The sequence below is a fragment of the Nyctibius grandis genome, chromosome 2 (genome assembly GCF_013368605.1).
Source record: "Nyctibius grandis isolate bNycGra1 chromosome 2, bNycGra1.pri, whole genome shotgun sequence".
NCBI lineage: Eukaryota > Metazoa > Chordata > Aves > Nyctibiiformes > Nyctibiidae > Nyctibius > Nyctibius grandis.
Window position 1 is genome coordinate 115,593,841 of NC_090659.1, and position 142,251 is coordinate 115,736,091.

Here is a 142,251-nt window from a genome sequence, read left to right on the forward strand (position 1 = left end):
CGTAAAGAAGTTTTTCCTCAAATTTAAGTGGAACCTCCTGTGCTCCAGCTTGCACCCATTGCCCCTTGTCCTGTCAAGGGATGTCACTGAGAAGAGCCTGGCTCCATCCTCTTGACACTTGCCCTTTACATATTTATAAACATTAATGAGGTCACCCCTCAGTCTCCTCTTCTCCAAGCTAAAGAGACTCAGCTCCCTCAGCCTCTCCTCATAAGGGAGATGTTCCACCCCCTTAATCATCTTCGTGGCTCTGCGCTGGACTCTCTCTAGCAGTTCCCTGTCCTTCTTGAACTGAGGGGCCCAGAACTGGACACAATACTCCAGATGCGGCCTCACCAGGGCAGAGTAGAGGGGGAGGAGAACCTCTCTCGACCTGCTAACCACACCCCTTCTAATCCACCCCAGGATGCCATTGGCCTTCTTGGCCACAAGGGCACACTGCTGGCTCATGGTCATCCTGTTGTCCACTAGGACCCCCAGGTCCCTTTCCCCTACGCTGCTCTCCAACAGGTCTGCCCCCAACTTGTACTGGTACATGGGGTTGTTCTTGCCCAGATGCAGGACTCTACACTTGCCCTTGTTATATTTCATTAAATTTCTCCCCGCCCAACTCTCCAGCCTGTCCAGGTCTCTCTGAATGGCTGCGCAGCCTTCCGGCATCTCAGCCACTCCTCCCAGTTTTGTGTCATCAGCGAACTTGCTGACAGCGCACTCTAATCCCTCATCCAAGTCATTAATGAATATATTGAATAGAACTGGTCCCAGAACCGACCCTTGCGGAACTCCGCTAGACACAGACCTCCAACTGGACTCTGTCCCGCTGACCACTACTCTCTGGCTTCTTTCCTTCAGCCAGTTCACAATCCACCTCACTACCCGATCATCCAGACCACACTTCCTCAGTTTAGCTGCGAGGATGCTGTGGGAGACCGTGTCAAACGCTTTACTGAAATCGAGATAGACCACATCCACAGCTTTACCATCATCTATCCACCGGGTAACATCCTCATAAAAGGCTATCAAGTTGGTTGAGCAAGACTTCCCGTTGGTGAAGCCATGTTGACTGCCCCTAATGATCCCCCTATCCTTGATGTGCCTAGAGACAGCACCAAGAACAAGTTGCTCCATCACCTTTCCGGGGATGGAGGTGAGGCTGATTAACAACTGGCTAACTGACAGGTCTTGAAATGTAATTACAACTAGGAAATTATCATCCAGTATCTGAATCTCTGGAGAGGTTGATTCTTGGCATCATGCTATTGAACTGCACTTACCAGTGAATGGGAAGGCAACACCGTGTGCTCAGCTGGTCAAACAAATGAGATGCACTTCACTATGGGCTAATGGATGATCTAACGCAGATGTCTATAGACAGATCAAGTGAATCACAGTCTAAAACTGACTACTGCCTGTGTTGCCCTGAAAGGAAGCCCTGAGGATGCTATGCACTGTAATGACAAAATTTAGATGAGATGAATCATACTGAGAGCATCTTCTTGCTACTTTGATAATGTCTCTTTTCTCTCACACACAGGGCTGATGACAAGATCCAATGTCTGGAAGTCAAAACTAGACAAATTCAGACTACATACATGGCTCAGCTTTTCAAATGTAAGGTTCATTTAATGTTAGAACAATTTGCCAAGGATTGGGGTGGATTCTTCATCACTGAAAATACTACAGTGAAACTGGAAGCTTTTCTGAAAGTTATCCTCTGTTTTAGAAGGAATTAATTCAGGGACTAAAGCAAACTGAGAAACTTCCAACTTTTCCACATTTTTTACAATTTTTGCGAACTGTGCAACGTTGTGTTGCCCATCACATAATACACCTCTGGCCAGGGCTCAGATCACAGCGTGATGGGCACAGCCCGAGGACTGACATGCGACAGATCTGAACAGGACAGCTTGAAACAATGCCTAGCAGAGATTAATTCCCCTGCACATCCCTTAATCATACTAAGTTTTCAAGTCTAACTAAGATAATTAATTGCAAATATTAACTATCTAATTGGTGATTCTCATATTAGATGGAATTAGGAAGGAACAGGTAGGGAGCCCTGACAGTTTGAAAGTGTTTGTTGGTATGGAGAAGGAAACAATAGGCAAGAGCAGAAGAACCACAAGGAAGAAGAGAAACACACAGAAGATGGGATTGAGGAGCACAGTGCAGGATAGTCATATGGTGCTCAAAGTGAGAATATTCTCTCCTATGGGGAAATATCCCCTCCTGGAGGATGTTTAAAGTGACAATAAGATAATAATGGCCAGAAGCTCAGCAACTCGTAACATCCACCTTCACCCAAACCCGCCTTTGAAATCAGAAAAAGGACTGTGTTGCATAAATTTACCCCATTGTACCATATCGTCATTAATTAAAGGAGATCTGTGATGTAGGAGCAGAATGTTTATCAGTGGTAAAGGGGAACTTTCAGGATATGCTTTCCTGTGTAGATTCTTCTAAGCTAGATATCACACACAGAGGACCTTGAATATTAGGAACTATGCAGTTGTCATTATTTCACTGGGTAGAGAAAGAGATAAAGAAAAAGGAGCCCATTTAGGTACTTGAAAGGGCTTTCTTTATTTTTTAATTTCTTGGCCTCACTGCTCGGTTACTAGTTGTAAGTGTAAAAAGCACTTTATGGACATGGACATACACTGGACATAAAACAGAGACATTTGGTTTACAGAAATTAATTATTTTATGCACCACTGATATGTAGCTTCCCATTGGATGGATGTGGCTGGTTAAAGACAAGCTTTCATACCACTGCTCTGGACTCGAGGAGAAGGGATATGGAAAGTAATTGGGTGTGTAACAAGAATGTAGCCAGGTTGTATTGACTGTGCCCTCTCTGAGGTGCTCAGGCGACTGAGAATAACACACTACTCTGAAAATTAAGTCTTTAATGTCTGTGAACACTGGTGGATATCTGAATGGTGAAGCATAAACTAAAAGATGGCCTTTAACAGCACTGCAGTAACCGAAGGCCATGCAGATGTTGTGTCCTGATGTAATTCAAGGAAATTAATGCCACCTCAACATGAATTTGTGCTAACTTGCATGCAGTCTATGAAAAATTACTGCTTAATCGCATCAAGGTAGATCTAAGACAAACCTCGCTGAAGGTGCTTTGGCTATGTAACCTCTCATCAGGAGGAAAGTCACCTTTGCACACATCAGTCTGGGAATAAGACTGAAAAAAGTGTAAATGAGGCTGAAATCAAACCTGCAGTCTCAGTCCTGGGGCTCCTTCAGTTCATCCAATTAAAACACAGGTCCTCCACAGGCTTACAAGAGGTTTTCCCAAAAGCAGGAATCAAACATCAAACATTTAATGAGGATCAGAGATGAACAGAGATTGAATATCAAACTTTTTTCCCCAGTTGCTGTATTGGTGTTTCTACATAATTTCATTAAGAGACCACCTTTCCAAAGCCCTTTCAGGTTCAGAGAACTGTTTAGACATTTGACATACATAGAAATCTGGGATACAGAAATATACAGTTAAACTTAAATTTGCAGAAAACACTAAATTCACAGAACTAAAAGGTCTCTTGGAAAAGTAAAACCTACAGAAAAAATTAAATGTGGTTTAAAGTAGACGAAGGCTGGGCAAACCTTTCAAGAGCGCTAGATGAACTGTCCCTGCTTGCTGTCCTTAGGACCAAGCACTCCTTTCAATTCCATATGTAACTTGATTTACGGGAGTACTCCCATTCACTTCATCACGGTGATTCAAATCTAGGAAACACTACACAAACTGAGGTCATGGTCTTGCTGTGGTCTCTGCCTGTGAGGGTCAGCGCACACATGTGAAGCTCCAGGAAATTCTGGGGCTTTGGACAAGCTGATCAGCTGCACATGCTGCTATGTAGCCCCTTCTTGGAAACTCAAAACAAACCCCACAGGGTGGCAAGACCACAGCTGGGGAAGGGTGTAGAAAAGGCAAGGAGCTACAGCTTGCAACATGTATCATAGGTTTGGCCATGTTAGACCTTGCTTTTAACTTTGCAGCGGAGATAATGTCTGTCAGATTGGCACACTACTGTTAAAAGCAACAGCAAAATGTAAAACTGGTTATTTGGATATAAAACCTGGAATTTCTAACTGTACGTCCACTGTGGAGTCCAACATCATCATACCCTGGCCCTGTTGCTATGAAGGACCAAATTCTAGGTCCTACACATTTTTTGTAAAGCAAGCACCATGTCTGAGAGCCCTTATCCAAACTATATATGTGCCAGGGCTATAAAACACCCAAGGGAGAAAGGATGCTTACCTTCAAGAGGTGAACGTGATACTTAAAACTCACTCAGGCTCCAAATTCCGGTGGGCAGATTCAATATGGGAGAAGCCCTGCTGTGCTCTGCCGAAGACAAACACCACCCTACCCAGTTCTCGTCTCCTCCACATGACTTGCAGGGCAACACAAACCCCTGGTGCCAATCCTGATTCGTATGGCAAGAAAGGAGAATGGGGTTTCTTGGGAAGTTGGAAGAAATAGGACCAGGAGGAGAGGTAGCATAGAGGTTGCACTCGTCACTCCTTCAGCTGTGCTCTTATGGGCGAAAGAATGCATAAGCCACCTCTTGGTCTGTGAATTTTTATTTGGACTGTATTACTCTGAACATCCCTCTGATGGGAATGTCAGGCACAGATTTTGTCAGTGGCTAAAACCGGAAGGTCTCCTGTTCTTCAAATCAAGTTTTGAGAACGTACTGAAAAGTTAAGACAAGTTTCCTTTTCATTAAACATTGCAGCCCTGGCATGTCCTAGGAGATGTGCCTTATCAGGCAGTGCTGAGTCCACCCAATCACCATTTGTCACAAGAGGTTTTAGGGACAAATGTCCATGAACTTTCTATTCAGACACCCAAACGGCAGAGAGGTTGTAATTATTTACTCCCTAGCACCACCTAAGCGCAGCCCCAAGTAAACAGTGATTCCCGTTTGGAGCACTCCTTTCCCTGTGCGCTGAAACTAGCTCTTTCAGTGTCCTCAGAAGTGTCCTCACTTGGAGATGCAGGCTGCCACCAGCCACTATTGCCTGCCACTTGCCAGTCAGATATACACCTCCCCAAGTGGCTGGTGGCCTTTGGGCCCTGGCAAGGCACCCACAGCCCATCCCAGGTCACCATGCACCAGGTGCCTCTGTTAAGGTTAGGAGTTCTGCTGTCAGTGATGGTGCTGCATGACCTCCGCCACCAGCCACTTACCCACATTGCACTCCTGCGAATTAGAGGAAAAAAAAAAAGAAATTTCCATCTCTGACATGTTTGAAGCAGTTCCTAAGTCCTCCCCACACGCAGGCTGAGGTGGAGAGTGGGGCCAAAGCTATAATTGACGTTGTGACGTCTGTGGTGCTCCAGGAGGAAACCAGCCGTGGTGCATGTGCAAGGGGCTGAGCGGTGACTGTCCTGAGTTACCCATATTTGCTTCTGTGGGAGACACCATAATTACACCACCATTGCTCAATCGTGGTAATTATTTGGAAGGCAGCATGCCTAAAATGCTTCAGCAGTCATTCGGCAAGGCTGGATGGGTTTGACTTAATTTGCTTTGGTGCTGCATATTCCCAGCTGCCCCGCAGGCATCGTGTCCAGACATGGGAGCCAACACAGGCAGCAAGGCTGCCCATGGCCAGGAACATCAAGTCTGGCTCTCCAGAGAGACCCCATGGGCAACCCCTGCTCAGCCCTTCTGCAAACCCAGAGCAAGCCTAAATCAGTGGTAGAAAAAGAGGGTTCTGGCTTCAGCAGCTCAGTTAGACCACATGAGGACACAGCTGTGCTCACACGGCAGCTCAAAGTAAAATCTTTGCACCAAATTTATGCCAAATGAAACGGAGAGGTGCTCAGGTGATCCACACAAAAAGAGCTGTTGAGACTAAAGAGTAGATATTCAAATGGTCCATTTCAACTAGACCAGCTTAATCATGCTTAATTATTGCTTTGCTTAATTATTACACGTGCTTCATTCTATTTAAGTTTTCACCCAATCTGTACCTATCACTACTCCTGTATCTTAGGAGAGTGAACTAATCGGAGATGGGAGACAGGCCTGAGTGCCAGGGACATCCCAAGATTTGGGATGACAAAAGCTAGTGCTATTCTGGTAATGGAGAGGATAGATTTGAAACTCACAGGGAAAAAAAGGGAAGTCAGAAGAGGCCCTTTTGAATTTGCCCCTTTTTGAGATCGTTTTCATTCTGCACACAGTGAATAGATGTGCCGCTTTCTTTGCTGAATTCTGCAATTGAAAATATTCACACTGCTAATGATCAACAGTGAAAAGTACCATGGGTCAGCAAAGTAGAACTGGAGTACCTTGGAAAATGGTCAGATGATTCTTACATGTGATAAAAGCTCCTTTTATATTTTCTTTGTGTGGTGTAACACTAACCAAGCCCTTTTCTAGACAATAGACAATAACTTCAGACATTGATGTGAGGTGAAGGGTTGTACGAACGACTGACCTTCTGGTGTCCTGGCCAAACAGGAACATAAATATTTTTATTTAATCAGAAGTGCATTATTATTTTGCTATTATTTTTGCTGCAATGCATAGTCCAAGGGCAATCAAAAGAGACTTCAGGGCCTTGGGATGGTTGGTAAGGGAATCTGGAGCACAGGTAATTTTTTCCTCTCTCCTTCCAGTTGCAGGCAATGCCATTGGAAGAAACAGATGGACCCTGTCTATTAATACATTGCTCCGTGGCTGGTCTCACTGCCACAATTTGGGAGTTTTTGATAATGGGATGGCCTACGTGGCACCAAGCCGGCTGACATCGGATGGGATTCACCTTACTCAAAGGGGGAAGAGGGTCTTTGCTCATGAGCTAGCAGGGCTCATTGACAGAGCTTTAAACTAGACTTGAAGGGAGAGGGGGATAATATCAGGCTTGACCATGACAAGCTGTGGGATGACACGCCAAGGTTAGAAGGACGGAGTGCTAGCGAGGACCCTCAGCCTGTTGCTCTGAGACGTGCTGGCTACATTGCAGCACCGATGAAGTCTTACAGAGATGAGCCAGGGGCTCCTGAGGTAACAGGACCCAACAGGGAAACACAGTAAAATACCCCAAAGGAATTAAGGGGTGTTCCTCTAAGAAGGTGACACGGCCGACAGCCCAGCTGAAGTGCCTCTACACCAATGCGTGCAGCATGGGCAACAAACAGGAGGAGCTGGAAGCCACTGTGCTGCTAGAAAGCTACGACCTAGTTGCCATTACTGAAACCTGGTGGGATGAATCCCACGACTGGAGTGCAGCTGTAGATGGCTACAGGCTGGTGAGAAGGGACAGGCAAGGAAGGAGAGGCGAAGGCATTGCCCTCTACATCATGAAACAGATAGAGTGTGAAGAGCTGTCTCTGAAGAATAGCCACGAGCCGGCTGAATGCTTATGGGTAAGAATTAGAGACCGAGGCAACAAAGGGACCCTTGTGGTTGGCATCTACTACAGGCCACCCGACAAAAGGGAGCCTATTGCCAAAGCCTTTTCACTCCAGCTACAGGAGGCATCGTGCTCCAGGCTCTCGTCCTGCTGGGGGACTTCAACCACCTGACATCTTTTGGAAAAGTATCACGGTGAGCTGCAGGCAATCCAGGAGACAGAGAAGCCAGAAAAGGAAGGTCAAAGAAAGCTTACCAGCCCAACGAGCAAGACTGGTAAACTGGTAACAACAGACGAGGAGAAGGCTGAGGTACTTAACAATGTTTTTGCCTCAGTCTTCACTGGCAACCTCTCTCCCCACACCTCTCGAGTGGATGGACCACAAGACAGGGACTGGGGAGCAAAGTCCTTCCCACTGTAAAAGAGTGTCAGGCTGGGGGATGAAGGGACTGAGAGCAGCCCTGAGGAGAAGGACTTGTGGGTGATGGTTGATGAGAAGCTCAACATGAGCCGGCAATGTGCACTTGCAGCCCAGAAGGCCAACCGTATCCTGGGCTGCATCAAAAGCACCATGGCCAGCAGGTCAAGGGAGGTGATTCTGCCCCTCTACGCCGCTCTCGTGAGATCCTACCTGCAGTGCTGCGTCCAGCTCTGGGGTTCTCAGTGCAGGAAAGACATGGAGCTGTTGGAGCGAGTCCAGAGGAGGCCACGAAGATGATGAGAGGGCTGGAGCACCTCTCCTATGAGGAAAGGCTGAGAGAGATGGGTTTGTTCAGCCTGGAGAGAGAAGGCTCCGGGGTGATCATATAGCAGCCTTTCAGTACTTAAAGGAGGCTTATAAGATGGGGATAGACTTTTTAGCAGGGCCTGTTGCAATAGGACAAAGAGTAATGGTTTTAAACTAAAACAGGGGAGATTTAGACTAAATATAAGGAAGAAATTTTTTACAATGAGGGTGGTGAAACACTGGAACATGTTGCCCTTAGGTGGTAGATGTTCCATCCCTGGAAACATTCAAGGCCAGGTTGGACGGGACTCTGAGCAACACGATCTAGTTGAAGATGTCCCTGCTCACTGCAGCGGGGGTGGACTGGACGACCTTTAAAGGTCCCTTCCAACCCAAATCATTCTATCATTCTGTTACTTTGTTTTCTGAAATTAGAGCCTACTTTGTTCCGTGGGGTTAATGTTTAAGGGTAAAAGAAACGGGCACCCAGTTATTTTCCTCCATCCCACCTCCCTGGAAGTGTCCACATTTGAGCTGGATCTCCCATTTATTGGGTGAGAGCTTCTACCCCTGAGCTGTTGAATACAAGTGTGCTGGTTTTGGCTGGGAGAGAGTTAATTTTCTTGATAGTAGCTGGTATGGGGCTGTGTTCTGGATTTGTGCTGAAAACAGTGTTGATAACACAGGGATGTTTTCATTACTGCTGAGCAGTACTTACACAGAGCCAAGGCCTCTTCTGCTGCTCATACCACCCCACCAGTGAGCAGGCTAGGGGTGCACAAGAAGTGGGGAGGGGACACAGCTGGGACAGCTGACCCCAACTGACCAAAGGGATATCCCATACCATATGGCATCATGCTCAGCATATATAGCTGGGGGAAGAAGGAAGGAGGGGATGTTCAGAGTGATGGCGTTTGTCTTCCCAAGTAACCATTACACGTGATGGAGCCCTGCTGTCCTGGAGATGGCTGAACACCTGCCTGCCGATGGGAAGTGGTGAATGAATTCCTTGTTTTGCTTTGCTTGTGTGCGTGGCTTTTGCTTTACCAATTAAACTGTCTTTCACTCAACCCATGGGTTTTCTCACATTTACCCTTCCAATTCTCTCCCCTATCCCAACTGGGAGGGGAGTGAGCGAGTGGCTGGGTGGGGCTTAGTTGCTGGCTGCAGTTAAACCATGACAACAAGGCAAGAGGAGAAAGGCACGATACCCTGCTTATGGGCTTTTGGACTCTAGCCTGGGAAAAGAATCCTGAAAATACTCAGCAAACAGCATTCAAATTCTTCAGCAGCTTTAGACGAACCAAGACAAGTTTTTCATAATAGATTTACCTACTAGGTGATGCCTGGGATTCTTTAAACTTCTTTGATTTATGCAGCTGGACTATAAAATCTGAGAAACAAGCCTTCAAGTGACACATATACAGCTTTCTGGGAGAGCCAGCCTGCCTGTATCACTAGACACAGCGTCTCCAAGGTCTCCGGAGAGGTGCACCGACTGTGCCAGGCTGGAAACCCCAACCCAGTAGCTGTTGTAAAAGTGAGGCATGGATGCCACCATTGTCTTCCTTTGGTCTCTGGGAAGATCTTGATGGTAGACCCATACCAGAAAGCCTTTGTAGACAACTCCTACAAGATTAACTTTTAGTTTTGCAGGATTTTAGTATGTTTTCGTGGCTGTCACACCTGCCCTGATGGGTGCCATAGCTGTTTCTCTGGGTCAAGCATGTTTTCTTGGCATTGCTTGTGGCGCAAAAATTGCAGCTAGTGTTGATAATGAATGCCCCAATGTCTTAGGCAGGTGCATTGAGCATGATGAACTGGACAAAGAAGGAGGAAGGAAGGCAGAGAGAGAGAAAAAAACTGCTAATGAAGAGCTCAGTGAATTGCAGTAGTCATATAATGTGTCCTGCTACCATAGTGTAAGCCTGCAGCCACTGTCCCTGTGCTGGCTGTGCCCGTGCTCCTGCCACACCGTCTGGAAGGGATACAGGCAACCCTGGGTACTCAGGGAAGCAAGAGTTGTTTTCTCTATTTTGCCATAAACTTCCTAGAAAAAAGCAACTTCATGCTTTGGTTTCCTGTTTAAAGAAACTGGGGGTGTTGCGATCTCTGTCAATACAGAAGGGTGTAGAGGGCTCAGGATGTAACATCTTGGAAGAGTTTTAATGCCACATAGCATAGTTTAATTTCTGACACTGAACAGTACCTCGTGGGTGAATGCCACCACCCGGCTATCCCCCCTGGGAGGTGTGCTTTGGGTAACTCCCACTTGATAAAAGCTGTTCCCAAATGTCTCCCTCCTACTAAGCATCTGTGCATCCTCAGATTTACATTTCTGCATCTTTCAAGGTTAAATTTCACTTAATTTAATTTTTTTCTCTATTTTCCTAACCCCCAAAACCACAGACCAAAACCACAAGGAGACTCAGGCAATCTAGATAGCTTAAAAAGTGGAGGAATGCTGGCAGACCAGGGTTACCCATGGTCTCTCCTCTCACAGCTATTGATTGATTTGGGATGAGAGAAGGGCTTTTTGTACTCTGCGTCTGCCAAAAAACTTAAAGGGCAAATAGAAACCACTGACAAACAAAGTGCAGGTTTGGCCAGGTCCTACTTCAAGTGCTGAAAAAGACTTTTTTTCATTTTATATTGGACGGAAAGAATGTTTTTACACACTGGGACCTCCCAGCGAATGTCCTTTTCACTTCTAGAAGACCAGAATAAGGTAAACCTGGACCACCAACTTCACATGAAAGAGAAGGGTCCAGCAGGGCGTTACCTAATTTTCTCCATACCTGTGCCCGACGTACATTGCTGCTGCTAGTTCAGAAGCCTGCAGCTCTTTCCTGCTCTCTGCCAGCTGTTTGCCAGCTCACTGCATCGACCAAAAGCATCTCAAGGCAGTGGTGAGCAGCCTCCGCAGCCCTCTGACCCCACTGACACAGAGCCCTGCGGTCCCTGTTAACATTTCTTTGCTGAATTTTCTCCCATGGTTTCTCACAGGATTAAATTACTTCTAAAATGCTATTGCAGGTCTGGAAGCTCTGTGAATTTTTAACTCTGGGGTATTTTTTATTTTCTTCAGTGAAAGACAAGGTCAAGCATTCTGTTGAGTCCAAAAAGACATCAAAGGAAAAGGGTGAGGGGGGGGAAAAAAGCAAACCCTCTGTATAAAGCATTTCAGAGTACTCATGGAGCATATTAAAGAGCAAAGGGAGCTTTCTGGCTCCTATCTGGCTGTTGTTGCACTTGTTAATGTGGTTTTGTTCCATTATTAATGACACCAGAAAGAGAAATCAGTCCTTCCAGACAAACTTGAGAGACTCTCAGGCGGCAAGGAGAAGGAAGGGGGGAAAAAAATTAAAATAATGGAAATAAACAAAGGGAAGGGGCTCAAAGGGGCCAAGCCTCAAGGTTCGGTTTGGTTAGGCTGGCTGCTAATCAGTAATACAGCTGTCATCGGTACTCCCTGAAGTCAAGTGATTTGCTCTGCAGTCACTTGTTGATGGGGCTGCACCCCGTGGTCCTCAGAGGGTTTGTAAAAGTCTGATTAAATGCTTTCTTAATACTGGACATTTTGTCGTATGTATCACTGTATTTCTTGAGGTGCAGTTTATACTAAAACCACCCAACCTCTAGACATTTTATAATTTTCACTTTAAAAAGAAGGAATATGAAAGCTCTTTGCTGTTAATTACTGATGCTAAAAACAAAGACTCATTTCTTATCCCAGGACTGAATATTCGACCTATACTGCAAAGCCCAAACTGCCAATGTTTGGGAAGAGCTACAGACCCAGACTTCAATTTCATGACGAATATCTGTCTTTCCAATAGAGTGGATTAAATCAGTGCAACCAGTGTGATACATTTTAAATTACACAAAGTTAAATTCATTTTATATGAGCATATGCCCCATATGCTGTGTTGCCAAAATAGGTCACTGGGCCAAGAGCTCAAAAATAATTTAAATAAAGATTTAAAGAAATAAAAAAGGAAAATGACACAAATTTACATTACCGTGATACCTTCTTTAATGCTTTGAGGAATAAAACTGCCATGAAGCAATGGGGTCAGTAAGAAATCTTGCTGCTGGGGATCTCATTTTCAGCAGGGACACCCAGACATGATGTTGGCCTGACGCAGCAGAGGGGATTTGGCGAAGCACGGGAGCAGCTCAGACAGATGGGGTGGAGGGGAAGCACTTTGTAGGCTGCCTTTGCAGATGAAGTGCAACCGTGTTTTCAGGCACCCTCAGCACCACGGCAGGCTGCAAAACCTACGTGAGATCAAACGTTTGGGCAGTATGTCTTCGCTGACCTCTCCTCCCCCTGTGCCTTCACCTGACTCCCATTGTTGAAGCTTCAAGAGATGCAGCAGAAGTCAGGGAAGCTGGAGATTTTATTGCACCCTAAATAAAAGATGGACCCTGCAGTCCATGCAGATTGCACCCTCTCTTGCCAGGGCCTGACTTAAGTCCTACGAAGTCCCACCTGAGGTGTTCAAATAGGAAACCCCAATGTCACATGGAGACTTTCACTTGTCTGCACATGACAGCATCACACTTGTTGGAAAGCCCCAGTGGGAGCAGGTCCCCTGCAGCCGAGCCTCAAGCAAGCCCAGCCCCACTCCTGCTCAGCCCCCTGCCCAGGGCTTGTCTTTGGCCACCCAGACCCCCACAGGGCTCACGTGCCATTCTCACAGGCAAGCAGTACGTAGGGAAACCTGCACTAGTCCACACAGCGCAACGGGAGATGCGGCTGCGCGGCGCAGAGGGCTCTGGCAGACCCTGGCTGTCCCTCCTCATGTGGGGAACTGCCCTTTCCTCGAACCCATCCTGGGAAGCCTGTGCTGACCAGCAGACTGAGGTGTCTCTCTGTTATCCACACCCTACTAAAGAAAACTTGAGGAGAGAGAAACATGAGGAAGAGGGGGATGGGAGATCTGCAGAAGGGCCACCCCAGTGTGTAACACTTTCGCCAGTCAGAGGGACAGCTTTCTGGAGGGTGCATATGGCCTCTGGCAGCATGTGCCCCTGAGCAAGGGTGAATTTTCAGGATTGGGCACTCACATGTTTTCTGATCACTTTTGTCCCTAATTCACACTGTCCCACTCTTTCTGAAAGAAGGACAAGCACTTCTGGGGACCTCCTCTGGAAGCTGGTGGAAGGGAGAGAGAAGCGCCCAGTGCTTGTGCTGGGTACGATGGGATGGGAACTGGGCTCGTTTTCCAGCATGGTCATCTGAGATGACCCCTGGGGACACAGAGATGCTGCTGCCCAGCCCCACCATCTCACCCACAGTATCACCAGACTACTCAGGGCAATGAAGTCAATTTTTAACACAGAATCACAGACCGATTGGTGTTAGAAAGGACCTCTGGACATCATCTAGTCCAACACCCTGCCAAAGCAGGTTCCCCTACAGCACGTTGCACAGGGTCACGTCCAGGTGAGTTTTGAATATCTCCAGAGAAGGAGACTCCACAACCTCCCTGGGCAGACTGTTCCAGTGCTCTGGCACCCTCAAAGTAAAGAAGTTTTTCCTCATATTGAGATGGAACTTCCCATGTTTCAGTCTGTGCCCATTGCCCCTTGTCCTGTCACTGGGCACTGCTGAGAAGAGTCTGACCCCATCCTCTTGACACCCGCCCCTAAGGTATTTGTAAGTGCTGATAAGATCCCCCCTCAGTCTTCTCTTTTCCAGGCTGAACAGACCCAGCTCCCTCAGCCTCTCCTCATAAGAGAGATGCTCCAGTCCTCTGATCATCTTTGTAGCCCTCCGCTGGACTCTCTCCAGTAGTTCCTTGTCTTTCTTGAACTCGGGGGCCCAGAACTGCACACAGTGCTCCAGGTGTGGCCGCACTAGGGCAGTGCAGAGGGGGAGGAGAACTTCCCTTGACCTGCTGGCACCACCCCGAAGGGAAATTTCCCTTGCGGGTACGGGTTCCCTTAGCGATCACACACATTAAAAAAAAAAAACAAACCCAAAACCATCCTCGGCCGAGTGTCCGGATCCCCGGGCTGGGCTCCCCCCGCTCCGGGGGGTCCGGCGGGGCTCGGCTCGCTGCCCCGCGGGGGAGCGGCCCCGCCGCGGCCCATTAGCGCTCATTTCCTGGCCGGGGCGATGGCAGGCGGCCGGGCAGCGCTTTCCCTTCCTCAGCCAATTGCATCTTCAATCCGTATCGGAGGATCGCGGGGTGTGAGGCGTGGGAGAGCCCGGGGGCCGGTGCGCGGCCGGTGCCGGGGGGAAGCTGCCACCAGCCCCGGCGCCGCGGCAGGAGGGCGAGGGAGAGGAGCGAGGAAGAGGCCTGGGGAGGGCAGCCCCCGGGGTCGGGCCGCGCCGGCCGGCCCAGCCGCTTCAATGCAACCCCTGGGGCATCGGCTTCGCTCTGATGAGACCGCTCCAGGGCTGCCGGCGACGGGGCGTCGTCGTGGGGACCGTCACCCTCTGCCTGGCCGCCGGGTGGGCTCTGCAGAGTAAGTGTCCCTTTCTCCCCTCCGCTTCCTCCCCCGGCCCTTTCCTCCTCCTCCTCCTCCTTCTCGCCGCGCTACCGCCTGCTCAGCCCCAGCGCCCGGCGTCTGCTCGGGGCGGTGCGGGGAGCCCGGCCGCAGCCGCCCACGCTGGGCTGCCGGTAAGCGGCGAGAGCCCTTTCCCACCCGGCCTTCACCAGGACCGCTCGGAGAGCTGCTGGGATGGGGGGACGGGACATAGTGGGGCTCAGGCAGGCGTCGCTGCTCTCTGCACGCTGGAAGTGATGTGGGATGGCTCGTCCCCGCTCCTGCTGCTGCTCGGGGGATGCGGGGAGCAGAGCGGTGCCAGCCCGGGGCTGCAGCCCGGCCGGGAGCCGCGGGGGGCCGGCCCCGAGCAGCCGCCGTGCCCCTCTGCATCCCTAACAACAGAGGGGAAGCGAGGAGGAGGAAACACACCCCGGTTAACCAGCCCGAAAGGGCTCGGGTCACGCTGGAAGAAGAGGGAAGGTGGATTTCCACGCAGCACGCCACGGGGGGTGCGTGGGGACGGGGCAGCAGGCAGAGAGCCGGCCGGTCCTCAACCCAGCGAGGGCTGCAGGCAGCCCCCACGGCTGGGAACTGGGGTGGGCAGTGCCACCAGTGGGTTTGGTTTGAACACACCACACCGTCTCCCTCACCATCAAGGTGACGCACAAGCAGGACACCAAAGGGTGGAGGAACTGTCTCCAGAGTTTTAGAGCTCCGTTTTAGAGCTGTCCCCCCAGTTTAGACCTCCTGCACAGAGGCCTCTCACTGCCAGCCCTTTCCCACCTGCTCCCCAGCACGTTGCTACGGCCAGGTCTGGTACGTAGAGCCACGCTTCCAGCTTTGACTGTCCTCCAGTGAATACTTTGGGGCGCAGCAGCGTGCCAGGGACAGCAAACTCACCGGTCCCCTCTCCTCCTTGGTGCGTGTTTTACTGGGTGTGAAGGGTCTGGTTTGGCGAGCGGCAGAGCGCGGTGGCCTGGCACAGGGCGCTGCAGGTGGGTGTGATGTTTGCTCTCTAGGCTGATGCAGCTCTTCTTGGACTAGACTGGTTCAGGTGATCTAGGCGGACTGCGTATCAAAAACATTTCTGAAGGGTTATTGCATTGCCTTTTTTGGCTTTGTGTGCTGGATAGGGACAGAAAACATTTGCAAATAATTTAATGGAAGGATTTTTTTTTTTTTTACATTTACCTCGCAACCACATATTCGAAACAAAGCTATGCCTTTATCAAAGCATAAAAGGGTCACTGTGGGGAGACACTCAGGCCCTGTCTAGTCAGAAACAGAGAAAAGGTCTTTAAATAAACACAGGGAACAGAAAACAATTAGAACAATTTGCAGCGATTACCAGACCTTCCCGGCTGTTCTGTTTCTCTAGCTGGCACAAACCCCTTTTTCACAGCTCTGGTTAGTCTCTCCTGCACACAGGGTGAATGGGAGACCACAGCTGAGCTGAGGATGTGCTGGTCTACCCCAAAAGCGTGGTGTCCCCTCAAAGGGACCTGGCAGCATGGGCATGACAAGATACCCACAAAGGGGGAATCCCAGGAGTCTTTTCCTGGAAAAAGCCTAGATCCCATCTGGTTAACAAATATATAGAGGCTGGGGCTTTCTCCTGTGCTGGTCCCATAGGTGAGGACCTGGGAATCAAACTGGCTTCCCCAGCTTCTCTGCCTCACCCTGACCAGCAGTCTCTGAATTCTGCTACAGATCCCAAATAGAGCAAAGTCGGCTTGTAATTTATTCACCCATCTCTCCCCCTTTGTGGTTGCTCTGGGGTTTCGCTGGCCTGGGAGGTTCTTATTTTTTTAATAGGATTTTTTAAAAGAAATAGGATTTTTTAAAATAATTCCTTTCCCTTTGCCTTTTTTAACCATTCTTTTCCCTGAAGACTCTGCAGAACATCCAGGAGCATCCCCAGGGCTCCTGCTTTGCGCTCCTTCAGTGTAGCTGAGGGTCTCGTCCTCCCTCCCCACTGGGTTACAGACATTTGCAGCTCAGCATTATTTTTTCAGTTCTGCTTTTGCAGTCAGGCTGTTCCCACAGTACGAGAGGAAAGCGGGTGAGCTGCTCCAGGCCAAGACAGGAAAAGGGATTCAGTGGTGAGGCTTACTCTGTGCTTTATCTGCCTTTTGTCTGGTTTGATTTTTACGGGTAGATAACAGGATTTCAATCTCTAGCCAAGTGTCTCTAACATGCCACTAATTATATTAAAAAAAAATGTATGCCAATTGAAACTCAGATGTTTGGTGTTCATCCAAAGCTTCATGCAGAAATACTCACACGCAAGCAGAAATTATTGCAGTTACACATTAAACTAAATGGTCGGTTCAGTTTCACAGTTATGAACAGCTCCGTAATGACATCAATAGGGACTGGATGAAAAATATTCTTTCACATGCATTTTTGCCTAGAAATTATCAGGAACATGAAGTCTCTGACTTTGTGTGAAACCAGGTACCTTTGATTATATGGGATTTATCTGCACTGGCATGTAACTGGCTGCCTTTACACAGCTGTTGTCTCAAATGTTGATTATACATCCTGAAAACATTATGAAGTCCTTGCCAAGTCTTCACATACTTAAGCCTGCTACATTTCTTGCTTTTGGGGGATGGTAATTAATTAATATAACAGGTTACCTTGGCCATGGTGATTAAACTTTCCATTTAAATGTAGGATTTTAAAGGAAAGACAGTTACTGATGAACACAAAAGCATTGCTCAGTTGTCAGAAAATGTTATGCTCCCTTACCCAAAAAGACTCTTCCAAACTCTCTCCTCTTGGGTACTGAAACACTGAAACACATGCAATTACTTGTCCTGTATTGTGGCAAGGTTTCTCCCGACTATCACCAGTTAAAAATGTGTATTTAGTCTTTAAGTATTTATGTTCCTTTTATGGTCAGCAGAAAGAAAGAGAAACTGCAAAGCATAATCCATCCTCTCTTAAAACAGACCACTGAGAGAGGTAGGATGAATCACAACCCAGAGGTCCCATCCTACCCGCGACGGTTGCTGCAGCATCACCTCCACACTCATCACCCTCCTTTGTCTTTCAGCGCCCGGAGGAGTATCGTTAGTTGTCCCACAACCCAACATCAATGCAACAGTGGCACAAAACATCCTCCTCTCAGTTGAATACTCTTGCAGAGGCGTCGCCACCATTGAGTGGAAGCACGTGTCAAGCTGGGGCACCACCAAAATTGTTGAGTGGAAAAGTGGGTATTACGTCAACATATCCACCATGTACAAGGACAGAGTGACTACTTTTGAAAATGGCTCTATACAGCTTCTGAACGTGGGCATGAGAGATGCCGGCTACTATTTTATCACTGTAACGGAGGAGTATGGATCCAACACCTACGGCACCATCATAGTCAACGTTTATGGTACGAACTAGATGGGACTTTTCGGCTTTACCCTGTGTTTAAACATTAATCTGCTCGTAATCAATTTTATAATATTTTTTTTCTCTCCTCCCCGCAGAGATTATCTATGAAGATCTACATTTTGTAGCAGTTCTTTTTGCATTTCTCGCTGCAGTATCTGCCATTTTGATCTGCTTCATGTGGCTGTGTAATAAATCTCTGCATCTATTCCAGAAGACGACAACACACAAACTAACAGGTATCTCTCTAAGAATGCACTCAGGGTATAGGGTTTTCAAGTGTGAATTTTGAGCCTAAAATTCACTTGTGATTTGAGCCATAAAGGTGCTAAGCAGGGACACTGAGAAACAAGACTGGAAGGGCTCAGTTCAGTTATCCTGTTCAACTCTTTACTAGCTGAGGCAACTGAATAAAAGCTATTTAGCTGCAGAATGATCCACAGGACATCTACCGTATACATTTTACACCAGAAACCACAGAACACTTCCAAACATTGCTAAATGCAAAACTCAGGGAGAAAAGGCCAGAGCTGCAATAACCCCCCATCAGAGGGCATGAGTCAAAGTCAAGAGCATCAGCAAAGCTCTCAGGGTCTGCACCAGAAGGGTATCTCCTAGGGGAAAATACTCAAAGGCCCCTTGGGAGTGGGAAAATACTCAAAGACTGCACCTCTTCTTCTTGTCTCAAACCCCCCTTTCATATGTCCCAATGTTTGATCCAGTTGCGGACTTCAACAAACACTAACATCAAAAGCAGACTCCTAACACACACCAAAAACATGAGTCATGAAAAGCAGATCAAGGGCTGCACTGAAGGGAACATTCACATATTAGAGAAGAAACTTCCAGGCCATTGCCAGGGACATACAGCCTAGGCAGCAAGACAAGGTGCCACACTACGGACCTGGGCTCGAGGTCTGGGCGCATCCTTGGAACAGGAGGTTTCTTTTACCACTTCAAAACATTTCAGGTGTTTACCTCCCTTCTTTGTAAGGGCAGATCCACTAGTGGTTTCTTGCCCTGGAGGTAAAACGTCTGTATTTCTTCTCTAACAAGCACTGCTTAAGCTGTTACAAGCAGCAGCCTAAGTAGCAGTATTTTACTAGACCAACATAGATACTCAAGAATCCTAAGCCTCATGGCCCAGACTTTGTGTCAACTCTGCAAAACCTGGTATGAGAAGAGATGAATTTGGCTCAAGCTGTCTCTTCCTTTCTGCCACTCACCTACAGCTCTAAGGGCTGCCGCTGTTTTCACGGTGCACACACAGCTCACAAGCTTCTGTAGCTCCTGAAAACTTCCCTATCATGCCAGAATAAACAGGCTTTTGTTTGCATAAAGCCTCTCCTTGCTCCAGTTAAAGCCAATCTTCCTACAGAGCCAAAGTATTACAAAGTCTGAATCAAACACACTTACTTGGCAGACTTCAGGAAAACCACAGTTCTGGAGACTTGCTCTGTCATCTCCCAGAACATGATACCAAGAAGGGACTGAACTTCTGCCCCGATTCCACCTTAGAAGAGCCCTCCTTTCAAAAGTCACAAAGAGAGCTATTAAGGACTGGCCCTACGGACTTTAGTTTTCATAGTGCCTTTAGTCTTGTATTGGAAGAAACCAGTATCACTGTAAAGATTGTGAGGGACTCTTTATGCAGTTAAGTATTTTGAAAAGATGTATTTAAAACCTAATTGTAGATGAGTAAGCTTGAGCTAATATTAAAAAGTTCAAAATGTCTCAGCTATTAACAGCGTTGTTAATTTTGGAACGCTGGCCTTCCAATCCATTTGCCAATCAATAATAATATCCTTTTATTTGCAGCAAGTACAACTGAAGAGATTGAATTGGAAACCATTGAGTGTTAGCCAAGGACTGCCTCATAACAAAAATAACAATTCTACCTCAGGAGAAAGTATTGGCAAAGAAAGTGAGAAGAAACCTAAAAGGTAAAATGTTTGTGACTACTGTAGAAACATCCTGACTTGCAAAGCTAATTGGACATGAAAGCAGCAGTGTCTGACGGAGCTGTTTTGACCTGTTAAGATTTTGGCTCTGCTAGCCAAGGTCAAATTAAAAAAAAAAACAGTATGCTTTCATGCTGAGAACACACACATTTTTGTAGCCAATTAATAAAACCTACAGCCTCTACCACTCTTAAACAACCAAACAAAAAAGCCTCTAAGATCAACCCATAAAGGAAATGATCATGGTCTTGAAGGACATCTGTATTTTGGCTACAGCAAGTCTCCTGTTACAGACAGAGCAGCCACTGGCTTCCTTCAACATAATAAATTGAATGTCTAATTACAGTATTACATTGAAAAACTAATTGCAAGGATTGAATCCTGGTTATTGCGCCTATGCTGCTACTTTTGGGCATAAGGAATTTCCTGAAGCTCTGAAGACAAACTGCAATACTTTCAAAACTGACTTTGATACAACACCGAGCCGGTCCAAGTTCCCCCACTTACATTTCCAGTTGTTTACACTGCCCCAGGATATCAACACACATTTTATGACATTACTAGGACAGGTTCTTAAACAAGGAACCCTGCACAGGCACTGAAGAGGACGCTGTCTATAACGATTAAAGGGGACATCACACCAGTGGGGTGGCAAAATACTGAACAGTTCCATTGTGAAAGCTGTCGAGTCCTTTGCAAACTCAGCCCACCGACAAACAGTCTATCTGTGAAGAAAAGTTAAAACAGCATTACTTTGAAATTTAGTATTTATAAATACAGTTCTGAAATTGCTTTTGTTGAGAAGCCACCTTTGCTCTCCTATGTTGTAAGAAAACATGAAGTGATCTAACTAATGTTTTCTTGAATCTGCATATTGCACTTATATTTTCCACCTGCAGATCTGCTGGATGGAATAACATTTGCTTTTTTGAGTGAGAAAGCACTGAAGTGACCGAGCTTCAAATTATCCTGTTTTGCTTTTGTAACAAGAAGAATTTTGCAGTGTGAAATAAACTTTGAAAATGTAAGAGATCATGGACTAGTCTGTGCCTGCATATTGCCACGTGGCTTTTTGAGCCGAACTGCTGCTATTGCCTCTCTCACACTCCAGCTCGCTTGTTCACACAAGGCTTTTACAGCACAGGCTGACCGAGCTTCCCCTCTGCTCAGGGACTGTGATGCTCAGGTGCAGAGGTACGACGGGTTAGATATGGAAAAACAAAGAATTTCTCACCAAGTGCATAACAATGTAAACAGGCTTCTCCCAAAGCACCCTGTACACAGTACTTTTTAAAAGTCAGCCCCGGACTGAGCTGGCCATTTGTAGCACAAAGGGCCTCTCACCCACTCGTAAATTCCGGTACCAGATTCAGCTGGTTGCTCCTCCTGCAACTAGGAGAAGAGGTCAAAAAAGGTGAGAAATTAAAAAAAAAATCCCAACTACAGCACAGCTTGGCTATCCCAGATTATTTTTTTTTTAATCCCTAAATCTTAGAACTTGAATGTGAAGTTATGCATTAGGCTGAGCTGAGTATACAGCAGATGCACTGCCAGACTTATTCAGAAAGGACAAAAAGTGCAGCTTACATGTAACACCATTATTCTCTGCCAAAATTGGCCTGAATACTCTAACTGCCAAAGGAAAAGTCAGGAAACGTATACAGATATGAATGACCATTTGGATGTATTGCTGTAATGGCAGAAATCGCTTACACTTTTAAACTACAATATGTGAAAGCTGCGATGAAAATAGGAAATTACCACTTAAAATTCGCCAACTTAAGACGCACTGTAACAGCAGAAAGAAGTTTCCAACTAGCACAGTTCTTTTACTTCTCTCAGCTTGGCTAAAGATACAGCAACTTCAGGCACCCATATCCTAGATGAACAAGGGGGATCCAAAGCATATTCAGTGAGGACATACAGTACAGTTAGCCTACATACCGCTTTCCTTATAGACACTTCCTCGCCCACAAATTTTACCCCAAATTTAACATGCTTACTCTACATAGACAGGGTCACTTACAAAATATTCACATTTTCTGAAACTGATGTTTGTCAATATGCATTATTAATGTCAGTAACATTTGATATATTGACCAACAGGCTAAGCTGTCTGTAGCAGTTTCTTGCTGTGCTGGAGATGCCTGAAGTATCTAAGTCTTACGGCAAGCTACTAAAGTCCAAGTTTAGAAACTAATAGCTATTCTCACTCCAGCTGTAAACTCCATGCAGAACAGCAAATTTAATATTTAGAACATTCCAAGTGATCAAAGGGATTAAGACATTTTTGCATTTAAACTTTAATTAAAGAGATGTCCAAGTTCACAAGACTTGTAAAAGTCTTAATCATCCACTAATGTCTTCGTGTTCAAAGATGCACTACCAAGAATTTCGAGACTGTCCCTCTGTTAGAAACCTAATCAGTCTGTTTTCCATTAAAATTAAGAATCCCTGTGTATTCAACACTAAAAGACAGACTCTCCAGGTCCCTAGTAATTTTTTTTCACTTTTTTTTTTTTTTTTTTTTTTTTTTTTTTTTTTTTAGCTAGGCCTGAAAGTCTTGACAAACATCTTCACTGCTAATGTGCAGTGCTTGCACTTCTGCAACACAAGAGAGGTCCTCTTGCGTCTGTTTCAGGGGACAAATCCTGCAACTATGAGACCCTAGTATCTCCACAGTGGTAATGAAGAGCTTATTTGATGAAAAGGCTATCACTACATGCAGACATGTCAATTTAGGTTAAGAACAGTGAAGTGTAAAGACACATTTAAGTTTCATATGCTCATCTTCTAGTTATTAGTAAGAGAAGATTTGTTGCGTTGCCAAGAGTCAAAACAGCCTCATATAATCAGATGCAAGACAGATGCACCAGGCTGTTGGCTGAACTGTTCACCAAGGAACAAAATCCCTCTCTGCCTGTCATCATATTGTCTGCTAGCCAAGCCATACGGGACCTGGCATCACAGGTGTTGCATAAGATTCACCGACCTTTCAAGAAGATCGAGACTATTTTCAACTAGTATTTTTTCACCTTCATAATGGAAAACCCTCTCTTGTAGTTCAGTTGCACAGAAGCAACTACTTCAAGGAACTGAAATAACAAGATGTTCTACACTGGCAAACACCAGCATAAGTACAATAGCTGCTTTGGATACGCACTGAGCAGCAGCTTGCCACAAGCAGTTGCTTAATATATATTTCCTACAACTACTATTTATTGCTCAAAATAACAACTGTCACCATACAAGCATGATGTTCAATTCAAATATGTTCTATGTGCAAGAAGTTCTCATATATATACACATATATATATAAACACATACCTTGTAACACACAATATGGACATAAGTCTGAACCAGTTCATACAAACAGGTTTCAAAAAGACTTTTAGCAATTATTCATCAAACAAAATAAAAACCTTGTGCAACACCTTACTAGAAATTTCAAGAAGGCTACAATTACAACCAAAAAAGACAAAACCATGATGTTTTTATTTTAAAAGAACTCAAACGAGCTGATCTTCAGGAGGATATTATTGTTTCCCTGGATGATAATCAGTGACAGTACAGGAATAAAAAAAAGACAGCACAAGTGTGGAGATCCAAGGTCTGCCGCATGGCAGTTACCTGCTTCTATCCAGACATGAATTTACACAAGTCACTCTCAAACTCAAATTGTCAGAATTCTGCAAGCAGAGTAAGACCTTTTCTCTACATGCTTGCAAAAAACAAGGACAGAAAACATAAGCAAAGTAACCGGCGCCACAAAGTCTCCTCTACAGCCATCAGAGGGGAGAGACGTTTGCCACAAGCTGTGACTTCGTAACACTCTCAACTTAAACAAATCGCTAAGTAAATATTGCTCTCAAAAAGAAATGGGTCACCCATAAGCCACATCAACATACAAACAAACTCCAACTCAAGAATCTCATGCAGTGAAGACTGTTCCTTGATCGTAAAGTTTTTGTTTAGCCTTACTTCTTGACAAGGGAGCTCTGCTTCTCCACTTCTCATCAAACGAGTCCACTAGCTTCCACAAGGATTGCCACTCCCTGTGCTATAAGCCACTAAAAGGCTTATCAATAGCCCAATTCAATTCTAAGAATGTTCATCTTTCAGAAATACTTGCAAAGATCTACTGAGAAAAAAGTAGGGGCATGAGGGGAAAGGGAATGACTCCGAGCAGACACCTTCCATGTACCAAAGGACTACTGAATTTAATTTTATAAAAGAAAAATACATTAATTACTCAGGTATGTTACTCTAGCTAGAGTAATCTGCAAAGATACAGCTGAAAGGAACTTTTTAAAAAAGTTGTATTTTATATATCATTGAGAAAAGTTTTATTACAAACACTACAATGGACATATCTATACAGGAAATAAATTTGGGTTTGCTTTCTTGTATTGCCCCATAGGTTCCACTTCCCTTTGCTGTACGGGCAGTGATCGTTCATGGCACAGCGATGACTCAAAGCCCCCATGGGGAGGCTGACGGATCATTAGCACGGAGTTAGGGCGGCCATGAGGAGTTCCATTTTATACACAAAGTTACGCCCTTCCATTTTATTCCACTGGACTTCCTTGAATGGCCCTCGAAGATGATTCCACTTGTTGTCTTGCAGTACATCGCCCTTGGGGAGATCCTTGCACTGACTCCGGGGAAACTGAACCATAACTTTGCTGCCACTTTCCGGACCATTACGTACTGTGGTGAACAGAGATTTTTATGAGCATTTTTACACTGTAGGAATTCCTCATCTTAAATATCCTTCCTCATGTATGCTATACATTACTCCTACTCAATTCCAAACACGCTGAATGCAAACAAGGGAAATTACCTTACCTTTTTTTTTTTTTTAAAGTTTTTCTGTTTGAATTTTCTTTCTCTCATCTCCCACTTGTCTATGATTTTGTTGCTTTAGCACTGCATGTTCTTGGTTAGAGCAAACCAGAGAAACATTTGACAAAAAAACCCACACATGCACCTTACAAATGCATTTCTTTTTCCCTAATGATGCCAGGAAGGGCAAAGGGTTTTTTGCCGATTCTTACCTTGGATGTATTCCCAACCATTCTGTTGAAAAACATAATCAAAAAGATATTGTTTCTTGTGGTTTTATCTCAAATGGACAGGAATGAAGTCACTCAGGATAGCTGTTGCTTTTAATCACAGAATTCAGCAAGACTGGGGGAGGGGTGGTGGTGTTCTGTTGGCTTGGATGGGTTTTTTGTGTTTTGATGTTGGGAGGTGGTGGTGGTGTTTGTTTATTTTTTAAATAAGCAATTCAGGAGACAACCATTAGCATTCCCCTCACCTACCAAGCTAGTCATCTCTGTGTAGAAGGCTTTCAGGCTGACTGAACATAATTTCTCCTTCATAAATCGATGCTGACTATTCCCCCCTCACCTTACTCTCCTTAATATGTTTGGAAACTGCTTCTGGGACTGTCTTTTTGCCTCATCTTCCCAGTAACTGCAATGAGACTGACCAGACTGTACTTCCCCAGATTCTCCTTCTTGAATATAGGATGTGGCATCTGCCTTCTTCCCGTCCTCAGGAACCCTTCCTGATCACCATGACCTTTCAAAGACGATCAAGAGTGGCCTTACAATGACATCAGTCAGCTCCCTCAGCACTCATGGTTATATCCCACCTGGTCCTGTGAACTTGTGTATGTCTAGTTTGTTCAAAGGTTCTCTAACTCAATCCTCTGCTACTGAGGCTAAGTCTTCTTTGCTCCAAAATTACCCATGGGCCTCAGGGACCTGGCGTTCCTGAAGGCCGGTCTTAAGACCAAAGCAAAGAAGGCATCGAGTACCTTGGCCTTCTCCATATCCTGTGCCACCAGGTCCTCTCCCCATTTAACAGCAGGCCCATATTTTCCCTAGTCTTCCTTTTGCTGATAACACCTGTTGAAGCTTTTTTTGTTGCCCTGTATGTCCCTCACCAGATTCAATTCCAGATGGGCTTTAGCTTTCCTATTCCCACCAATGCACGCTTGCACAGTCTCCCTATCTTCCTCCCAGGTCAACTGATCCTGCTTATACTCTCTTGCAGTTTCCTTTTTACATCGTGAGTTTAGTCATGAGCTCCCTGTTCATCCACACAGATCTTTTGTCACCTTTGCACAACTTCCTGCACATAGGAACGACCACTCTTGAGCTTGAAAGAGGTGATCCTTTAAAAAAAACAATCAACCAGCACTCTCTTGGACCCCTCTTCTCTCCATCCCATAGGATGGTACCCCATAGGATTCTTCCAAGAAGATCCCTGAAGAGACCAAACCCTGTTCTCATTAAGTCTAGAGTGGTGATCCTGTTGTTTGCCTTGTTCCCTTCTCTCAGGATCTTGATGGTTTCTGTGATCTATTTTTTCTATGCTAATTCTAAGAACTATTTTCAAGCCTGTGTAAATTATATCAGGTTTACATTAAGTGGCTTTCTGGGCAAAGTATTGATTCCATTTAGGTGTCAATTCCACACACAAAAGAGATTGTTTCTAGAATATTTTGCTATAAATTGACATTATTCTATAAAAGTCTAGAGACTATCTCAGAAAAAGACTTACAAAGCCTGTAAAATTTGCTTAAGAATTTAAAGATTTTCCATACATTTGCAACAGAAAATGCTACCTGAAATGGCATAGTCTCCATTCGGTGATGCTACAGTTATTGCTGATGCATTGCCAATACTCTCCACCGGTCCCAGACCAACATGATTACTGAAACTTAGCACATGCCATCCCATAACTTTCGCAAGCTGCTGAACTGCATGTACTTGGTGCTGTGACATCTGAAAGATAACAAGAGGTTCGTCTTCTGTTCAGTATTTGCACACCACAGGAAGAACTGCATACTGGTTTTACCAAGCTTTTTTAATTCTGCTGTAGAGTAGTTATTTGTAAAAGTGTCTTTGTCTCATAAGTTCTCTAGTTTCAGAGGAATGTGTTATTTCAATTTAGACTAGTTCCTTTGCAGACAGAGAAGACCACTGTATTAAGCACACTGTGCAGTCAGATGACTTTTTCATAGGTATATGGGCTTATGCATTTTATTTAAGTATTGCTTTCAATTTACAAAAACCTTTATTTAGGTCTCAAGAAATACTTGAAGAGATACAAACAGGATTTTGAAATAATCCTTTCTCTGAATGGAAATGAGACCTCTGCTGTAAAATATATAAAATCTGTGAGAGTGTTATCATAGCAAACTCAGAAAAAAAAAAAAAAAAAAAACGCAAAAAACCAGTTGAGGTTCTCAAGACACGTGATTATCTCCATTAATGCTCAAGTGTAAGCATTGAGCTTTAACAGCCTAAAAGTTTAATTCCTAGTGTTTTTCTGTATCAAGACTTAACATTGTAACAAGGAAGAATCTAGCACTGTTCAGCAGTTCTCTGTGAACAAGTCTGAAAACACTTGACCAAAAAAAGATACCCTCAGCAGAATCTGTTTCAACTTGTTTTCTGTGTCGTGGAGTTTCATATAACTGCAACAGGCCAACCACTGTTATTAAAGACCTGGACTTTGACTATTTATAATGCATAGTAGGGAGGCTGCCACTTCTGAATAAAACCAGCAGGTTGCTCTAAGCAATTAAGAAAACACAGTTCACTCAAATATCAGCTGATTTAGTAATGGCTGATGCAAAGTGAACATTAACAAGACAATGTTGAAATGACAGTAATTGTGGGCTCATTAAGATCTCTACCCTAGATAGGACTTGGTTACAGTAAGTTTCATATATTGAATAACTTGTCTGCTACGACTCTCACTGACTTGTTCTGAAGTAAGCAGAAATCTTAGTGCTCCCATAATGAGTAGCATAAAGAAATGCATTTTAAATAGGAGGGAAAAAATTATTACTACTACTGACTTTAGTAAAAACTGGCATTATATTTTAGTAACAGTTGCTGAAGTCACTATACAAACATACTGAAAAATTCAGTCATATCCACCTTCCTATTTTCACTGCCTTTATGTGGAGTTTTCTAACATTTTCTACATAGATAAAGGTGAGATTCTAACTTCTTCTGTTTCCCAAACACTACAAAGAAAGGGAAGGATAATGTATGAGTCTACCTGAGATAAAAGGAAATCCTGCAGTTCTTGCTCTTGATGGGACAATGTAATAACTCTTCCATCTCTATGCACAACTCTGATCTGTTCAACTCCAATGTTCAGCTGTAGTTGAATGGATCTTTGAAGACAAGATGCATATTATTCAAAATGCATTACAACCCTTAAGAAAACAGCAAACGAAGAACACAGAATCCCTCCCATTCATTGACAAGAACTCTAAAATGAGGATGGTGCAAGGTCTATGGAATATGACAGCAATTCCAAACATTTCAGTTTCATCACTCACCACAACAAGTCCCTTTACACTGCAGGGGACGTACTCTGTGGCATGTTCCCAGACCTGGTCCACTGCTTGTTCAGGTCAAGAAACCTCCTGAGGTGCCTCACAGCTCCCTGCCTGCCACTGTGCCCAAGTTTCCTTCCAGAGGCGCAGGGGAAAATGGTGCATACTCAGGGCCTGTTCTATCCTACAGCCAAGACTTGGGCAGTATGTGTACTCTGGAACTGAGACTGCAAACTGCACCAGTGACCGCAGTCTGCTCCGCACTGTGGACACTGCTAGAGAGGACTGCTCAAAATGGAAAAAACAACTGGTTCATCCACTGTCAATGTATTAGTTAATTCACTGCTGGTCAGCATGCAGACATTCGTTTCTGGAACGTGAAATCTCTTATTTCGATGACAAGGTGCATAACTAATAGCATGAATTACACGAGTTCCACATTTCAGTACCTATGCAACCAAGCTAGGACTGAGCACTGACTAGCTCTCCATGACCAGACTGGAAGTTTAGAATCCAGCACATACAAAGATACTTTATATTCATCTATCTCTATCCAAAGTAAGTCCCCTCTTAAACAGCCACTTTCACCTTCAATTCCTTCTTTGAAAGGAAACCTTGCTAGTTAACGACTTAATAAGTTTCTTCATTAAAGTGTAAAGTGGATGAAGAGTTTTCTTAGGGTGACTATTCCCCCCACAACTCAGAAAAACAAACACTCCCACACAAATAACAGGCTCCTACGTGTCTGTCTGAAGAGAATCTAAACCTGTAAAACACAACTTGAATACACTCTGCCATTGCTGCATGCTTCTACAACTAGAAAGACACATGCATTTTCATACTTACTTGCATATCTGTTCATATCCTTGAGAAGTTATTAGAACTTTAACACTGGATTCATAAACATCATTTATATTGGACCAGTGGGCCTGAATCTGAGGATCTTCAATACGACTAGCCAGGCTGTCAATGGTTCGAGCAGTTCTAGAAGATAAAGACATATTCCAGCCACAATAATCTAGACAGTTTGTGCTGTTGTCTTGTTCAAAGGAAATGAGCAGGTTATTAGTTTTGGTTTTGTTTTTTTTTTATGGCACACCCAAAAAAAAAAAAAGGCAAAATTAACAGAATCATGGGGATCAAAGCTCTATTTCAGCACCATTCTGGAGCTAATGAAGCACACTTGTTTAGTCTGTACATTTCACATTCATTCTCCAGCAGTATTAAAGTGGCATTACTCAGTATCAGCTATTGCACAGCAAAGAACACTAAAAAATATTTATGCAGTTTAAGAAAAGTAGGGACAATTATCAGCAGCCTCTGTCATAACCGTCAGAGAGATCTCAAAGAAATACGATTTTTTTTCTTTTTTTTTTTTTTTTTTACTAGTTGAGTGTTGTTTGCTCATATTTATGATATGTTATTGGTTCTTAGTGCTTAAAAATAAAGACTATTTTAACAGTGAAGGAAGAAGTACCTAGTTATAAGAACACTGAAAAATGATCCACTGTATTCCACATAATGGTACATTTTATTGTAACTTTAACAAGAACAGCTTGTGACCTACCTGCGTCTCAAAAAGATATGTTTTGCCTGCTTTATTATCTTTTCCAAAAGTCCTTCATTTGACTGTAAAGAACTGATATCATTTTTATCAAAAGCCTGAGGTCCTGCAAGTCTCATTCTCTTATGGCCAAAAGGTGCACTAGCTGGATGTGGCATCACTGTTGAGCTCAGGGTCTGCTTGTGACACTGCAACAAACAACAGATGTCATAAAAGGAAGTGACCAAATAACGTATCTGCAAGAAATAATATGCATACTACAACATGCTGCTTCACATCAGGTTTAAGTGTATATACTTTCAGAAGTGCAACTTCTTTACTTTATAAACTTGACAGCACTTTAAAGCCAGCTTTACGCTCATACTTTGCCTCCCATATTTATGCAGGTCTTTCAAACCTTATGGCAAGTGATTTCTAAAAAAGGTGGTAGCTAACAAAAATTTGGTAGTATGGCAGTAGCTCCTACTGATAAGTCTGCCTTGTGTACATCACTAGAGACAGACAGTAAGGTCAAACAAAAATAAAGGAAGCATTTTAGAGATAAAAATTAAGGTAAAAAAAGATATAGCAACCTGTTCAAAGTCAAGAAAGGAAATTCATAACAGAGCTGGGCACTGAGTCAAAGCTTCATGAAACCTAGTTCAGTGTTTAAAACACTGGACTGTTCCACACGACTGCATGACTTGCAGAGCCATGCTCTAAGGAGATGAACACTCTCTGGAACATGGTTTCACAACTGCTTAGACATCTAAAATTGTGCTCTTTTCCTGAACAGACGCAACCTCAACCTTTGAGGGAGCTGGGATTGTTTAGTCTGGAGAAGAGGAGGCTCAGAGATGACCTTATTGCAGTCTACAACTACCTGAAGGGAGGTTGTAGTGAAGTGGGAGTCGGCCTCTTCTCCCAGGCAGCTAGTGATAGGACAAGAGGACACAGCCTCAAGCTTCACCAGGGGAGGTTCCGGTTGGACATTAGGAAGAATTTCTTTTCAGAAAGGGTTATTAGACATTGGAATGGGCTGCCCAGGGAGGTGGTGGAGTCACCATCTCTGGATGTGTTTAAGAAAAGACTGGACATGGCACTTAGTGCCATGGTCTAGTTGACAGGGTGGTGTCAGGGCAATGCCTGGACTCGATGATCCCAGAGGTCTCTTCCAACCTGATTGATTCTGTGATTCTGTGATTCTACCCCAGGTCCTTCTGCTACATTATATGAGAATCTAAAACACTGAAGCAGAGAAGTGGACCTCAAAAAGAAGTGAAGTTATTATGGTAATTGATTGTTCTTCATGGGAGTACAGTCTGAACAGATGCTCACTTAAAGTACTTGACAAGCACTAAATAGACACAAATGAAAAAGGGAGACTCATCAGCTGTACTGGAAAACCTTGCACTGCTTTTCTGAAGTGAGCAGCCAGGCCTGAGGTTAAGTAAAGTAACCACCCACACATATTCAAACCGAACAGGAGGTTGCCTTACACAAATGGATAGAAAGCGACTGGCCCCTAGTGGCACTCTGTTTTTAAAACAGTGCTGCACACTATGCAGAAGTCTGACCAAAAGCCCAAAAACTCTTCAGTACTTGACCATAAACACATTACCTCTCTGATAAGTTGATGCAAATTATGTTCCAGAACATAGAGATGATCCTCTGGATTCTGTTTTTCAGAAGCAGACTTTTGTGATTTTTTGTCGTTGGAAGAGTGACACAGAGAAATAGACAACTGCAAACCTGTACAAAGCAGAGGAAAAAAAAAAAAAAAATGAGGACACTGACAATTTTCAAGCAGGCTACTGAGAACTGTTTTTCCTTCACGTTTTATAGTCAGTAGTTTTACAACCAGTATTCACTGTATCAGGGAAAAATCAAAGAATGATGTTGGAGAGCACAGCACCATAGGCAAGACTTGCTACTCACTGAAGTGTTGACCGGCCAACTAACAAATCACTAGGTACATTTCACACCAATTTCTATGACTCATTCCCACACAAAAAGAAGTCACCTAGACCCCATTCCTTCCCCAAAGAAGGAATGATTTACCATCAAATAAATGTTAAGCAATACAGAAACATATCATTCACATGATATCATCAGTTGTGCACCCCTTGTATGAACAGAGGATTCATTAGCCGACTCTGAGCCATCTTCATGCTTTTTAATTATCCTCATTGAAGAGTATTAGGCTCCATTCTTCTGAAAACCCACTAACTTGTCTTAAATTTCACCTGCAAGCAATCCAGGAGCACTGACTTAGGCACAGCTCCAAACTGCAATGTGCACATGGCATTACAGTTGACAGCTTTAAGTGCTACTGACAAAAAACACAATCACAAAGAAAACCAATCCAAAATCCACACAATAGAACATGAGTAAATTAGACACTAAAGTGCATTAGTTCAATTTTTCTATAATTAGCAAGAAAAAATTAAATTCTGGGAAATTCTGTTTTTCAAAACCTTTGAAAAAGAAGGGAGATTACTTTTATTTTTCCCCAGAATTTCAGTTCATGTTTAAGCAAATAATTGTAGGTTATGAAGTCAAAAGTTTCCTACCTGGGAAAGGCTGGGAGATTATCTGATTTTTCACAACAATGTGAGGAATTTGTGATTTAATTTGAACAGCTTCTCGTGACAGCTGGGCAAAAATTTCTTTACACAAAAGAACATTCTGTGCAGTCTCCAACTTTGTCTGCCAGTGTGGAGAACCTGAAAAATACAAATCAATGATTGCAGAAGAGAAGCTACAAAGGTAGCTTCAGACACCAGATACTGTGCAGTACCTACGAGTAATCGCTAAGATAAGGTAGTCAGTAGCTTCTACCCAAATGGTGTGTTTTCAGAATTTTATCTCAGTTAATCAAGCACTTTAAGATAACACCAGTGCATTTCACTTCGATTTTATATACATGAATACTGTGAACTGCACCTCCCTTCTGGAACTGCCTATTACATTCCCAGGCCTTTTGTGAACTCTGCTTATGAATCCCTGCTTCTTAAATTGCAGTTAACGATACTTCCAGCTTGATTAAATTCACTCTACAACGAACCACCAAATAACGTTAAATTAATGTACATGCTTTCACAGGATTTATAGGCCCAAAATTCTTATAAGATTCTGGTCTGAGTAAATACACAAGCTCTATACTGTACCCTGAATACCATATGAAACATCTACTTAATACAACATCTTGTCTATGTTCAAGACAGAACAAGAATCTGTGTCAGAGATCACTGTGAAATAAAATCCTGTCAGTTCTCTTTAATCCTAAGGAGTTAAGGATGAATTTTTAATCCCAATTAAAATCCCAATTCAGATACTGTCACATATCAAACGAATCAAGCTACTATCTACCAGGTGAGCTGTTGGTAATTAATACACATGCTGCCAGCACACTTTCAGATTCAGAGAAAACATAAGAACCACAGAAACAACTGATGCATTTTGGGCAAGGAAAGAGTGAATGGACATTTAGTCCAGTTGAGCCACAACACCTTGGTTTGTGTTTGGTTATGTGCTCAAATTCTTAATGACTAATGAGAGGTGCTCCAGAATACCTAAAATACAATCCTAGTAACTTTATTTCAGAAATTGAGTAAACACATATGAAAAACTGAAGGAGTACACTTTGAAAGCATCATCTTTCCAAAGCCCAAGCAGCACCTACACAGAAAATTTCAGTTTAAATAAGAATATTCTTGTTCACTCTTCTTTCAAGTTAGGATTTTCAAATAAACATCCGATGCAAACCCATTTATTGAGAACGTGCTCAGAAAACAACACATAGCTAGCTATACCTGGTTTTGATTTTGGCATGGGTCTTTTAAAAAGATTGACCGTCCCAAGGTCACCAATGTCTGGAGCTTGTTTCTGAATAGAAACCTAGGGAAAAAGAGAACATTATTTGATATTTGTTCTTTGTTGCAAGCATACAAATAACAAAACAAAACCCATCCTGTATTATTAAAGTTTTTCTGGCAAACCTTTATATAGGCTGATCCTTCTAAATCACTTGGGATTTGAACATCCAAAGGACAGTAATCCTCAGGTATCTTTTTATCCAAGTCAATGTCAGTGTTCTTTATCACCTCAAATGTGCCATGGTGAAGGAAAAGGGAGCCTAAGAAAGGAAGGACAAAGACACACACTATAAAGCATCTTCTGTAAATAATGAAGCTTATGCCTCCATTTTAGAAGATGTCACAGTTTAAGGCTGGGCTGGCTATTAAACCAGTGGCAGATGCTCTCTATTAACCCCTTTCCCCTCCACAGAAGGGGAAGTGAAAAGGGAGACTTACAGGTTGGAAAGTTAAAACAGTTTTAACAAACTATAATAATGAAAAAGAGTATAATAATAATATTGGAATAATCAAATATATACAAATATATACAAAACCAAGATCGAGCTCCCTCCAGTCACGTCACCACCGGCACTGCAGGGCAGGCTCCGGGAAGTCACGGACTGGGCTCAGTGATGGACAGGAACTGGATTCAGGGATGCACTGATCAGGACTGGGGGCAGCAGGAAAACGGACAGAGTCCTCTTCAGACACCGGCCATAGCAGAAGAAGAGCAAGACCCTCGTGATCCCCCCACTTTATACTGAGAATGACGTGTATGGGATGGAATACCTTCGTTGGTCAATTTTTGGGTCACCTGCCCTGTCCGCTCCTCCCTGGAGGTGCGACCTTTCTATGGCTCTTGTAATTAGTGAGGAATTTAGCAGTGACCTTGGTTTCTCTAAGAATAAGTACAGCAAGAGCCTTTGTGCATAACATCCCTACCGGTACCTCAGTGATAACTATAAAACTTTGAGCGTTATCAGTCCTAGAAGCAGACACTGTCTGCAAAACATGCAGTTAGTTTCAGAAAGTGCAGTTACTTAGAAGAAACTTAGCTGAAAGGAAAAATCACTGAAAGGAAAATTGGTTTTGTTTTAGTTCAAACCAGGTCAGAAGAATATGTATTTCTAAGTCTCCAAACCTCCATAATTGTGGCTTGACTCAAATTTCTTTATGAATTCTTAAGAAACACAGGTAAATTATAAAGCTCATTTCAGCACATCAACATCTCAGTCCTCCAGTGTGTGATATTTTACAGGAAGTTAGCAAGTAGTATTTAATAGTTACGAGAGAAAACCAACAGCGTTTCAAAATGGTGTCAGCAGAAGCAGGGAAGGAGAAAAAAGGTATTTGGTTAAAACAAGACCAAAAAAAAAATTAACTGCCCGAAGTTTTGCAAACAAGGATCTTAAGGTGCAACACCCCTACTGATTTAAAGGAATGCTGCTGACGTTTGGCTTGCAGTCTCAAAACTATGAGTGTTCAGTCTGTAAAAACCAGCCATACAGCCAGACGTTCAGGTGGGACTGATAAAGGCAGATGCCCACATCTGTCCTAGTTGCATCCCTTTAATGTCCAAGGCATGGTTCATCTAGTTTAGGATAAATCATCTAAAACCAGACATATCTTGGGTTACATCTACAGCTTCTTCATGAACACAACATTAATAAGCCTGAATTTGACAACGATGACAACTGGAGCCCAACATAACCAGTTCAGATGCCTGCTTTGTATGTACGTCTTAAATTTGGCGAGATTCTGTATTCACTCCTTAACTCTGTAATCGGGTCTAGAACTCTGGGCTGGTTACCCTCTCTTACTGTAACCCACGAAATAATGCATATTCTCAGTATCATTTTTCACAAGCGTAGGAATAATCATAGAATCATAGAATGGTTTGGGTTGGAAGGGACCTTAAAGATCATCTAGTTCCAATCCCCCTGCCACGGGCAGGGACACCTTCCACTAGACCAGGTTGCTCAAAGCCCCATCCAACCTGGCCTTGAACTCTGCCAGGGAGGGGACATCCACACCTTCTCTGGGCAACCTGGGCCAGTGTCTCACCACCCTCACAGGAAAGAATTTCTTCTTAATATCTCACCTAAATCTACCCTCTTTCAGTTTAAAACCATTCCCCCTCGTCCTATCACTACATGCCCTTGTAAAAAGTCCCTCTTCAGCTTTCCTCTAGGCCCCTTCAGGTACTGGAAGGCTGCTAGAAGGTCTTCCCGGAGCCTTCTCTTCTCCAGGCTGAACAGCCCCAACTCTCTCAGCCTGTCTTCATAGGAGAGGTGCTCCAGCCCTCTCATCATCTTCGTGGCCCTCCTCTGGACTCGTTCCAACAGCTCCATGTCCTTCTTATGTTGGGGGCCCCAGAGCTGGATGCAGCACTGCAGGTGGGGTCTCACGAGAGCGCAGTAGAGGGGCAGAATCACCTCCCTCAACCTGCTGGCCACGCTGCTTTTGATGCAGCCCAGGATACGGTTGGCCTTCTGGGCTGCAAGTGCACATTGCTGGGTCACGTTGAGCTTCTCATCAACCATCACCCCCAAGTCCTTCTCCTCAGGGCTGCTCTCAATCCATTCTCCACCCAGCCTGTATTTGTGCTTGGGATTGCCCCGACCCACATGCAGGACCTTGCACTTGACCTTGTTGAACTTCATGTGGTTTGCACAGGCCCAGCTCTCAAGCCTGTCAAGGTCCCTCTGGATGGCATCCCTTCCCTCCAGCGTGTCGACTGCACCACACAGGGTGTAATAAACCACCCATAATAGGTGTAGTAAATCTGTCTTCACTCAGAAAGAAAACGCAAGATGCTCCTCAGTCTTTTAAAAATGTTTTACAGACCAAATGTAGACAAAAGCCAAAGATTGACAAGCTCTGCCTGTCAACTAACCAACTACACTGCCAATGCAGAACTGCTTCTGTAAAGGAAACTTTACTATAATCCTACACAGTCAGCTTTTAAAATCACTTTCTAGGTAGAGGATGGCAGGATATTTTCCCTAATAATAAAACAAGTTTCCTCCTTTTATAATTGTCTCATAACTATAGCAATATTTTATTATCTGACATTATTTGTTATTAAGAATATCCCATCTGCTTTTCCAGTTACAAAAAAAAAATTTGCAAAATATCAATATCCATTCTTGAGAAAAACAAAAGACCCTGCTGGTTACCTGCGCTTCTGTAGCTCAGATCACCAAGAATTTTGTCTCCCACTTTTCTCAGCTTCCAGTGCTGTCTCAGTCTTAGCAGCTCAGAGTTGAAGTCTCTTTGTCGCTTATTTTCCTGGTTTTCCGCAACCGATTTGGATAACCTTTCTGCACCTTTCAGCAGGATCTGAGCTGCTCCAGCTAATGACTTCTTTTTTGAAATCAGCTGCAGAAACTGAGGATTCTAGTAACAAATAAATAGAAAAACTTCTTGTATCTTAATTCTCTGAAAATTATTATTAGTGGAACTAACTGATGGTGACTGATAACTTAGTTTTGCTGGATGTTCAGTAACTTATTTAGAGTAACTTTCATGACAATATTATATATTTTCAATATACAAGTAGCATTTTGACTTCCATCTTCAGCAAAGAGGCCTCTGAAATCAGCCTCACCTCCCACTCTCAGCCTTCCCCTGACCCATAAAGCATGGTACCAGCACATCACAAGGAACATTTTACTAAATCTTGTATGTATCATACAGGAAAAATTCCATTGAAATAAAATCTTTAGTATCAAGCCATAAAAACTACACAACTAGGTACCAGATACCTGTTTTGGAGGAAGGGGATCCTGCACAACGGGATCTAGAGTCATGAACTTTTTATCCTTGACAATACTAAGCACATCATACAACACACACATCTCAGTCAAGGCGCTCCTTAAGTTGTTCCTCACTGAATCCCAAGGCCAGAGGGATGGCTGAAACTTTACCAACCCTAAAAAATAAAACAAAACAAGAGAAAACAAAGGACTGTAAAAAGATACGGTGTCAGGCTCGTTCTTAAACCACAGAGAGACCAAACGGCATGAAATACAACTTAACAGGCTGATATCTGGATCTATCCTTTTCCACTCTACCACTGTAATCTCCTGGGACTCGGTCACGGACATCCTGACCGGATCCAGGGCCCAACCGTTGGAATCCGCGGGGGAGGGCAGGCCAGCCCCCGGCGCCCGTGGGGCTGCAGGCCGGGCACCGCCACAGCTCGGCAGGCCTCCGTCAGCGGCAGCCCGGCGACAGAGCTCGGGCTCTGGGCCCAGCCGCGGGCCGCCTGACAGGGAGCCGCGGGCCCGCCGCCCCTCACCTTCCTCATCCTCCGCCTCGCCCGGCTCGGCCCAGGCGCGGCCCGCCGAACCCGGCTCGTCCTCGTCGGAGCCGGAGCCCTGGCTGAAGTCGATGCGCTGCGCCAGGCGCGCCAGGTTCTGGGACATGGAGAGCGGCTGCAGGTAGGTCTCGCTGCCATCCAGCCCCACCTCCTGCACCTGCTTCTCGCACGCCGACTCGATGCTGATGCGCACCGCCCGCACGCCCGCCATCTTGCTGCGGCCGCCGCGCGCCCCCCGCGCCGGCTACGGGTGCCGGGAGGGGGCGGGGCCAGCGCGGGCCGGGCTCGGCTGTCTCCGGAGGGCGCTCGGGACGGCGGGGGCCGGCGCGTGAGCGGCGGCGGCGCCCGAGGGGATGGTCGGGGCTACAGGGGCGGCGGGGAGCGGCCGAGGGGATGGTCGGGGCTAAGGGGGCGGCGGGGAGCGGCCGCAGCAGCCGGGGGGCTGCAGGGTGTGCCGGTGCGTGTCATTTCCACGGCCCGTGACAACCCACGGCCGCCCGCCTCCTCCCGCTCACGTCGCAGGCGAATCCCAGCCGGGTTCACTCCTCAGAGTCCAGAGACGGGCAACGAAGCTGGTGAAGGGTCTGGAGCACAAGTGTGATGAGGAGCGGCTGAGGGAACTGGGGTGGTTTAGTCTGGAGAAAAGGAGGCTCAGGGGAGACCGTATCGCTCTCTACCACTACCCAAAAGGAGGTTGTAGCGAGGTGGGTGTCGGTCTCTTCTCCCAGGTAACAAGTGATAGGATGAGAGGAAATGGCCTCAAGCTGTGCCAGGGGAGGGTTAGATTGGATATCAGGAAAAATTTCACGGAAAGGGTTATCAAGCATTGGAACAGGCTGCCCAGGGCAGTAGTGGAGTCACCATCCCTGGAGGTATTTAAAAGACGATGTAGATGTGGTGCTTAGGGACATGGGTTAGTGGTGGACTTGGCAGTGCTGGGTTAATGGTTGGACTCGGTGATCTTAAAGGTCCTTTCCAACCAAAATGATTCTGTGATTCTATGATTTGCTTTTACAGCATTATTTTTGACCAGAAGCTGGTTTCATTCCTCGTTCTAAACATAAATTCACTTCTGGTTCCCCATCACTCACTACGACCACACAGGATGCACAACCAAATATCAAAAAAACACACAATTAGTAATATCGCAATGAAATTACCGTTTGCATTCAGTAACAACAATTTCAATTACATGTACACTCTGAATTTCTCACTTTAACAAAATTAAGTCAGCATTTTTCCACTCTCATGTTTATTCTTCATTCTGATAAGCGTGCATCATTAAAAGCGTTATAAAAATCAGCATTTGTATTTTAGAAAGATCAAGTTGCTACGTCCTCGCCAGAGCCTGCCTGTCTCAGTCTCTCCCGACGAGGTGCGTCTCCTGGGGCCTGTCGATGCGGAAGAGCAGCTCGGCGGGCAGGAAGTACCCCAGGTACCGCACGCTGTCGGGGCTGGTGTCCTGGTGGTAGTGCCCTCCTTCCCCGTGGTGGCTGAAACAGTGGGTGTGCTCCACGCGCAGATCGAAGCCCTGTCAGCAGAGAAAGGCCCGTGAACGCGTGTTCACGTGAACGGTGGTTAAAAGTCCTGGGATAGGCTCTCCTTTGGGCTGCGTATTTCCATGCATCTCAGAGCCCGTTGCAACCATTAAGCAGTGAAAACTTGCAAGATGCTTGTGAAAACTAATAAGACAAAAGGAGCTGTACAAGGCTTTACCATAGGACATTAAAGAGAAAACAGTTTAAAAACTTTGACAGCCCCCAACTTTTGGTGTCAACCTTCCAGAGATTTCCTTTTTCTTTTTTTAAATTTCTTTCCATTAGGATTGAATAAAGCTGTCACACTAAGGAAGCCCCGCCGGAAATCAGAACCCCTCTGCACTGAATGCCACAGACCCATGCGATACAGGGACAATCTCTACTCCAATTCTGAGAGCCAACTTAGATGAAAATGGGAAGAATAGCGAATGAAATAACAACTATCATACTAAACCATGAGGTCATCCCCACTACTTATATGTCATAGAATGGTTTGGCTTGGAAGGGACCTTTAAAGATCATCTAGTCCAACCCCCTGCCACAGGCAGGGACACCTTCCACTAGACCAGGTTGCTCAGAGCCCCATCCAACCTGGCCTTGAACACTGCCAGGGAGGGGGCAGCCACAGCTCTGGGCAACCTGTGCCAGTGTCTCACCACCCTCACAGTAAAGAATTCCTTCCTAATATCTAAATCTAAATCTACCCTCTTTCAGTTTAAAACCGCTGCCCCTTCTCCTGTCACTACAAGTAAAAAGTCTGTCCCCATCTTTCTTATAAGCCCCCTTTAAGTACTGAAAGGCCACAATAAGGTGTCCTCAGAGCCTTCTCTTCTCCAGGCTGAACAACTCCAACTCTCTCAGCCTGTCTTCATAGGAGAGGTGCTCCAGCCCTCTGATTGTCTTCATGGCCCTCCTCTGGACTCCCTCCAACAGGGTCCTGCTCCATGTCTTTCTTGAGGCCCCGGAGCCGAATGCAGCACTCCACGTGGGGTCTCATGAGGGGCAGAAACACCTCCCTTGACCTGCTGGCCATGCTTCTTTTGACACAGCCCAGGATATAACTGGTTTTCTGGGCTGCAAGAGGATACTGATGAGCAATGCTATGGCATTTGAATGCCATCTTCTACTGCTGTCTCTGTAGTGACACTCGAATGTGTCCAAAACCCTAGGCTTAGCCAAGTGCTGTTGAGCTTGCAGTGGATACAGATGGGAGTAACCCCCTACACAAGTTGTGTTGATTCTGAATGGAGCAGCTGTTGATGGTTGTTTTCCAAGTACTCACCAGTTGATTCTGGGAAGATGCACACAATTTAGCCTTGGGCCAAAGGCTGCCACATAATGATACAATAAAGTCACACCCTTGAACATATCCAAGCCTACAGCATGTCTCATTTAACTCTGGAGAAAATGTTTTTTATATTACTTATGACTGCATTATTATTTAGTAAAGCCTTTGAAACTGTTTCCCACAGCATTCTCTTGGAGAAACTGACCACTCAGGGCTTGGACTGGCCTGTGCTTCACTGGGTAAATAACTGGCTGGATGGCTGAGCCCAAGTTGTGGTGGATGGAGTTAAATCCACTTGGCGGCCAGTCACAAGTGGTGTTCCCCAGGGCTCAGTATTGGGGCCAGTTCTCTTTCATATCTTTATGAATGATCTGGACGAGGAGATCGAGTGCACCCTCAGTAAGTTCACAGATGACACCAAGTTGGGTGGGAGTGTTGATCTGCTGGAGGGTAGGAAGGCTCTGCAGAGGGATCTGGACAGGCTGGATCAATGGGCCGAGGCCAACTGTATGAGGTTCAACAAAGCCAATGTTGGGTCCTGCATTTAGGGCACAACAACCCCATGCATCGCTACAGGCTTGGGGAAGAGCAGCTGGAAAGCTGCCTGGGAGAAAAGGACCTGAGCGTGCTGATTGATGGCTGGCTGAATATGAGCCAGCAGTGTGCCCAGGTGGCCAAGAAGGCCAACAGCATCCTGGCTTGTATCAGAAACAGTGTGGCCAGCAGGACGAGGGAAGTGATCGTCCCCCTGTACCCGGCACTGGTGAGGCTGCACCTCGAATACTGTGTTCAGTTTTGGGCCCCTCACTACAAGAAAGACATCAAGGTGCTGGAGTGAGTCCAAGGAAGGGCAACGAGGCTGGTGAAGGGTCTGGAGCACAAGTCTGGTGAGGAGCTGCTGAGGGAACTGGGGTTGTTTAGTCTGGAGAAAAGGAGGCTCAGAGGTGACCTTATCACTCTCTACAACTACCTGAAAGGAGGTTGTAGCAAGGTAGGCGTTGGTCTCTTCTCCCAAGTAACAAGTGATAGAACGAGAGGAAACAGCGTCAAGTTGTGCCAGGGGAGGTTTAGATTGGATAACAGGAAAAATTTCTTCACGGAAAGGGTTATCCAGCACTGGAACAGGCTGCCCAGGGAAGTGGTAGAGTCACCATCCCTGGAGGTATTTAAAAGACGTGTAGATGTGGTGCTTAGGGACATGGTTTAGTGGTGGACTTGGCAGTGCTGGGTTAACAGTTGGACTTGATGATCTTAAAGGTCCTTTCCAACCAAAACGATTCTACGATTCTATGATTCTATGATGAACATCTTAATGGCTTTTGAAACCAGATTGTTTTTCATCCTGAATTGCTTGCTTTTGAATTGAGTGCTTGTGAAAGATGCTACATAACTTTCTAGCATGAGGCTGTGCAGGCTTTAATTTGCATCAGCCATTGTGAGATATATGCTGTGCATATTTCAACACAGCATTAGCAGAGATAGTTCTTATGAAAGTGAACTACGTGACCACGTGGCTGAACAAGCTTCCGTGCTCGGTGCTCTTGCCATTTCTCCTGCTGTGGCCTGCAGTGAATGGAAACTATGCTGTTGGGTTTGGGATGCAAACGCTTGCACATTTGTGATTGGAAAGGAACCATTAAGTTCAATCCACTAGGAACAGCCACTAGGTTTCAAGAACAGCTTGACATAGCCTCAGTTGAAACCAGTGACAGAAATGAGAAGCTTCTATTTCATTACACCACCTCCAGAAGAGTTTAACACAATATATATACACTCCTGTTCTTAAAAGGAAAACCACATCCAAGACAAAACTCACTACAAGTGTCAGTTTACACTTAGAAATGAGAAAGAGACTCACTGGATCTCTGGAAACTATTACTGGCTGACAAATCAGTGGAGCTTTCATTTCAAAGAATTTCAGCCAGTTATTCACATCTTCATCAGTGTTCAGAGGACAGGCAGAAAATTCTGGAGGCTACAGCAAAAGTAAAAGCTTTATAAGTGAAAGGAAGACACTCATATCAAGACACTTCTTCTCTAGCAACTTTCTTTCACTTTTCCCCTCCCCACTATTCGCTCACATTCCTTCTTGCCTAAAAGAAGCTCACCAGTGCCCATTACTGTGTTTCTGCCAGAAGTAGAAGTGACCAGAATATTTCTTCTTTCATTGCACAGGTAGTGGGAGAACTACGGAAGTGAGGATTCTCCTCCTGGTACATTTTAGAAGCTCAGTTATTTTTTAAAAGTCTGTTGCTTCTTATAAGTATCACCTCAGTTCACATATTTCAGTTCATTTTACAATAGTTCTACAGTTCTTTAGCTGCCCACGGATTTCAAAAGAAAAGATGATGGTATTAAGGCCAAGTAATACAGCATCACTAGCTTTGTAACGTCAGCTCCTTACTTTAATACACTGCTTATCCTAACAGTTTATGCATACATTTAAAAATACAAAACAAAGTCAAGGCACTAAGATATTACACCCTGATTTACACTTCTCTTTTCAGAAGGATGAATAAACATGAATTGAGAAGAACTTACCATAATGTGAATCTTTGCTTTTCCCTTCTGAATGATAAATGTACCACCCATCCCAACTGGCTTTTCTCCATAGTGTTTCTCTAAAATTTGTCTCAGACAAGACACAAAGTTAAGTTCCCCAGTTCTTCCATTGGCTTTCACTTCAATGACCTGGAGAATAAAGTCAGTTTGTCACTGCTGTCTCCTGCTGCAACACTCTGCAAAGGTCTGTGAAAGCTGCTCTGAAATTCTCCCAAGCTTATAACCCATGATTACGTTATGAAAATGTGAGTTTCCCTGCAAGTGCTGCTCCACTTGCATCCTTCCAGTACCTGACCAACTCTTTTTCCTGACTTTCTGTTCAGTGCTAGCCTTGCCTGTGAAGGGTGCTCCGCAGCAAGTGATTTACACATGAGACAGTGGTATAAGCAACGCCTTTCTGTCCACTAGCCAGCTTCCACTCTGTTCTAAAGAAACTCTTGGAAATAGAGAAGACTGCTCAGTTTCCATGCAGTAGTCAGGTTTCTGGCTGCTCTGCCAACACCTCTTTGTGCTAGTTGTGTTGAGGGAAGCGCTTCTACAAAAAACTAGACAAGTGCCCAGACCTGATTTACCAAGTCAGTTATTGTACAACCATTACCTTAAATCACTGCTAGTTGGGACTGGATTTAGATGGATGATTTACGATGGAAAATTTTTAGTAAACTAATACTTATCCCTCAAAAATTCAAATGCCTCTCTGTCTTCACCAATTCTTCCCATCGTTCACCAGTATCAGTTCCTTATGTTTGGGTATTTCTTTAATGGAATTACTACTTTACTATTATCACAGAAAACTGATAGGAGAACACTGAAACATGAGTTCCCCTTCAGCCACAAAGCTCTACAAGCAAATTCACCTTTGATCCAAGTACGTACCTTACCAGGTTGGCCCTCACAGGCATAAAGGTTGGCCAAGAGCCCAAACTCACAGTCAGTATATTTACTGCTGTACTTCTCAAGCAGGCACCCTTTATCTGCAGGATTTATCTGAGCAATGTAGCTCCCATTTACAGCAGGCTTTTTTTCACTCTTAGTTTGAACAATAGGGATAAGCTGAGAAAAAGAACATGTAAGAATAAGTCACGTGAAGTCAATAAGACCATGTAAGAGTCTGTCAAATGAATAGAACTCACATAAATGCAATTTAAACTTTGGATCATGATCTCAAGAAATAATCCCCTTTGTCACACAGCTCTGACTCTCAGGATGCAGTCTGTACTGGTAAGAAAAATGCACTAATATTGTACTGTAATTGAGAACTCCAGAAAACAGTTTTACTCTTACTGGACAGTTAAATTTAATGTTACGTGAAGATGAATGTTAGTGTTAAAAAAAAAAAAAAAAGAAAAAAAAAGAAGAAAAAAAAGGCTAACCATTGAGACCTGCATGCAAGTATTGGAATTCTACAAAATACTTTCTCAGAGCACAGTAACAACCACTATTATAGTGGCCCAAATTTAATGCTGAGATGGACTAACTCATCTGCCAATAAATGCATCAAAAGGAGATAGCAAGACCAAAGGTTTGTGCTTGAAAAGACTAACTAACCAAAGCCGTCACAGGCAGTAGTTTTCGTCTCCCACGTCTCCTGCAGGTGATCATTTTGTATGTGGCATCTTTAAAATTTACAATGGTAAAACAAAGCCATCCAAGAGGGCAAAAGACAGGGAATATTTCAAAGGCGTTTACCAGTAACTTTGACAAATATTTCTAAATCTTGTCATTAAAACCTCTGGTCAGGTCTTTGTCAATCAGTTTCAAAAAATCCTGTTTCTTGCATGCTTCAAAGCAATCACATGCTTCCTGGAGAATTAGAAGTTAAAAATTAATCTTCATTATCTCAACAGTATGCATCTCATTGGATCTGAATTCCTTCTAATGTGCTTTTGGCATGAATGGTGTTTATTAAATGTTTTTTTTGTAAATGGGAAACACTCAGCATGATACTGCTCTACTATTATGACATTTCCATGAATTCACTGAGAACCATCACACTTACTTACTGACCTCAGCATTTACTCCAAGAATCCTAGATGAAGCAGCTCCAGCTCCAAGAATGAAAGCTCCAGGCAGCTCTATGTCTTTTGCAACTGTATTTAGATCATAAACCTGCAAAAGAGAAACAATCCTTTGATTTTGGTGCGGTGCTCTGATTTGGAATTGCCATTCTGTTCACTGTAACCTCTGGAAGCATTTAATTCACAATGCCCTCATTAGTATTTCAGATAATTAGGTTGAATACAGTTTCTGAACAACACAACATTTTGTAGTAACAAATTGGGTACGTGTCCATTTGTTTTCTGAGAGGTAGAGTCTGTCTGTATGTTCCCCTGCCTTTTTACCCCAAAAATGAATTATTGTTCTTATTGAAAATTATATTTGTGTAAAATAAAAAATGGAACGGAATAGAATATAGAGACAGATGGGGTGAGGTGTCAGAAAGGAGGCCTGATATTCTTCGAAAAAGGCAGTGAAGTGAATCCAGTGTTGGCTTCAAAATGCAAATACAGCCAGTTTTTACAAAGAAGCGTGGCTGTGACTTGAAATCACAGGCATGCAGCAAGCCACATATAAACATGCAGGCAAGTCCCTTGTTTAGTAGTTCCTTCCATGGCTCCTGTCACAGATGGTATGTTTCCAAAACTATCTTGTATTTGAGGGCAGGAGAAGATGAACCATCAACCATGATATGCTATTTTTGCTACAATGTGTAAGATTGCCTGACATAGTCTATGTTTAACACACATCAGAATCAATCTCATAAAACACTGAAAAGTAAGTCTCTTTCACAAGTGGAATCTTACCATATCTGTTAGTGCTTAGTTTTGTTTATATTTCAACAACACACTGCTTTGCTTTTGACAAATGTATTAAACCCCACAGCTATGGGAAAAACTCACTTTTTCTTTCTGTACAAGAGGTATGAGGTAAGGAACACCTCCCACATCTGCTATTCTAGGCCTTCCGCAGATTCCTGGAAGAATACAGCCAGTTAGCTTGGTAAAATATGTTTTCCTAATAATCTTAAACAAGCATGCAGTGTAACCCACCAAAGAAGTGGCTCCTCAAACTTCTAAAACCCTTTGAGAACACTATTTCCCTAGCATGCTTAGATAAAAGTGTTGCCCTATTAAGAAGTCCAAGGACAGTAAGCCCTAAAATGATTCACAGTAGGATTTAATGCTAGGCAACCTGTTGTAAAATTAGCATTCCCTAAGGACAAAAAAATATTACAGTGGGCAACAACTACCATTTGCCAGTTCTCCAGTAAGATGCCCTCACCACACAGCGGATGCCCCCACCAGGACTCCACTTGCAAAATTTCAGAAAAGCTGGATGCCCAAGTCTCAGGACAATTCATCCCACTTATTTGGACATGTATTTTAAGAAGGGATGAATCACCTTCTGGAGGTGTTTATTTCACAACATTGATGACAGAGGGAACTCAGGTGAGTAGCACAGATGACACGTCTGTCTTCCAGACAGCTAATGTCAAAGAAGATGAGTCCCACTCAGAGTAAGACAGTTTCACTTCACTGACATACATGAATGGCAGGAGTTTAAAAATGAATGGAAGCGCAACTCCTTGGGTTCAGATAGTGACTGCAACAGATCTAAAAAATTTGTCCATCTGGAAGATAAATTAATTTCAAAACCTTTTCAGTACACTAAATCAAGCGTATGAGATAAGTGAGTATTGCAATCCTAGGTTAAGAAAAAAAATTCCGGCAAGTACTTGGTGATGACTTGTCCTTTTTCATACAGCAACTAGGAAGCAAATCCAAGAATAAAATGTAGCTTTCCTCTCATGCATATTCTTTACCTGAAAAACAATTTAAGCTCTCCCAACATCTTTAGATCAAAACCAAGTAAGATCAGGTAGAAAGAACTGGAGAAGTCTTAGTGGAAGACAGGAATGATGGGTTACCTTTAGCAGGGAAGTTGAAGGGTTCCTGAGTCAGATCAGGACAGTCTACAACAGAGACTTGAGCATCAGCAAAGTTTTCTTTAAGCCCTTTCTGCAAAACTATAATGAAGAATAATGGCAAAGTTATTGACAACGAAAAATTACCCAGAGTTTGACAAGTTACTAACAACAACAAATATATCTGTTTAGGCTTTATTTCAGCAAGATACATTAAAGGACTTATGCTTACCCTATGTAACTCCATTAATTTAAATGTTACTGTCTGTAGGCACTTGTTTCCCGAGTCAAAGCTTCAGAGAAGAGCAAAATCTTGTTCAGATAATTGTTAGCTACCACATTAATTCATTTTAAGATTTTTAAAAACCTTTTAATTGAAATACAATAACTGACTTCACAATGTGAAGTAACATGGGTAAACTTAAACCCCATTCAGCAGTGGTTTTGCTTCAGAAGAGCAATTATGAGCATGGTCAAACATCATGTGAGAGCAAAGGAGGCAGTAAGTTTTAGCTGAAGTAACAATCAGTTCTTTAAATATATTAACTAGACTGTTTGCAATAGCTTGATTATAATCTTAGGCTGCCTCTGCTGCCTGGAAACTTCTGCTGTCACAGGATATTGCCTGTCATGTTTACATTCATGTGGAGATTTTCCTGCAAGTGCCACTGTCAATATAAGACAGATAATGACTGGGGCTGATGATAATGAACAGCCCCAAATCTAAACTTTGCTTCATATCAATGTTTTTAGGCTCAGAACCTGCAAAGTCACTCAAACAACAGGGAGGATTCTGACTTAGACAAGTGCAATGTTTGGGAACAACTTCTAAACCTTAATTGAGTGTGGGATTACCTTCACATACACTGCTTCAAATACCGTGTTAAAAGGTCCAAGTTCTTGCATGCCTGGGTGTCTGCTTTGACGGTTGTCTCAAACCAAGGAACAGAAAATCCAGTCTGTGATCTCAAATCAGGCTGTTCCTTATTTACTCAGAAGACTTTCCTGTGCCTTTGTTTCCTCCAATCAGGATTTCAGCTGTACCTTACTTCTCAGGAGCATATTTGACACGCTGTTGACCACGAGGGTCAGTAGAAGGTACTCGGCAGGTTTCTAAATACATCTCAGTACCTTCTGGTAAGTGGAAAAGGACAATAAAAGGGCACTCCTCAAATTATACTCAAGAGCTGAACCGCAACAAAATTCACAGCTTACAGGAGGTCCTCAGGACAGACGGGGGAAAAAAAAGGAAAATTCTGCTTTGTGACTCATTTTTTCTGCTACTGTTTTAAGCCGTTCTACTCCAAGTACACGCTGTTCTCTGCTGAGCCCACAGGTCTATAGCAGCCCTGGCCTATTGCCCCAGCCTGACAGCTGCTGGGTGAGAAAGCACTGAGAACCACCCAGGTACTGCTGGGACCACACTTTCTTAAAGCATGAAAATGTCGAACTGACACGGATTTGGGAGAGTGGCAGACTGAACTTGAAGACCACTCGGAAAGAAAAAAAAGCTTTTAGTACCTCTGCTGCAGGAGACAGACAGCCAGAAGGAATAATGCCTTCCTACTAGGAAAGAAGCTCATGAGCAGGTGGGTTCAACCATTCTGTCACTCTGAGCACATTTTGTGAAGGCTTTGAAAAGAAACAAACTAAATAAAATGTTTCCTGCAGCCTGGTTCTAAGGCAATCACCAAAAGAGGAGCCAACTATGTTCAAGCAAGAGGACCTGCCATGCTATGCTGCCTCTTGTCAGCTGTGTTTTGAGTAGTCCTGAAAGAGAAAGCAATACTGGAGGGTAGAGGAGGACAGACGATCCTGTATGTGTAAATGAGTTCGGTCTGTAATTGTCACACTTTCACAACCCCTGCATAAATCTGCAAATGCAGCAGACAGTTTTAAAGGGTTTGAGAGTCCCTTGTTGTGCTTAAACATCACTTGGGGTTTGGGGGAGGAGTCATTGTTTGCTTTAAAGAAATAATAGCATATAGAAAAAGAGTGCTTTTCTTATACATCTCAGTGTGCCAAAAGCAGGAACATTCTGCATGTACTAGCTGTAGAAAGGTTTTGATTAGAGCTTTAAGATAAATTTGAAGAGTACATTGTAAGTTTGTAAGAAGTTATACGCTGCATGACTTACCCCCAGCAAGCTCCTCCAGACTTGGAACATGAAAAGCAAACCTTTCGACTTTGGCCATTTCCTAATTGGTGCCAATTTCTTCAGGTAAGAAATTACAATACACCACGCTGTAGGAGTGACTGATCTGTCAACAAGGATAATAGCTTAACGATTAAAACAGGCTGTTTTCAATATGTTACTTATTTTTCAGTTTCACTCAAGAATACCTAGACAACAGCAGAATTGTAGTTCTGACATCAAAGGAAGGACTAACAGCTTCAAGATTGTTAATTTTCTTACGCGCTTTGGACGAAAATGTGTCCGTCAGCTCTATAGCTGGCTCAGAGCATTACATATGCTAGTCCACAAGCTTACAACTGGGTGTAGGCAAAACACATCCCACGCTGAATGCAGTTCAAGGGACAAGTTTGGAGCTTTATCTGTCCTTTGTAAGCCTGGAGTCATAATTTGTTTTTGAAAGAAAACTGGGCTTTTCTGAGCACATTAGCTGCCTCCTCAGGTCTTCCCTACCTTAATGTTTATTTTTCCAGCATTGGCTATGGTGGACTTTCAACCTCAGCTGTGACATGGTCTCCAATTGATTCTGGGCATGTGTTTCCCCTTCTGGAGGGGAACAGGCTAGCAGCAAAATACAAAACAGCAGCAGCAAGTTCTGCAGTATCAGGCAAGCCCATAATAAAAAGTTTTGTTTGAACAGAAGTTTAAAAAACCCTTTACAAATGAACTTTCAGTCAGCCTTGCAACAGCAAAGTCAGCTACTAGGGCAAACCACTAGCTCAGGGCAGAAATAGCTGAGTATACACTATCTCTAAATCAGCCACAGCAATCATTAACTCCTTAGGCACATGCCTGCTGCACACAGCAGAAAAAGAAAATGGGTCCCACTTATCCAGATCTCAGGCCTTGGAGGAAAAAGCCAAAAACCTAATTACATTCCCAGACCTGACAGAGCTTTTGTTAGGAAGGACTATGATACGAGCTAGCTGTTTAGGTATACTTTTAGCTTCTATTTTAAAAAAATCCTAGCTTTTATGGTTGTCAAAAATCATAACTGTCCTTATACCGTCAGCCTCTCAAGTCTGCATAAAGGAAAAAAAAGAAATAAAAAGAGCTGGGAGATCATAGCAGTCGCCTGACTGAAATCTTTGAGCTCAAAGTTCAGCCACCCCAAATTACTGCTGTAGCAAGCAGTAGAGAAAGGGACACAGACAGCTACCTGTGTATAGTAATTCTCATCTTAGTTGGTCTTATCCATCTCCACAGGTGACTCCCCCCCTCCTCTGGCTGTGGAGGAGAAAGTAACAGGCTGTATTTGGTGCCTCTGGTAGAAGCCTACTGTCAGATGGAGTGAATCATACCCCAAGACTTGAAGTGTGCACCGAACACAAGAAAGGGAGTAATTAGTCAGGGAAAGAAAGTGACCAGGTGGCTTTGGCAGTATTGTTTTAGATGATCCTCATCCCCTCGAGAACCTTTTGCCACATCTGGAAGGAGGCTGTGCCAGCACTCAAGATGCCAGTTGAAGTCCTGAAACAGACTGAGAAGACAGACTAGAACTGCTGTTGTGCAAAAGGCAGAGGCAAGACTTGGACACAGTTCAAATAAGTAGGCTCAGATATAGCACCTAGACCATCACCTGCTGTTTAAAGGACAGCAGTCAGCACCCCACAACCAAGGAAGGAGGGAAAGACTGTGGGAAAAGCTTGATGTACCATAATAAACCTGATCTGATTGCTAGACATTAGTCCTTACCAGGGAAGGACACAAAAGAGAAGTAGATCCGTGAGTCACCACTGCAAGGAGAGCATTCACAGGGGAGTCTGTGTGGTGTGGGAGAGGGAGAACCTGAAAGGAGACAACAACAGACGATTAAGATCTGTCGTGGTGGGGTGGAGTGACATTGAACTACTACAGACGACCTTTCAAAGGAAGAACACAAATGCTAAAGGGACAATAAGATTATTAGATCTGGGATGGTGCAACAAGAAGCGAGAGAACAAGCATCTAAAAAGAATTCAGAAGTCCATCTTTTTGAAGCAGGAAGAAAACATCAGAGTAGTCAAGGGCCAGGAGAATGAAGATGAAGTGGAAACCATGACGTTAACGGAGGGAGGGAGGTTGTCTAGTATCAAAACATGAGTTAAAACTAGTTTGGAGGGTAGAAGCCAGAAAGGAGAGGTTGTGGGCAGGCTAGAGATGAGTCAGGGTGAGGGAAAAAGAAATATCAGGACAAAATTGAAGATGGCAGTCAGTGAGAGAACAGAAATTTAGCGATGGCACAAAGAAGAGCAAAACATCTACGGATGCATCCGCAGAGGTTGTATTCCTCAACGGGGGCGATGTAAGGAGATCCTGAACGTGGCAGAGGCAGGCTGAGGGACGACGGAGGCACCTCCTTGAGCGGCTGGGGTTTGGGGAAGTGATGGGTCATGGCAGGGCAAGGGCAGGCGGGCCAGGCGAGGCTGGGGTCCTCAGGGAGAGCATCCAGGCAGCCGAAGGCAGCAAAGAAGCACTAGAGCTGGCACGGCCCTTGGCACGGCTGCGAGAGGAAAGGAGGGATTTATCCAGGCTGGAGCAGCAGGCTCGGCGGGGAGGTGGGTAGCAGGGAAGGGAGAGGCAGGGCAGCAGTAACGAGCGGCCGAGCGGTGCAACGAGCAGCTCCTCCGAGTCTCACACCGAGCGGGAACTGCGCCCTGGAGGGGAGCCCGGACCCGCGGCTGAGGGGGGAGACGGCCGGAGCTGTCGCGCACTGCTCGAGCCTGCAAAAGCGCTGGCGGACGACCGCTGGCGGATGGCCCCCGGCCCCGCACCCGTCCACCGCTAGCGCCTGACCGCACGTACCTGCCCCGCCGTCCGGGCTGCGCGGCGGCACTGCCCGCCCCCGCCGCGGGCCGGCCCCGGCCCCGCCACCCCCAGCATGGCGGCGCCGGGCCGGGCCCGCCTTGCCCTTCCCTCCCTCCCGTCAGCACTTGTCCTCTCGCGAGCGCCCAGCGCTATTTAAGCTCCCGAGCGGCCATTGCGCGCCCTTTGTGGCGGCGGCGGCGGCGTGGGAGGTAGGCGGGAGGTGGGTGAGGGTGCGTGCAGCATCCGCCGCTATCCGCGGCGCTGGGGCGGCGGGAGTGAGGGACCCGGCTGGGCGGGGAGAGGCGCGGCCGTGTCGCGTCGTGCCCGCTTGGCGAGCGCCTCCGCCGAGGAGCCGTCTGCGGGGAAGGGCCCAGCGCAGGCTGGCGGCACGGCCCGGCCTGCCCCGGCGGGGGTTTCCTTCTGTGTGGCGGCCGTTGGTGAGGGCGTCCTCGGGAGCGGTGCCGGTGGGGTGTCCCCGATCCGTGGTAACGTGGTGGGTGCCCCCGTACAAAATGTCTGCCGCGGCGCCGGCCCCAGCGCGCCGCTGGCAGCGGGGTCAGCGCTGGGGGGAGCGGTGTGTCCAGCACTCCTCAGCCTGAGGTAGATGTTGGGGAAGCAATCGATGGCTCTTGGCAGGAGAGAATTTTGTGTGAAATAATGAGCCAGTTACACATTGGTTGTTTTTCTTCCTTAAGGGATCTGTGTGGAGCACCAGCTGTTAAGGATAGGGCTGCAGGAGAGGCGGTGGATGATGATGAGCTCGAACTGTAAGTATCAGCCACAACCTGTGTAGGTAAGAGTGCTGCAGTTGCCTGTGTTCCTGCTTTGGTGTTGGGCTGTTCTGTTCGTGGGCGTTGTGTGTTGTCAGGCTGTGTTAGTGGTGTGCCTGCAGTCTGTTCAGGGCATAGGTGCAGGTTCCTGTCAAAAGTCATAGCGAAGGGCAGATCGGGCTCCTGTGCTGCTATTCTAAGTGCATTAGGGTGAGTTTAAGGTCTAGCGCTCTTCTAAGCCTGCTCTTAATGCAGTTTTGGAATGAAATATTTTCATTTTGAGAAGTGCAGCAGGGGAGGTTCTGCCTTGAACAGTTAGATGATGCAAAAAGTCATCTAAATGTAGACTGTTTAAAATTCAATCACTGATGTATGGCTGGAGCAGACTTGTGATATTTTTTTATCCTCTTTGTTCTGAGAATAATTTTGAGGTCACAGTACCTGTATGGGTTAGAGAAGAAATGAAACTTAATATTGTGAGCAGTCATGGCTGTTCGTTTTCTGTAGCCATTTGTTCTGGCCTGCTATTATTCTTTACTGCTGGTCTGTATACATCTACTGTGTTTTCAGACTTCTCAATTTGCTGTTGCCTGCCTTTGTCTTCCAGTGCTTTCAGGAAGTGTTGTTCCTGAATCCATGCAGTAATCTGTACTGTGAAACAGGAAACTGTTATCCAGACAGTAGCAGATTGTCTGAGGACATTAGATGAGTTCTGCTATAGTGTCTTCAGATGGTAAATTGTGTGTAACTACATTTGAAATATCAATGGGTATGATGATGGATTTGTGAAACTGTAAAAAGCACAGTGAAATTACAAAGATGCAGATCTACAGGGCTAGTAAATGACTAACAAGCAGGTAAAATAACTTGAGGGTATTACATAGGAAGGACAGGTTCATCTGTGTGTTTCAGTCCCTTTTGTGTAGACTTGGGCAGCTGAAGAGGTGGATTGGGTTGTCTTGCAGATTCAAATGAAAATTAACATTTGGTTTGCGGGGCTGGTCTCCCATGAGGATTGATAACCCGTGAGCAAAGGGTTGATACGTTGTTAAAGCAGGAGGCTTTAGGTATCATGTAGTTAGCAGAAGAACAGAGGGAAGGTGGCATTGCTTCTGATGACAACACTGTATTAGATTAGTTTTAAAAGGTTGTAAACCACAGTGAAGTATTTGTGTATGACTTAAACCAGCAATATCCTTATTGTAATAAGCAGTGCAGGATGTTTGTTCATGAAAGCTGCATAATCAGAAATTTCTAATACGCTTGCTAGGCAGTACAAGATGTTTGTCAAAAACAAATGACTGTATAAAGGGATGATTCGTATAACAGGAAAAATGTGTTCCTAGACGACCACCCTGTTAGGTAAGATAGTAGGTTTAAAATAACATATGCTAAGCTTGTAACTAGATAAGGAATTATCAGCACAACCAACTAACGGCAACCGCCGACAAGAGGAACTATCAGAACACCGACAGGAGGAGACTTACGATAATGAGTTCCTGAAAATAATTAACATAATCACACCCATTCCCAGAACTAATTGTAATAACCCTTACTCATCTGAATGAATATGTATGCTTTGTCTAATAAATTGATGTTTCCCGTATGATTCGGCGCGCCGTTGGTGGAGTGGTGACTCCCCGGCCGCCCAGCGCTGTCTTTGCTTATTGTGGCTTGCTTACTGATTATATCATTGGCAATAAACCATAATTGCTCAATTTTTCGAGTCCTCATTTATAACACTTATGAGTATAAGAAGCTCTTGGCTACACATATGTGTGCTTGTTCAAGGGAAAACTTATTCCTAGTCAGGAGAGGGTTAAAACATTTAGAACCTGTCTCTACAAGTTTCTGAACAATCTGATGCAGCTCTGAAGTTAGCCTTGCTTTGAGTGGGACTTGGACCACAAGAGCTGTAAAAATCCCTTCTGACCTAAATTATGCCACGAATATCTTGAGATAAGTGGCTGCAACTTGGCTGTTACTCTGAAGGTTAATACATTTGCTTGTGGTTCATACGAAAATCCATGTTGAAGTTTGCTCACAGATTGTTCTTTTAAGTTTGCCCTGTTCAGTGGACCGCTGGAAGGCATGTTACCTGATGAACGTAGAATTGTCTGTAATTTGTTGTATTCTCTTTTGTTTTTAGGATAAACTGAAACATGACTGATACAGATGAATCCCAGGCTTCTGGCTCTGATTACCCTGATTCCCAAGAGCTGATATGCAGCCAGCACAAAGAACTGTATAAGGTACATGCATGTGAAACAAATAGACGAATGGAGTGTTCACGTTCAAGGCAGAAGAATGCTCCTGAGGAGTCTTCACATGAGCTTAACAGTATCCGTAAATCATCAGCTGCTTCAGCTGAGGTTATACTGGACAGCAGCGATTCAGAAATGTGAGTTTTTATCTCTAGTTTATGTGCAGAACCTGTGTGATACATCATGAAAGTATACATTCTTTTGAAAGTAAATATTGTTTCTTCTTTAGCGATCTCTCAGCTGCTAGTGGCAGTGAATACCATCCTAAGTGCTCCGTTGCACCTTCAAAGCAAAAAAAGAGATCTCAACTTTCAAGGCAACAAGCAGAATATGTCGCAGGAGTGCCTGACAATGAAAGTTCAGATTCTTCTCTGTCCCCTCCAAGTCCAGTGAAATCATCGGAAACTTCCAAAAAGCAGAAGTCAAAACTCAATTTGAAAGCCATTTTTGCCTATCACTTCAGGGGAAAGACGTTTAAGGCTGCTGCACACCGTAAATACAGGGGTGGCTCAGGGAAGAAGAAGAAGAAAAAGTATGAAAGCACCGGGATGCCTATAGGGAGGCCACCACTGACAGCCTCACCTCAAGAGCAAAAGAGAAGGCTTCTAGATAGAGGTTTTCAATTCCCTTTCGTTGAAAAACATTATGGGAAGAAACATATTCCCTTAAAGATGGTTCTTGGCTATGAGGTGAGTTCTCAGTTTTGTCTTATGGATAAATGTATTGGTTTTGTATTTGGTCTAAAAATAGTGAATTTAAATCGGGTATATTGTGCTTCTACCTGATGTGCTACAATGTAACCAATCTGGTTTTATTTTTGTTCAACAGGACACTTGGTGGTATCTGTTAATACCTTTAAGAGAAACAGCTAAAATATGTGTGCCAATTTAATATTACGATTAAGTTGATAATAGAAATACTTTATTTCTTTGTTTTATACTGATATTTTTAAGATCTCACCTGATGCATTTTTCTTTAGCAAGCAGCTGTAAAGGGATATTTGCAGTACATTGAAGTGCTTAAATATGAGGAACATCTCAAAAAGGCTCTAAAAGCTCTTCAAGCTAGTGAAGACTTAGAAAGAGAATGTCTGACAACGCGGAAACATAAATATTTAGATGATGAAGGCCCCATTTCCCCTATCCAGGAGATGAAGTAAGTTCGTCTTTATATTTTTAGGTGCTATAAAACTTGCTTTTTTGTTCTTAACTAAAATATAAGCTTGTGTGTATACAGGTAGATGTATGACACCCCAGCCCCCCAGCTCTTGGTTACCCCCAGCCTGTTTGCTGGTGTGGGGAGGGCATCAACACTGCTTTAGTCGCAAATCCAAAACGCAGCACTGTACAGGCTGCTACGAAGAAAGCTAACTCCATCACAGCCAGAGCAGTATAACCCTGCTGCTCTGACAGTTGAGTAATTCAGGAGATAGTACAGTTGCTTGTAGTAGCATGCAGTTTTGTGACAGTTGTAATTACAAGTTCAATTCCTATGCTGTCCTTCTAACCTGTATCAACTTTGTGTAATCTAAATGTGAGTATCTTGGTTATGAAAGCATTGTTTATTTTGGGAGCAAAACACTCAACCACTTGGGATTCTGTACTTGTAAATGTGACTTGGAACTTGTAGAATGAGATATTTTGAATCTAAGGATGGATCATTGTTTCAAGTGGTGATTTGTACTGTCTCATTAAAATGACATGGTAGAAATGTTTAAAAAAAAAAATATTTCCTGAAATTAGTTCCTCTATAGTTATCCCAAATAAAGAAGTGCATTGTTTTATGGGAAAGACTGAAGGATATTTTTTTTAACTTCCTTTTTACTTTATTAAGCATTGAAGTATCATCTTAGGTCTTTCTTTATGGTCAAACAGCTAACTTAGATGCAATAGAAGGATTGGTAAATCAGCAAGAATACTTAATGCTGTAAATATACTCAGCACCTTAAAACTAGAAAGCCTAAAAGACAGTGTAAAGGTACAAAGCTGTCTTTTGGCTACTGTCACTTTAGTCATCACTTATACTGTTAATTTATGTGAATTGAGGTATTAGGGTAAAATGAGCAACAATAATTAGTTTGCTGTCTTACAAAAGAGCAGAAGAAACAAAGTTCTGTAGAATAAATGCAAGTCAGCCCATCCAGATACTCAATTCTTTATATGAAATGAGTACTAGAAAACTTTCTGAGTTTTGGAAGCAGTCCTCCCAGTGTCACCTGTTGAAACCATAGCGCTAAAATGGCTTCATCTCTTCCTGGGGAGTTCTTTCTGTCTTGAGAGAAGAGCGTGTGGAGGAAAGTGGAATTGAATTTCATACTTGTGTTTCATGGCAGTGTGGAGATAATATTTCTCCATCGTAGTATCAGGAAGACAGCTATGTACTGTTGTTAGCTGAGGCCTATCCTCTTATTTTCTTAGTTGTATTCTGCTTGTTTTCTAACTTGCTGACTTTCTAGCCTGTTTGCCAGTGTAATCTTAAATATTTCAATACTACTATTGATGTCTGCTACTAAATCTTTGTTCTGCTGCTAAGCACTTCATCTGTCCTGCCAGTGTTGCTAGTTGGGATGTAATTCTGCTGTCAGAAACTATCATTTGAGAACAACCTCATGCAGAAGTAGCATTATCTTACACCTACAAGCTGTAGCACTTCCATACACGTTAAGAGAAACCAAGGGTTGTGGTAGGCAAATAGGTTACACATTTTAGGCTAATGTAAAAGTACAGAGCTTGATTTGTATTTTTATATTCCAGTGATGACGATGACAGCTTGAATTCTGATAATCAAGAAGACCTTGATGCCAAAGTAGTGGTGAGTAAATACTCCTTAACTTCAGAAACTCTCTAACCTTCTTTCTCTTCTGAGGGTAAAGAATTAGATAATGTTTTAAGTGCTTAATTTTTGAGCTTAGATCCAGAGTTAACTGTAATACCTGTGAATCCTGATCTGTAATGCAGAAGGAAGTTGTTTTGAGAGTTGACACCCTCCTCTTTGAAATAATGCTGGAATACATAGGAATTGTGGAGTTCTCTGAAGAGTTCTTAAAGTTTGCAAAGTTACTACCAAAATCTTACCTTTTAAGTATCTCAAAACTAGACTTGCAAATACTTCTGTCTTCTGTTTTCTTAGGAGAACAGCTCTTTCATTATAAGCAGCAAAATTCCCAGTAAGAAAAAATCAAAGCCAGAAGCAAAACGTGCAAAATCAACTGAAGTGATTCAAGTGGAGGAGGAAGATGACTGTGCTGCTGGGAGTTCTGGGCTTCTGCAAGGTTCACCTCCATGAACAGGAAGCTGATGAATGAGGTGGCAGCGGCCACTTTTCATATGCCTTTTTCATGGCCTACTTGGTTTAAAGCATGGGTCTGAAGTCAATGTTGAGCTGTCAGCCAAGCAACCTAGTCAGATTTGGTTTAAGGTGAGTATATTGGGCTTGTGTCCGAGATGGTTACAAAATAATCATAATCTTTTTTGGTAAGCTTTTAAATGTCCTCTGTGCTGTCCTCTATCAAGTGTATAATATCCTAGATTCAGTGGCTGATAAGCTTGCCGAAATGATAGCCTCTGCAGCTTGACTTCTGGTAACCAGTGGATCATAGAATTTAACAGGAAAACAAGTTCCAAATATTGTAACATAGCAGCAGCACAGTATAGAAAAGTGTATGCGTTTGCATACATACATATATATGCTTATGCTACAAAGGGCCATTTGAATGCCTTTCTCTTTCATAGCTGACTTCTGTGAGTGGTACTTGAGGGATTATTTCTCTATATCTTAAGGAAATGCAGGTTATGCTTTGAAATACTTCAAGAGCTGAGTAAGTGTTGAAGCCAGAATTGAAGCTTAATGCAAATCTTTGTGCCAACAGTAAAAATACAAAAGTGGTTAGTCAACTTAGACAAAAGTCTATTGCAAAACACAGTTAATGCATTTGAATGATGATAAAATCAATTTGTATGATTGAGGTTGTCTATTCTGTGCGGAATAACTTTTCAGAAACTAATTCTCTGCTCCTGAATTGAATACAATATTCTGAAGTTATAAGTTATCTTAAAAATAACTGTAGCAGCATAGTGAATCTTAGATTAAAAGATTCTTCTTGCCCTCTTCTGTCCAGAATGGGGTGTGATGTGAACGTGACTAAGCAGAAGATGAGAGCTCTTTAGTTTCAAATACCATTCTCAATTGTGTTTTAGACAGTTGGGAACATGACTAGGGAATGTTTAAAAATGATCTGAATACAGCTAACTCCTAGATGACAAGGCTGTCTCGGTAGCAGTAGAAATAAAAAATAGTTTGAAAGTTTACCTGTGAATCAACAAGACGTAAATAACCAAAGGGTGGTCTGTGTCACTGAAATACTCTAATAACCAAATCCCCATCAGCAACAAACTAACAAGCTGTTCAGCAGGTAAAAGTCTGTGCTGCACAGGGATGTTGTCAAGAAAGACTTGTATATATACTAGTTAATTGTCTTCAAAATGTAATTGTCAGTCTGAGGAGATGTACAGTAGGTGCTCAGTATAATGAGAGCAGGTCAAGTTGCATTCCTTATATGCTTGAATTAAGGTCCCAGATCTTTGTAAAGGAAGTTTGGGGTTTCCCAGTTGCAACTTGGTAGCTCTAAGGAGTAAGACTGCAAAAATTACTCTTCAGTAGTTGAAGATTACATTTAATATTAGTCCAAAATTAATGGCTAATGTAACTCTTAGACATCTACCTGAGAAATCTATGGCCTGAAAGACTCATCCTGGCTCTAGCATGGGGTTCTTGCTTGGTAAGGCCATAGCGAGGTGGCATGTGGAAGTCCCACTCATTCTGCAGTTCACATGATGAATTTTTCTGTTCAACTGCTGAGTGACTCAGAAATGAACTAAATTTCAATTCTGATTAGAACTGGATAAATACACATGAAAACCAAACTTACTACAAATGTTAAATTCATTGCTGAAACCTAGCTTTTGGCTTTAGGAATCTTCACATTTTTGACCGTATCTCGATAATTCTTATTACTTTGCTTTTTTTTTTTTCCCTTCTAGTTTATGTTGTTTTTGGAAGATGAAATAAATACCACTTGGTTTTCTTGATGTGCAAGGTAAGCTGTTACATGGGTTTCAGTTCTGTTTTCTTCAGGTAGCTTTTTTGCTTTACTTCACAAAACATTTTGTAAAAACAGTATTCCATAGTTCCAGTGAATACCTTAGTGTTGCACACAGCAACTTCGGTGTGATGCTTCCAAGGTATTGAGTTCAGTGCAACATTTATCAGTCTGACCAAAATTACAGCCTGTAGCCTCTGCTTGAATGAAAACTACAACTTTTTGAGTTCTTGGATTCCTGTGTATTAAATGCCATTTTGTTAGCAGTTATATGTAGAAATACTTTGCTTTTACCTGATGTTGAATGCTGCAGGGCAGCTTAATCTGTCCGATTTGGTTTGGACACTACCTGGGATCTTGTCTGCTGAAGATGTTGAAGAACTACTGTACGTTTAGTCTCCTGGGGGTGCCCCACCCACACTTTCTATACCAGGGTGTGTCATACAGCTGCAGCTTCTGATCACTTCCCTCTGGTAAAATTTCATCTTCATGCATGTCCCGTGCAAGAACAGGAGGGACAGCAGAAAGAAGCTGGTAGTCTTGCATGTATGTATTGCTAAAGCTGTGAAACTTCATACTGTGGGATATTACCAAGTTTCTGTGGCTTCAGGAGAGTCTAGGAAATGGCATGGAAGAAAATGCCACCTAAGATTTACTGAAGAGGAAAACATCTTTAACATGGGAAGCCCTGAGCTAAAGCTGGGCGAGTAATGAAGCCTTACCAGAACATCCTGAAGTAAGAGGATAGGAACAGGGCATCTTACTTGGCCACTGCTGTAGTAAGGGTACTGGACTAGATAACGTATCAGTTTGGCACAGCATGAATTGTTCTTACGACAGCATAGCTGATACTGAACAACCTGCCACAGTTACCTTAGTCCAAGCTGTACCTGTCTCTAAAAATAGAAAACATAGGAGTGGAAGGTGACAGTTAGTAATGGTGAGTATATACTAAACTGAGAAATAGCTTTAAATGCTGTTTCAAAAATAGTGGAAGACTGAAAGCTGATGCATTCAATCTGTTCCAGCACGTGTTCAGTTTTTGTCTGTTGCTGTAGACAAAAACCTGGAACCTAGTGCTTAGAAAAACCCTTCTTTTGCAACCCACAGCTGATGAACATATTAGTTGTGTTACTTATATGAAGGGACAATATTTGCATATATTCAAACAACAATTCAGTCAAATACTGATGAATCTAGGGCGTGAGTTTCATGTTCCAGATTTGCAGAAGCATAGTTCAGTTACACGGTTTTTTTCTCAGACTCTGCAGTTGAACTCACTGGCTTTGCAGCAGTGAGCAGCTGTAACTTTTTTGGACTGCTTGAATCCTTATGGCTGTTCACTGGCCACCTGATGTACAAATCCATTACGTCGGTGGACTTGTGGGACCACGTTAGCGAAAGAGGTGAGCTTTGTGTTTCTTCTGCACTTCAGCATGAGAGTATTGATTTCTTTAAAGTACTGTTTCCACAGCAAGTAGTCAGACTGATTTGTGCACTGTATGGTATCTGCACCCAGCAGTATCTTCCTGATGGGGTGTTCAAAAAGCAGTGCTACAGTATTTCAGCAGCTGGCATCGTTGGTTTTCATGCAGATGTGCTGGTTAAACTTGGTATTTCTGTTGAAACAAGTAGATAGGAAGTTTCTGATTGAGAAGCTTGTCAGATACAACACTGAAGAACTGTTGAACTGTTAGGGGATAAAAGTATAGTTAAATCAATGACCTTGTTGCAAAATGTTTCTTAAAGGGGCATTCCTGTGATGTCGGGCACACAGTAGAAAGCCTCTACTTAAGGGTAAGTATTGAGGAAATAGTTGTGTTTTCCTAGGTGGAGGTAGTTGGATGAGGATATAAAAGCTCAAGTCTTAACTCTTTGATTGCCTTCTTGCAAAGAAGCAATATTTTATTTTGAAACACAAATCCAAGTACCAGGTGGCAGCTAGTGACGTGTTTCTTTTAAAGTTAACTGACTAGGCTTCAAAACCAGAAGCTATTCTGCAGACATTGTGAAGTTAATTGCTATGCCTCGTTATTCAGCAAATAGACACAACTCACTGTGTGTCTGAATTGAAAAACGTGGCTAGAAGAGTAACAGGTTATGCTTTCCTCACTGTACAGTTAATTGCAGTGGTGACAATGAGGCCTGTAACAGGTTTACTTAGTGGGACAATGATGTGAACATAGTTCAAAAATGCAGCTACTGTAAAATCCTGAGGATTAACTTGTTTTTCATGTTTTTGAATTCTGCGTCCTGCCTTCTGAAGGAAGTAGAGTTAGCAGGTAGAGGAAAAATACATGCAGTGCTGCACTCTTGTAGGTGGTTTATTAGAGCATATTTGGAAGCTGTGTTAAAATGGTATCTCGTGTTTTTGTTACATCACAGTGCCAGCTGACTGTTAGCTAACTGCCTTATTGTACCTTCTGTCCCACAGTCCTCCAGTTTCTTAAATAGCAGATAGATTTTGTTGATAGTTGCGTGATAGACTGGGACATGGCTCTGATGTAAAAAGAAATGCTTTGTTTTGGCATTAGCATTCAGACAGCATAACTGGATTGCAGTCTGCCTGCTTCATATTCAGTATAAAAGTGCCTAAGTCTTAATAAATTACTAAAATACTAAAGAAACTTGAAACTATGACTCAGATGCAACAATTTACTTCTTTTTAGGAAGTCCACATGGTAGTCCAGGCCGAACTAGCATCTTGGTAAGTTAGTGTGACAGATTGTTTTTTAACCCTTGCTTGTTACAGGTTAGCTGTCTGTCTTTAACTTGGTGAGCTGGTTATATTGTTGTTTTTTCTTACTGAGAAGATGCAGTGTTGCTTTAGAAAAGAGCTCCTCTTCCCCCAGACTTGAGAGTGCTGTGAGAAAATTGTTGTGATGATTGGCAAAATGTTCAACTGCTCTGAAGAGAGTGAATGAGAACAGCCTTTCTGAACAAGTCTATTACATGAGTGTCCTTTTCATGTCACTTTATTCTGGGCATCCATTCAGACTAATTAACAGCAGTGTTTTGTGTCAGTGAGCAAAGATCATGACTGTGTGACTTTCTTTTAAAAATAAACAGGAAATTAAGAAGAGCTGCCATATTAAATAGGGCAATATTCAGACATTACAGTAGCTTTAAGTGTGATTCCAGGGAGAGAGGCTATCAGAAATGCCTGTGGTGGTTAGAAATCACTTAAGTACGAAGTACTGCTTTAGGTTCTGATGGTTTGTATGCACATACGTGTCAGTTTGTAAAATTACAATGATGTTGCTTTTTCAGGTTCCATGTAATTAGAGAAAATGAGAGAAGAAATGCAGGAAGCCATTTCACAGAAATCTGAAGCCCCGTCTAGGTTAGTACAGCATCTGAGCTTCTGCATATTCCTTAAGGACTGGAGGGCCCTGGTTTTCAGTGGCTGGAAGTATCATCAGCTTAACTGTTTAAACTGATAGTTTTACTTCTACAAGTAAGTTAACAGGAAAGCTATAGGGAGGATTCTGTTTTGTAGTTAATTCCCTTTGTTGTTGCGTTTCAGGTAACATGGACATTAAATGTTAAACTGTACACAGTTTTAACATTAAAACTGTTGCTAATATGAAGGAGTTAGTTCATCTTCCTCAAATGTTAGTGTATCATTTACCTTCCTCCTTCCCCAAATGTCTTGAAACAAGTTAAAAAGGCACCACTTAGTAGGATCTATATGAGACACCTTTCCAGTCTGCTTGACTTTTATCTGTTGTGTTAATTTATAGTACCAGAAATGTTGAGGTCTATCCCGATAGGATCTCCTCTGTAGGTTCGTGTCGTTGGAAATGCCTCACAGAATAACTTGTGGTTTTGCTTTACCCCATTGAACTACCTGTTAGCTCTGTGGGATAAAACTGCAAGACAAACCTCTGCAGATGTAGCATCCTAGGAACTGTAAATAATGCGTTATGTTCTCCTTCAGGTACTGACTTATGCTTCTGATAGAAATGAAAAAGTGATTCAAGTGGAAAAGCTTGGTAAGAATCAAAAGACAGTGTGTTCTGGGGCTTCAGGTGTAACTAATATGTTGAGTTGCATGGGCTGAACTTACTCTTCAGCCAGGTTTTCATGTAGTTACCTGATTTCTAACAGTTTCTTGTGGTTTGAGTTTTCTGGATGGCTTGAAACAATCCCCCTTTGGTCACAAATGTGTGATTCTTTATTTCTCGTTTTGGTGGCTGTAGGTGGGAAGGGACAGCACTATGGTGTCTGTCTGAACTTGAAGGGACTTCATAAACATGCTGCATTTTTGTTCTGTGTCAAGGAGATGCTTGATGGTTTCATACTGAGCAGCAATATTGGGGTTATATCTTAAGTTTGGGTTTTAGAGAGTTAATCAATCTCTGAGCAGCTCAGCCAGTTTACTACTAGACAATCAAAATTCCTGGCTTCTGTTTCATTGAATGCAGAGTTTAAGGTAAAACAAGCGAAATACTCTGCAAGAAGTATAAATCCTTCATGGTAGGAATATATACAAACTTAAAAGAATTCTGAAGCTGCTGTTCCTATCAGATGAAATTTGGGGAGTCTTTTTTCCCTCATAGTTTCATGGCAGCTTTTGTGAAATGAAGAGTAGGTCAGTTCAGCTTATCACTAGATACTAACTGGTGCACACAAAAAAAGCTTGAGGTTAAAATGAGCAGTTGTGGATGCAGAACTACTGCAGCTGTTGCACTGTATGGTATCTGCACCCAGCAGCATTCTCCTGATGGGATGTTCAAAACACAGTGCTACAGGAGTTCAGCGGTTGGCATCGTTGGTTTTCATTCTGCTGTGTCTGTGAAACCTGGTATTTTTGCTGATACAATTTTTGTCCTCTTCAGGGACTTGAGTGTACTTGCTTTCTATTCTCATGTTCCAGTGTGAGAACTGGATACTGGCCTCTGGAACTCAGCAAGTGCATTCTGTTTCTTTCTTTTTTTTTTTTTTCTTTTTAAACAGGTGCTGTAGGATACAGAACAATGTGAATTTTGCTGTGCTAAAAGGATTGGTTGTGGAAGGTGGTAACAGCCTGCTTGACAGGTAAGCACCGAGTTACTTGTCAGTTCAGAAGGTTTCATGCAACTTCACAGAAGTTTGTGTGTGAACTTGATATGATTCTAGAACATGGAAACTTCAGTGAACTGTTCTAGAGAAGTGTAGAAAGGGTTGTCTAGTAGCAGAGATCGCTGGGCAGTGATCAGCCCAGATTTTGGCAGTAGCTGAGCAAGTTGCTTATCTGTGAATCATTTGTGTGTGTGTATGTACTTCAAATGGATGTCACAGTTGTGCAGCGGTTAGTGCTAGTTTCTGAATCAGACTGCTGTTGTTGTGAGGAGTTCTTCTCTACTTGGAGCTTTTAACAGATCTCTAGGCTTGCTGGTGTACACAGCTTAGCTTATGTATTGGCATGATTGATTGGTCCTTAACAGGAAAGGATGGGAAACTTGAATATTGATTTCAGTTGGTGATAACAGCAGTGAGTACCTGGTCATTACCAAGGCCGCTAGGATATTGCTATTTCTGGTGAGCTGTGGACATGACCGTAAAGCAAGTCCATCAGACCCTTGAATTGCCACATGATGTGGCACTAAGTCTGCTGGGAATAAAGCTTCAGTGTAGGTCAGAGACACAGTGCTCCCTTCAGCTGCTGAGATGAAAGTTCCTGCTGAGGTGTAGGTATGTGGCTCTGCCCTTGGCATCTCCAATGCTTAAGCTACAGAGGAACAAAAGTTCTAGTTAGAACTAGTAACTTGGTCTGCAGAAGCTGCTGTTGAGTGGAGGGTTGTCACACACAAACAAAAAGGGAAGAGGCAAAAGGCTGCTCCATACAGTTTCCATCCAACTTGAGTTTGTTGTAACTCTTCACTGACACTAACCAAATCTCTGTAACCCATAGTGTCTGCTGCCAAGTCGCTGCATGTCAGAGGGGTGAGAAACACCACCTGAGTGCCACCAAAGCGAGTCTGAAGGTAAGAGTGCTTAGCAAAACTGCTGGTGCTAAAAAGAAATTCAAGGTCGCTTCAAAGAGGGTTTGCATGGCTGAAAAACCAGCAACTCTTAACGCAGTGACCGCATACTGAAATCCTCTGCAGGATGCCGTGGACACCTGCTGTGTGCTATGGTCTATTTATGAGGAGATACACCTTATGTCGTGAGGCCTCTTGGAGTGAACAAGGATGTTATCTATCTGCTGCCCTCAGGTTTTTTGAGATGCTGATGTAGGGAAGAGGCTGCTCAGCTTCATTCTGAAACCAGTTGACTTTTGCAGCATGGGAAGTTGGAGAACAACACGTTGATAGAGTTGTGGCATGAGTAGTCTTGTAACTTAATTGCTGCTTCCTTTTGCCTTTGAAATATGATATAGTTACAGAGCTGCATGGAAGTCTTAGAGTGGATAATGCTGGAACTAATAGGTGAGGGAGGAGAGAAGGGCAGGGTGGGAATGCTGTGGGCACTGTGAGTAGTTACAGGAAACAGAAAATTGTGACAGGTGGGGAGCTGGTGTTGGAAATCATGCTTTTGCCCCTTAACATTTTAGTAAGGGGTGCATGCGCATGTTCCCTGTGTTACTGCTTTTATACCAGCACCATGTCCCACAATCAAATTGCTTCAGACTGGAGGAAGCCATGTTATGCAAAGTGTGAAGGCTTCAGCGCGAGGAAGACAACAGAGTTCAAATGGCCTTTTTTTTTTCAGTAGAAGTGCTAATAGATACTTTGTCTCTCTCAGGTCCTGGTGCTGTTGCTGTCAGTCTACTGCAAGGAAGAACTGCACAGCTCTTTCAAGTACAGAACGAACCTTATAATCTGGAGCGTTTATTGCAATAATTTAGAGTTAAACATGTCATTCTAACTTCCCTTACTGCTCTGTAAATTGAAATAGGGCATGTTCTTTGGAAACCAGTTCAGAAGCACAGGGAACCTTTGCCCTTGTCATTTGTCTGTTTTGCCCTCGTGGCAGATGGGGTGGCAAACCATAGGATGGATACTTTCCTGCCTGCTTGGTGTTGCAGAAGAGCTAACTAAGCTGAGGGTATCAAGTTGTGATTTGACTAGAATGGGCTCTGTTGGCTGTTTTGCCTCACTTCTCTGTCACTGAACTCAACTACTAAAGCTCAGGAGAGGTATTTATTCTGTAGAGAATGTCACAGCACTTGAATAAAACTGATGTCTGAAAGCTGCAGCCTGGGATTATTTCCTGTTGCTATAGTGCAAGCAGACAAAGGCAGGGTGAGTAAATCATGGCTGATGAGCCCCTGGAGCTTGCTGGTAGCTGAGTGTAGGCTTGGTCTCCCTTCTGACCATAAGAATATTCATATGCAGAACCACAAGGGTGAAGATGAAAGAGACCATATATACTCTACCTCTCATCCTTGCATTGTAAAAAGCCTCCACCTCACTTACTTAACTCCATAGTATGACACGCTGGTTTTGGCTTATGCTCTTTACTTGGGGAGGGATAACAAATTGCTTTAGCTACCACAGTACATGCAGCTGCACCATGGACTGAAAAAATCAGTGAAAACAAGCCTAAATTACAGCTAATTGCTCATCAAAAATAAGCTTTCTAAGACTTTTCTCTGTTACCTTTTAAATGGGATGGGATGTAATGAAATTGCCCTGCTATTCCACCTCCTGATAACTTGTGCTATAAAGCTGAATTTGGTTGAGCTTTGAATTTGTCCTGTCCTGATGATGGTAATTACTTAGCTCTGAATTGGAGCTCAGGTAACTTGGGACAGAAGAACTCTATTTGGAAGCAGTAACAGTATAAGGCTTTTATTCCCTTCCTCCCTTCAGATGATTTAAGATGTACCTTGTGACAGTGGAACCCAAAAGAATTTCAGCTTTACAGAAGAAATTAATCTCTTGCATCCTGAGGATTCAAGTCTTCCTAAAAAAAAAAATTTATTTAAAAATGTTTTATACATGTATATTACAAAAGTTAGTGTTTTACAGAGAGATCATACTAATGCACATGCAGAAAGACTTCACAACACCAGCCTATTCAATCTGTGACAAACCATATTTAAAGCAGTACTTAATCTGCCTCTGTAGTGATCTTGGTAAAACATGAGGGTACTACACAGATTTTGTTTGCTTAGGGCTTACTTATAGCTGAGGATTCCTTATGACTCCACAATTAAATTAACTTATTGAAGTCTGCATTATTCAGTGGTCTCTTGGATTGTACCCATACAGTGGTGGTCTTTGTTGCTTAGGCTTCTGCCACTCATGGTGCTTTCCAAGTCTTCTTGGCTCGTAGTTTCTCCAGCATTTTCTGCAAATAAACCAGCAGCTGAAGTGACTACACTAAAACCAGTGTCGTGAGGTAGACACAACTGAGGTGGCAGTCATATAACCTGAGCATCAGCAACAGACAGTGCAAGTCTGGACAACAGGACAATGAATCAGTAAATCACTGCTACTGCTCCAAAAAGCCCACAAATTTCAAGGGGAAAATGTGCTTATTTCTCTTTATTTTCTGTTAATTATGGAATCTGTAAGACATAAAGAGCTGCAATTTGTTCTACCACAAAAAAGTTGAGATGGTCAGTGTAAAAGGCAGGATTTGGGCCTGGAGCCCCCAGTAGCAGCCCCAGCCTGTCAGGATTGTCCAGCATTTCCTTCCTTCCAGGTGTCTGAGGCCCAGCAAGGGGACAGGGAGAATTAATTAACTCCAGTCCTCTTGTCCAGCCCCCTACTCTAGAGCAACTGCAGGCCAACCCAGACAGGATTCTGGCAACCTTCAGCTGAGGAGTGCTAAGCTAGGCAGAATCTTACCCTACCTAGAGCAGCCAACAAAGCCAAACAAACCCCACAAAACCACCCTACAATGGAAATTCAGTCAAGTTTGGACTAACAAAAAACCCTGCCATCCTTTTGCCAAGTGGACTTTCTAGCCACTGGAGTCCCTAACAGCCCTTCTGCTCAACTTCAAGTCACCAGAAAAATACAGCCCCAGGCAGATGCACTTTTTTAGAGAAAATTTCAGCTCAGTCATAATGTTGACAAGGAAATTCTTAAGTGGGCTATACCAACAGCATCACTTAAAAGTCCAGAGGGGTTTGATGGTCTCTTTCAGTTGCACTTGCACCACAGAACTCTGTCTCAATTAGTCTGATTAGAAGCTCAGTGAAATCATGAGAACTAACGAGGTAGGATGACATTGCAGTAGACTATTACCTTTTGAAACTCTTTAGCCTTTTCTTGGTTTTTAGCATAAGTTTCTTGCCTTGTTTTTTCTTCTTTTCTGGTTTTTACTTCTGCAAGTTGATTATAAAGTCTGTCAAAACAGAAGAAAATTGTGTCTTGTAAGGAAGAAAGTGGCAAAGCTGGAATAAGTTACCAAGCTTAAGGGTTTATACTGTCTCAATTGCCACAAACTAAGAAAGGAAATTTTGACTCTGCTCTCCAGTAATTTATAATCACTTCACATTCCTCTTTGGCTGTCTCTAACAAACACCCCCTTCAGGAGTTGTACTTGCTGCATGTTACCATTAGTAAGTGCCCAAGGGCAATCATGAACTTTGCTTCAAATTTACTCTAGTTTCATGCATTAACTGGCACAGCTGCCTCAGCATGAGAAAATGAGCAGGCTGCCAGTCAGTTTCTTGCTGCCAGTCAGTTTCTTACTGCCAGCTGCGCAAGGGAACTTTCAACAGGCACCTGTAGCAAACACACTTGGCTTCTCTCTCCCAGCTGTTCCCTGTTAAGCAGCATTTGGTGCAACTGGAAGATCACAAACTGCTCTGACTGACCCGTAGCTTCCACAAGATACAGATGAACTACTGCTTTTTTAGTCCAAACTTCTCCCGCTTGTGTCCATGCAATACCTTGAAGTACGCTGGTGCATTTCCATTTCTCCAGACTTCCTGTCCTCTGGGGAAGACACTTTCACTTCTCCTACTTTCTTCAACTGATTGGCAGCTGCACCTTTTTTTCCTAAAAAAAGAAAAAAAAGCCAAACATATCTTAAATTTACATCTCTAGTCCAGCTAACTCAAAACATGAGAGGTTTTCAAAGATTTTTAAATCACGTTACAAAACAAGAAATAAGCTAGCAGAACAGATACAATGGAGATAACACCTGCTGTTAAAAATAAATCTTCACAGTCTCACACATTAGGCTGCTGCTTCTGCCTGTCCTTTAAGCCAGCCATGCTTCTCAACAGCCAACTTCCAACTCCCCACTAACAGGCATTAGAGATGCATCAGTTCGCTTAATATGGTTGTTCTTTAATAAACAACTGTTGTTTGCAGAGACACCTTATGACTTTAAACTGTGGGCAGATTGTGAAAATAGGAAGAGGACCCATAAGGGCCTTTGCAACACTGACGAGGCAGCCAGACAGTGGAAAAAAACCCTCCCTGCATCCCTGAGGACACAAATTAAAGAATATCCCAGTCGGCAACAGCAAAGACACAAGAAATATGAAATCTATACTTTGATATAAAACAGCAACTAAAAGGATACCTAATTATTGGTCAGAAAGCGGCCCAGCAGAAAGAGACCTGGAGGTGCTGATCGACAGCCAGCTAAACATGAGCCAGCAGTGTGCCCAGGTGGCCAAGAAGGCCAATGGCATCCTGGCCTCTATTAGGAATAGTGTAGCCAGCCGGTCTAGGGAAGTGATCGTCCCTCTGTACTCGGCACTGGTGAGGCTGCACCTTGAATACTGTGTCCAGTCTGGGCCCCGCACTTCAAGAAAGATGTTGAGGTGTTGGAGCGAGTCCAGAGGAGGGCGACCAAGCTGGTGAAGGGTCTGGAGGGCCTGACCTACAAGGAACGGCTGAGGGAGCTGGGGTTGTTTAGCCTGGAGAAGAGGAGGCTCAGAGGTGACCTTATTGCAGTCTACAACTACCTGAAGGGAGGTTGTAGCGGAGTGGGAGTCGGCCTCTTCTCCGGGGCAGCTAGCGATAGGACAAGAGGACACAGCCTCAAGCTTCACCAGGGGAGGTTCACGTTGGACATTAGGAAGAATGTCTTCACAGAAAGGGTCATTAGCCATTGGAATGGGCTGCCCAGGGAGGTGGTGGAGTCACCATCTCTGGATGTGTTTAAGAAAAGACTGGACATGGCACTTAGTGCCATGGTCTAGTTGACAGGGTGGTGTCAGGGCAATGGTTGGACTCGATGATCCCAGAAGTCTCTTCCAACCTGATTGATTCTGTGTGTGTTGTAATGCTATGTCTTGTCCCCAGATAAACCTACCAGAGAGAAGAAAAGACTCCTTTTTCCTGCTTAACTTCTCAGACTTTCCTCTTTGAAACTGCCTGGCTTCTGGCTTTTCATTTTCTCTCTCTTTCTTTTTTATTTCTTCTACTCTTTTCAGAGATTTCTGGATGAAATTCTTCTTTCTTTTTAAAAAAGATTCTTGCAAACTTCCTGGTGTAGCTGCAAACTCCAGCAGCATCACTGTGAAAGAAAATGAAAAGCCTGAATGTTTCTCACTTTCAGCAATGAACAATATCACCTCTAAGAAGTCATGCCTTTCAGTGGATTTCTCCTGAAATGCTGAGCTTGACTACTTTGGAAATGGCACTGGAGAATGAAATTGTGAACGACAAGTAATCTTGCAAACGAAGCAGCAGTTCAGACCTAAGGAATCTAACAACTAAGCAGGTCTGCCACGACAAATACTGCGATAAATACCGCATCGAAAGCATCTTGATGCCTCGAAACATACCAAAGACCTGAGAGGTCTGTAACACAGTTAAGTTCTGTCAATTCCTGTCTTTCATGTTACTGCTGTTCATCTTGGACAAAAAAATATTTCAATATTTTACTGTGTTCCACACTATCATCAGAATAGAAAAACAAGACATTCTTTGGCTACATAGCTTGGGGACTAACAGGAAATAAAAAAACAAGTGAAGGTGCATAAACTATGACAAGAAACCACAAAACACCACAGAATTTTTCAAAATTAAGTAGTTACAACACAAAAAAAACCCCAGTATATTGTAGATCCTATGAACTTCCATGAAAGATAGCCTGGCATAGGAAGAGACAAGTCAATACTTCCTTATCAATAAGACACATTAAACCTGGGTCAAATGTACGACAAACCATGCCTGAACAGCAAGATGCACTTGCCTAAGTAAAAGCAACTCTATGTTTTCCAAAGCAGAGGTGTACTTTATTAATGATTTTAATACTATAAATAAAGACCATCTCTATCTCAGCTTCAGTATATTGGAGTTACACATAATTACCTGCAGTCTGATGTGATGGAGAGTGACTGTCATTGGGACGCTGGGCTTTGGGAGAACTCTCAGGCCTCATGAACACTGAATAATCTGCATCTGGAGCTAGCGGAAAAAATCCTCTCTCCTATTTCAAAAGACATCAGTGATTGGAAATGCTTAAAATATACCACAAATTCGAGTGAGGTGGTAGTACTGTACCACTAGCATAGACCCAATGTAAATAAAAGACATGCTCTTTTGCCTTTATAGCAGATGCAAAAATCCCATCAGAAATGGATCTTGGTAGTAAGTATTAAAACGCTACTTTCTAAAAACATTTTAAAACTTTAATGAATTGTTTTTTTTAAGACCCTTTGTCTACCAGATTTCAATTGCTTGTTCTTAATACAGGGCTGCATCAGTTCATCTCAATGGATGTATTTCTTTCCTCCAGTTCTCTCTAGTTCTCCCCCATCACTCTCTACTGCTCTCTCTCTCCCCCAGTCTCAGCTGGAAGGTAACACCACTGCAGAAGTACAGCCTCCAGCTGCCAACCTCCACTCTGCTCATGTTTCAATTACTTTATAAAGACCCATCCTTAGGCACTTTTAGAATCTTTTAGATGCCTCCTGCAATTGAAACAGTTTCATCTAATCTGTTGATCTAACAGATACACATAACTTGGTTCTATGTTGTTGCTTCAGCACCCAAACTATTCTCTCATTCCAAACCAGTCCCTCTACAATTTACAGCCTTTGCTCTAGAGAAGCAAACAGCAAAAAGCATACCACAGGCAAGTTAAGCATGGCAGGATGATGAACTGATCATATTTTCCCCACAAACCTCAAACTGCTCTGTGTGTTTGGTGTAGCTCCCACCACTACGTAGCGGATTTTTCTTTTTTTTTCCTGTTTACTTTGTAGCTTTTGTTTTGTCCCACCCTCTCCTCTCATTCAAGTCTTCAACTGATGGCATACAATCTAGTCTTGAAACACCATCAAGATGGTCCTGTTTCTCAGCAAAAGTCTTCGCAAACTCTATCTACACTGATATCTACTGTCCAGGTATGATTTTAAGGAATAGCCCAAATTTAAAATTTATTAGGTCTCTCCAGAAAACATACCATCAAACCAAGATGATCCAAGCAATTACTAAGCTTGGATAACCCTAACATTCTCTTGTTTTGCAACAGTAGATTAACTGCTACAGTGGGGCTTCTCCTTATTCTGATTAAGACTAAATTAAAATCAGAATTACATTAGATAATAAAGTCTCACCTCAGTAAAGACATTAAATTCAGACTGATCCATACATGCTGGGTTATTGATTTTATCCTCCTGAATTTTTTCTCTGCTGGTATGTTCAATGTCTGATTCTGCAATACTGATGTCATTTGAGCTTATCAGAGTGAGCTCAGGTTCTTCCATAATACCACGTCCTGACTCAGTCTCCTAGAAAATAAATTATACAAGACATCACTGTAAAAAAAAAAAAAAAAAAAAAAAAAGAAATCACTATTTGCAGCAACAGCTGTCATCTTGTCAGAAAGAGGAGGCTCATTCAACATGTAGAAGAACGAAGATCTGTCCCCAAGCAATAAATGAAATACAGAAAGAACACTGCCTGAGGTTTTGATGTCTGCAAACCCTAGAACCTAAGTCCAATGCAAAGTATTTTATCTACCAGTGTTAAAACAAACAACCCAAAACAACCAAAATCTCCACCTCTCCTCCACTCACCTCAAGTTTAAATTACTTATTTCTAGGGGAAACTTTTTTTTTTGAAGCTACATCAAAGCTATTTCCTTCAGTTTGCTTATGCTTTGGTTAAACTATTTACCTCCTTCAGGCTTCTAAATGGAGACAGGGGCCATTCAGTTAAGTAACCGTGCCATGCGATACGGGTGGATGTGCTGTACCAACTGATGCTAAAAGAAGGAGGTGCAATAGAGACGCTACAGCTCCTCCAACAGTCATGGGAACTCCAGCTCATTTTAGCTACTGCTAATTATTTCAGTGCTATGATCCAAAAGAAGTAGTAGGGCAGAAGGCCAGGAAACATGCAAGTCTTAAACTAGAACTGTAAAATCAACATTTGCCAAGCTTTCAGATATTAAAGGTCTAAAATGACTTGGTGCAACAACAACAACAAAAAAACAACAAAAAAGCCTGTACAATTTACTGCTTTTGGAAATCTGTTTTACTTACCCAGACTGGAATACGACATGAGCTTCTAGGCACAGAATCAGAATGTTTTTCATGTCTCTCCAAGAAAGAGCCATTCTGTTGTACAACAGCCTGTAAATGGATGTCTGAGTCTTCCAAGTTGGTTTCTCTGGGAACCCGCAAAGATTTCTGTACTTCTGGAAAGCTGTGATCTGGCTCCTTTATATTTGTATTGCACTGAGAATCCAGCTCCACAGCTTTATTTGCTTCATATACATGAACTGATTTTTCAGGAAGCTTCACATACTTCTTATCAAGTGCCTCTACTGTTAATTTTTCAGAAGACACAGTCTCTTTTAATAAGTGTTGAGGGCAAGTTTCACCCACTGTAACTGGCGTGGTATTTAGCTGATAAAATGATATTTGCTCTTCTAGTGGATTCAGACTTTCATTTCGCAGATCTTCAATTGAAGACTGGAGTTTAATACATTCCATATTTTTTGCCAGTTCTTCATATTCTCTGGCAGATGAAATACAGTTCTCAATGCCCCATTTTTTAATTCCAGGGGTTTGTTCAAAAGATCTCCGTAACATAGCGTTAACTGACTGATCAGCATTCTGAGAGTGATTGCTCAGAGTAGATTCTGATTGCAATGGGTGAAAAGATTCTTCAGATCCTGCTGCAAAAATTATCAAGAGTCAAAATTCTAGCACACAACAGAATTTCCTCCATGATGAGACTTTTCCATAATGTATAGTAAGAAGTCTAGTAAATAGGAAGAAACATTTTGTTTAAAAGAAGTCTGCTTAAGTTTCTTCAAACATAATACCATTAACATTACATGAGATTCCTTCACTGTACACAAAACAACTTCAAGAAACACTTTTTGTTGCTGCTTAGAATATGTTTAAGAACAAACTTTGTGATAGTGCTGACATAACTATCACAGAATCACAGAATGTTAGGGATTGGAAGGGACCTCGAAAGATCATCTAGTCCAATCCCCCTGCCGGAGCAGGATTGCCTAGACCATATCACACAGGAACGTGTCCAGGCGGGTTTTGAATGTCTCCAGAGAAGGAGACTCCACAACCTCTCTGGGCAGCCTGTTCCAGTGTTCAGTCACCCTCACCGTAAAGAAGTTTTTCCTCATATTTATGTGGAACCTCCTGTGTTCCAGCTTGCACCCATTGCCCCTTGTCCTGTCAAGGGATGTCACTGAGAAGAGCCTGGCTCCATCCTCATGACACTTGCCCTTTACATATTTATAAACATTAATGAGGTCACCCCTCAGTCTCCTCTTCTCTAAGCTAAAGAGACCCAGCTCCCTCAGCCTCTCCTCATAAAGGAGATGTTCCACTCCCTTAATCATCTTCGTGGCTCTGCGCTGGACTCTCTCTAGCAGTTCCCTGTCCTTCTTGAACTGAGGGGCCCAGAACTGGACACAATATTCCAGATGCGGCCTCACCAGGGCAGAGTAGAGGGGGAGGAGAACCTCTCTCGACCTGCTAACCACACCCCTTCTAATCCACCCCAGGATGCCATTGGCCTTCTTGGCCACAAGGGCACACTGCTGGCTCATGGTCATCCTGCTGTCCACTAGGACCCCCAGGTCCCTTTCCCCTACGCTGCTCTCCAACAGGTCTGCCCCCAACTTGTACTGGTACATGGGGTTGTTCTTGCCCAGATGCAGGACTCTACACTTGCCCTTGTTATATTTCATTAAATTTCTCCCTGCCCAACTCTTCAGCCTGTCCAGGTCTCTCTGAATGGCTGCGCAGCCTTCCGGCACGTCAGCCACTCCTCCCAGTTTTGTGTCATCAGCAAACTTGCTGACAGTGCACTCTATTCCCTCATCCAAGTCATTAATGAATATATTGAATAGAACTGGTCCCAGTACCAACCCTTGAGGGACTCCGCTAGACACAGGCCTCCAACTGGACTCTGTCCCATTGACCACCACTCTCTGGCTTCTTTCCTTCAGCCAGTTCACAATCCACCTCACTACCCGATCATCCACACCACACTTCCCCAGTTTAGCTGCGAGGATGCTGTGGGAGACCGTGTCAAACGCTTTACTGAAATCGAGATAGACCACATCCACAGCTTTACCATCATCTATCCACTGGGTTACGTCCTCATAAAAGGCTATCAAGTTGGTTGAGCATGACTTCCCCTTGGTGAAGCCATGCTGAGTGCCCCTAATGATCCCCCTATCCTGGATGTGCCTAGAGACAGCACCAAGGACAAGTTGTTCCATCACCTTTCCGGGGATGGAGGTGAGGCTGACCGGTCTATAGTTACCCGGGTCCTCCTTCTTGCCCTTTTTGAAGACTGGAGTGACATTCGCTTTCCTCCAGTCCTCAGGCACCTCTCCCGTTGCCCACGACTTAGCAAAGATGATGGAGAGTGGCCTAGCAATGACTTCCGCCAGCTCCCTCAGCACCCGCGGGTGCATCCCATCAGGGCCCATGGATTTATGGATGTCCGGGTTGCTTAATTGGTCCCTGACCCAGCCCTCATCAACCAAGACAGATTCCTCCTCTATCCTGACTTCTTCTGGGGCCTCAGGGGTCCGGGGCTCCTCGAGACAGCCTCCAGCAGTATAGACAGAGGCAAAGAAGGCATTCAGTAACTCCGCCTTCTTTTTATCCTCTGTCTCCAGGGCCCCCACCTCATTCATCAGTGGGCCTACATTGCCTCTAGTGTTGGTTTTACCTGCAATGTATTTGAAGAAGCCCTTTCTGTTGTCCTTGACCTCTCTTGCAAGGTTTAATTCCAAGGAGGCCTTAGCTTTCCTAGTTGCCTCCCTACATCCTCTGACAACAGACTTATATTCCTCCCAAGTGGCCAGCCCCTCCTTCCATGATCTGTACACCCTCTTCTTCCACTTGAGTTTGCCCAGCAGTTCCCTGTTCAACCATGCAGGTCTCCTGGTACCCTTCCTTGACTTCCTACCTGCTGGGATGCTCTGATCTTCAACTACATTGAAAGTCAATGGATTTTACAATTTATACTCTGTAAATGGAAGTCCTTTGAGTCTCTTTTGGGCCTTCAACAAAGTCTCTAAAACAGGAAGAAAACAATCCAAAACACCATCACGTGGGCAGCAACTCTTCAAAGTAGAAAACATCTAAAGTGGAATAATGATTGCTGTTCCTACAAGTTACAATATTGCACCCTAAATTATCTTTCCCTTCGGATCTACACATACAATTCAAGGTACTATTTTTTTTCCAGAAGATGCTGGGAAAAGAGGAAGATCAGGTATCAACCTTTTAATTTCTGGGGCGGCATGTCAGCAGTACAGCATATGCCAAACAAACACCAGGCTTGTTTAAAAAAAATATTTTTAAAAAACATGCCTCTGGCCTAAGTTTGATAAAATCGGTTACACCGACTCCAGCATCATACTATCAACAGGCTTTTTATACACACAAAAATACATCACAGACATTTAAAGGTTTCCTTTAAAGATTTTTTTTGCATTCTTTGACACATACAAAATATCTAGTTTTATATGTATAAAGAACATTGTCTCTAGATAAATAGCTGTTAACGGGGAGGGAGGAGTTACACTGCAACATCAGCCATCACTAGAAAATTCTCCAGATGATGGACTTACATATCAACCTACCTTGAACTGACAACCCAAAGTAGTTTTTACTTGCTTAGCCTGTTGCTTCTGTTATTTTTCCCCCCCTTTTAAAGCACAAGAATAATTGGCTTGGGATTACAAAAACACTTAAGAGACGGGGAGATATTGCAGCTATGTTTAAAGTACAAAGATTGTTTCTATAAGCAATTTAGAAATATAATGTTTTGAAGTTAGAAGGGAGCTTCCTAAATCCTATTTGCTGTGACCACAGGTAGCCACAAAGTGTAAGCCTCTTCTGGCATTTTTTATTACTTCGTTTTTCCACTCACAGCATCTGCCAGCTAAAGAGAAGTATAATAGACACAGAGTAGTTGCTTGCAGCTTTAAACATGAATAGTGTTTCCAAAAATTGTATGTATATATGCACAAATAAGATAACTGACCAGGAACATTTACATTATAAATACATCTAATACTTAAAATATTGTGCAGCATTTCCTGTTACTGTTCAGCTTTCTGTTGGAGCACCTTAAAATGCTGAAACACCTGATCCTTGATAAATAAGAGCTTCAGAAATATTTAGATTACTACTAGCTGCATTTGGAATTTCAGATTGGTTGTTTTCTTTAGAATACATGAAATATCAAGTTAATTTGAATTCAACTTAAACATTGAAGAAAAACATTAAAAAATACTTTTCCTGCTATGAGCTGAAGTTATCTTAAGGCTCCTGTAGAATAATAAACTTTTAATTTACTAAATTAATTACTATATTGTAATCTGAAAGTTTATTTCTTCCTCTCTCTTCCCTCCCCCTTTATTTTGTAGATAGATAAAGCGATTCTATAATCAGACCAAATATCACAGCGTGCAGTACATAATGACTATTGGTGTGACTTAACAGTGGAAAAGGAAAATTCAATAGTTTCTTAAAGGACAAAATGTATAAAAGAAAAAAGAATAAGATCAGAGAGATTCTAACACATATACCTCAAAAAATTTTAATCAATTTATGCAACTTCCTTAATTTCCTCAAACTTACAAAATGATGGATATACATGAACAAATATTTGGAAAAAGTACTTAAACTGACAGTTTCTGACAGCATTGATATTTCTTCACTAACATCATAACTACTGCACAAGTACTAAGTAACAAGACACCCATTACAGTGACTTGAATATACAGGTCTGCTTTTGCATTCAAGTCAGAACTGCTGAGGAAATAAAGAACTTCACAAAATTTAGGAGTTCTACCCATTAACGGTGGTGGAGAAGACGGTGTGTGAAAGAGCAGCAGCAGAGTTAAGACATTTCAAAGCAGGACTGATAGAGAAGTGAAAAGTTCCTTCCCAGTGTCAACACAGCAAACCCACCTTAAGGGTTGGCATTTACATATTGGCAATAGGTTGATTTTGAAAGCATTGATCTGACTATACTGTACATACCTGGAGTAACATTTTCTTTAACAGACTCTTCTGCTGTAATGTTGTTTGGCCCATTTGTTTCAAGACTAGAAGGCAGACTGCTTCTCTGTATATTCAAACTGGAGTTTCCCACTTCTAGGAATGTAGACATGTCTTGACTTTTTGTTGAAAATTTAGAAGTCTAGTGGCAGAAAAAAAAAATATTGATTTAAGATTCATTTTTTCAGAAAAATGAAGGACAAAAAGTTAAAGGTAATGTTTGTTTTTTGAATCACATTTCTGCTACAACCAGCAAAAACGCTTCCAGTTCTACATACGTAAAAAATTATTGTTGTGTTTCTTCTAAAGGGAAGACAGGACAGGTATTATACATTTAAATCTTACAGAAATCTTAAGCCAAAGTATTTCCTCCATCAGAGTTTTTCTGTAGTACCTTGCTAAATTCTCTACTGTCTTGTGAAATTCTGTATTGAGAACAGGATGATGAAGTATCAAAGTCAAGACTTGGTTCCAAAGGCTGAAAGAGCTGGTGATGGAAGTTCGGAAAAGGTCTCTCTGTTTCAGGAAAATCAAGTTCAGCTGCTAGAGCTATAAGAAAACAGGTTATTTTAAAAACAAACAAATCCCCCATCCCCCAAACAGCCCCCCTCAAAAAAAAAACCAACGGACGCAGCACACCTTGCTTCCATATGCAGTAAATAAAGAATTCTGCAGCTATACAAATAACTAGCTTGTAAAAAAAAAAATCTTTATAGCATCCAATTCTTTCAGTCTGATATAATGCAGATAGAAAAAGCAGCAATAAAGTGCAACACTGATGCACTTTTTTTTTTTTACATGAAAAGCTGAAGTCCGTAAGCGCTGTGTCCGTGACACTGTGCAGCAAGTTCAATGAAGAGCCACAAGGATGATTAAAGGAAGGATGAAGCACATGATGTTCAAAGAGAAGCTAAAAAACTGAGTTTGTTCAATCTTAAGAAAAGGGTTGAGGGTATGAGGGAAGGGGCACAGAAATCTCTGCTGTCTGCTACATCCTAAGAGACAGGATAGAGGAGACGCAGTCAGTCTTCTCAAACACGCTCGTGAAAGAGAGAGATAATGCAACACAAGAAACTGAGGTTGGATACACTTAAAAAAAAAAGGGGGGGGGGGCGGGGAAAAGAAAAGAAGAAAGTTGTTAAAATGTTGCCCGAGGGGGATGTGGAATCTCTGTCCTTGGAGAGATTCAGAACTTGCCTGGACAAGGCCTTAAGCAACCTGGTCTAAGCTGGCACTGCGGTGAGCAGGAAGGAGCATTTGGACCACGTAACTAGAAGTCCTTCCTGGTCTAGATTAATCTATAATTCTATGACTCTAGGTTTTCAAACATGCCAGGAGGAAGTGGTTCAAATTAAAATACTAGTGTTATCTTCATGATAGCTAATAAAGATGTTCTTATTTTCATTAATTGTTACATTTTTCTAGAGATCACAGAACTCCCCCCAGTCTATTAATCAGTATTTCATCAACTATGTGACCCTACGTGAATAATAAAGTATTATATATATTATTGTCTCTACCTTCCTGAAGTGAAAGTTGTGCATAAACAAGCAACAAAATTGGCACAGATAACAAACAGCCTAGCCATGGTAGCAGGAATCAGTGCAGAACTAGACTATGATCAGACAGATACCTGATCAGGCTTTTTTTTTTTTTGTACTACACTGTGCTATGTGGACATGTACATAAAGAAAAGCATGAAGAACAACAAAGCATCAAAGTTCTTGCATGTAGAACCCTTACTGACTTTAAAATGTAAGCTGAATATAAATAATACAAACTAACACATAACATTGAGTAAACTTCTCCTCATTCTGTATGACAAGAGTGCAGCCCAAAAATGCTTTAAAACGGCAAATACCTTGGAAACGTGCATTGTCCTCCAAGTAAGAGTTCAAGTCTCCAGTACATTTCCCCAAGATCTGCTGTATCTGACTTCCTTTATAAAGGTACAGCTCTCCTTCAGGCAACTGAGTTTCAGATGCTCCAGACAAATTCTCTTGCCTCTGCTGCAAGGTAAAGGGCAGCGAGGAGTTCCAAGGATGGCTTGCTGCTTCTCTCAAAATTCGATCTTCCGTACTATCAGAAGACAATCCTGAAATAGCAAGCTAAATGTTCACAGTTTTGCATATAAACCACTTAAATGAAGTCATCTAAAAAGACCCTGCTTAATATCCTGAAATATTTGCAAAGAGCTCTGAGTTTTTGCTTCTTTAATTGTCTCCTGTCAAGGCTCCCACAATCCTTACCACAAATTTCCACAAATTCAAGTTGATAATATCTAATTAGGTAGTAGTCAGTACTGCTTAGCACGTTTAGAATATGTAGACTTAGGAAATACCAAAACAATAAAATCAGAAAAGAATTAATACTGTTATTTCAGGCTAGCTAGCGTATTCTTACTTCCTATTGCATCTAAATTTGTTGATCCTTTGACGTTATCTTGAATACCTTGGGCAGCAGTTTCATGCATGCTTAAATAGAAATCACCTAATTCCAACACAAGAAAACTGAGGGAATCAAGGAAACCAAAATTGTGTTCCTAGTTAGCGCACTAACCCCTCTTTGTCTATACGCTTACAGAAGAATTGCACAAAACTCTCAGAAAAAGTCATTATTAAGCACTGAGCGTACAGTGAAGACACAGCTAGACTTGAAAAATTTATTCGTGTAGCTGAGTAGCCAAAACCTTTGGTATTTTTCTTCCACAATTGAAAAACAACAGAAGAGAAAAGCTACAAACAAATGATCTTAGATTGTGCCTTAGCTTTCTTACGTCAATAAAACACAGTTTTGTCATGAGTTATAAAGTTTATTACTCAAAATAATACTTACCACTTTAGAATATTAGTGTTAAAATACAGCCTGAGATTTCAATGGTTCAAAAATTGTAGTCTTCAAAAATTGATTTATAAACATGGCATAATTCATATACATATATGGTTGTTTATGAGATCAGAGATGTGTGTCAGATTAACACAATATTAAGCCTTAAAGTAAATAAATCCACAGGTCCCTGCCTAATCACTTTCAAGCTCACTTCCTGTGTTCACAAGTGATAATGTCAGTATATGGAGGAGCAACTACATATTTATTAAAACTAAAAATAATTCCTTTATAAGAAAAGCTAACTTAAGATCAAGAGGCAGACAGCAAGCAAAAAAGGATACGAACACATATTTCTCAGAAAACTATTAAATGTCAGTATGGCATTCAAATGACATTTTCACAAAGAAGTTATTAAGAATTACTATGGTGACAAGCAGATATTGGAAAAATTCTCTTAACAGCAAGACAACAATCACAGCTCTGTAACAATCTATGACATATATTGATTAGAAAACTTTTATTAGTGTATCATTTTGGAATCAATTTTTTTTAAAATGTTGCCACTTGAAAACTGCTAGTGTTACAGTTGCTTAATAAAACTCAAAATATCCTTTGCCAAAGCTGATGTGTTATAAGGTTAAATTCAAATCATGAGGATATAATGAAATACTCCTGTTACACTCAACTCTGTAAGACATATTTATCATTCTTAAGTGAAGTTCCCCATTAGCCTATTTCAGAAGAACGTGTGTCCAGTGAGTTAGACCCACTCTGCTATAAAATAAAGAGAATACACAATTTTCCTTTTACAAGAACAACAACAAAAACCAAACGCTTACCAGTGTCAACAGGGCTCGCATCCAATATTTCACGAGTCAAAAAGCTTCCAGTGGAAATTGTTGAAGATAAGTCACAGGGTATTCCTTGCATGCAAGCCTCTGAACCTAAGTTTATGGATACTACTTTAGAAAGTACTTCCTAGGATAAAATAACATACCTATTACCATGTGTTCTGATGTCCATAGTTACAGCTTTAAAATCACACTTATTATTCTGAGCTCAGTTCAAGTGTAGAAGCCTTCATGTTTTGCAGTCGGGCAAATACAGATTCATCATTGCTCAGTACAAAACATTCACACCCAACGTCCCAGACACATCACCCCCCAACAGCCCCCTCCCCTCAACACACACATGCACGCACGCGCACACACACACACACACTGTTATAAAGCCTCTCAGAACTGCATACAAATCATGACACCTAGAAGACTATTTTATCTTCTGGTGGTCAGATTTGGCTATTTCTCATCACAGACCCACTTCAGTAGAACTGTGGATCTCAGAGGAAGACATATACAATACATGAAGAAATCAGGAATTTCACAAGTACTTGCAGTACTAAGCCTTTTGCATCCGGGACACTGACTTAAAAATTTAATTCTACAAAATTAAACTACAAATATACAAAATATCCTAAAATGTTATCTTCCTTAATTTTGAGGCAAGCTCTACGAAGTCACAAAACAGAGAATGAGGGTTCTTGTACTTCCAAATCTTGAAGAATTAGATGTGAACATTTCTTCCCAAACTCTGAATTAAAATGTGCGCTAATAAAAGACAAAAATCCAAGAAATCCTTCCCCTACATTTTTCATTATATACTACTTCATATAAGTATATTTAACATACACATATAAAACATCTACATTTAAAAGTAATTTTATATACACATATACACACATTATATGTAGCATTTTTTAAATACTGTTTTTATCTCCTGACAAAACGATGGGATCTTTGGGTGAGGGAAAAGCAGGAGATATCACTGGTGTTGATTTTCGCAAGGCTTTTGACACTGTCTCTCACACCATTCTTGTATCCCAGTTTGGTTGTCACAACCTGGATGGATGGACAACGACGTGGGTAAAAAAATCCTAGCTGGATAATCAGGCTCAGAGGACAGCGATTTCCTCACACTCTACCTGGAGGTGAGGAACAAGTGGAGTACCACAGAGCTCTGTCCTAGGACCTGTCCTCTTTAACACCTTAAGTAATGACCCAGAGGAGGTGACATCATATTTTTATCAAGTTTGCAGATAACACTCAGTTGGGAGGACCATCCCATACATTAAATGGCAGAGCTGGCATCTGGAAGGACCTTCTGAGACTGGTCCTACAGGGATATTATAAAACTCAGCAAGAGCAAATGCAAAGTCCAACCCCTGGGAAGGAAGAACCCCATGCATCAGTCCAAGCTGGGGCCTGCCTGGGGAGCGGTTCTGTGAAAAAAGATGCAGGAGATTCAGACAGTGAGCTGAGCGTAAGCCCACGGCATGCCCAGGCAGCAAAGAGGGTCAACGGCATCCTGTGCTGTGTGAACAGGAATATAGCCAGCAGATCAATCGCAGTGATTACCTTTCTTTACTTGGTGCTTGTTATACTGCTGCATCTAGAGTACCACACCCTGTCTTACCCTCCCAATAAGAGAGAAAGATTTCATCACAAAATAAAGAATAAGTCATGTTTATGGTTATTTTGATATGACTAACCGTATTATCAAGTCCGAGTGATGGTCCAGAATGTGTTGTAATTCCCTCTCCAACTTCAGCAGCAAGAACTGGTGAATCTTGAGCCACTTGAGAATCCTGGGACTGGGCTGAACACAAATGTAATAGAAGCGATAAGGAACAGAAAGCAACTTTTGAGTTCATAGTTAACAATTTTTTTGAACATCAGATGGCAGTAATACCCTAATGGTGATGTCTGCACTATTCGGGCACTGATTTTGCCATGCTTACCACTTTCTTCTCACCTGCAACACACTTTCTGCTCCACAGTACCACCAATTTAATTGGCAACCAGTGATTCTCCTTGACCAGCCTTCCTAAAATTTCTAACAAGCATGACGGCTCTCTGCAGAGCATGCAGGAACAGATAGAAATTCACGCTCTGGCTTTGCAGAATGAAACATGGCTTTGTTGGTGTTACTATGATCTAATTGGGGTGGGGAGAATCTTTTGCCCCCTCCCATGACAATGATTACAAACAAAAGCAGACATTCTAAGTAGATCAGAGAAATCAGAAACACTGAATTACTTAACTATAGCATGACTACTACCACAGAACTGAATCACCTCTGCCGTAATGCTCTTATATATAAAAATAAGTAAGATCAGTATCTGTGCAAAACAAGTACCACAGCAGCATCAGAAAAATGCAATTTCTGCATTCAGTGCTGACAAGCACCTTCAAAGTCTGATAATTCTTCTAAAATTGTAAATTAATTGACAACAACCAACCCTAAAATAAATATTATTTCCAATAATAATTTTCAAGAAAGAAATGCTAAATATCAAACTGAAATTAAAGAGTAGAAGTAGGTACATGCTCTCCCAATTCTACAAGGGCTGCTAGTAACAGACACGTTTCAAATCCCCAGCATTTGTCAGACTCTATACTTCTCATAACATTTTGTGAATCCTAACACTAGTTTGTACCTTGTATAATCTGAAACTCAATTTCTGACCAGAAGGTGGAGTCTAGTTGTTCCATTTTTCCTACTACACAAAAAAATAGGGGAGAGGTTTCCCCAGTGAGGCAACACCACTGAAGTATCTATACGATGTGATACTTATGTATCTCAATCAATATGAGACATTTTGAACTAATTTTGGGGGTGGGGGGAATTATCTAAGGTTTCATATAGCCACTATAATCCAGTAGTCTTCTAGCAGAAAGTACAAGACATGAAAGGAAATACATCTAAAATCTACTTATTTGGATTAAAAGAGAAGTTAATCTGTTCTTAATTCATTTACTATGTTATTACATTAAATGCTAACCGACTGACTGCAAAATAAAGGGTAAAGAAATTCTCAATTGGGGGGCTTCTTTCCCCCCACGCTCACAAATTCTCCAGAAACTTCTAGCAGGCTCGATCCTGATCATTTACAACATTTTGATCGGTAACTGAACAGAGCCACTGTCAATAGAATTTGCAAATAACATGAAGAGTTGAAGAACGGTAAAGAAACACAGTAGCACTGCAATAGCAAAAATTACCTCAACCTCCTGCAAAGCTGTGTCTGTCAAACACTGTTCCAATAAAGATAAAATTGTACATCTAAGAGCACAGAGCACTGGTTTCTGGTCCCTTTACTACAGGTACGTGACAAAGGTCTTCAGGTTCACGGGAAAGACAACTTCTAAGATTTGAGTAGAACAAGGTGGCAACAAGCTCCTTGGTTGGATGTGGCAGTAGTGTGACTGAGTCTATCTATACTGCAGAAGTTTGCTCCTCTTCTTTGGAGCAGAATATAGGAGCCAGAGGATCCTGAAAATGAGCCAGGCCTTGAAGAAAATCCCTTGAATCAGCATGAAAACTGCAATCATACCACCTCTTGGTATTTAAATATCTCCATAGTAGAAAAAACACACAGCACAAAAGATTTCTAAACTCAAAGAAAGTACTAACAAGAAGCAGTGACTAGAAATGGCTGTCAGACATTCAGAAACTGGAAACAGACCATTTATTTTATAATTTGATAAAAAATTAAATGCTGGAACAAGCTACCAAAGAATTCTTCATGTCCTGATACCTTTACATCAGGAGTAGATACTTTTCTGAAAGAAATGATTTATTTTCTAAAGGATATCAGTGTGAATGGTAGTAATTTAGGATATATATGAGATGAGATTCAAGCATTTAATACTCTCGTGTATATAAATTCTATGGAGAGCTATGCTACAAATGTTTCATTACTATACTGTAATAGCCTGCATTGTTCTTGTGATATTAATGCAAGGGATGAAGAGTAACAATTTCATATTGTAAACCAAATTATTTAATTAAAAATACAACACACTCATATCTCATGACTTCACTGCATTTGGTGACACATAAAGGAGGGTTTTTCATTCTTCTCTCCTCCCTCCAAAGTAATAGTTGAAGGTACTTGTTCCTCACAGCTTCCTGACATCAACATGGGACTCTCATGTTTTAACCTCCTGGGCACCACACTCTGACAAAGAATTGGTATTTAAAAATTGAGTCTGTAATATCCAGAATGCATTTTTTTTTTTTTTTCCAATAGAAATCGTAGTAAAATAGCAGCAATTATTTTAGGGTCCAATTTGAAAGACAAAAGACTAAACAACATCAGTTTAGGATGGTCCAGGGATTAGTCCGAATCCAACCACGCAGACAAACAAAAAAAGGAGTTGTACTCCACACTAGTTCGGCTACAGTGGTGATAGATAAGACAAACTGTCACAATAATGAACTATGGACAAATATCTGGGATTACTAAAAATAAATTGAAATCTTAGGTTAGCTTGGATCACACAAAAACTGTGTGGGGGTGATGGCTGATGAGAAGCTCAACATGAGCTGGCAATGTATGCTTGCAGCCAGAAGGCCAACCGTATCCTGGGCTGCATCAAAAGCAGCGTGGCCAGCAGGTCGAGGGAGGGGATTCCGCCCCCTACTCCGCTCTCATGAGACCCCACCTGCAGTGCTGCATCCAGCTCTGGGGCCCCCAACATAAGAAGGACATGGAGCTGTTGGAACGAGTCCAGAGGAGGGCCTGAAGATGATTAGAGGGCTGGAGCACCTCTGCTATGAAGAGAGGCTGAGAGAGTTGGGGGCTGTTCAGTCTGGAGAAGAGAAGGCTCCGGGGAGACCTTCTAGCAGCCTTCCAGTACTTGAAGGGGGCTACAGGAAAGCTGGAGAGGGACTTTTTACAAGGGCAAGTAGTGATAGGATGAGGGGTAATGGTTTTAAACTGAAAGAGGGTAGATTTAGATTAGATTTTAGGAAGAAATTCTTGATTGTGAGGGTGGTGAGAGACTGGCACAGGTTACCCAGAGAAGCTGTGGCTGCCCCCTCCCTGGCAGAGTTCAAGGCCAGGTTGGATGGGGCTTTGAGTAACCTGGTCTAGTGGAAGGTGTCCCTGCCTGTGGCAGGAGGGCTGGAACTAGATGATCTTTAAGGCCTCTTCCAACCCAAACCAGTCTATGATTCCATAATTAAATAAAAAAAATAACGAAAGCTATATCATAAGTAACAACTTAAATGCACCTTAAATTTTCCCTTCAGAAACTTTATATTTAACATGGACTGTAGATTTTCTTGCTGAAGATACTGCACTAGTTATCGGAAGTACCACAGAGTGCTTCACAGCCTTCAAATTACAGGATACTGTTGACAGTTTTGGTAGTTGAACTGCTCAAGAGGAGGACAATCCTCTTAAATACATAATCACAGAAAGCTTTGCTTTTTTTTTTTATAATAAATACAGATGTTCACGTGAAGGTTTCTAATCCTCTTACATAAACTGTTCATATATAATACTAATGTAAAGAGACACTACAATAAGATATTTCATATTAATTTGTTAATGGCTGATCTAGCAACACTTCTACAACTTACTCAAAAATACAAGCCTTTTCTTCAAATATTTTTAAAAAGACAAAATTCTTTAGTGATAATTTAAGTTTAAATATAGGTATATTTCAAAAAGAGTATTCTGAGAATTAAAGGAAGCAGTTGAAAGAAAATGAGCTTACATGTACTTATTCGAAACAACTTCAATTCCTAGTAAATCCTCATTGAATTGAAAAGGATGCCTCAACACAAACTAAATTAAAACTTATCTTAAGATTTGGGGTAGCGGTGAAATTTATAGCAAAAGCAGGAGGTGCATACTACATAGCTGCATTGCTCATAAAGATGTATATATAAGGTAGCAAAGTTGCTGAAAACTCTAAGGATAACACTCAGCCTTCTATTTTTTTGTCTCAACTGTATTTTTAAGCAATTTCTTATATACACTAACCTTCCAGTGGACATCTACACTAGCATGTTAACACTCTAGAGTTCTTTTTAAGCATTAATTTCCTTTGTGTCAATACAAGGAATCACTGGCTACTGAATCAGGCACACCACTGGTCTGCTTAAACCAGGTTCCCACCTGGTAAAGCTGCAAACCTGAACACCCCACAGTCTGGGCAGAAGACACATCCCTCAGGAGGGAGACACACCTGCATCTTTCTACAGCAGTTTGCTCTCTACACATGCATGGGATTCTGCTGGTAAGGGCAGGGCAATTGGGTAGGACAAAAGAAGTTTCCCTACAGACAGTTCTACAAGGTACAGATACAAAGCACGTGCCTTGGATGAGAAACTGTTGACTAGCAATGAAGTTTATGGTAGTGTGGAGTTTTGTTACTAGAATGGCAATGGATCACAAAAAAGATAAAAACTCAGTCGTTCTGAGGCACATGCTTATTGAAACACCCTTTTTTTTTTTTACACTTAAAATTAAACAGTATCTAAATAGCACTGCATGTTCTTTAACAAGTCAGGTCATATGCTACAAATAAATAAGGAGCGAGTTGAGAGTTTGTGGGTGCGAATTAAGGGGCAGGCTGGCAGGGGTGATACTGTTGTGGGTGTCTATTACAGGCCACCAGATCAGGATGAGGAGGGTGATGAGGCCTTCTACAGGCAGCTGAGAGCAGTCTCGCAATTACAGGGCCTGGTTGTCATGGGGGATTTCAACTACCCTGATATTTGCTGGGAGGCCTACTCAGCCAGCCATCCCCAGTCCAGGAGGTTCCTCCAGTGCATTGATGATAACTTTCTGATGCAAATGGTGGATGAGCCAACTAGGAGAGGAGCGCTGCTGGATCTGATCCTTACTAACAAGGAGGGTCTGGTTGAAGAGGTGAAGGTTGAGGGCAGCCTTTGTTGTAGTGACCAGGAGATGGTAGAGTTCAGGATCTCATGTGGCAGGAACAGAATAGCTAGCAGAATCACAACCCTGAACTTCAGGAGGGCCAACTTTGGCCTTTTCAAGCAATTGCTAGGGGAAATCCCATGGGACAGGGTACTAGAAGGTAAGGGGGCCCAAGATAGTTGGTTAGCATTCAAGGACTGCTTCTTCCGAGCTCAAGATCAGAGCATCCCAACAGGTAGGAAGTCAAGGAAGGGTACCAGGAGACCTGCATGGTTGAACAGGGAACTGCTGGGCAAACTCAAGTGGAAGAAGAGGGTGTACAGATCGTGGAAGGAGGGGCTGGCCACTTGGGAGGAATATAAGTCTGTTGTCAGAGGATGTAGGGAGGCAACTAGGAAAGCTAAGGCCTCCTTGGAATTAAACCTTGCAAGAGAGGTCAAGGACAACAGAAAGGGCTTCTTCAAATACATTGCAGGTAAAACCAACACTAGAGGCAATGTAGGCCCACTGATGAATGAGGTGGGGGCCCTGGAGACAGAGGATAAAAAGAAGGCGGAGTTACTGAATGCCTTCTTTGCCTCTGTCTATACTGTTGGAGGCTGTCCTGAGGAGCCCCGGACCCCTGCGGCCCCAGAAGAAGTCAGGATAGAGGAGGAATCTGTCTTGGTTGATGAGGGCTGGGTCAGGGACCAATTAAGCAACCTGGACATCCATAAATCCATGGGCCCTGATGGGATGCACCCGCGGGTGCTGAGGGAGCTGGCGGAAGTCATTGCTAGGCCACTCTCCATCATCTTTGCTAAGTCGTGGGCAACAGGAGAGGTGCCTGAGGACTGGAGGAAAGCGAATGTCACTCCAGTCTTCAAAAAGGGCAGGAAGGAGGACCCGGGTAACTATAGACCGGTCAGCCTCACCTCCATCCCCGGAAAGGTGATGGAACAACTTGTTCTTGGTGCTGTCACTAGGCACATCAAGGATAGGGGGATCATTAGGGGCACTCAGCATGGCTTCACCAAGGGGAAGTCTTGCTCAACCAACTTGATAGCCTTTTATGAGGATGTTACCCGGTGGATAGATGATGGTAAAGCTGTGGATGTGGTCTATCTCGATTTCAGTAAAGCGTTTGACACGGTCTCCCACAGCATCCTCGCAGCTAAACTGGGGAAGTGTGGTCTGGATGATCGGGTAGTGAGGTGGATTGTGAACTGGCTGAAGGAAAGAAGCCAGAGAGTAGTGGTCAGTGGGACAGAGTCCAGTTGAAGGTCTGTGTCTAGCGGAGTTCCGCAAGGATCGGTTCTGGGACCAGTTCTATTCAATATATTCATTAATGACTTGGATGAGGGATTAGAGTGCGCTGTCAGCAAGTTCGCTGATGACACAAAACTGGGAGGAGTGGCTGACACACCGGAAGGCTGCGCAGCCATTCAGAGAGACCTGGACAGGCTGGAGAGTTGGGCGGGGAGAAATTTAATGAAATATAACAAGGGCAAGTGTAGAGTCCTGCATCTGGGCAAGAACAACCCCATGTACCAGTACAAGTTGGGGGCAGAGCTGTTGGAGACCAGCGTAGGGGAAAGACACCTGGGGGTCCTAGTGGACAGCAGGATGACCATGAGCCAGCAGTGTGCCCTTGTGGCCAAGAAGGCCAATGGCATCCTGGGGTGTATTAGAAGGGGTGTGGTCAGCAGGTCGAGAGAGGTTCTCCTCCCCCTCTACTCTGCCCTGGTGAGGCCGCATCTGGAGTATTGTGTCCAGTTCTGGGCCCCTCAGTTCAAGAAGGACAGGGAACTGCTAGAGAGAGTCCAGCGCAAAGCCACGAAGATGATTAAGGGAGTGGAACATCTCCTTTATGAGGAGAGGCTGAGGGAGCTGGGTCTCTTTAGCTTGGAGAAGAGGAGACTGAGGGGTGACGTCATTCATGTTTATAAATATGTAAAGGGCAAGTGTCATGAGGATGGAGCCAGGCTCTTCTCAGTGACATCCCTTGACAGGACAAGGGGCAATGGGTGCAAGCTGGAACACAGGAGGTTCCACTTAAATTTGAGGAAAAACTTCTTTACGGTGAGGGTGACTGAACACTGGAACAGGCTGCCCAGAGAGGTTGTGGAGTCTCCTTCTCTGGAGACATTCAAAACCCGCCTGGACGCGTTCCTGTGTGATATGGTCTAGGCAATCCTGCTCCGGCAGGGGGATTGGACTAGATGATCTTTCGAGGTCCCTTCCAATCCCTAACATTCTGTGATTCTGTGATTCTGTGAAATAGCAGTAAAATTAGCAGTGCTGAATGGTATTCACGTAATTCCTCAGAGGAAGATTTCCTCACCTGAATCATATGAATTTTCAGCAGTCATCATCAGCACCTCTTGTAATAATCTACTTGACTGTTTACTTTGCCTTGGACTTCCATTAGAGATTTGTTCCTCATAGTTTGCTATGCTCAAAGGTAACCTGCCTTCTTCATGAAGACCATGGCCGTAACGTTTCACACATGTAAACTCCCCACTGGTCAAAATGGGAGAAGACTCTCCACCAACATTATCTGTTTTATCTGAATTTAAAACATTTGTAATCAGTTCAGGTATAGAAATGCAGTGTTTCGCACTTCATGAGAAACATTAAGATGCACATTCTATTCCGAAGAAATAACCTGCTGAATTCATACAGTGCTCGATTTTAATAAAATCAGCCATATCAGGTCAGTAAAAACCTTTGCATTACAGTCTATGGATTATACAGGTTGAAAGATTATACATGTCATAGACTTCTCAAAAAAAAATTCCTAACACAACTATAATATTTCTTCCAAAAAATTCAAACCAGTTTTTCCACGTAACAAACCCACCAAAACTTTCAGTAATTTTTCCAAATCCAGAGGCAATATAACTTCTCTGCTGTGGCTTGTAAATTTCTTTTCTCCCCAGCCTGCCCCACACAACAGCCCTTTTTGGCCACCCAATCCAATAAAAAACTCAAGTTCATCTTTTTACTACCTACCATGACCAATGCTTCGGTAATACAGGAATAAATCACCTGTGGATCACAATGGGATTGCACAGCAAATGAGTATTCCCTCCTCTAGAATTCCACCGGATATTATTTCAGAAAGTGTTATTGGTATGTATTTTGATTTTTAGTATTTTTTTTTTAAATTAAGATGTGTAACAGTAAGCCAAGTGCTCTTGAGAATATAAATATATTCTTCAATCAAAACTTTCACCAAAAAAACTTGTTGTCTAATCAAGATTCCAGTGCAACAAGAATTATTCTGCATAAACTGATGCTGACTGGCATTAGTTACTTTAATTAAAAAATGTCCCATATCAGCTGTTTCATTATTTTTCTCAAGACAAATGCCAGCCTGACAGGCCTATAATTACTCAGGTTGTTCTGCTTAGCCCTTTTAAAAACACTGGCACAATATTAAAACTTTTGTAAAATATGCATTAAATTTTAGCTATGAAGAGACTTTACAAAAAAAAATTAAATGTTTACATTTGGAAAACATCAGTTTGTTGTACCTGTTAATGTTCCTTACAGAGAATTACAAAGCATTGCATGCAGACTATAAGAAACATACTTAGAAAATAGGTAATTGCTTTGTGTAGTTGCTTTCTGAAATTTTTACAAAGAGTGATTTGTAATTGGAAAAAAAAAAAACACGTAAAAAGATGGTCTAAAAATTGCTGTGGAAACTTGATACTAAAATGAAAAGATTTCACACTCACTTTCTTGGTAAAAGCCAAACCTTTAAAGATCATTCATCAACTCTGATGGTTCTCTTTACAATTATTATACAATTGTCTATTAATACAGACGCTGCCCAACAGAAAAATCAACAAGGATCTTAAGTCACTGAAATACAGTGAATTTTCTTTTCTTGGTGAAATTTTGTTTCAACTATGTTTTTCTAGACAGACACTGACAGGGTAAGCTTTTCTCAACTAAAACTCACTTTGCTAGTATATAAATTATACCTTAAAAAGAGGCAACAGTATCAGCTATTATTTCATAATGAATCATCTCAAAGACTCTTCAGAAAAGATTTTCTCCAATCCGTATTTCTCAGAAACAGCATTATTTATTATATATATTATATCCATATATATATATATATTTTACCTGCAAAAGAAATGTTGCAACTCTTCGGTGTGTCGACCTCTGGTATAACACTAAGTTCATGTTGTTCCAAACCAAGCCCTAACTTGACTTTTGTCACAGGTGGTTTAGAAGCTCTGCATTTCTGTTCTCTACATAGAACTTTCTCAGACTGTTCTGTAAAACAAAGTTTTGCACGTTGCAATAACATATATATATATGTATAAAATTAACCTGGGGAGATGGAAGGGAACTCCATCTCAGCTGCAAAATGAGAAAAATAATGGAAAATACCATACAGCCTTACCAGTTTGCTCAGCTGGACTGATGCACTGTGAAATAATTTCACTTCCATGAAATTTACTCCTGCCACAATTCTCTTGCTGGTAGTTTTCCGAGACTTCGAAAAAGTCACTCCTATTAATCCAGTCAGGCTTTTGTGCCTCTGTCAGGTCTTCATTTGTGCGGATATGTCTCACCTTAGAAGGTGTGGGGGGAAGCAACTGTATATAAGATTGTATTTACACTCATTTATCAAACCAGCATTTTCTTGTGTGTCTGTTCCCTGCAGGGCAATATTGAGCACTTTCAGAAAGTAGTTCAAGTATGCAAGATACTTAACAGACTTGCTTAGCTTACAAAAACATTTGGACATATAGTCATTTTATTTAGCTCTACAAACCTAATGTGCTAAAACATAATTATTCACATTTTCAAGACCTTTTTTAGATTAGATCAGAACACTCAGCATTTTTTTTAACAGGAACAATTCCTGAAAACCTGTTTTTAGTTTTTCAGCTCCTGAATTCAAGAATTTTAGCTGCTTGAAGATTGCAAAAGCAAGAGACAGGGACTCTAGGCAACAGTTATTTTTCTAAGATGGCTTCTGTTTAAAAAAAAAAAAGGGGGGGGGGCGGGCAAAAGGAGCTCCTTTAGAAACTCAAAAACAAACTTGGATTTTTCTTCTGTTATGCAGAAATAAGCAAAATTACAACTCAAGAGTGCAGCTGCCAAACCAATTTCCTGATGGGTACACATAAAAAGACAAACTTTAAAAATAATCTGTTCAAAATGCTTACGATATCCTTTGAGGTACTGCTTAAGTATTTTTAATACAAGAGCTGTTTTACACATACAGCTGCATTTCTAGAACCGAAGAAAACTATACCTGCAGATATTTCAGGCAACATAACTATTTCAGTGGGCATTATGTTCAGAGACCAGCACAGAAGTTCATACTATTTGTTAGACTGAACAAAACGGTGCTCTTGGGGCTTACAGAAAAGAACTACTGATTAGAAATCACAAGTCCTAATTAAAATTTTCATTATGGTAAATCACCTAAAACTACCAACACTCCACAGGATAACTTTGCTAATTGGTAGCATTCACTCTTAAGTTCGATCACCTACTAGATGACTCACCATGCAAAGCATGTATAAAGCTTACCTGCTTGTTCAGAAATTTTTTCAAAGCCTCTTGCTGTCTCTGCATCTGTTCCTTCAATTTATCTTGCTTCTGTAAAAGTAGTTGTTCTTGTATTTTCTGTCTAGAAAGAAGAGCTTCTCTTCGTGCATCTAGCTGCTTTTGCAATTCTTTCAAATACTTTTGCTGAGCTTGGATGCTTTCTGATGAGGCCAACACTCTGTCCCTTAAATTCAGTATACCAGAATAATTTAACAAAAATGCATCTCCCGTTTTTGATTTCAAGAATTCCTCAACACCCTGGGCTTTAGATCCTTCATGAGATAAAGTCATGGGTTCAGAAAGATTGAGGGGTTGTTCAAGGCTTGTTCTGATGGTGCTCTCTGCAGATCCCTGCTGATATGCCAAAGAATCAACTGAGGCTGCCTGAGCTATAGGAGATCCCTTTGTTGCTGGCATGAGGGGTGTCTTAAGTGAAGACTCTTTTCCAGCTCCTGTCTCTGTTTGATGGTTAGACTTCTTCTGAGGTACCTCTTTAAAGTGCATTGTTTCTGAAGGCTCAGAGGAATCTTCATCAGGCAAAACAAATCTAACACATTGTACACGTGCTTCCGGTTGTGTTCTTACTGCAGTGACATCTTTCATGACTAACCCTGATGGTAACTGGAATGGAGGTGATTCTCTGACGTGATTATTGGAAGTTTCCAACATTCCCACTTGTTCCTGTGAAGGACAGCCACATGGCAAGCGAAACTCTCCATGCTTCAATTTTGACGCTTCTAAAAACTGCCCACGTCTGCCAGGACAAATGCTATGCATTTGCTCTTCATGTTTCTGTGAAGATGGGTTTTCCAACGTACACAATGTTTCTGAAAACACAGGTAGTGACCGTGCATACTCTTGTGCATGAACTTGTTCAGATGACTGGTATTGTGTTAGTTGCACTCCTTGCCTCTGTAGAAGTGGTTCTGAGACAGGCTTTACATTAATTGATTTTGTTTCCACAGAGGTCAGAGGTGTTGCAGAAGTAGACAAGTATCTTTGCTTCAATTTATTCTGATACTCCTGTAGACGCTTTCTAGCTTCTTCAATGGTCTGTTTGTGCAGCCTGAACAAAACAGAAACATGAATCTTTCCAGACTGGTGCAGAGATAAACATCCATTTCAATAATCAAAGCAATTCAAATTATTTTGAAACAGGCAAGTCAGACTTCCATTTCATAAAGGAATTTACCTATTTTGCTGTAGAAGGCGTTGTTGATAATTACGAATCATCTGTAAGTGGCTGTCTTCTCTAGGACTTTGGGTGTCTGATACAGTAGTATTTCCAGTCTAATCAAAATAAAATAATTTTAAGTGCACATATACAAATAACTCAGAGAAAACTGTTAAAGCAACAACCTTAAGGTGTATGTTCTTTCTCCTAAGTTTACAGATGCCACTTTGTACCACTGTTTGAAGTCAGTGAGATTTCAGCCTGAGGCAATGAAGCTAAAGCAGTTTCTGGAACAGATGGCCTACAGCTACAGTCTCTCTTAGCAAGTCAAGCATACGCTATCAAAGTCAATGGTGCTTACAGCAGCTTATCTCAAAGAGGTAAATGTACCCAGTAGCAAACTCATGGAGCAATGATCCAACAGAGCTGCATTTTCAAGGCAATCAGATTCTCAGAAGAGTACAGGTTGTGCAAATGATTCAAGATTTTAAGAAAAGATTATTTTCCTTCAACATCCTCACTAAATTCCTCTCCTTTAAGCAGCTGTTTGAGATTTAGACAAAAACATAGAGATGGGTTGTCTTTTTTTCCCCCCCCAAGTTTTTTTTTTCTTCTTGAAAAAGGATACATGTACATGAATAATCATTATATGACTGATCAGATTTTACTAACAGGTATTTTAAACAGACATGCTGTCCCTGGGAGTATTCAAAGACAATCCAATATTCAAAGTCCAGTGATATCATGTGAAACACAAGTTTCTACATTAGACAAAAAGAATATTTTATAGGTATGAACTTCTGACTCATAGCCTAAGAAATAAAAATTGATTGATTGTCTTGATCGATATAATTTAAAATTGGCAAATGATGCTCTTGATTTTTATAATAAGGATAACTAAAAAACTACACACAATTTTCTACAATTCTTCACCTCATGTTCCACTTTGTTCTGCTGCTCTGTAGAAGGAACACTGTGGCTTTGTACCGGCTGACCTTGCTCTTCCTCCTCATTTCTTTTCTTAGCCTCCCCCAAACAGGTTTGCATTTGGATCTTCAGAAAATCAGCTTCCAAACGTGCTCTCTCTTCTTCAATTTGTTTAAGCAAGGCCACTTGTTCCTGTTTCTGTTGCTCTATTTTCTCATTCTATTGAGAAGAAAAACGAGGGTGAACGTCCAGAACTGCAGGACAAAGAAATCAAAAGACCCACCCCCCTCCCCCCCCCGCAAAACTTTGTTCCAACTGACAGCAGAAATTCTATTGCTTGTGACAAGCATTTCCGAACTGTAAGAGGCCTTTAAATAGTTCCAAAGTTTACAAGAATAATTTTGTTTTACTGGCTAGATATTTCTAATAGTCCCTGAATCCATTTACTATTGCACTATTATCTGTTCTCAAATTAACAGAACGGATTCAGGATACATTATAATTTTCCAAAGACTTCAAAAGAAGCCCTTTTCTTAAATTTAATTCAGAAATCTATTTTGCCCTTCATAGAGCTTTTCAAGAGTTCAACACATTTAAATATTAATTCAAGCCTTACAAAACTTCTGAAATAGCTAATGTATAACCACTTTAAGAGCACTCCATAAATCTCTCTTTCCATGTACCTATCAGCTACAAATCACTTAGATCCACACGTAGCAACAGCGTATATACTTTTAGAATGGAACTGAAGAAAAATGTCAAAGTACTGGCAAAGATGAAGGACAACAGCCTTTAATGAGACAGTCTGAATGGGGATGTCAGGAAGAGCAACGTGAGAAAAAGCTACACCTGAGAACAGTTAATGTGGACATAGCAATATATACACCTGGGCAGGTGCGAAGTGGGAGAAAATTAACATTAAAGAAGTGACCACATTTTCACAGAGGATCTGCTGCTCTTTTTTTCTTTTTTTTCCCTGAAAAAATACTATTTTGTCAAATTTTTGTTTCCTGAATTTCTGAACTTTTAACTCTATAATTTAAAGCTGCACTAAGACCCGAATTTCAACTTACTACTTTTTTAAATTCATGAACCACCACATAATAGCTGATAGGTCCCTAAGGATACCAAAAAAAAAAACCAACCCCAAACATATACACAATACATATAATGAAATAATACACAAAGTTATTATTTTCTAAATATAATAAATGTAGCATTCCCATAGACCCAAAAGACTTTCTGTATTTGTTTCCTGGTTAATTAAAGAAAAGCCCAAATACTCAAGGTTTGTAAGCTTTTCCTGTCACCCTAAACACAATCCCACAGACCCTCCTATGTTATTACACAGGGTTAGTAAAGTTTTCACAGAGTTGTGTATTGTTGACATCCTCCCTAAAGCAAAGGTATGAATCTACAATTGGGATTCTCATTTAATCATAGGGTGGCATCCCTTGACTATTGCACTTGTTAAATTCTAAGAAACTGGGGTTTCCACTCTATTCTAAATTCTAGCTAGAGCTTAGTCATTTTTAAAAAGTTAATACACAGAGGCTAAGTATAGAAAATGTTACAGTAAAAGTTTATTTGTTACAAGCATGTTAAAAGGGTCTATAGCTGCTCTAGAACCTGAAGTATTTTAGTCTTCTGTAAATCACTTTTTTGACACCATAACTGAGATAGGAATAAGTACACACACACTTACCCACTTTTGTCTCTCCTCTTCCATTCTAATTTTAGCTGCTTGTTCTTGAGGATGGATTAGAACTGAATTTTCATCTGCAACTGTATTTTCCAACATTTTCACAGAGTCTAAAACATACATGTTATTTAACTGTAATTGCAGTCAGAAAGAGCTTTGGATCTTCTCTACATCTTGCTTTAGTTTCCCAAACAAAATGCATAAGCTGCTCTTGAAAATATTACCATCTGAATCCCACTACTCTGCTGGTCTCCAGAAGCTAGAAAATCAGGTTTTTGTATTATTTAAGCCTTTAATGGCCCTTTATCATGTGTCTTTCTTGAATATACAGTAATGGCCCAGCTCCAACAGGACTGAAGATTGCTTCTACCTAGATTGCTTGGTAGCCTAATAGCAAGATCATCCCGAGGAATAAAAGGCCACACATTAACCTCTCAGAACAAAGAGGGTCTAAAACCGGCACTCTCTGGGCAAAGGATCTAACATTTGGCTAGTGCACAAAAAACAACTCTTCATCCTGTACTGTCAGCTTCAAATAGCAGCACATTTTCCCCAGAGGCATATTTTCACTTCATGCTGCACTCTCCAGTCCCCAGGCATTATGCTGGTATATCCATGTACGCGATTGAACTAAATCACTTAATCTCATAAAAAAAAAAAAAACACAAAAAAACAAACAACAAGCACCCCAGGAAGAACAAAAAAACAACCCCCACAACTTGATCACTTTAGAAATCCCACCTAGCATACAAGTTCATCAACTTCAGCACTAGCAAAACTAAAAGAACACAAAGGATAAAAATAAGAAGTAACACCAAAATGATTTGTCTGCCAATCAAAATGGAACGTCTAATTGCTGCAAATTCCAGTTTTACAAAGAGGCTTTTCAGAACGGTGCCTAATTTTGCACTGAGAATTCTACTCCTGGAGGCAAACACCTATTAAAGTATAGCAACACCAAGTGTGACAATTGGGTGAGATTTAAAAGATACAAAGGTATTTTGGACATCTTTTCTCCACAAGATCTTAATGGGCAAGTCTGACATAAGAGCAAACACCTCTCCTATTTGTGGTTTCAACAAATTTACAATGCATTGTGGGCAAAGATAGAACTGTATTTTCTGGCAACATGACAAAACATCACCACTGAAAATTCATGTAACAGTTTTGTTACAGTCCACTCTTACAAGTCTTTTTGCTCCTACACAACAAATTTTGATGCAAGTATGTATTACGTACCTTTGGCTTCACATACTGTATTTTGCTGTTGCTCATTGTTAAGTTCTAAATCACATAATGGTCTCTCTTCGCTAGCAATTGTGCCTGATTCAATAGTCTCAATTTCACTTTGAACGTCTTTCTCACTTTTTGATGTCCACTCGTCTTTTTGGCTTCTAATCTTGTGCAGCAATTTTTTTAAGGCAAGTTTTGACTGAGATGGGTGAGTTTTTGCTTCTTCATGATCTATAAAGAATATATACTCATAAGAGTTCTGGGTAATGAATATTTTAACATCATAAAACCAAAAAAAACCTCTTTTTTTTTTTCCTTTTATTTGCTTACACAGTTGGACAATTAGCTCAGGTATATTACCAAGTTTTAAAAGCTTAACAATATTTTCTCTTACCTGCAAGAGAGAAGCAGTAATTTGTCTCTGCATGCTATAAAAGGAGGGCTAAGCTAGTTGCAGTGTTTCACAGTCAATTACTCCTAGGCTGTACTGTTCCAGAAATAAGCAGTACTATCTCTCTTGCCTGTCTGTATGTTACTGTCCTCTCCTTTGTATTAACACTGGCAACACAATGCATCACAGACCTAAAAACGAATTATGCTAGCAAAGAGATGTGGCAGAAATGCTTGGCCAAGCAGCAAAATTCACTATCACGCTTCTTGTTCACATCACATTATCTTGTACATGCCACAAGCAAAGACTACACACACACCCATGCAACTGTTGGAGCCTACTCACAATATGGAGCAACTCAATCGCAAACCTGAACAAAAAGGACATACAATAAATAGACTTTCATACAAAGTCAAGATTTAACTTCAAAATATTTCAAAACACAAAATGAAAGATATTTAAGTTCACATACCAGCATCATCCCATAATTTACACTACTTATGTAGGAATAATTATGGCTACTAACAGTGTAGCTCTTGCAACAATTAAAAATTATTCTCAGTGTACTAATTAACTGAAGTATATCAGAAAAAGAAGTCATATTTTCAGTTTTAAATTCATAATCTTTAGAGTATTATCATCCATGTTAAACATTATAAACCACTTGATAGTGAAATACTTCACAGGCATTAAGGAATTTTAGTACTTAAGACATTTTAGTTAATACTAAAGCTAATTTATTTGATATATTAAACTAAATCTCTTCTACTATAAAACCAAAAAGTTTAAGTTAAATGTAAAGTGTAAAACTTTACTTTCTGATTCATTGGGGACCTCCTCTTCTATCATCTGTCCCGATTCTTGTTGAGTATCACAAGCAGATTCTGGTTGAGTGTCACAAGCAGATTCTTGCTCCAAAGAGATATCAAGATCATTATCCTGCGATCTATCAGAAGTAGCTGGCAAAGGCTGTGGCTGAAACTGCAAAATCAGGTCTCCTTTCATTTCTAATTAAAAGAACACAACCACATAAAATGACCAATTGGAATAAAAAACAAACAACATTGCAAGACTACACTCATCATACAAATCCCTAAGAGGTTCAAATATCAATAGCTTGTTTCACAACAGATTTAATCCAACTATTTTTTTTTCCAAAATAGAAGATTCAAAATTGTTTAGATCATTATCCATCTATTAATTCAGAAATTCTACAGGGTATTCCACTAGAATACTCTATGCCCTTCAAAATAAAAGGTAATGTCATAAAAGGCTCATCTTTACACAAGAAGCAGCACAGAGGAACAAACGCATGCAGGAGGATCCCCGTAACTTCAGGGAAAAGATGCACCCTGACCTGGCTGCTCACAGGGCTGTCACAGGAGAGTGACTGATCACAGGGTCCAGGTGTGAAAACCTAGAAGACTAGTCAACAGGAGTTCTCCCTCGATCACCTTACTGACTGAGGGGGTTACTGCCTACACAGGGTGCAGGACACATGGGAAGATCATCTTGGGATTGCACGCTTATTATAGATATTTAGGGGAGGAACCAAAGGCAGGGAAAGCAAAGGATCAAGTTAGTCTGGGGAGGAACAAGTGTGAGGAAAAAATGTAAGAATAAGGGGATAACAGGGACCAGTCAGTACACTTGTCTGGCCACACACTGTGCCCAACAGTCTGTCCTGTCTTCTCACTAAATTCCATTTCTAGCTGTTTTCCTGGGTGAGGAATCCTCTATTTTATATGCACGTGTGTGTATGGATATACAAGGGCCAGCACTGGAGTGGGGACCAAGAGTCACAGGGGCACCTGTGTCCAGAGTTCTGCCAACAACTGCAGAGAGCAGAACGACTGCATGTTATGTGGGTATGAGTATCAGCGTACAGTGGCTAGCCAATAGCAAACCAGACTAGCCAGCAAGAATGATAAGAGGCTTAGGAGCTGGATATCAAGCAGCCGTGAGACTGGGCTGGATACTGGAGAGGCCAGGGGATCTGCGAGTTGGCTAGTGGAGGGATCAGGAGATCCAAGCATCCAAGCCAGCTACATGGGAGACCACAGGGTCTCAGGATCAAAAAAGAAACCTGCCAGCACATGTGCATGCATCTCCGAGACAACTGGAGACAAGAGGATCCACGGTTAGCTACTGGGTAGACAGAGTATTTAAGGTCAGTTACAGCAGGGATCCTTAGTGCGTGCATGTCTGTGTGTATGTTCACATACCCAACCGGGTCTGTGTAGCAACAACTGGAGCGGAGCAGCAGGCCTTGTGGGTTCACATGTCCAGGAGCCAGCAGCTGGTGAGACTAAAGATTGAAGGACAGATCCTAGCCAGAGTGAGTGTCTAAAGCCACTTACTGAGTGATCCATAGCACATATTTGAGCATGCCAGTGCATATGTGGACATGCAAGGTAACTAGAAGGCTACAGGGTCCAGGATGAGTTACTGGGTAGACTGGGTGTCTAAGACCTGTTACTGGGGGATCCCTAGTGCGACAGGTGGAGACCTGGGATGCAGGGACAGCTACTGGGCAGACTGAGTGTCTGAAACTAACTGCTGGAGAGATCCATACTGTATATACAGATGTATATCCCACTAACAGGCCTTCATCCTGATCAGTCAGAGCAGCGAACAGGATGAGGCCATTTGTGCTGTTTGTGTTCATGTGAGTGCTGTGTTTTCTGTGTCGGCCTGTGTGGCCAGCTGTGTGTATGTGTACTGAAAGCCTACTTGTGTGTGGGCCCACTGTGAACATATACACAGCCTTGCTACTGCCTGGACCTGGGAAAGGCAGCTGCAGCAGCCTCTTCTCTACTGGGCTACCAGACAGCAACCTCCAACAAATCACTTACTCCTGTCTTCACTGTACATATCTTCAAAGGCAAACTCCAATTCTCTCTGCCATTCTTCTTTTATTTCCATGCGTTTGTATGCAGGCACAAAAAGTTGAGGTGGCATCTGCGCTACAATCCGTCTTCTGCGCATCCGATCCATATTCTGCATTTGCTCAAGTTCTTTCAGTAGCCTTTCCCTGTCCTTCAAGTATAAAGAAGGGGTAACAAATATTTAGTGTTCACATTCAGACAGTCATATGTCAGGACTGATAAAATACTTCCATTTGGTTACCATGAAGTTTGTTTAATCCTTAATGTTTAAAGTTAATTTTATTCTAGGGAGAAGGTGCTTCCTCAGGAGAAGGCTGTATCTGACCTTTTGTCCTGGTTTAGCCTAAACCAGGCCAATTTTCCTTTCAGTGATTTTTACTTTCAGCTAAGCCTCTAAGTAACTGCACTTTCTGAAAGTAACTGCATGTTTTGCAGACAGTGTCTGCTTCCAGGACTGATAACACTTGAAGTTTGTAGTTATCACTGAGGCACCGGTAGGGATGTTATTCAGAAAGGCTCTTGCTGTACTTGTTCTTAGAGAAACCAAGGTCGCTGCTGAATTCCTCACTGCTTACGAGTGAAGAGCCTAAGGGGGGGGTCACACCTGCAGGGAGGAGCGGACAGGGCAGGTGACCCAAAATTGACCAACAAAGGTATTCCATCCCATACACGTCATTCTCAGTATAAAGCGGGGGGATCACGAGGGTCTCGCGCTTCGCCCTTGCCTTCTTCTGCTGTGTTTGGGGGCCTGCTCCCTTCCTCTCCTGCTGTTTTTGGGGGGGCCTCTGCCTGCTTGGGCTGTTTCTGCTGCTTCGGGCTGCTTCTGCGGCTTGAGCTTTTGGCCAGTGTCCAAGGAGGACTCTGTCCGTTTTCCTGCTGCCCCCAATCCCGATCCGCACATCCCTGAATCCAGCTCTCAACCGCCGCTGGGCCCAGCCTGGGCCTTTCCAGAGCCTGCCCTGCAGTGCCAGTGGTGACATGGCCAACAATGGGGGAGCTCGATATTGGTTTTGTATATATTTGTATATATTTGATTATTCCAATATTATTATTATACTCTTTTTCATTATTGTAGTTTATTAAAACTGTTTTAACTTTCCAACCCGTAAGTCTCTCTCCCTTTTCCCTTTCCCTTCGGGTAGGGGGGGAGGATTAACAGAGAGCGTCTGCCACAGGTTTAATAGCCAGCCCAGCTTTAAACCTTGACACCTTTAAACACAAGAGTCATCAATACTACCTAGAAGATCTAACGTTAAATAAAGGATCAGACTGTACACCTGTAGGTCAAATTTCATGAAACAGAAGTTATAATTCTGTTGAGAAGGTAAATGAGTACTTCCTTCAGCAAGTTACTTTTGCTAGTATATACTTCAGCAATTGCTACTTTTTAAGACGTGAACTAAATACTCTTGGCACACTGCAATTACATATTGAAACTATTTAAAAAAAGCTTTATCTAAAGTTTGGTTGGGTTTTTTTCCTGTTAACTTAAGGAGCATCAGTAATATTTCCGCAGTTCCCCATTTTAGTTAGGTTACTCATTCAGAGCCAATCATATCTCAACTAAAAACCAGGAAGCGTTTGCTATTCTAGCCTCCAAAAAACGTTGTGAAGGCAACAGACAATAAAACAAATTTCAGAGCATACCTCTAGGTACAGAGACCTTTCTTAATAGTTCAGTTTTTACTTCTTAAAGGAAACAATTTCAATATTTTCAGACTTACACACTAACAGAACCTCAGTCTTCAAGTAAAAACTTTGAAAAGTATTCAAAAATTAAAAAATAAATTGTTGCCTTCTTAATAATAAACTAATCTTTTCCCCTGAAGCACAGAATAATCAGCTCCAACTAAAGCTGATGTGGAAAAGTAGAGCTCATCACCTATTAAAAAAGTTTAGCTTGATTATTACCGATTGGTTAATAGCTGGTCAAACATTAAGATAACAAAAATTAAAGGATGTTCTTTTATTCTCCCTCCTTCCAGACAGCCAAAATAAACAAACAGAGTTTGATGTTTTTTTAAACACATTCTGAAAACTCCATTTAGTTCATCAATTTCCCTCCTGTAATTATAATTCCTTTACTAATCACCTACCTACAACTTACTTAACACTGGTCATTTTGACATTAAAAACAGGCACAACTACTTCGCCTACCTGAGCCAAATGGACCTTCTTCAAGGCATGACTTCCTCTGAGATGTGCCTTTTCAAGCTGCTCCCTTCTCTCCCTCTCTGCCTCTCTGTGTAGTTCCTCCAAACGTTTCCCTTCTTCTTCAGCAGCTAACCGAGCATCTGGCTGGCAGTCAATCAATAGTTTAGCCCATGAAGTTCTTTGTGGTAGTTTAAAGCATATGTAACAATAAATAAATGAATAATTCTACAGCAAAAGCATTTAAAGAAAAAGACATACAATGCCATATGAACACCCTTTAAGGTTTATAACTGTTGGTTACAAGCAGGACCAAACTAGTTTTTTACCTTTGAAAAAAAAAAAATGCATATTTACATATTCCATAAGTGTAGGTGTCAAAGTGTTCTAGTTTCAAGTTCTACTAGGGACAATCACTTGTATGATTTATTTGTTATAGCAGAGTAGTTATTTTTCCTACAATAGAAGGTAAATACAGTCGATACTACAGATTGACTACTTCTATCCTCATAGTTTTTGTTTTAAAAAAAAGGGGAAAAAAATAAAATCCATAAGCGTTTTCATTCTTATTTGGGAAACCAGAAACAATCTGCAATTTTTAAATAAGAAAAATCTTACTAACACATGCAAGTTAAAAAAATACATAAGTAAAAAAAAAATAAAACCACATTGTACATAGGCAAGGCTACAAAGATTAACATTTTGGAGTTTTCCATGACAAAGCCAAGCAAACTACAGTATCTCCTCTTATTGTTTAGACCTAGTCCTTCTAACATTAAGAAAAATCTAAAACATTCTCGAATGAAAGCTTCATGAATGCACTGAAGAAAATACTCACAAAAAAAAATTCTTGAGAGCACGCTTTTCTAGTCTAAAAGAGGCTCATCCAGAACAGGAAGTTATTTTGTGGTCTCACATCACCAATGAACCAAACTGTTGTTTGGTTCACTTTTCAATAGCATTACCTTAATTCAAAAATCACCTCTTCTCTCACTTTTCCATGTCCTCCCCTTCTTCTGATCTGACTTGGGCCTTTGTCTGAGTGTACTGTAAACTTGACTAAACTTTTCCATTTGGCAAAAATCTATTCATCATTCTTTTCCCCAAATTAGACCATTGACTGCATGAACAGTTGAACACAAATACGAGGTAAAGACTGGGAGTACATAGCTAAAAAGAGGGAAAGAGAAAAAAGCAGGGCAACTGGAACTAATTATTTAGCACAAGCCACAAAGCAGAAGATTTGGGTGTCTTAATGCTATGTCAGTCTTGTGAACTCACCTCCTTACAAAGGTCTGTCCATGTGGGACTGTCGGGTATGATCCCGCAAGTGACTGAACACATAACAGGCCTTACAAGTTTCCCCATCTAAGATTCTGACTAGTAAGTTGTGTAATGGTCGCTTTATACAAGTTCTTATTTTTAAACAAGTTCTAGAAAATTGAATTTCTGATATCCAGACACTGTATGCAACAGAAAGATAGATATATGGAAGCATGTATCACAAACACTTGGAGTTAATCACCTGCTCTCCATCCACTTCTCGGTCCACAAAAGGTTCAGAAATATGGTAACGTGTAACAGAAAAATTGTCAGCATTATAGGGCTTCACTGCAGGGGTCTTTTTCACTTCAAAATTCTATGAAGGAAAGTACAAGTACAGCTGTATCAGAGAACAGTATCTCTAGCAAAGCAACTACACAGAACATAAGTGATGTGTACACTTAAATTAGTATTAGAAGAAAACCACCCCTCTCCCAAATTCTCTCCTGAAAATATTGTTTAAAACTTCACATACATTTAATAATTAATAAATTACAGCAGCACCAGGCAGATCTAGAGGGCTTAACAACTGAGAGCATCTAACAGCCTAAGGCAAACTCCTCCACGCAAGCTGACATCCATCAGAGCGCTCTACCTTCATGTTTCAAAAGCATTACCTTAATTTAAAAGCACTGAGTTTAATGGACTAATACAAATCTCACAACAGCTGTCACACTCACCTCAAAACAGAGCAACCACAGATCCATAATATAATCATACCTAACAGCAAAGTAACACTTCGCAAGTACAGACTTCCTTTACGAAACTCAGAACCATTATGTTCAATTTATTAGTTGAGCAGAGAAAAGAGCATTTTCCATAACTTCACTGAAATGTGTCTATTCATATAATGCAAAGTATTTATTTGTTTGAAAAGTTTTGGGTACACTATCACATTTCAACTCTTGTCTGAAATAGTTTGAACACTGAGTGACCAGACCCTCCCTCCTCTTTGGCTCAGCCTGATGTTCTCAGTAGTGAGGTAGCCAGGTTGGGTAACTCAGTGTTCTGTGGGACTTGCCTTTGTACTTCTAACACCTCCTCCATTAATTTTCTCTCAGCTTCCTTCCCCCTAGACATTCTCCTAAAAAAGGATTCTTATCCACATTAACTAAAACAGCAAGTTTCATAGCCTGAGTGGTTTAAAACCAACATGACTGTAAACAAATGCACATACACAAAGAGCAGCATTAAGTCTCAGGAATATCTTAAACTTATCTCTATGTAAGATGAGGCATACAAAATTTCAGTATTGATTATCTTTTGCTATTCCATAAACACTGTAAAAAGTGAAGTCTTTAAATTAAAATCCTATGATATGCAACCAGTTTTAGCCTTACCAACAGAACCTCAGTAACTTATTTTATGGTTCTTAAGCAAACACCTGTTATTCTAGTAGGAATTAAAAAAAATGATACATGTACAAATAAAAGCATGCCATCAAGAATTTCACTTTTATTTGTACATAATGCTGTTTAAAAACTGCTAACTTTCTTAATCAATAAATCATACTAATTGTAACAGATCAACATTAACCAAAACACTGATTATAGCTCTGAAAACAGACAAGTCCCATGCCTAGACCTCATTAGCCAGAACACTGACTGCTTGACCTATACTGTCACTTTCAGAATGTATAATTAAATCTCAGTCTTCTGAATTATTTAAAAAATGTAAAACTAACAAATCAGTAATTAATAATTACATTTAATAAATCAAATCTTCAGAATTTTATTCAAAAGCTGTGAAGACGTGAGAATTATGTTGGAGGCTGCAATTTTCCAATTAATGTCAAAAGCAATTTACATTGAAAAAAATAATACTTGTAACATTATTACATCTCATGGTGGAACCACTGCAGTTAAGAATCCGTCCATACTTCCATCAAGAGGTTTGTAACTCCCACCTTTTTTTTTTCCTAAAAAAATAAATAATTATGTACTGAAATCTGGCAAAACTGGAGTAATGTATCATGAAATGAAAAAAAAAAAAGAAAGCCCAACTCTACGAGTGTTATGAATACTCAAGAAGACTACAGTAACATTTTTGGGTTGCATTTCCATTACATAAAAATCTTATAGATCATATAAAAAAAAATAAGTTCACAAGAACTCTGTGACAGGTGGCAACAAAATGGTGTTTACGGTTTAACTTCAATTAAGTAACTTAACAGTTGGTCTAACTAAATAAGGTCTCAACTCCTAAAAAAAAAATCCTTCTAAGAATTAAACTTGATTATGATAATATATCTAGAATAAAAACACTTCTTTTGTAATTGAATAAAGTAACAATAATAGGAGTATCTTCAGAAAATATTTCTTATATTCTAAGTAGTCTTGCAATGAGCAACACTGCCCTAGCTGTATTTTATGAAATTTTATTCAATTGTTGCTGCAACAGAGTATCAGACTATGATTACAGTTATGTTTAATAAGCTCTTTATGTAAATCGATTCAAGAAAATAAGCATGCTTATGCAGACGACCTTGTAATTTGCTGTAATTCGGAGGATTTCGGGTAAAGTTAAGCAATTAAAATTCAGTGCCTTTCAAGTAATGCATCCGCAAGACAAAGCCCCAGATTTTTCTCCACTGAAATCAACAGTTAACATCTTTTGTTTTCTCCCTCTATACAGAACTAGGAATAAGCCACAGCTCTAATCATCTCTGATCTTTCAATTACTTAGCATTTACCCCATGCAGTACATGGCACCCAGTTACTCTTCCAAGAAAATAACTTTATTCTTCACCCTGTGCCCTCCCAGCAACATAGGCCTACGACAAAAGGATTGAAATCCATACAGATATGAAAACCAGGAAAAAGGCTCAAAGTCAACTAGTCTTCACATGGATCCAATTGACATGCCGTGTTATATTTAAACAATGCAATCCCCTTCCTCAACAAAAATCCAATGTGTCTGCAGAATTGTTGATTAAATTTGCCATTATCAGAGCATGAACTTCTTAAAAGAAACAAAACCCACATATTGTAGAAAATCCAGATGTTTGCAAACTCTGCTTAAAAGCAACTGAAATCATGTTTGCTGAAAAGGTGAGTAAAGGACATCTGTTGACAGCTGGAAATGCATTAAACTGTAGAATTTCAGGAAAGGAAGTTATGATTCTGCAATACTCAAACAGGATACTGACCCAGAGTTCTCATCCAACACAATCGCAAATGCAATTGTACCAGAACCTGGGGGAACCTGAACAAAGTCTTGCCTGCCCTGGTGAAAAGAGACTAAAGAAGGAAATTCTACATTTGTAAAATGGAAAGAGAGATTCATTACTGAGGTGGTTAGATGAAAAGTATTATATAGTACTGTGTCTTTTTAGCTGTTATGTCATCTACAAACACGCATGTTAACTGCAGCTGACTTTCAGTGACTAATTAGAAACTTGGGTTTGGTTTTGTTTTGTTTTTTTAAAAAACACATTCTAAACTGCAAAAGTAACTAGAAAGCAATGCTCCAGCATCTCATGCTTTTCCAACAATGCCAAACTGAGCAACACAAGCATCTGAAAACCAGGAAATGAAGAGTCAAAAGTTTTAACTGATACAGCCTTCACCTGCTCTGCAGCAGATACACTGGGAACACGTCACATGGAACAAAATAGAAGAGAACAGCAGCACGAACGAGTGTTTGAATTTACCTGAACTGTACCATACAGGACCTTATTCCACCTGTTCTAAATTCCAACATTGCATACACTTCACCAGGAATAACCCCAAACTTTACCACTCCTTACAACACTTGCTTTAATCCTCACTCATATCCAGCTTCCACATAAGGAAACCCTTGGGCAGCCAGTGAGGAGACCTACAGAGAAGCATGTACTAAGGGGTACGAATGAAAGTATACAGGCACTCCTTCTAATCATTCTGAAAATGGTGAGGGTCAAACCTTACTCAGTTTTTCCAGATACGTCATCCAACACATTAACCTATACGTAATGTGCTGGATGTAGCTGGGAAAAGCTTCAGTAACTTCACTGGCTCTGAGGGGGACTGGTACACCTCAATCCTTTCTTTTCTTGTCGGTGGTCTGAGTATCCCTGAACCCGACTGTCTGAAAGGGCACAACAAGACATAAGGCAACTTAAACTCCACACTAATGAAGTTCTGTTAAATTAAACTTACTAAAAGTTAACTCCAAAGTAAAAATGCACACAATGTTCTTCCTGCAGTTCAGATCTGCAATCCTACAGTAACTTCTATGCAGAATCTCTCTGAAATCAAAGCAGCATGAAGGAGGTAAAAAGTCACCCCCTAAAAAGGGTACAGCATGGAATTAAAGATAAGGTTTTTATCTACTTTCCTCCCCAAGAGCCTTAGGTACTGGTTTCCTATCTAAATTAAACATCTTTCCCTACATTTAGTATTCCCTACGAGAAACAAGAAAACTGGAGGAAAAAAAACAACAAAAAAACCCCACAGCTATCACAGAATCGTTTTGGTTGGAAAGGACATTTAAGATCATCAAGTCCAACCGTTAACCCAGCACTGCCAATTCCACCACTAAACCATGTCCCTCAGCACCACATCTACTAGTCTTTTAAATACCTCCAGGGATGGTGACTCTACCACTTCCCTGGGCAGCCTGTTCCAATGCTTGACAACCCTTTCCGTGAAGAATTTTTTTCTGATATCCAATCTAAACCTCCCCTGGCACAACTTGAGGCTGTTTCCTCTCATCCTATCACTTGTTACCTGGGAGAAGAGACCAACACCCACCTCGCTACAACCTCCTTTCAGGTAGTTGTAGACAGCAGTAAGATCCCCCCTGAGCCTCCTTTTCTCCAGACTAAACAACCCCAGTTCCCTCAGCCGCTCCTCATAAGACTTGTTCTCCAGAATAGGTAGAACTATCTTTATTACAGAACTAAACAAAATGCTACTACTGCATCATTATGGCAGAAGGTGTGTACATGCTGAGAAAGATTATTGTAGAGTTTAATACCTCTGTGGCTATTAAATGAAAATGAGATAATGGTAAAGTTGAAAAGACACATTAACAACAAAAATACAATCTTAGATGACAACAAATAAAATCCACACATAAGAGATCAGAAATAAACAAATACCAAAGTTTAGTACTAAGAAGTCTGCCAAAACATAATTCATTAATTTTCTTGATTTTTGCTGAACCACTCTCCTTATAGTATGCAAATAGCAATTTTGGATATCCTGTTGTGAGGAGTCAGACCAATAAATAAATTATTACATTACACGGTACCCTGAAATTGTGATCACTATCGCATCATGGATACATACCTCAAGAGGGACGTGGTGGAGGAGGTTGGCAGGCTTGCAACTTTGGCTGCTCTTTGTCTTTCCACTTCCAGAGCATGTTTACGTGCATTTGTTCGTCTTGGGGGAAAAATAAACACAAAAACAGAAAAACCACACACACAGAGGAAAAAAAAATCCACAAAAGAGAAAAGAGAAGAAAAATTATTCAAGCAACAATGACAGCATTGTGCAAAATACAAGGCAACCTAAAAATAAACAGATTCAGATGTACCTGAATTGAATGTTTGGGAGATAGGGATGGGCAAGCACACTGAAAAGTCAACAGAACTTATGCTGGAAGGCAGCACTGGAAATTAATTTATTGAAGGAATGCAAAAAATGTGAATACACACAAGCTTCTAAAGAACAAAGCAAAATCCCTGCTTTTCACTTAAGTTTTCAGAAAGCACTGCATCACTTCAACAGATTTTAATTGCTCAAGTGCGGACAAAATTAAGCATTTATTCAATAGGTCTCAGCTCTACTCAAGCACAACTATCCCCAAGAGTACACAGTTCATTTTTCATGCTAGCTCAAGTTCGTCCAATCTGCTTAAAAAAAAGCCCAAAATGCTAAGACAGAAAGCCATCACAAATGCAATAAGTCCTTTCTGTAAAGTGAGTAACTCTCCATCAAGAGCTGGCCTGAGAATATTTCATTTCATATGTCATTCAATAGCTGTCAGCCAACAATCTAGACTGAAAACAGCGATATAGACAAAATGCCACCCACTCACGGAGAGCCTATAAGGCTAGGCTGTATATTTGACATTTTTGTCTTGGTTTTAAAACTACAGTTCTTATTAAAATCCACAAGCTATGTCCACAAACATTAATCCTCTAACCCATAAAATTTCAAGATTGAAAAAGCTCCAAGCAAGAAGCATCAAGATTTTTGTCTTTCACCTTGTGACATTGTGAAATGCATTCTATGCTTAATAAAACAAGCTAACTATTGCATACCGGGCTTGCTCACGAAGTAATTTTTCTTTTTGGTACTTCTGCTCTTTCAGGGCTTTCCTATGTCTCTTCTCTGCTCGTTGTTTCCTTTCCTCTGCTTGCTTTGCCAGAGCTTCTAAGTCAGGTTCCTTAACAATAAAATATTGCAAGCACTTAATACAGGATTTTACTCACCTCTCATACTACCAGCATGATATTTCAAATTACGTACTTCTGGTAAGGATCACAAGGTCAAAATTACTTTCTACTGTATCAGAGTAAAAATACTCTAAATAATAACTTTTCCTTCTCTGCCATCTTCTTTATTCTCTTCTTCTCTACCACCAACAGCAGCAAATTTGCCATGTTCCTCAGCCAATGTAACCAAATACTGATGTGGAAACCTTAGCTTCTCTCTGTACCTCTTTATCAAAGATGGTAATATAAATATACTTAGACATTTTAGCAAATGCTGACTAAACTGTACAGAGAAAGCCTGTTACTATCTTTCAGTCATTAATTACAACAATCATGTATCAACAGAAACATTTCTTTGATTAGTTCTCTGTTCCTATGGCATTGGTACCGGGTTTCCATGAACTTCTCCATCCTAGCATTGGAGAGGACTTTACAACGAAGTTGACTTAGAGACACTGAGATATGGAAAAGCATAATGCTATTTTACTTGGGTTAAAAAGCCTGACTAATTCAGGAAGTAAGCTCGTCTGCAAAAATCATGCAAGGAATCTGTGGCACCCCTTACTTCTATAAACCTGATTCAGAGTCAAATCTATGGAAAATTTCTACCCAACAACCTCAATGATCTCTCAAAGAGAGCCTGCACAAGTTATAGAGTTTTAAAGAAAGTGAAAATGGTTTATAGGTGCAGAATTAAGTGACACCAGCTTGCAGTCTAGGCAAAGGCCTCTGAAGCCCTTACCAAGACTTCCCATGTCACCTGAGCACTGAAGAAAAAAAAAGTTAAAGTGTATTTTCTTAACCACAGAAAAGATACTGTTACATGGTAGAGGAAAAAAGTTACTATATTACTGATAGACTTGAAACAATGATTTACCACGTGCAATTTAGTCAAGTACAAACATATACTATCATATATGTGTACAATCTAACATAAACAAAATAACTTGAAGAGCTTGCACAGCAAAAGCCTTAGCAGATGGGCCGGCAAAACCATTTAATCCTGGTCTTATGGAAAGACATCTGCAAAAAAGTACATAAACATTTCTAGGAAGCTTCCATTCTTAAAAACCTGTTGTTTTAGGTATTAGGACTGCAAGATCAAGAACATAAAAAAAAACAAACAGCAATCTTGATATTTCTAGAACATCAAGAATTTCTCTGACAATAACATTAAGCTGTTTCACTTACGTTCTCCTTGGCTTGTCGGTGACCCTCACCAATTGCTCTTAAGCTTGATAAATACAGTTTTTCTAAGGCTTTCATCTTTTGATCCTGTGCTTTTTGCCATTCAGCTCTCAGTGCCTCCTCTAACTGATGCAGTTGTTCTTCCCTTCTCTGCTTTACTTTCTGTCTTATCTGCAAGGCGATATACTTCTGTTGCTCTCTAACCTGTAGAAATAGCATTTATGTTTTGTCAGCAACTTAAAAAAGCACAATATTTTTTGCAGCAAGTCTTTCCACAACATACTCTACTCTCCTTTCAGCTTTCCATTTCATCTACCACTCCATTAACAATCTGTCCAGGAAATACTTTAAAGATTCATTACCTTTTTTTTTCAAAATTAATATATTAAATAAGAAATTTAATCTTAGTTAAATGTTTCAGTTAAAGTCCAAAGAGCAACATACAACTGATAAACAAAATGCAAAAAACTGCTTGGAATATCCTTCCCTGCAAAAATACAACACAATAATTTATTAAATACTCCTATTACAATGCAACATGGTTTAAAGAAAATCAGCAACTATACTGATAAATCAAAGTCTGTTTCCTTAGTTTTTGTTTTCCACTTTGCCTCTCTCTTCGCTAAAGAGAAAAACACACCAAGACAAAAGCCCAAGAGGGATGAAAGATGAGTACGCAGTAAATGTCTTGAAGATATCTATTTTCTGAAGATGTGAAAGACCTGAACAGCTTGTGTAGGACAAAGCAGAGGAAGGCTAAGAAAAGTGTAAGGAGAGAAATGGAGAAAGAGCCCTGTGGTCTAATAGAACGGCCACAGAACAGAAATGGAAGAAAGACGAGATGATCAACAGACACGTTCTGAAGAACATAAAGGTACTCTGCCCAGACATTCTAAAAGGAGCAGTACTTAAAGCATTTAGAGCTATGACATATTGCAGCAATTCAGCTCTTCTAGTGGAAAGCTGTGAAGTTCTGGATTAGCAGTATTTGTCTCATTTCTTCTGCATGATCACTGTGAAAACACCTGGAACGCTGTAAGAGGTACGAATCCTTACACAAGTGACACATCAGCAGAAAAGACACAACTGCGTGTTCACGGCCAAATAAAAATAGTAGATACTGGGACACTGGCAGGGAAGAAGAGATTCTGGAAGAGATGCCAAAGCAAATCTAACAAACAGAGAAGGTATCACAAGCAAAATATGCGCTTAGTAGTAAATAAATATGGGAAAAGGAAAATAATTCACAAACTAAACAGAAAACTAGTATACAATATTATGACCCTGAAATTTAGTTTACATGCAATAAATTTTTCAGTTAATTGTCCTAAATTATTTGTTACATCATTGAATGAAACACACAATGTGCAAAAATACAGACATACTTGCTGTAGCCTCAGTTTTCTTCTTCTTTCATATTCTTCTTTCAGAAACATGGTTTCTTCATTAGGACTAAGCCTCAATTTCCCAACTTTTCTCTTCATCCTTGGAAATGCTGAATAATCAACTTCTACGAGAACAACATGAAAAACAGAAATTGTGTATAAATGACACAGGTAAACCAGCTATAAAAAACAGATATTGCCCTAATCTTACAAATTTATCACGGTATCTAGGACGGTGAGCTACAACTGCTCATGTCTGTTCCAGCTGCATTCAACAACATGGGCACTTTGTCAGTCACAAAAATGTACTGCTTTTGAACTATTTTGCTATGTAGCAAACTCTGCAACAATATTACATTCACATTCTACACTGTGTACCAGAGAGGCACATCTGCAAAGTGAAGAGTGAACACCATGCCACTCCTGGGAAGATTTAAAAAAAACAAAACAAAACAAAAACCACAAAAAAAAGGCAAACAAACAAATGAAAAAAAAACCACAAAACCAAAAAAAAACCCTCACCACACAGTAAAGCAGGCTGGTCATTTAGGTGATTTGTACTGAAATATTTTTTTTTTCCTGCCTTCAAGACTGTGAAACTCCAACAACAGTCTTCCTGCCAAGCATTTCACTAGAACACTAAAACTGCTCACTGTCAATTTTTTATTCGGGTTTTCTTAAGCAGTCATTTCAAGTGTTCCCCTGTAGATTTTACTGTGGAACCAGGATTTGCTGGTTCTACAGATCGCTTCCCATTTTCCTCACAATTATAATTTTCATCTGCACAGCAAAAAACTTTTCAGCCTAACATGCAGCCTAGTCCAAAACTTCTGCCCCCCCCAAAAATCTTTATTTGATCTTTAAATACTTATGTCCCTGAAAATACTCTCCCAAAAGAAATTAACAAAGACTTTCAAAAGCCACTGTTTAGTTCTAAAAATCAAAAGCTCATTACTAGTGAACAATCCACACAGAGCAAACAATTTAAGCAACATGTTACACCTGGAAAGATTTCTTTTCAGTATCATAAATAAAAAAAAAATAACAAAACTCTAAAGAAATCAGGTGAGGTGTAAAAACGAAATAATTATCCATAAGATACTTCTGGTACAGGGTTATTAAGCCAATGAATCTCAAGTTCATTACAGGATACACATGGACAGAATATCATGGTCCCTGCTAGCCTTCCCTTATTCAGCCGATGAGGTACAAAAGAGAAGTTTATCAATATACATAATTAAGGAGCAAATTACTACATTCCCTCCCCCTCCAAAGAAAGGAAAAATTTAGAGAATAAACAATACAAAGTCCGGATCTAATACTTAAAGGGTAAGAGCAAAAGCAGACAGTAAAGCAGGGAGCATTTGCGCAGATTCGGTTGCAGAACAAAGCGAGCAGTGGATACAGGACAGGTAACGCTCAGCCAGCCTGCCCGGGCAACGCCGCACCTCAGAGCTTCCTCTAAGCAACGTTAACACCCATCCCGCCCAGCACAGCCAGCGAAATGCACTTCTCCAGAGCCGGAGAGAGAAGCAGCAGAGTCAACAGGTAACGACGAGCAGAGCGCACCGGCCGGGACTCAGGTCTGAGGCGGGCGGCGCGGCCGCCTCGGGGGCAGCGAGGAGGATGGAGCACGCAGGAGCACACGCAGGCCCCCAGGCAGAGCCCCGCCGCCAGTGAGCTCTGCCCAGGAGGCCCCGGGCTCACGGGGGGCCGCTCCCGATCAGTCACCGGGAGCCGCCACCGGAGCCGCGGCCACCGCAACTCGACCAGCCCGAGCTGAGGAGGGACAACGCGGAGGGAAGAGAAAGGGACGTACGGCCTAGCCCTGGCCCTGGCCCTGGCCCTGGCCCTGGCCCAGCCCCAGGCACGGGGAGGCGGAAGGGGGGGATGGAAGGGAGCGGCCCCACGGCGGGGCTGCCCGCACCTGCCCGCACCTACCCGCCACCTCTCCCGCCGCCACCCGGCCGCCACCAGCGGCTCCCTCCTCCCGCCGCGTCACGCCCAACACTCACCCCGCGCGGCCAACGACCGCGGGCGCGGCGGCAAACCAAGAGCCGCGGCGGGAACTCGCCCTCTGCGCATGCGGAGTGCGCCCCTCGCCGCTGGCCCCGCCCCGCCCGACGCGCCAGGCTCCCAGCAGCGCGCATGCGCCACCGCGCCACCCTTCCCCTCCTCCCAGTGCGGTGAGCCCCGCCCCTGCCTTCCGGTGACCAATGGGAGCCGAGGAGAGCTGTGACTGGCCGGTGAGGCCGAACGCGGCGAATACAAAATGGCGGCGGGAGCCAGGTCCTCGCTTCTCAGTCAGCCCCCTCCCAAGGACTGGTTTAAATGGGGTTAATGTTTTGCCCGCTTGCTTAGGCCATCTCGGTGTGTATTTGAAGGGGTTTGTTACCGTGGTTTTTCTCCCAGCACTGCATCAGCAGGCCTCAGCCAGGGTTTCCAAGGGCCACAGCTCCTGTGGGAGGGGTGTTGCTTAAACTGGAAATGGTAAGGGAGCAGGAGAAAGCTCAGCACTGCTAGTTTTACCTCACTAGTTTTACCTCTTTCTTGTTCAACACTATTTTTGGATGCACTGTATGAGTAGAAGGAGTAAATTTAGACTATGACAATACAGCCAGACTTGCGCTGCTCTGCCTGTCTCCGAGGCTTGCACACGGCTGGCTGAATTGTCTCTACAATGAGCGGATCTGTGCTGCTGCCTCAACCTCATAACTAGTGCTGATCTTTCTTTTATAAACCTTTTTTTAACTGTCTGTTCCTTTTAAGTCTGACACAATACTTGTTTGCTTCTTTGCTTTTGTCCTCATGTTTTAGTTTTCTTTCTAAAAGGGACTATTTATCATATGTGTGAGACTTGCAGCAGCTGGGATTTGAAAGTGGAGTCATCTGATATCCTTGATTTATGAGCGACACAAAACCGAGGAAAAACTTGTTATTCATGCTGAGAGAAACAATTCTGCACATATGGATGAAGCAAGAGAGGCTGCTAGACTGTTTCTTTGCATTGAGTATGTTCACAGGGTCTGAGCTCCTGCTGCAAAACTGGAAGAAGTGCTTGTGACTTATAACTGATCAGGCACAAGGTAGATAATCTGTTTTCTTGTGCTGAAACATGAGTGCAAAATATAGCTACTTTCTATGGCAGTTTCTTCTAGAAAAAGGAAAAAACAATTTTGTACTGGGAGCTAACTGTCGTAGTAACCCACCATATTGTGCCCTACAGGACCGAAACCAGAAGGGCTGAGATTACTTGGTAAAACTTAGTGGTTTGGTGCATGCAGAGGCACAGCCACACAGGAAATACACTAAAAAAAAATATAGGATTGCACAACAAAAGATGTGAGCATAGGAAGAGGTGACATGGCAGTTGAATGTGCTTTCTTCCCTGCCTTCTGAGTTTTACTGCTAAACTGCCTTCTTATTCACAGACTTCTGTGCTATGGGATCAGTTAGGGAGATAATTTGCTTTCTGTCAAGTGCTTGCAACTTGCTGCAAACTGCTGACTGTAATAGCTGGTACCAAGTTAATACCTGATTGTACATTAAAGACACCCAGATGTTTCACAGTATGCATATTGAATAAATTAAATGTGAGCAGTGTGCTTCCAAATGCGTTTTCCAGTCTCCTTGGATTTTTTTGTCCTTCAGCATTGTCATTATGGCAGTGCTTTCCACAATAACATTTCTTCTAAATAGCTTTATCCTGCAGGTCAACAGGTAAAAAAAAAATTAAAGACAGTCTATTAAGAGAGTAATTGAGATTATAGATTTTATAATCCTCTACTTATAAAATGTGAAAGAGGTCAAATATATGCTCCTCAATTATACTACTGGAAAAAAGGGATATTATGAAACCTACATGTGCTGGGTAAGAATTTTGTTTCAAGGGTGTTTTCTAGTCAATGATGTACTGCAGAATTATTTCTGCTACCACTTAATTTACATACATACACTGAAAAATGGGGATTTAGCAAACAGTCATTTTAATACCATAATATGTTCTACTTTTTACTACACCTGTTAGAATCACAGTATTACAGGCCTGCATTAATTCTTTCCCCTTGTGAAGTAGACGGTGTTCCTTTTATAAAAGGCGAATAGTGACGCAGCAATATCGGTGCATCTAGCCAGCCATATATAAAACCGGAGATAACGGCTCCCCTGTGCTTCAGTTACTGGTCACATTTCTTCTGGGGGAAAAGAATGATATGTGGAGGAGTTATCTACAAATTCCCAAGACAGTTGGGGGAAAATGTGAATTTATTTTAAAGAACAGAATGCTTTCCATACATAAAAAATGTCTTGCAGTGTGAATCTACATGAAAAGACAGATTTAAAAGAAACCATTTTTGTTTCATGTGTTTGCAGAGGGGTTGTATGACTGTGAAGTCCGCTGCTGAGGTGGCCTGCAGCACATTGTCAGGAGCTCAAATCACAGTATAGGCCTTCTGCTGTCCCAGAAAATGGCTTCTGAGCATGGGACTGTCCGTACTTCCCCATCACAGAGATGTTTATTCCATCAGCAGATGAACCACTGCAAGAGATGTTGGCACAGGCACGTTGCCTTGGTGTGCTGTGTGGGACTGTTAAGTCTGGGTATAAGATTAGTGAGACTGGAGCTGCCTTCACGTGCCCTGAGAGAACAGGTTCCCTGTCTTGTAGGCAGGTCAAGTAGACCAGCATATGCACCCAATACCTCTCACTGCCACACAGGAGCACTTGCTCCTTTCTTCATTAGAAATTCTTAACTGGCCACTTCTTTCTCTCACTCTCACAGGGGAAGGATGACCTTGCAGGCTTGTCTGCATCTTCAGCAGGCAATCACCGGTCTTATAGGTTTTCTGAGATCCAGTAATGGAATAGTACAACCACCTGACAGCTCACCCTTGTGCAGGACTTGGCACCCTGCAAGAATTAAGCATTCTCCTTGAAAACCTCTGAAGGAAGAGCTTAAAAGAAACTGTCATATTCAGACACTAATCCCCCCGCCTTGAGTCCTCTAACACCTCATTAGACAGTAATGCAGTTTTCTGTTTCTTGTCTCCTTCTTGCTGATTACTGAAGTATCTGAATGAAATGAGAATTTCTCTCAGTTTGAACTGGCCTTTCTCTGCATTCAGTATTCCTCAATGTCACATACCACATTATCATATGGTCTTAAATGTTTCCCTGTGGTTCACTTTGTTTTGATCTGTGACTACTTCTCCCATGCTGTTTTGTCTCTTTTAGCACCTGACACCGGACATCTAATTATCACGATCACCAGGAACTAAGAGGCTGTGGTTTTACAAAGGTTTGTAATCCCACAGTTCATGCAGTCTCAAAACTGCAAAGCGCTTTTGTTAAATAGTTTGCATTAAGTGTGTTTTTTACGTGTAAGCTTTGCAAGCATAGATGAAGATTCCTAACAGGGAAAAAGGGCCAGTCTTTGAGACTGACTAATCTACTACGGTCAGCCCATGCAAGCACAGCCTATAATAGTTTTTGCCTGAGACTGATTTGGAGATAAATTTTCTTGACAGATGTGGAAGGGTAGTTTTACCATTATTATACTATGTATCATGTAACAGAAGGCTGCAAAGCTACTCTTTCCAGTACCAAAGCAACTGTATCCAGAGCTGTGTCTGTATAAATTCTCAACTTGCAGATTCTACTCGTAAAAAAGATGCTACTGTTAAAAAAAAAAAAAAAAGGAGCAAAATGTGAGGCATAAAAAGCTATGTAGCTGGCAAAAGGATAATTACATGTAATTAAATTACATACAATGTACATCCTAAAATTATTGTAATGGAAAGACAAAAAAATGGCTGTAAATTCAGATCTGGTTTTAGATATAAATGGTGTTGTCTCAGAGAAAAAAAAATGCATGCTTTCTTATGACTTTCATCCAGAAGCTCTTATTAGGGAACCAACAGCAACCTTAAGCAATGCTCATTCTCTGTCACGAATGTCCCTGGAACTTCATCCAGAGTCCTTAGCCCAGCTTAATGGTTTGGGTCTCTGGAAAACAACCAGCCTTGGCATGGTAAGAGCAGCACCAAGCGCTTAAGAACTTGTTATTCATGTATGAGCCATGGTGCTGTGTAAGGTCATTCTAAAATGGGCCCTCAAACACTCAAACAAATGAACTCTCCCAAAACTTGAAGCCAACAGAACTGAGCTGGATTCAGGTTTTTACAGGCAAAAAGGAGCCTTGTGCATACTCTGTGATGCCAGTGTATGCAGAATTCTACAAGACAAACTTGGTGTGTGCATATTCATCTACTAAAATTCTTGTAATCTGTGTTCAGCCTTCTCAAATATATTGGAACCACACATAGAATTTTCTCCAATTGTTATAATACGCATAGTAACTATGTGCACAAATAGGCCAATTATGCTCAGTCGAGTGAGTTTACAGCTGGTCTTTGCCAGCTTTTCTCAACTACTGTGCCATATCTTGTTTGGCTAACCTTCCTTTGTTTCTTCTTGTAATATCTGGTTTTATTAAATTTCAGAAACTATACTGAACATTACTTGCTCTATTGCAGGTAGTTTCAAGCAGAAAATAGAATGGTGCTGAATTTTCTGGTATTTCCTTTAAATAATGGATTCTACTCAGCAAGATCTCTTAAATGGCTTAAAATTTTACTTGTAGAAAAAGACCTCTTTATGTGATTAAAAATGCTTTTTTTAGTTTAGTCCTACATTACTAGTAAGCATCATACTTTCAGCATGTAATACAGATGAAACTGGGAGGAAAACAATTTTTTTTCTAGTTTTAAAATGATTACTTTTTCTCCAGCCTAAATTAGCTTGTCTTGTATTGTTTCCCTCCTCCTTTTGATTGCTTTTGTTTACTACATTGTATACAGGAGGTGTTGGAGTTTTCAGAAGCTTCAGTTTCCCTCAGATGTGCATCCAAATGCTGTGCTGTGAGCAATAAAATTAATATAAGAACATCCTGAGGAATAGCTTAACGCTTTAAGCCTACAACTCGCCAAAGAAGAGGTTAAAGGTTCTGGATGAAATCATAAAGAACAAGTAAATGGTCAGGTCCTGCCAACTTAATGACTGATTCAATCAGAATCGCTTTTGATGCCTTAATAGTCATTTATACATAAAGCAATTAAAAATGTGCGCTAGATACTCCCTTTCCTTACTGGGGGCTTCTGCCATCTCTGACAACTTCTGCAGTGCGTGACATACAGGATAAGATATGGAATGCAGGTCTCCTCTCAGGAAACTACATGCCATTATCCTTGGATAGCTGTTATAATATCTTAATATTGTTTATGAAATACCAGCAAAATGTTCACAGTGTAAAAGAGTGGATCCTGGTTTGATCAAGACCGTCACAGTCTAAATCAAACAGACTATATAATCAGACAGACCTGTGATATACCAAATTACACTTCTACCACAAATTAGCTTTGATGTTTTCTTTAGTAGAAAGGAACTGATTATATAGATGGAGTCATTAAAAGGCTTTATGGAGGAAATATGTTTCAAAGAGAACCTTACGAAAGGAAAGTATGGTGAAGAAAAATTTACAAAGAGTGAGAATGAATTTGCACCAAAAGGGGGAACTTGGAAAAAGCTGCAGAGTGAACAAATGTGTTTAGAAGCAAGCAGTGAACATGCTGCAGTGATATACTGGTTCTTATTGCTCTCATTTTACTCTTTTTAACAGAAACCAATCTCTCTACAGACATAGAGACATTTTCTGTCATAATTTTGCTAAATATTACAGAAACCAAGGAGGGATGAAAGAACAAAGAGGTTTTAGTGACTGGAAAGAGGTAAATTTAGAGTCAAGTCTGAGAGAAGAAAATGTGGAAGGGAAGCTCATTAATGACTTAGATGCTAGTTTGGTAAACTGGAGTCTGACCTTCAGTTTTCTCGAGACCATAGATTTTTGTGCGTGTGATCTTGGCTTAGTCTCTTTGGGATTGATCTGATACATGGAACTAAGTCCCAGAATCCTGACCCTGAAAAGTCTTGCTAAGCTACTAAAGTCTAGAAGTTGTTAGCATTTTTTAATCCTGAAGATTGCTGAACTACTAGATTTGCTGACCTTTACATGCTCAAGCTGTTCAAATGTTGACAGGACCGAATGGCTCAGAATCTAAACCTGAACAAGATTCAGGAATGACTTTTTTTTTATATAGGTCAACATCTAGCATACTCAAAGTACATGCAACACAACAACTGCACAGGGTTCTGCACAAAGCACCCTATTATTTTCTTTTGTGATTGGAGAGAAGAGGTAATTGGAGACCAGGCCTCCTGTTTTCCATGTTTTTGTCTGAACAGCCTGATTAGAGTCATCTGTTTGCTTTCTCTATGGCCAAATTAACAGTGAATTACATTTTGTACAGTGGTATGGCTTCATGAGAAGAGGTAGATGATCCCATCTTCCTAGAAAGAGCTATGCCTGGTGGTTAGAACATCTCTGTGGGAGTTGACTCTGACTTGTACGAAAAAACATTGAGTCTTTCCCACTTCCTCCACAAGTGCTGTGACCACCGAACTGCTGTTAAATCAATGCAGTTCCTACCGCCTGCTCCTGTTGGGGAAAAACAAAAAGAGCTTTGCCTAGTTTTTTTTTTGAAAATGTGGGTTCCTATATTTAGTAGACTTTTGAGGCTAAAGATATATTTTCTGAAAAGCATATCACTACAGGTCTGAGAGGTGGAATTTAAGATATATTCCTTTTCTCAGTACTTCCTATAAGCTAGTGCTAGAGAGCTGCACCTCTAAGTGGTTCCCTACTGGTGTGCTTGCATCCTTAGATCATACCTTGAGGTTCCAGTAATGGCCTAGAGTCATGTACCCACCAGTATGAGCCCTACATCATCCTGCAATCGGAAGCATCTATTGAATCTTCTCCTTTGTTTCAGATATTAAAGTAATACTGAAGTCGGTAAAAGGGGACAGCAGCGGTAGTGAAGACAGACATGGACAGCAGTATCATTTGCCCCAGTAATGTCCTTGGGAAAGCAAAACCGTTTTTTTCCCACTGGCCCAATAAAATTGCCTCAGTCTGCTTCCTTGGGTGATCAATGCTCATCTGGAATTTTATCACTGTCCTTTTTAGAGGATAATTTAATTGTTTTACATTTATAGAGGCAAGGTAATAACCTTAGATTTACATAGAGCTAATTTCTTTCTTTGACGAGTGGGTTTCTGCAGGATGTGAGCAATTAAGCTTCTGTGGGGAGGATACAGGAAACATGATTAATGGATCAAAGAGACACCATCTAAGGAAATGGGTATAAAATACGCAAGGCAGATAATGCTCCATTTCATAATAGTTATGCAAATATGCCAAATGTTGAAGAATTCAATTAATATTTGACAAATGGATTTTCTGTGATGCGGAGTAAACACATACTGGGGAAAAAAATAAAGCTCTATTGCACTTTATCTGTTAGCTTCCTCTGACGCAGGCTGGGTTGGCTGGTCGGGCACCTCATTCCACTGCAGGTGGCAAAGAACAGCTAGGCATGAATCAGTGCCAGACAGTGATATTGTCTGGATGAAAAAGATCGACCAAGGTTAAAATCTATGCACACGAGGCCCATCAGCGCTTGTCAGTGTGCTTAGGTCTATTGCTCAGTCCTCTGCTAAATTTTCACAGAATCACAGAATGTTAGGGATTGGAAGGGACCTCGAAAGATCATCTAGTCCAATCACCCTGCCGGAGCAGGATTACCTAGATCATATCACACAGGAACGCGTCCAGGCGGGTTTTGAATGTCTTCAGAGAAGGAGACTCCACAACCTCTCTGGGCAGCCTGTTCCAGTGTTCAGTTACCCTCACTGTAAAGAAGTTTTTCCTCATATTTAAGTGGAACCTCCTGTGTTCCAGCTTGCACCCATAAAATTTTATTCCATGTAAATGAAAAGTGGTTTAAGAATGGAGACAGAGTCAACATTTATTTTCTTTATTTTCTTTTTCACTTCTCTTTTCTTATCTATAAAAGCAACATTAATAGAAAAAACAATAATCAAGTAAGAACAGAATGCCTGAGCTAGTGGAAGACACTGGGCTGGGACTCAAAAAACCTGAGCCTTAGTCACCCAAGTATAAAATGAGGTTAATACTAATGATATATAAAGGCAATGACTCATTCAGATACTGTAGTGATGGGAGAGGGACAAATAGCTAGATTTACTGAAAACATACGTTTCTTGTTTGCTTGCCAGCTTCCATACTGGATATGGTATTTTAATATCTATTCTAAAATACTCCATTCCCTTACTAAAGATTTAATATGAGGTTTTGTCTGAGAAATCCTGATCCAGAGAAGCAAGGTATTTGAGAAGCACATTGAAGCAACTGACCATACAGACTGGACACTGAGCTAACAAAACATGGCAAGAGTTATGGAGCTGAAGTTGTAAGTATGATACTCAAGTATGTCCTTTAGTTGCAGCTGTGCTATAGCTGGGTATCAGGGCTATACCTGTGTGCACACCCAGAGACCTTAAGTCATGAATTCCCTGGGTGATCTAGGAGCTCCCCAGCTAGTCATCTGCAACGATGATTTAGATTGATTTGAAACAATGGACCGCCTTAAAACAAGGCGATTAACTGGACTTCCAGCCACCTTCACAATTAAAAATTTGACTTTCACCGAAGCTCTCCAGGTAGGAATTTTGGACAGTTCTAGAGATTTCCCCAGACAGCTCCTGCTGTCCCTATATCAATTTATATGCTTAAGTATGTTGATTAACATTCTGGGTGTAGGATCTGGTCGAGAGACTCCCTTACATGGTTCTTGCTGCAGAATTGACAAAACTTTACACAGACATTTGTAAACAGGCAGTAGAAACTGTTTCTACATATGCAAAAACTGTTACAACTGTTCCTCCCCCTCTACTCTGCCCTGGTGAGGCCGCATCTGGAATATTGTGTCCAGTTCTGGGCCCCTCAGTTCAAGAAGGACAGGGAACTGCTAGAGAGAGTCCAGCGCAGAGCCACAAAGATGATTAAGGGAGTGGAACATCTCCCTTATGAGGAGAGGCTGAGGGAGCTGGGTCTCTTTAGCTTAGAGAAGAGGAGACTGAGGGGTGACCTCATTAATGTTTATAAATATGTAAAGGGCAAGTGTCATGAGGATGGAGCCAGGCTCTTCTCAGTGACATCCCTTGACAGGACAAGGGGCAACGGGTGCAAGCTGGAACACAGGAGGTTCCACTTAAATATGAGGAAAAACTTCTTTACGGTGAGGGTGACCGAACACTGGAACAGGCTGCCCAGAGAGGTTGTGGAGTCTCCTTCTCTGGAGACATTCAAAACCCGCCTGGACGTGTTCCTGTGTGATATGGTCTAGACAATACTGCTCAGGCAGGGGGATTGGACTAGATGATCTTTCGAGGTCCCTTCCAATCCCTAACATTCTGTGATTCTGTGATACATAGGACTTTTGTACATACTTATAACAGTTAGGAGATGTTTTGTATGGAGTTTAAGATAATCTGTAGGAATGGATCACATATGTGCTGGAGTCGTCACATAGCACCACAGGCCAGTTAAATTATCTAGGAATTGAGCAAAATGGTGGTTTAAGAAGCTGGCTCACATGATCCAGTTAAGATGCCGTTGCAAGGACCCCTTGCAATGGTAACTCCCATTGCCATCTCGACAACAACCAACTGTCCTGTTTGAGAGATCTAATTCACCATGTGAGTGTTACCCTGTGCCAAGATCTCAAGAAGCTATTACTTTTTAGCCAACCCTCTGAGTGTCTGTGCAGTACAAATCCTGGGCTGTTAGGACATCTCATGCCTTGCAGTCAGGAGGAGTTCTAGTGACATTCCTTCAGTGCCTGGAGACAAGAAGTTGTGAAGAACTTAAGAAATTAATCTTCAAAATCCTGTGTTCCTCAGAAAACCTACTCTTGGAGGTGGCATGCTCCTACTTGTCTAGAAAGCTCTCTCAATGCTTCAAATGAGACTCCTGTTTATCCCTCTTTTCTGTGAAACTAGGTGCCTACTCTGTGAAAACAGAAGTCCACTGTGATGCAACAAGGAATGACGAGGTGAGCTATAAACTTACACATATATATATCACACAAGGACTGTGTTTTTCAGTGTAAAGCATGACAGCCAAGTTACCCTGTTTAAAAGTGATACTACTGTTGCTGATACTACTTCAGTGATACTAGTTCAGTGCTGTTGCTTAGTGGTCAAAACAGTTATCCAGGACAGTGCAGATTTGGGTTTGATCCTTAGCCTGCAAATGCCCTGTCTCAGGCTAGGAAGGTCTTTCTGGGGCATGCCCTGTGCCAACTGGGCTGCTGAGCATCCAGAAATGAGACTGGAACAGGCTCTGTATCCTGAACAGGGAGAAGCTCCAAAGTCCAGGAAAAGAGAAGTGCTCAGACATGTTATCCTCAGGATTTTATACTGTCTGGCCAACAAGCCCTTGTGTGGCATTCTGGGCTACCTTGGGAAGTGTCTGATTCTTTTCTTTGAGAATATGGACCTTACACATGTAATTTCAGTTCTTTGATTCACCCTGCTGAGACCAGACTTTGTGATGCCTATAAGAAGTGCATAAATAGGCACCCTGGATCTTATCCTCGCATCACTTATGTGTGCATTTTCCCTTTGCTTTTGACTGTAGGGGAGGATATGAGCCCTATTTTCTACTTTCAAGGCATGTGTTCATTCATTTTGATTTACTATGGCCAAGTTACAAGATCTTAGGAAAATCCTCGTCTCTTCTACTAAGCCATCTATTTAAATAAGAAGTAATAAATTTTAATAAACATTGATATTTTCCTGAGTTTATGATTTCTTTTAACAAGCAATTTTGCTGTGATCTTTGAGTTATTGCCTCTAATAGATGACTTCCCTGTTGTCAAGGCTGATTCTATCTCAAAATGTATTAATCTAACCCACATGTACACTTTAGTTAAATCTGTCTTGGCAGACATCCACCACTGGAATCAGTGCTGAACACCACAGAGTATTTTTCTAATTGAACATAAAATTCACAGTTTTATCATATGATGTTTTGCTATACAGTGTGTCCAATTAGATTTAATGAGCTCATTTTCAGGACAAGTTGGCCAAACCAGTGCTATTGCTAATTTATAGAGGCTACAGAAAAAGTTAGTTGATTAATTTCTTTCCTAAATTAAAACTTTCTAGGAAATATATTGGCTTCTTTTCCTTCTAGCACATGAATATACAAAAGCCTAATTTTGGAAATAAAATGTTTTCCCAGTGATTGTTGTAATATCTTTGTTTTTTCTTGCAAATGTTGTGGCACCAAAGGTAAGTCTAGCATATTCTTATATCATGTTAATAAAATCAAGATAAGTACCATGATGACAGAGGAACCAGTAGTAATGTCGCTATCATAGCATGAATTGAACAAGCCAGCTTGAAATCCTGTGTAAATACTTGGCCTGGCGCCCAAGCTACTCTAGCTACACTGCCAGCTCAAGAGTTCAGTGTAAAGACATGCTTGGTTAATACAGAACTGGTTTAACACTGTTTTTCTCTGGAAAATTATCTCAGTGGACACAATCATGCTGGCTAGGACAGAAGGAAGCTTCAGCCATTACTGACCTTGCAAGCTACACAAACCTGAGCTAGTCCACGCTGGAAAGCTGTGTACTACAGACCTAATTCAAGAGATCATAGCTGAAACCCTGGAAAGATTAGAGCACGGAAAACACCACAGAGGAAGACTTCATTTGGCCTCCTCATCAGTGCAGCACTAGCAGAGGGGATAACAAAGCAGCCCGGTAAGTTGTTAGTTGAAGATGCAATGCAACATGTCAGTGTTAACACACGGTTGAGAAGAGTGGTATTTGGAAAAAAAAAGGAGATCCAAACACTTGAGAGTCATTCACAAGGAAGGGTTCTCTAGCAAACTGATACCATTTTATGTGGTACCTTTCTGTCTTCTAATTTCATCTAATGTCAGTGGATAGATGATGGGAGCTGGTAGGCCAAGGTTCTCTTTCCAGTTGTGAGAACAGGGATGGGAGCAGCTCCATGGGATGGCTGCTGCTGGAAATGGTAGCCCACTCCCACCGTTCTCTTCCCTGCACCCAGCTGCATAGCTTCCTTCCACCTCATTCACTGGCTGATTTGTCTAGGCAAGGCATTTGTCCTAGTGGGATCACTTTCCAAAGCTGCAAAATGGGAATAATACACTGATTTTTGAAAAATGCATTGAGAACTACCAGCATGAACCTCAGAACAGGAGTGGAAGTTATTTTTAGTGCAGTTTTACTTGCCCCTGCTTGCTTTGTGACAGTGTCCCAGGCCATGATCACTTCATGAGTTGCTAGTTCTGAGTTAAGAATTAAACAGTTATGGTCCTGTTTGCATTTGATAGACATATACTAAGGCTTTCATGCCTGGTATCCCTGCTACTTCTTACGAAGATGTTTCTCATTTATATACAGAAATAACGAGACAGAAAAATGTTAAAAGGATTGCCTGAAAGCTGCAGATCACTTCTGGCAATAATTATTTATCTGTCCACCATTTTGTCTGTGTATATTTTATTCTCTTTCAGTGTGTATATAACAACAAATTACTTAGCAGAATCAAAGCTGCTTATTTCAAACTTACAATGCTCTCTTTTGACCTGTAGACAAAGAAGCCACACAGTGGAGGACATATGCACATTTTACACTTTGTGATCTTTTGGTGTTAATTTATTTACTTGCATCTGGTGCCTTTCCTAATAGAATGGACCAGTCTTCCTTCCCTAATGAAAGCAGTCATGGGAAAATTGCTTGAGGTGCTATAATGAAAGCCAATATATTATGATTTGTCTTTAGCAGAGTGGGTTAAGCCTGAGTACCTTGTATGTTAACTGTTTCTTTCATCTGTAGAGTACAAATTTTGCACTAACAATGACAATGTATTAGCATTTTACACAGTGAAGAGTCAACATTAACTAAATATCCTTGCCATATCCCTGGAGAGAGGAGAATGTCATTAACCTCTTCTACAGATGAGGAAACAACATGAGGATTGTAGCATTGTAACTCCATTGACTTCTCTGGAGTTATTCCAGATTTACACCAGTAGAAATAAGACTAACGTAAGTCCTCAAAAGAATAAGCCATTTGCTCATGGTTATCTAGTCACAAAGCTGCACTCTCAGGTTTAGAAACTGAAGACATCCACGTTTCCTTTGCTGTTATAATAAGACTTTCTACTGAATTAGCATCTATAAACCTTTAGGTAGGATAATTTAAAAAAACAACCACACCACCACAGAATCTTACATTGTTCTCCCACTTGTGTCTAGAAAGAATTGCCCTGTGTCTAGAAAGGTCTGAATCCTATGGAAATAAATGAACAAGAATAAATTATTTTTGATTAGCTTCTACTTGCCCAGAAATATTAATGTTTTTCTGGGTAAATTTAATAGCAGCAAAGAATAATGGGCTTCCAAAGATTGCCAATGAGCAAAGAATGTAAGTTAAAAGCCTTTTTATATGCAAATACTTCATTATGTTTGGGTTTTTCTTCTTTTTTTCTCATTTTTTTTTAAAGCAAAAGCAAAATGGGACATCAGTTATGTCAATTTACATATGAATAACCAGAATTCACTTTCCACTTACAGTTATTCCAGAGTCCTGGTGGTACCTGTCAGCATTTGAGGTCTGGAGTAAAGTGGGAGTCTGCTGACTTCTCTAGACAGAGTGCTCTGCAGAAATTAGGGGTCTACACTATTGCTGCAAAAATAGAAAATCTTTTTGCAAGATATGTTCATTCCCAAGTAAGTGGTGGCAACAGCATTATTTCTGAAGCAGTATGACTTGGAAACACAAATACAACTATCATGTGTCCTAGTTAAATTATTTCCAATGTATCCATTATAAAAACGCTTAGGTGTCAGTTATAATAAACTCACTGCAAGTCTGGGAGCTAGATCTGAAATTCAGCCTTACACAGAGGATCATTACTGAGCTTCATGCGTAATCCCCACTCAAAACAAGGTTGAAGTCCCACTCATTCATCTCCTTGCTCTGAGTGGCCTTTATGGGTTGAATGGGCACTGACTGCACTGGGCAGTGTCCCCTTACATGGCTGAGCAGTACCATAAAAATTCAAATTCCTTCTTGAAATCAGGTTAGAAGGTAACTGTAACTAAATCTTGAGTATTCCAGATGAAATAATATCAGATCTGCAGCCTGAAAAACTGCTTTCAGGGTCAGAAACCAACACGGAGGCCAAATTTCATGAACAAGTTCAGTGATATCATTGACACTATACAGATGCAAATTTATATGGAATCTGGTCTGCTGAAATTAAAAATAATATTCCAATAGGGTTTGATATTCTTCTGAAAATTTAAAATAGTTAAATATTTAAATTCTGAAAATCTAATAGGAAATAAAACATTTATTTCTTCCAAAATTGTTTTTCACATGAAAAACTCCATCCAAAGGGAAGTGTGTAAGAAAACCAATTATGTAAAAGTCTTTGCAGGAGCAACTTTGCGCCATTTTAGCAGAACTCTAGAGATTGTAGTCCATTTCCAAAAATTCACAGAGATAAGAATCAGAGGTTGAGAAAACCCTACTAATCTCAAAAATCAAAGGCAGCATTTTAAAAAGTATGGATTGATTATTTATAGTAGTGTGTAAGTAACCATCACTGTTAAGTTGCCAAAATATTCACTAATAATTAATATTCAAAACCTCAATTTATAATGGGAATTTGGAAAATACTTATCACTGTGTCATTATTTCTATTATCCAAAAGTGCTGCTTTTCTTTCTCTGTCAGAGATGCCTCTTTCCTCATACAGCTTATCATCAGGTGGGATTTTTATCTGTTTCACATGGGAGCGCTTGAATGCATGACAGATGTTGGCAAGTCTAACAGATTTTGTGTGGAAAACTTCTCTTTCGTAAACAGTAATAACAACCTTCCTGTACAATAAATTAGAAAGCCTATGTATTTCCTGGTTCTTCAGCTGTATTGGAGAACAAATAACCATGAAGGTGAATTCTGTTTCATTGGTTGATGTTTGCTTATTTAAGGTAAGGCATATTCACCTTTATTTTTAATTAATTGCACTAGTAAAACACAATGGGGTTTAGATGCTAAAAGCTGAGATACAGATAACGAGATACATGCTCCCTAGGGAAAATCTATGATTTACACATGGATCTGTAGCCTTATGTGGGGGAGATGTGTTCCCATCCCACCCTGTCCCTTCTCTGCCTTCTCCCCCACACTGCTCACAGAGCCACAGGGTGAGAGACTATCCTTTTTCTGGGTCGGTGTATCACCAGATCTGCAGCGTGACTAAATTACCCAAGGGTTACATTCACCCACATTTAAAGCACTCAGCCTCCTGTTAAACTTGCTTCCTAGCAGAGGCTTGTCATCATATAAAACAGCAAGTCAGTCTGGGATGTGACAGGATCAGGCCAGTGCTTAACCAAGAGTATAGGCTTTTGATTCCTTCAGAAATGCACTCTCTTATTTGTCCTTGTGGCTTTCAAATGCACGGAGCAGGAACAGAGGAAAATGCCTGCTGCCAAGGTCAGTTTACAGGATGTACTTTATGAGTTCCTTACAAAACACAATATGAAGAGCTGTAAGACTGTTGCTTGCACAACTACTGCAGCAGTGGCCAAATGAATGTGCACAGCTTTCTCACTGCAAACGTGGTCCCAATCTCCTATACCTCACCATTTAGGCAAAATTTATTTTGACAACAAAAGATGGCCAGGAGTCTGAAACACTTGTAGGATAAACTCATGTTCCCAATTCAGAAACAAGAATTTTCATGTCCCCTCTCTTCAGAGAGTTTTGTGGCTCCTGTGCCACAAACCTTTGTGTCTCTGCCACAAACCTTTGTGTCTCTGCCACAGACTTTTTTTTTTGGGGACTTGAACAAACCAAACAAGGACTGCTCCAACTCCTCCTGTAGTCAATGGGAACAACTCCAGTTGACTTCAGTCAGATTGGTTCAGGCCCTTAATCTCGTGGAACGTATTTCCATTCGAACAAGCAGCAGACATTGATATTACTAGAGAAAAGGAGGGTGACATGAATCTATTTCCAAACAAAAGAGATTTATGGGTCAGTTGGAATTACAGCACATCTATTTTCTTTAAAGTTAATGTGCGGCATGATCCAATAATATTTCTATCTTATGCTTTTCATAAAGTTCTTAAGGCATTTCATAATCAATTAACAGCTCAAGCATGTCATCATTACAGAACATTTTGCAATAATCCATTAGGAATTAATGTAGAGTGAGCTTTCCATCATCACTAAACAAACCACTATACACCTAGGATCCACGCCAAGCAGCCAGGCTTTGAATTTTCTAATGAAGTTTGTACATCCCCTGCAAGCATATTGCCAGGACTTCTATTCGCCTCCTCCCCACCACCTGCACATTTTTTTAATGTTTAGCCATTTCTCTCTACTCTGGTGAGATTTAAAAAAATACAGTTTTTCTGTGCTGCATTACTTTTAATTCAGATATTTAGGACAAGATGGATCACAGAAAATGCAATATGAAGTAGTTATACTCCTGGATTGAGAATCAGTCCCTAAACTGACTTCATGTATTTCTGAAGTCTTTCTTAACAGTTCTATGAGTAAGACTCCCAAATAAACTTTTGCTGCCTCTTCTTAAATCTTGCTCCTCCTCCATTTTCCCAGTTATAAGTTCTGGACATATCCCTACCTCCTCAGATCAAACACAGTGAAGAGGGAGAGAGCAGCTATGTAGGTTTTTCCAAGCTGTTGTCAGACCTAGCAATTAAGTGCCTGGCTCTCACTGGTATTTTAGGGCAGCAGTAATGCAGTCAGGCTCCTTATATTCCAGAGATAATATCTGGATCTAAAATTCAAGCTTGCACCTAAACAGCTCCCTCGCCTGGCAATAGCAGGCTGTTCCCTCTCCACCTCAGGTATTTGTGGCTTTCCACACTCATCTTCTGCCCAGCAACAGTTTGTCCCTTTCTATCTGCAGCAACAGTCTAATGTAAGCATCTTGCCCTGAGATCAGCAGCAGGAACTTACAGTATGATTTACAAGGAAAAAAAACCTCTTCTTCAAAGATTAAAACTCCTTTAGATGTCTGACATGGGGCCCCCACACTGGCAGCATCACACAGGATGTAACTTTTAAGCTGTTTAAGTGAGACATGTTTTTGTTTTACAAAGACAGCACACAGTCTATTATTAATCTTTTGCATGAGAGACATGGCAGTTTCCCCACTGTTATGCCAGACAATATGGTTTGATTGCTTCTGCCTCCTGTCAAGTCTCCAACTGGAAATGTGTAATATGAAATGAAGTGCAGCAAAACAGATAAGGATGTGCTGAGGTAGTTAAAACAATACTGAGGTAATTAAGGATCGGTATCTATACTCAAACAAAACAAGCCCACTGTTTGGATGGTTTGATTAACACTGCAGTATTGTAAGGCTACCGATGACACATGCTCTGTACAAAGTGGAAGGAGAAAAACCATCTTAAAATAAGAAAGTTTGACACCAAATGGTGCACACCGGGAATATTGAATTTATTTAAAGGTTTTCAGGAAAGATTCTCCTCCAAGCAGAAACAGGAATAGAAAATGGTTCTTGCAGCAGCAGCTATAGCAGCAAGTTATAGCGAGAGGCCATTCTGATCTTTCTGCTAACATGTACTGCGTCGTTATTAGACCTGTGGCATATGTAGCAATAATGAACGAGACTGAATGCCAGTGGCACAAAAAACTAGCAGCAACTGACTACATAAAACATGAGGAATTCCTCCTGTGCATGCCACATTTTTTAAAAAAAGCCAAAAGCTCCTTCTTTCCCTGCACCAACAAATGATGAAGCACTGCCTAGAAGAGCAGTGCTGAACCATGGATTGCTCTTATTAATGCTATATTGTGCGACTTCAAAAAACAACCTGCTTTGCTCCAGAAGGCACCATAGTCCAAGCAATGGAGTGAAGATTACTAGGTACCTGACCCATAACTCCTGTTCTTTTGGAACTCTTTAGACACTATATTTGCCCTTGGTACCCTGTAACCTTACAAGGATCGGTCCCCTCCTGTGTCCAGCTGCACTTCTTCGACTGTCAAAGACAGTCATTAATTCCTGAGTCTTTAATTCTACATTTACAAAGCAATCTCTCTTCTTTGGAGAAGAAATACAGTCTGTGCACAACGGTTAAGTCACACCCGTAGCTGTGCAGTGCATGCAGTGTATGTGGGAAAAGGGAACAGGGAGGAAGCATAGATTCCCATTGGCTTCAGATGGGATACATGACCAAAAAAGGAAACAAACTCTCCTTCAAAAAGATCAAGGAAAAATGAATGAAACAATTCTCTCCAAAAGATATATTGCATCTCTTTTTTCTCCTTCCTGCTAGTCTTGCCTTGTCTTGTACGCAGTCATCATCTCTCTTTTTGATGACTGAGATATTCATGCAGTGTAGCGTCGCTCAAACTGAAAATGTTCTTACTTTATTTCCCAAAGTGAATGTATCAATTGAACCAACTCATCAACTGGAAATTGCTGTGTGTACGCCAGCCCCAGCTTTCTGTGTTGTCAACTGAATGATGCACATTGCTGACAAGCTCCACAAAACAGGCCATTTCACAGTTGCGAGCTGCAGAGCGATTGAGCCGATGTAGATTTCCAGCAGTATGCCTTCACAAAGAGCTACTGCTTTGCATTCCCCTCGTGACACAGCAAGCGTTAGGGATGCTCTACCCTCATTCCTTCTGCGTGAAAAAAAAATACTGCAGCGATTATTTCTAAATAACGATTAACACCAGAGAAAAGCATGTTAATATGAGCAGTGGTGGTGTGACTAGCGCACTGCTAGGAGGCTGCTCAGATTACGTTCAAGGCTAAGCTCTGCTGGGCCTGCTGGATGCTCCTGATAAGCGTTTTACCTAACAGCTCGATGATAAGGATCTGAGTTTGAATGCAGCCCAGGACACAAGAGCCCCAGTTGCTTCTTTTGCCTTAAATGTTTGAGCTCGTTTTCCCATATAAGTGCCATAATGTCCAAGTTATAGAATACTCTGAATGTCTCTCTTGGCCACCTTTGCTGAAGCTGTTCCACTCTGCATAGAATAATTAATTTTCACAGGGACCTGAGAGAGTATGGCTTGTAACTTGGTGATTAAGGTAGGCCTCTGGAGAGAGGATGGGGTTTCTCATCTGTTCTCCAGGGAGTATATAATGTTTAATTTACTAAGTATGTGATTGAAAATTTAAGATGAATGCTAGGCAGGCAATGTACAATGACACAGACTTAAATTTGGCCATAACACTACTCAGAGACAAACTGCTGTGGTAAAGGAGCTCCTTTTACCACTTGCTTCTCCGATGTGGAGCACGACTGGATTCTGATGCCCTCTGAAGTGACTGAACTGTGATCAGTGTAACACTCCAGGGTAATCCACATTTTTGTAGTATCAGATGCAACTGCACAGGTGTAGTGCAGTGGAGCAACTTCCTCTAACTACAACTAAAGGAGAAGAATCCAGCAGTTACATGCTCCTTGGATGCACAGAGGGTTGTTCAATTATTTAAATCAGCTCCCGTTACATTGCTGGGCAACAAAGTCAGGATATGGCAAGCTTCAGCAGGTCTCTAAGATGAAGAGAAACCTATTACCAGTCGTTGGGAATTTTTTTTGTGATGATCTTGACACATAACACTTAGCAAAAATGATTGATTCAGTCTTCAGAAATTAGTAGAAGATTCCCATTGATTTCAAAGGGTGACAGAAATTACTCACCCCAAAATATCATTCTTCACCTTTGAGAATCAGTGATAAACTAGACCAGTCACACTTGTTAATCTAAACAATTCTCTTTGGTAAGTGCCATTTCTACAGAAGTGGGGGTTTTATGTGAAACTATCCATTTAAAACCAGTTTCTATTAGGAAATAGTGAAAATCTTCCTCTTCCAGTATTCTCCAAATGAGAAATGTTGATTTTTAAATTCAATACTGTTTGCCATAAGTGTTGTTAGACATTGGAATGGGCTGCCCAGGGAGGTGGTGGAGTCACCATCTCTGGATGTGTTTAAGAAAAGACTGGACATGGCACTTAGTGCCATGGTCTAGTTGACATGGTGGTGTTAGGGCAATGGTTGGACTCGATGATCCCAGAGGTCTCTTCCAACCTGGTTGATTCTGTGATTCTGTGATTTGGTGTCAAAGCTCATATAAAAGAAGTTTAAACTGAAGCAAAATATTTGGAACAGATTAAGGTAAACCACAGGAATTCATCTAAAAATTTTTTTTTTATTTAACAATTTAACAGAGACAATTCTCACCCCACTCATCTCCCTGCCCCTCAAAAAAAGAAGCAGCTTTTGTCCCACTTAGAATAAGGAAAACTTCTGTCCCACTGGGAATAAGAAGAGTTTATTTCAAGATGTTCACAGACTGAAAAAAATATTTCCCAGCCAACTCTACGAAATAAGACCATTGTGCCTCAGAGCTGTAAATACAATTTGCAGATCTTGCATCTGTTTTTTGTTTACAATGATGGTAAGATATCTGTATAGGTAAGTCAGGTTTTCCATGACAACAGTGCGTACTTCTAGATTTCTAGCTAGTGGTGGTTCTTGAAAACACAAGAATAAAAGAATACAGAAAAAGTACCTTACAGAAAAAACAGCAAGAATCTAAAGAGGCAGAATTAGGTAATGCATAGAGTAGCTCAGCTTGTTCAAGTAGGTAACTGTATTAGTATTGACTCAGTGAAACCATTTCTCTTTCATAAACGAATGCTTTGCATGACTGGTTTTCTGTGAGTATAAATGCATTGGATTTTTTCTTGTTACTGAATGTTATAGAAAAAAACACCACTACACAGATGGAGGTGAAGAGAGCTAATCCCTAATATTTTATATGAGACGAAATATGAAACATACGTAGCAGTGAATCCAAATGTAACTAGAGATTATTCGAATTGCTAGGGTGTGTAATCATGCTTATCTCCACTGGAAAAAGATCCGAAACCAGAACTCCAAATCTGAAGCCATCAGGAACATAGTATTTCAAATACCTCCACCCTGACTGTGAGCTTCCATGTGGGTCCAGTTTTAAACCAGAATTTCATGCCCACCTCACCTCTGTGAGATTGCTCCTGTAGTCCCTGGTCATGCTGAGTAGCACCTACTCATGCAAGTTATTAGACTGAAGAATGGAGTAAGAATATCACCCCTCTTCACTTCTCGCAACACTGCAAAAAAAGTGCAACATATATCTTTGCATTATAAATATAAAACCTTGGGGGAAAAAAAAAGAAAGGTTATGAACTTGGCCTCTGGGATCCACAGGACTGAACTGATAAGAACATCCACAGATATAATATTAAATATTATATCCACAGATACAATGTGGAGAAAGACTTTGGAATTGAGCCCAGAAAGAACTGCTGATACAAGACACAGTTCCTTATGCTTCTCGTAAAATCTCAAAGTCTGGTATTAATAAATAAAAAGGTTTTCAGGCTGGAATTAAACTTGCATAGTTTTATGAGGGACAGGTCTTTACTGCGTAGTTCAATTAGCATGACAATATAACCCTGAGACTCTGCCCAAACTGCTACAAGAGAAGTGTGGTAGTTGCGAAGGTCTTCACAGTCAAGTCACAAACTTCTTTTCAGTAGGACGTAAACAGGAACCAAACATTCTCTTTTCGTCACGTTATGTATGAAAATGTCTTGTAGTGACATCATTAGTGATTGTCTCCATTTAGCCCACATCTGGGGCTAAACAATAACCATCTGTTCTATCACTCAATGACTCCTCCCCAGCTGAGAAAGGGAATTGGGAAAAGGAAAGGAGACCCAGGGGCTGAAATGGAAACATTTAATAAAATAAGAAAACCAATATTAATACTAATGCTAATATAAAATACACAGAGTTATACTCAGCCCATATAGCGGTCGTGAGCTGTGCGCTCCCAGCAGTGATGCCAGATGTCAAACACTGTGAGCACAACAGCTTCAGTGACAGCGCCATGGTCACAACGAACAGGAGAGCAGACTTCAGGAGCAGAATGATGGGCAAGACCCTCCAGGGATGGCGATCATTGAGAAGAGAGATCTGGCCCCAGAAACCTTTCCAATTTATAGTGAACATGATGTTTATGGTACAGAATACTTCCGTTGGCCAGCCTGGGTCAGCTGTCCTGGCTTTTGCTGCTCCTAACTTAAGCACCTGGCTAACTCGAAACTGCTAATGGCCTTGATCACCATATAAACCCACAGACCATGGCTGGCCACAAACTAAAACGAAGTGTCTTACCACTGTTGTTCCCACCATATCGGGTGCTGCAGTCTTCTCTGAAGTGCAGCTTTCCTGAACAGAAAACTGATTCTATGATTCTGTCCCAGCGAAACCAGGACAGTGATATCACTGGAACCAGCCAATCTACAGCCAGAATCTACTCCGCTCCTCAACCCAGCTGTAAGCACAATCCCCCAACCTGTCCTTTCTGACATAAACACACCTGTCCACCTTACAGTCCAAGCCTGACTGATAATCTCTTCCTAGGACCAAAGCTGGCTTGTGAACAAGACATCCCAGGCAGCCAGTCTGAAATCTTCACCCTCTCTAGCCACCAGTCCACACAGTCCAGGATCTCACTGTTGATGGTTTTGATGGAGGAAAAGATAAATAAAATCACATCTGTCCAGTTCTGCCCACACAAGTGAGGGGGCAAGGAAAAGAAAACTTCCTATCACTTCAGGAAATCATCGGAAGTCCTGAGAGATGAAATTTAATTACAGACACTGGCCTAATACAGAACTGCAAGTACTATGAGCAAAGTAAGGACTACAGACACAGTTCTGCTCACTGTGCCATGACCCATGAAGAAAGGAAACACTCCACAGATTCATAGTTCTTGAGAGCAAAAGGAATTGCAATGTCTCCAGGCCATAACCTCAGCACATGGGCTGTAAATTTCTTCTAGATGATTAATGCATATTTTGTAAAAAAGATATTAACTCCTACTTTTAAAAAAAATGTTATAACGATCTACAGCTTCCTTGTTAAGGCACCCTACTGTTTAATTATTCTCACAGATTGCGTTTTATTTCAAGGCTGAATCTCTCCCACTCTGACTTAAAGCTTTTGGATTTTGCAATGTCATCAAATGTGAAGGCCCATCACAAAGAATTATAGTGATGTCTATGTCAAAAAAGCACAGGACCCATCTCACTGCTAACCATGCTAAGCACGAAGCTGGATAACACTGCTATGTGATTTTCTCATGTTATCTGGGGGTACCTACACTCCCTTTAATTATATTATTTTACTCCCCCAGCCACTGTAAGGTGATCATCAGGGAAGCGGGAGGAAGCAGAAGGCTCCTTTATGTGCCAGAAAGAATAAAGGACATGCTGTAAACAGTATCTATGTGCCAAGTGCTGCTGGA

The 142,251-nt window shown here is 41.7% G+C and overlaps 6 protein-coding genes and 9 non-coding genes across 24 annotated transcripts; 10 read left to right on the forward strand and 5 right to left on the reverse strand.

Moving 5' to 3' along the window:
- Positions 1 to 14,520: 14,520 nt before the first annotated feature.
- On the forward strand, positions 14,521 to 19,878 carry VSTM5 (V-set and transmembrane domain containing 5). Its single transcript, XM_068395552.1, is given in 4 exon segments — positions 14,521 to 14,611; positions 17,697 to 18,017; positions 18,115 to 18,255; positions 19,835 to 19,878. Coding segments are annotated over 4 exon segments (597 nt in total).
- A 3,532-nt stretch (positions 19,879 to 23,410) lies between these two features.
- Positions 23,411 to 38,309, reverse strand: MED17 (mediator complex subunit 17). The gene is made up of 12 exons (XM_068425025.1): positions 38,052 to 38,309; positions 37,516 to 37,682; positions 36,928 to 37,147; positions 33,890 to 34,026; positions 33,704 to 33,788; positions 32,462 to 32,614; positions 31,510 to 31,640; positions 29,913 to 30,097; positions 29,192 to 29,329; positions 28,063 to 28,180; positions 26,615 to 26,774; positions 23,411 to 24,687 (listed from the first exon to the last, which is right to left on the reverse strand). The coding sequence occupies exons 1-12, from the start codon at positions 38,281 to 38,283 to the stop codon at positions 24,482 to 24,484; spliced, it is 1,932 nt and encodes a 643-aa protein (XP_068281126.1). The 5' UTR covers positions 38,284 to 38,309; the 3' UTR covers positions 23,411 to 24,481.
- A 998-nt stretch (positions 38,310 to 39,307) lies between these two features.
- On the reverse strand, positions 39,308 to 52,414 carry C2H11orf54 (chromosome 2 C11orf54 homolog). 2 transcript variants are annotated; one of them, XM_068424901.1, is made up of 9 exons: positions 52,364 to 52,414; positions 49,523 to 49,646; positions 47,389 to 47,487; positions 46,361 to 46,434; positions 45,468 to 45,569; positions 44,337 to 44,513; positions 43,440 to 43,589; positions 42,757 to 42,873; positions 39,308 to 39,603 (listed from the first exon to the last, which is right to left on the reverse strand). In XM_068424901.1, the coding sequence occupies exons 2-9, from the start codon at positions 49,578 to 49,580 to the stop codon at positions 39,430 to 39,432; spliced, it is 951 nt and encodes a 316-aa protein (XP_068281002.1). In that variant the 5' UTR covers positions 49,581 to 49,646; positions 52,364 to 52,414; the 3' UTR covers positions 39,308 to 39,429. The 2 variants fall into 2 exon arrangements, with proteins under 2 accessions (XP_068281002.1, XP_068281001.1); XM_068424900.1 differs by lacking the exon at positions 52,364 to 52,414 and adding an exon at positions 51,275 to 51,365.
- On the forward strand, positions 52,074 to 67,674 carry TAF1D (TATA-box binding protein associated factor, RNA polymerase I subunit D). 9 transcript variants are annotated; one of them, XM_068424878.1, is made up of 17 exons: positions 52,425 to 52,575; positions 53,062 to 53,133; positions 55,286 to 55,537; positions 55,609 to 56,089; positions 56,380 to 56,555; positions 58,154 to 58,211; positions 58,530 to 58,817; positions 60,440 to 60,495; positions 61,761 to 61,904; positions 62,248 to 62,295; positions 63,168 to 63,205; positions 63,769 to 63,841; positions 64,439 to 64,493; positions 65,458 to 65,538; positions 66,395 to 66,467; positions 66,591 to 66,698; positions 67,228 to 67,674. In XM_068424878.1, exons 3-7 carry the CDS (start codon positions 55,299 to 55,301, stop codon positions 58,683 to 58,685), a joined length of 1,110 nt encoding a protein of 369 aa, XP_068280979.1. In that variant the 5' UTR covers positions 52,425 to 52,575; positions 53,062 to 53,133; positions 55,286 to 55,298; the 3' UTR covers positions 58,686 to 58,817; positions 60,440 to 60,495; positions 61,761 to 61,904; positions 62,248 to 62,295; positions 63,168 to 63,205; positions 63,769 to 63,841; positions 64,439 to 64,493; positions 65,458 to 65,538; positions 66,395 to 66,467; positions 66,591 to 66,698; positions 67,228 to 67,674. The 9 variants fall into 9 exon arrangements, with proteins under 9 accessions (XP_068280957.1, XP_068280979.1, XP_068280943.1 ...); XM_068424856.1 differs by lacking the exons at positions 52,425 to 52,575; positions 66,591 to 66,698 and adding an exon at positions 52,074 to 52,116; XM_068424842.1 differs by lacking the exon at positions 66,591 to 66,698 and having other exon boundaries at positions 52,425 to 52,586.
- LOC137660702 (small nucleolar RNA SNORD5) lies at positions 60,224 to 60,295 on the forward strand. The gene has a single exon (XR_011047766.1). It is a non-coding gene; the product is annotated as a small nucleolar RNA SNORD5 (small nucleolar RNA).
- Positions 61,525 to 61,650, forward strand: LOC137660700 (small nucleolar RNA SNORA40). Its single transcript, XR_011047764.1, has one exon. It is a non-coding gene; the product is annotated as a small nucleolar RNA SNORA40 (small nucleolar RNA).
- On the forward strand, positions 61,993 to 62,131 carry LOC137660691 (small nucleolar RNA SNORA8). Its single transcript, XR_011047755.1, has one exon. It is a non-coding gene; the product is annotated as a small nucleolar RNA SNORA8 (small nucleolar RNA).
- Positions 62,523 to 62,654, forward strand: LOC137660695 (small nucleolar RNA SNORA1). Its single transcript, XR_011047759.1, has one exon. It is a non-coding gene; the product is annotated as a small nucleolar RNA SNORA1 (small nucleolar RNA).
- Positions 63,371 to 63,443, forward strand: LOC137660690 (small nucleolar RNA Z40). The gene has a single exon (XR_011047754.1). It is a non-coding gene; the product is annotated as a small nucleolar RNA Z40 (small nucleolar RNA).
- LOC137660697 (small nucleolar RNA SNORA18) lies at positions 64,252 to 64,383 on the forward strand. Its single transcript, XR_011047761.1, has one exon. It is a non-coding gene; the product is annotated as a small nucleolar RNA SNORA18 (small nucleolar RNA).
- Positions 65,187 to 65,325, forward strand: LOC137660692 (small nucleolar RNA SNORA8). Its single transcript, XR_011047756.1, has one exon. It is a non-coding gene; the product is annotated as a small nucleolar RNA SNORA8 (small nucleolar RNA).
- On the forward strand, positions 66,511 to 66,640 carry LOC137660693 (small nucleolar RNA SNORA25). The gene has a single exon (XR_011047757.1). It is a non-coding gene; the product is annotated as a small nucleolar RNA SNORA25 (small nucleolar RNA).
- Positions 67,675 to 68,400: 726 nt separating the features above from the next.
- Positions 68,401 to 108,437, reverse strand: CEP295 (centrosomal protein 295). The gene is made up of 24 exons (XM_068395336.1): positions 108,432 to 108,437; positions 108,039 to 108,152; positions 106,520 to 106,660; positions 104,330 to 104,513; positions 102,290 to 102,481; positions 101,090 to 101,314; positions 99,854 to 99,960; positions 98,155 to 98,367; positions 97,240 to 97,337; positions 96,030 to 97,113; positions 94,888 to 95,059; positions 94,605 to 94,757; positions 85,296 to 85,402; positions 83,587 to 83,725; positions 81,780 to 82,013; positions 80,313 to 80,467; positions 79,901 to 80,060; positions 74,897 to 75,534; positions 73,967 to 74,140; positions 72,717 to 72,834; positions 71,713 to 71,916; positions 70,334 to 70,442; positions 69,684 to 69,783; positions 68,401 to 68,778 (listed from the first exon to the last, which is right to left on the reverse strand). The coding sequence occupies exons 1-24, from the start codon at positions 108,435 to 108,437 to the stop codon at positions 68,731 to 68,733; spliced, it is 4,875 nt and encodes a 1,624-aa protein (XP_068251437.1). The 3' UTR covers positions 68,401 to 68,730.
- LOC137660699 (small nucleolar RNA U2-19) lies at positions 83,981 to 84,064 on the reverse strand. Its single transcript, XR_011047763.1, has one exon. It is a non-coding gene; the product is annotated as a small nucleolar RNA U2-19 (small nucleolar RNA).
- A 4,673-nt stretch (positions 108,438 to 113,110) lies between the features above and the next one.
- On the reverse strand, positions 113,111 to 118,929 carry LOC137660472 (centrosomal protein of 295 kDa-like). The gene is given in 6 exon segments (XM_068395337.1): positions 113,111 to 113,134; positions 113,136 to 113,205; positions 114,090 to 114,214; positions 115,455 to 115,655; positions 116,837 to 116,961; positions 118,852 to 118,929. Coding segments are annotated over 6 exon segments (615 nt in total). The 5' UTR covers positions 118,922 to 118,929.
- Positions 118,930 to 142,251: the final 23,322 nt, after the last annotated feature.

Bases quoted from the DNA above. Each gene is read 5' to 3' on its own strand.
- MED17 (XM_068425025.1), bottom strand. From the start codon at position 38,283: ATGGCGGGCGTGCGGGCGGTGCGCATCAGCATCGAGTCGGCGTGCGAG. The intron at 28,181-29,191 runs GTAAGTATGAAA...TTGTCTTCAAAG, and splicing joins GGATATGAACAGATATGCAA to ATCCATTCAACTACAGCTGA. The intron at 24,688-26,614 runs GTAGCATTTTCT...TGTTCACCACAG, and splicing joins TGGAGACTATGCCATTTCAG to TACGTAATGGTCCGGAAAGT.
- C2H11orf54 (XM_068424901.1), bottom strand. From the start codon at position 49,580: ATGGCCAAAGTCGAAAGGTTTGCTTTTCATGTTCCAAGTCTGGAGGAG. The intron at 45,570-46,360 runs GTGAGTTTTTCC...TCTCTTTTGCAG, and splicing joins CTCTTGTACAGAAAGAAAAA to GTTTATGATCTAAATACAGT. The intron at 42,874-43,439 runs GTAAGTTCTTCT...CTTTTGCTGTAG, and splicing joins AAGCAAAGATTCACATTATG to CCTCCAGAATTTTCTGCCTG.
- TAF1D (XM_068424856.1), top strand. From the start codon at position 55,299: ATGACTGATACAGATGAATCCCAGGCTTCTGGCTCTGATTACCCTGAT. The intron at 56,090-56,379 runs GTGAGTTCTCAG...ATTTTTCTTTAG, and splicing joins AGATGGTTCTTGGCTATGAG to CAAGCAGCTGTAAAGGGATA. The intron at 58,212-58,529 runs GTGAGTAAATAC...CTGTTTTCTTAG, and splicing joins ACCTTGATGCCAAAGTAGTG to GAGAACAGCTCTTTCATTAT.
- CEP295 (XM_068395336.1), bottom strand. The intron at 95,060-96,029 runs GTAAGCTTTATA...ACACCTTCTAAG, and splicing joins AAAAATTTCTGAACAAGCAG to GTGAGACATATCCGCACAAA. The intron at 74,141-74,896 runs GTAAGTAAAACA...TTTATTTTCTAG, and splicing joins CATGTCGTATTCCAGTCTGG to GAGACTGAGTCAGGACGTGG.